The sequence below is a fragment of the Erinaceus europaeus genome, chromosome 18 (assembly GCF_950295315.1).
Source record: "Erinaceus europaeus chromosome 18, mEriEur2.1, whole genome shotgun sequence".
In the NCBI taxonomy this organism is placed as follows: domain Eukaryota; kingdom Metazoa; phylum Chordata; class Mammalia; order Eulipotyphla; family Erinaceidae; genus Erinaceus; species Erinaceus europaeus.
Genome location: NC_080179.1, coordinates 64698406 through 64842584, shown reverse-complemented (window position 1 = coordinate 64842584; position 144179 = coordinate 64698406).

Sequence of the window (144179 nt, the reverse complement as noted above, 5' to 3'; positions counted from 1 at the left end):
CTTGATAGACATGCTTCTCCTCTTTCAAAAATCCTATTTCCATTTTACAAGAAGTATTTTTACTGATAATTTCCTAAAAAGACCCAGCATATACTATATTAAAGCTATAGGCACAATTTAATCCTATCTATCTCTAGTCGTTGGGCATGTTATAAAAACAAAAACCTGGTATCCTACACAGAAATCAGAAGGGAGAAATGTTGCTAAATTTTTTATATGCAATATTTGTTCCAATGTAGAAATAACACGATTTATCATTCAAAACAATCAACCCTACATTTCTTTCTAGAGCATTGACTATCTCATGTCTTAGCTGTTGTTTTCATTAAGAGAAAAGTCAAATATTTTCTTTTCTTTTTTTTTAAGATTTTATTTATTTATGAGAAAGATAGGAAGAGAGAGAAAGAACCAGACATCACTCTGGCACATGTCCTACCAGGGATCAAACTCATCCAACTCGGGACCTTATACTTGAGAGTCCAAAGCTTTACCACTGTGCCACTTCCCAGACCACGAGTCTAATATTTTCTAATTGCATAAAATTCATGCTTAAATTGTGATAACAGTGTGCTGGATGCATTGCCAAGCAAATATGTAGTTAAAACAAGAAAATTCAAAAATAACTTTTCTTTTTGATTAACAGTAATTCTAAGAACACAGAACTGACAACGTTGACTACTTAGAAGGTTTTAATACAAGAAGTCACCACAGTTTTCTAACAAGAATCTAAATGCAGCATTTAAATTTTCTAGTAGAGAAACTGCATTTGGTTATCTATCTCATATAGTAAAACTCTTTACACTGTTCAGAGTTGAATGATGCTCAGATAGTTAAGATTATCTCTTATCTCTTGAAATCTATCATACTCATTACCCGACTGAGAAAAGATTTTAATTATTCCACATTCTATTATTACTAAATAAAGTGCAAAAACACATGATATTCTGCTGACTAGCAATGCAAAGCAAGTAGTGTCACAGCAATATAGGGATAGTGGGAAGCTGACCAGATGGCGTGAGAGGAAGTCAAAATCCAGTGATAATCTCTGGGGCTAATAAAATACTAGGTACTTCACTGAGTCACTGCAAACATAAGAGATTTGTCCATAGTATTCTTTATTTAAGCTATTTCTTCTACCTTAAATGTCCTGTTATACTTCTTCTTCTCCCCCTCCCCCTCCTCCTCCTTCTCCTTCTTCTTCTTTAACCAACTACTAACTCTGAAGCTGCAATAACTTGCACTGCTAGGTTTATGTTTTTCTAAGTCACTTTCATAAACTGAGGGATTTAACTATTAAAAATTTGGAAGGACTTTTCTGGTTGTCAAAAGAGAATTTCCATGAATTTATGACGATTTATGATATTTCACAAAACATATTTGATTATTGAAGCTGGTTTTGGATTCTCATGACAAATATTTGATATTAAGTTGACCTAGATAGACATATCTAAGATTTTGGAAGAGTAAGTCTTGATCTTGAACAGAAATACTTTGGTAACTTATAGTTATCTGCTATAGGCTATAAAATTGTAGTAGGCACTTTATTTAACTAACTTTATTTAAGCTATTTAGCTCATTCGCATTTTTATGAAAATTAGTATTTTTGCAGATCCTTTATGCAACGGAAAACAAGAATCTTCATATTTATTATGCTTTTCTCAAGTGGTGAAAACTGTAGTTTTGGTGATATATATGTTAAATGTGCCTTTCATTTCCTCACTAAGTTACTTTTCTTTGGACCATTCTACTATTTAATCAGACAGTATGCCGATGCCAGAATAAAAGCCTCCTGTTAGTCCCGTCCACATAGTTTAAAACCTACACATTCAAGAAAGACAAATGTGAAAATGTCTAATTACTTAATCATGAGACAAAAAAGATAAATATTTCCAGAACACCAAGATTGACTGTAACTGTGGTAATTTGTGCATAAATTTTAAATTATGAACAGGAAATTCAATCTACTTATATCTAAATCTATTTTTGCATCTTTAAGAAGGGTAGGGGAATAAGGAAAAGGTATATACAGACTACACTGTCTTATGGTAAATAAATATAATTATGTTACTTAATCATATTTCTTAGACATGCTTTAAGTTTTTTTTTGTTTATTTTTTTTATTTGCCTGAGCTTGAAATATGTTATGCAGGTGGATCCTAATTATTGTCTGTGGAGGTGATGTCATGGCTGGCAGAAGGACCAGAAAGCTGGATTAGGGAAGAGAGTAGCTCCCAAATATGGGAAAGGTATATAAATGTTGTTGACTTAAACCCCATCAATTTGATGTGATCTGGGGGGCCCATATTCAGTTTAGGAGCCTATGTGACCTCTACATCCCTGTAGATCTGAGCTCACATTCTGTGGTCATGAGTAGGAATGTTCCAAGCTGACCCAATTTCAGAACCCATCTTCCTCAGGTGGAACATAGAGTATGTTGTCCATCCTCCCTTCAGAGGATGGAACATTCTCTGCCATTGTTGATCCACTTGTGGGCAAGGTCCTATGGAGGCCCACAAAGGGGTCTATTGTGTTGTTCCTGATAGAGATGACCAGTAACAATGGAGAGAGGGATTTATTTGAGTTCTAGGCCCATCATGTTTGTTTGGAAATCTCAGGACTCCCCGACTAGGGCCCCAGCTGATGGGGTGGCCTGATAGGGACTAAAGAGTCATCGTTAAAGTATGCCAGTCTCTTGCCCTTATTCAGCTTTTGCAGTCCTTGCTTTGATGAGGTTAGCTTTGAAGTGAGTGAAAGAACTATAATAGGAAGTAGGTGAGGAGGGTATCTAAGTCTAAGTAGACACTATTTCATTATGAACTTTATATTGACTCACTACAGACTATTGTGTATTTTTGCTTTCAGGTATATATATTTTAAAATATACATTACATATATATTTTATATATATTTTACCCTAATTTATGGATACGTATGAACATATGATCTATCTTATGGGACCTGGTCTATATCTAGGTTTTGGGATTTTGTTAGGAAGTGAACTTCCTGGAATGGAATTAGAGAATACTATGAAAGGAAAGGTCTCACCAGAGTAATGAGGGTGAAGGGTTGACATTCCATGCCTGATGTCTCTGGACACAGTCTGAAGTGAAGCATGCTGAGGTGGTACTCCTTGCATTGATTAGGTTGGGATTGGTGGATGGAATATCATTTGGTATGAATTGAGAGAAGCATGCAAGAGAGTGAGCCCAACCCTAGAGGTTCCAGGACTATAATAGGTTCCAGGAAATAATAGGCTCTAAAAAGGAAGCTGGAGGGTCCTGCTGTCCTACGGTTTAAGAAGACAATAGATAGTTATTGCTATAATAGCATTATTTGGTGATTGGGTTAACTTTGAAATATCCCTTTGTTAGGATTTGCTGTATCATACACAACATCATCATAATTTATGTTCTTTGACATTATTTGCATATAGCTGTGCCACTGGTTGCTTCTGTTCTCCCTGGTCTAATCTTTTAAGAGAATCAACATTTCAACGACTTAGCCTATGTATTAAAAAGACTCATTCTGTGCTTTAAAAGTTTGAGACATACAATAAATTTATCCCCTCTCATATTAATTAACTAGAGATTTATATGACTACTAATTAGCAGGAGTGTACATAAACACCATTCCCACCACCAAAAAACTGTGTCCCATCCACCCTCACCCTCAACCCAGAGTTTTTACTTTGGTGCCATACCCCAAATTCAGTCAAATCCTGCTTTGAGTTTCCCTTTCTGTTCTTCTTTCTCAACTTCTATTGATGAGTGGGATCATCCCATACTCATCTTTATCTTTCTGACTTAGCTCACTTAATGTATTTCCTTTTAGCTCCATCCAAGATGGGTCAGATAAGGTGGGTCCATTGTTCTTAATAACTGCATAGTATTCCATTGTGTATATATACCACAGCTTTCTCAGCCACTCATCTGTTGTTGGGCACCTGGGTTGCTTCCAGGTTTTAGCTATTATGAATTGTGCTGCTATGAACATAGGAGTACACACCTCTTTTTGGTTGGGTGTTATGGAGTCCTTGGGGTATATCCCCAAGAAAGGAATTATTGGGTCATTTGGAAGGTCCATGTCTAGCCTTGTGAGAGTTCTCCAGATGCTCTCCAGAGAGGCTGGACCAGTTTACATTCCCACCAGCAGTGCAGAAGGGTTCCTCTGTCCCTACAGCCTCTCCAGCATTTGTTGCTGCTGTCCTTTTTGATGTATGCCATTCTCACAGGGGTGATGTGGTATCTCAATGTTGTCTTTATTTGCATTTCTCTGACAGTCAGTGACCTGGAGCAATTTTTCATATGTTTGTTAGCCTTTTGGATCTCTTCTGTAGTGAATGTTCTGTTCATATCCTCTGCCCATTTTTGGATGCGGTGATTTGCTTTTTGGTGCTAATTTTGCTGAGCTCTTTGTATATTTTGGTTATTAGTCTCTTGTCTGATGTATGGCATGTGAAGATCTCCCATTCTATGAGGGGTCTCTTGGTCTGTGTGATAGTTTCTGTGGCTGTGTAGAAGCTTTTCAATTGGATGTAGTCCCATTGGTCTGTTTCTGCTTTAGTCTTCCTTGCAATTGGGTTTGTTTCCTCAAAGATGTCCTTGAGGTTTAGGTGAGAAAGTGTTCCACCAATGTTTACCTCAAAGTATTTGATAGTTTCCTGGTCTAACATCCAGGTCCTTGATCCATTTGGAGTTGATTTCTATGATAAGGACACTGTGAAAAAACAAGTTTAGTGATGGGAACCTTTGTTCTTTGACATGAGGAAATCAAATTTCTCTGGAAATTCCGTTGGAAAGTGACATAATCAGTTAGCTAGAAGGGTCTAGAACTTTAGTAGGTTATAGAGACATACTCCAGAAAGGCACTAGCTTATAAATAATAATTAAAATATATTGTTTTCAATGTTTTCCAGGAAGAGGACAGTGACTAGAGTGACTGACACTGAACCTAGAGAGAACCCAGAAGGAATGAGATTAGCCTGAAAAAGAAACCAAGGGAAATAAAATAGACATAGTGTAGGAAAGGAAAAGAATGAGTCCACTTTTATATACATTAAAGTACATATTCATTTCCTGTGTATATATACATATATGTATTTACACACATATTTAATGCATATAATCACAATATTATAATATGTAGATTCTGTAGACCCATAGAAAAGAGAAATAAGTTTGTGACAACACACTTTCATAAAGTTATAAGTTGTTGTCTTAAGAAACGCATGTATGGGGAGCTGGGAGCTGGACGGTAGCACCCAGGTTAAGCACACGCGGTGCAAAGCGCAAGGACCTGCCTAAGAATTAAAAAAAAAAAAAGGCCTAAGGACCGTCCTTGACTCCTGTGGGGGAGTCACTTCACAGGCGGTGAAGCAGGTCTGCAGGTATCTATCTTTCTCTCCCTCTCTCTATCTTCCCCTCCTCTCTCCATTTCTCTCTGTCCTATCCAACAACGACGACATCAAGAACAACAATAGTAACTACAACAATAAAACAACAAGAGCAACAAAAGGAAATAAATAAGTAAATACATATTTAAAAAAATAAAAGCGTGTATGAAAACAAGAATGACATAACTTAATAAAATAAAAATGATGTATACTTATTATGCACAAGTATATTTCACAGGATTTCTTGATTTTTATGAGAATGTATTATTTTAAGAAAAAGTGCAGTTTAAGAAACTTAACACTTCTTGATGTTTTTAATATTCTATATTTTGATTGGTTGGATTGGAATAGATCATCATGTCCATATAATTAAGGGCAAGACTGTAAACACTATGAATTTGACTAGTCAGCCAACCAAATTATAGAGTTTTGTAAAGGTCAAAGCAATACAATGTGCTAGTATCATTTACATAACAAATTGCTGCATTACCAGTCCAATATGTCATACTTCAGACCAGGATTTAACAACAACATAAAAAGGAGAACATGAATCCATCCTCCTGTTAGTAAAGCCAAAAGTGTGAAAATGTTTCCTAAGATTTAATACTTATCCACATTTATATGCATATATATATGCACACATATGTATATGTGTGTGTGTGCATAGATGTGCAGTTACTAACTGAAGTGAGTTCAAGACGAGATGGGATATTGTGTGCTCTAGGGACATGGAGAGTAGCAAGAGATAACTTTATCTAAATGTCTAGAGATCTGAATGTTGTGTCTTGCTCTGCTACTAACTAGTCTTTGAAAAGTTATTGGCTTTCTAGAAACTAATTTTCCTATCTTTTGTAAGAGGACATGTATCCCCAATAGTTGATTTTAATAATGCTTTTAACAATACAGGAAACAAAAGCAATAAATAAGTAAATAAACCAATTGTATAACATCTGCACAGCAAAAGAAAATTGCAGTACAATCAAAGGAGTTTTAATTATATGGAAGAAGATAATGTTCCATTATTGAAATGACAAGGAGTCAGTATGAAACATATAAAGCAAACTCATAAAACTTAACAACAACAAAATCAGATGATCTAATTAAAAAAAAATTGAGAGAGAGTTTGTATAGACAGTTCTTCAAAGAAGACATGCAGATGGCTAATAGGCATTTAAACTTTTGTTTATCACCTTTTAAATTTTAAAATATTAATTATATTGATTTGTTTATTGGCTAGAAACAGCCACAAATTGAGAGGGAAGAGGGTGACAGAGACTGAGAGAGAAGGAGAGACACCTGCAACGCTGCTTCACCCCTTGTAAAACTTTCCCCCTGTCTCTACTGCTAGGGAAAATGAGATCAAAGCAACACCCAGGTATCACCTCAGACTGGAAGCATAGCTATTATTCAGATGACAAGAAGCAAGTGCTGGAGAATGTGTGGAGGGAAGGGAAGCTCTGTACACCGCTTTTAAACAAAAGTTGGTGAAGCACTTAAGAAAAGAAACAATAGAAAGACTCCTCAAAACTTTAAAATAGAAATTCCATTTGACCCGTTTCTGGGCATTTAACCCACCCCCCCCCCCCCCGAAACACAAAATTGTTAATTTGAAGAGATAAATTCATTGCCACTTTTCTAACAATATTATTTATAATAGTCAAGGACTGGGAAGGTCATATATGCCCATCTAGAGATGATGAGTCAGAGAAGCTTCTATTTTAGGTATAGTCCAAGAGGCCCATGACTTTATTAATTTTTACCTAAGCCCAGCAGCTAACATGCAGGTGGGTTGAAGGTAATGTCTGAGGAGATGGTTTCAGAGTTGGAAATAAGACTAGAGAGCTGGATAAGGGAAGAGAGTAGCTCCCAGATATGGGAAAAGTATATAGATACTTTTAACAGTAACCCCTATTAATCTGGCCTGGGAACCATACTAAGAAAAGAAGCCTGTGTACCCTCTGCATCCCTATAAGCATGGGCTCTCCTTCTGTGGTCATAGTTAGGAACATTCTAGTCTACAAGAGAGACAGTTAAAACACTGCTCCATAATTGTAAGGCTCTACCTCACCTGGGCAGTTAGAGACCATGGACTTGAGCCTGGAATAACCACCACTTGGCCCCTTAATTTACATTTTAAAAGTTTTTGAAATTAGACTTAAAAACCTTTCCAATATTATATGAAAAATGTAACTACTTTTGTGATCTATTGCAACATTTTTTCTCCCTTTAAATGCTACTATTTATGTCAATATGAATATTCATTAAGATGGTGAGAAGGTAGGGAATGGCAGTTGAGCCTATATGATATGTTATATATTTTCTAAGTCAATCAGAGAGATATTAAAACTAAGAAGTGAAATCAAAGTTATCATAGTAAGTTATGCCATCACTAAGTAAATCATGTTCAAAGGAATAGCACCTATTTTTGACAAGCAACTATGTATATACATACATATGTATAATTATAATTTCCAATGTTAAATCAAGCATAAATGTACTGAATTTGGGACTTCGGAATTTCAGGCATGAGAGTCTCTTTGTATAACCATTATGCTATCTGCTCCTAACCTGGGATTGAATTTCTTTTTTTTTTTTATACTAAGAGGTTTTTTTTCTTTATTGGGGAATTAATGTTTTCAAGTTAACAGTAAATACTCTAGTTTTTACATGCATAACATTTCCCAGTTTTTCATATAACAATACAACCCCCACTAGGTTTTCTGTCATCCTTTTTGGACCGGTATTCTCCCCACCCACCCACCCCAGCGTCTTTTACTTTGTGCAATACACTAATTCCAGTTCAAGTTCTACTTGTGTTTTCTCTTCTGATCTTGTTTTTCAACTTCTGCCTGAGAGTGAGATCATCCCATATTCATCATTCTGTTTCTGACTTATGTCACTTAACATGAATTTTTCAAGGTCCATCCAAGATCGGCTGAAAATGGTGAAGTCACCTGAGCTTCTAACAGTTGCTTGAGATGAAACTTCTTTTTGTTGTTCTTACTTTGGTGTGTCCCCTCACCCCCCCCCCCAAGTTTTATAGAAATGTAGTTCCCTTTGACAGAGTTCCTTAGCTCATAATCTTATCAGGGAATAAGAGTAACCAGTGTAAAGAAAGCTAACGCACTAAATACTTTTTAAAACATAGAGGGCTAAATCACTTTTATAGTGATTCAGTAGAACACTTTGCTTACGTTACAAATGAATATGTTAAAGTGAGGAGAGGCTACATGTCTTGCTCAAGGCTACATATATAATTTGTTGCCAAGATCTCAGTATTTCAAAAGCTTTCCATCTCAGTCAGGGTCAAATCTAGGTCCTTTTGGTGACCTTCAGAACATCAGTCAAGGTTCTATGGGAAATAGATGGTGCATGCAGGACTTAACAGAAGAGAGGGTCACGGTGGGACCATTGATAGAGATGTGAGTAGAGTTAAGGCAACTGGAGATGGAAGTAAAATGAACAGGGAATAACAAAAAAGAGAAGCTATTATCACTAGTGGTTTTCAAAGGGAGAGGCAAATGAAATGTTGCTACTAGAGTCCAGAGGGCTTGGTCCATTACTGAAGTGCTGTCTGACAGAAGATGTGACTGCAGTGCAGTCATTAACTCAGTCCAGGCATGGCAAGGAAGGGGGAGGGGGGAGGGGGTACACTGCCCTCTCTTTCTTCCCACTGGTATCCTGTAAGTGCCTCCATCTGGCACACTGAAGTCAAGGATATAGAATCTGGCTAATGAAGTTCATAGAGGGCAGCTCTCTGGGGCTGAGAGCATTTCAGAAAAGGATTAAAAAAAATCTTGGATGGGTAAATGGTATGACTCATCAGTTCAATAATTTAAAACACTCCAACAATGTTTCAATCCAACTGATCAATTACTCCATCCTTAGGTATGCATTGGTTATCACCGCTTAAGATACACTCACAGAGAGATGTTGGTGTCTTAGTGAAATCATGGTTACCAATCCCATTTTTCTGCACTAAAATCTGGAACTCTGAGCAGTGTTCTTGCTTAGTCTCCTCAATTAACTTATTTCCAGCAAAGGATTTTAGTAGATGTTTACAAAAAACAATAGAAATTATCAGATGGGATGGCCTATTCATAATTTTGCTCTCACCATATTTTCTCTTTCATGTCTAACTCTGCTTTCCTACCCTTTCAGCTCCCTGAAGACCATACCCATTACTTGGGCTCTAGATTACAGCTGCACTGTCTTGCCATTCATTGTCTTTCTCTTTTCCTCAATAACTCTCATTCTGTAGTCTGACATTGAATGTAACTATATCTACTTGCTTTTGTTTATGCGTATGCAGATATACTCAATCTCAATAATCATTTTTAAGTAATGAAAATTCTGCTATTTAATAGAAGTAATGATACTTATTATAAGACGTGATGCACCATAGGCAGGAATTTTTTTCTCTCAAAGAATTTATTATTCTTGTTTGACTGTTTCTTTCTATATAAAGATACAGAAAAAGAAAGATACGTAATAGCACTGGAGTTTCTTCTGGTACCAGGCTTGCATGTGTTGCTGGGGCTCAAACTTGAACTGACTGCATGGCAAAGCATATGCCTCCTCAGTGGGTTATCATTCCAGACTTTTATCATATTTGAATTAAAAGAAAGAACAGATTTATCTTGTTTCATATAAGTTATATATAAAAGAAATGTTATATAAGAACACCACTTTGGTAAACACTGTATCCTTGGAACCTTTGGAATGCAAGTCCTATGTTCTGTCAACTGAGCCATTTTCTTGCCTAATGTATCCTTGTTTCCTTCCTTCCTTCCTTCCTTCCTTCCTTCCTTCCTTTTGTTCTATCTTTCTACCTTTTTTCCTTCCTTTCATTCTTTTATTTTTTCTCTCACTCCTTCCCAGTTCCTCCTCTCTTTCTCTCTTTCTTTCTTTCTTTCTTTCTCTCTTTCTTTCTTCCTCCTTTCTTTTTTTTCTTCTCTTTTTAGATAAAGGCAGAGAGGGAGAGAGAATAATACTGTGAAAGAAGCATAGTACCAAAATCCCTTCAATATGGTGGGGGCTGGGCTCAAACCTGGGTTGTGACATCACAAAATTAGGTTTATTTCTTATCATAATAAAGTTTTGCAGAGATCACCCAGCTCATATGTGTGCTAGTTTGAAGAACCAAGAGAATGGCAGTAATTCCTCTGCACTCAGCTGGAGGAGAGATGGATCTCATGGGGGCAACTAGGAGCCAGACCTGAGGTGTGACATCATTTTTACATATTCCATTGACTGTTCTTAGCCACATGGACCCACCCAGCAATAGGAAGGCTGTTAATTGAGAGGAAAATGGGGTTTGTTCTAGTTTTCATTTATCTTTTCTTTTTTTTCTCTCTCTCTTTTCTTTCTTTTTACCTCCAGGGTTATTTCTGGGACTTGGTGCCTGCTCTATGAATCCACTGCTCCTGGAGGCCATTTTTTTTTCTATTTTGTTGCCCTTATTGTCGCTATTGATGTTGTTGTTGTTGTTGTTGGATAGGACTGAGAGAAATTGAGAGAGGAGAGGAGACAAAGAGGGGGAGAGAAAAATAGATAACTGTAGACCTGCTTCACCTCTTATGAAGGGACCCCCCCTGCAGGTGGGGAGCCAGTGGCGGGGCTCAAACTGGGACCCTTACACCCATCCTTGTTCTTCATGCCTGTGCACTTAAACCTTAATGCTACTGCCTGACGCCCTGTGCTAGTTTTCTATAGCTACTATCTATATTTCTATAGCTCATCATCATATATCTAGTGACTTTGTTTAGCACATTGCTGTCTTACCATCTCTTATAGGTCCCTCGTTAGTTGAAAGCTAAGGTGGCAATAGGGCTGTGCTCCTGTCTGCCTATATTTCTGGTGAGAATCTGTGATCCTCCCCCTCCAGAGGGAGATAGAGGCAACAGATATTATCTGGTTATCTCCCCTATACCAGCTTTCTAAAGGAGAAAGTACATCTCTCTGAACTTTCTCTTCCCAGACCACATTTAGGAAAGGATATCAGCTTTAAAGCAGTTGCTCTTATATGTTTGGTTCCATCAAAGACAATCCAAATAATCCCTCTTTTCAAGGTTTATAATCTTAATTATGTCTGCTAAATTGCTTTTGTCATGTAATGCAACATACTTGTCCACAGGCTGCAAGAATTATAGTGGGTCTTTTTGGAGGGCCATAGCACAGCTCTGTCATAAATTTTGAGAGTATATTTCATTGGCTAGGCCATGAAATGCATCCAATTTCTCTCCATATAGTTCCTATCTACATTTGTTTTGTAGTTGGGCTTCAGAAATGTGTTCTGTATTCATGATTTCCAATTCATTTTATCTAACTGACTGCTAAAATTAAAACAATTCAGACTATCAAATCACTACTCTACTGCAACAGCTTCTATCAATATTATGAAGATCTGTTTCTCTTGGTATGTCAAAAAGACATCTTTTACTCCTCTTGTGATAACATGGTATATTAGTGGTTCACCCTACTTCAGTTGCTCTTTCTTCATCATTTTTTAATTTGTCTTTTTTTTCAGCTCCCTCTGAAGCTTTAGTCAAGATGCTGTTTTCTCTCTATCTTTTAAATATTTAGTTTCCTAGTTGTATCTTAGGCTCCTATATATGATATTCAATTACATCTCTGTTACTTGGAATGCAAAAAAGGAGGAGAAGGAAAAGAAGGGGGGAGGGAGAGGGATGGGACAGAAGAGACGAAGGAGAAGGAGGAGGATGTGGAGAAGAAGATGATGATGATAATGAAGGAAAAGAAGAGAAAGATCATCTGAGGTCCACCTACTCATATTAAGGGACTCTTTTTCAGTTATACCCTGCTGTCATAAACACAAAATTACATTTTTTTCCTATAGAGGGGAAGTAGTCCACTCATTCTCTCTCTCTTTATCTAATATGTCTGTTCGGGCACTTGTGTTATTTCCATATCTTGATTATTGTAACTCAAAATAAAATTGCTAGATCTTCTGTATAATGTTTTTTTTTTAAAAAAAAAAACTTCTCAAAATTATTTCTATGCATTGGATAAAGACAGCCAGAAATTGAGAGGGAAGGGGGAGATAGAAAGGAAAAGAGACAGAGAGACATCTGCAGCCCTGCTTTACCACTCACTAAGTTTCCCCCCTGCAAGTGAGGACTGGGGGTCTTCAATCCTGGTCCTTGCACATTATAACATGTGCGCTCAACCAGGTGCACCACCACCTGGCCCCGGTAATCTGTTTTTTTAATACGTTGAGAAATTCTCATACTATTTTTCATAGTGTCTGAACCAGATAGTTTTCATTTCCACCAATAGTAAGTGAGTTTTTTTTCCTCCACATCGGAATCACAATTTTCTGTTTCTGGTTTTTGTTTTGTTTTGAGGTGAGAGCCATCACAGGACTATGGCGCTTCCCCAAGTGCTATGATACTCCTATACAGTACTAAGGTTCAAACCCAGAATGAATTGTCTCCTAGTCCTTCTGATCTTTCTAATCTATCATCCCTTCTGGTTTAAGGTGATGTCCTATTATCCCTCTGATTTTTTCCCGATACTAAGTGACAACAAAATGAGGTTTTTAAGCTGTATCTTGATATTTGAATCTTTATCCTTTTATTGGTGTGCTTCCTCTTTATATGCAATACATGTAGAGGTAGTTATAATACACATTACAATTCTTGTCTTCACTTTAGCCACCCAGTTAAAACTCTAGATTTATTACATGATCTTTGAAGAACATTCTGATTTTAACCTGTTCTCAAATATGATTTTGTTGTTAGAATTCCCCTGACTTCTAAATAGGCAGAAAAGTTTTTTTTTTTCTACTTTTCTTGGAATATGGTCATAGAAGGAGAGAGATTAAGTAGAGCGACCTTTGAGTACCCGTGCAGAGGAAGCACCTGCCCGCCCACTGAGGGCAGCCACCCGGCACAATGGGTGCCTATACCTTCAAACTTCTAGGTTTGACACCAACCAGTTTATGTCATGTTCTTGCTCTCTGCATATATATGGTGATTTAATATTGACTTACAAAATTAAAAGATAACGTGTGTAATTCCATCTTTTTCCCCATCAGAGTTCTGCATTCCCATTCTCTCCACTGGAAACTGTAGTAGTTCTCCCAAGATTACAGATTAGGGGTTGACTATATTATATATACTCTTTTTTCCCTTTCTTTCTAAGTCACACTTACTACATCTCAGTGTCTTATTTTTTTTCCCTCTGCTATCTCTCCCTCTCTCTCTCTCTCTGGGTCCTGATGGAATTAAGAGTTCAGAGCCTTCTGATAATTTTCCCCTAATACTTATTCCTCAGGGAGTATGGCCCAAAAGTCTTTATGGGGTACAGAATGTGGAAGTTCTGGCTTCTATAACTGCTTCTCTGCTGGGCGTGGATAGTGACAGGTCAATCTATATCCCCAGCCTGTTTCTATCTTTCCCTACAGGGGTAGGGCTCTGGGGAGGTGGGGTTCTAGGACATATTGGTGAGGCCATCTGCCTAGGGAGTTTAGGATGAAACCACATTAGCATCTTCAACTAGGTATCTGTGGTTTAGTGAGTTTCTGAAGAAATCTTGGTTGATTTTTGTTGATTTCCAGGTGATTTTTGTTGTTTTCTAGTTTATGAGGAGAGCGATCTGAAATGGCTCCAGCTCCATAGCCACATCTCCAGATATCCTTTGCTTTGTTGTTTCATCTTTTTATTTCACCTTGTCTCTCCCTCAACTTTTTTCTCTCTTTTCTCCCATATTCCTACTTCAACCTTATCTGTCCCTTTCTGAGAAGATTTTCTGTTTAAGTTGGCATTCAGGCTGACTCTTTCTCTGCTATGCCCACCTGGCAGTAATACAACTAGTTGAAAAACCCCTGGCTGGCTCCCCACCTTCAGGGGAGTCACTTCACAGGTGGTGAAGCAGATCTGCAGGTGTCTATCTTTCTTTCCCCCTCTGTCTCCCCCCCTCCATTTCTCTCTGTCCTATCCAACAACAACAACATCAATAATAACTACAACAATAAAACAACAAGGACAACAAAAGGGAATAAATAAATAAATATAAAAAAACAACTAGTTGAAAAGATTGTAGGTATATGTAGATCCTTGGATTTGGTATGGTGTATTGCACCAGGGCAAAAAAAAAAAAATTGGAGAAGGAGAGGACACTAGAGATCAAAAGATGGGGTGGCCTTTGAAATCCTGGTACATGATGGCAGGAAAAGGCCCAAGTTGGCGGAAAGAGTATTTTACAGTTACCTATCACAGGGAGATGATACATTGTACCCATGTGTCAACAGCTGTAGTATAAAATATTAACCTCCCAATAACATGAGTGTTAGCATGAAACTGACAATGACAGACATTTATTTTCTACTTCTGCAAAGTTTGTCACAGAAAATGGAAAAAGTTAAATGTTCTGCAATTCTCTCTCTCTCTCTCTTTCTGTCATCATCAGATCTTCATCATTCTGGACTAACGTTGTCATATAGAAAGGAAAGGACAGTGATGGGGGACGGGGGAAGCAGAGCATCTAAGTTTCCTCTATTACAGTGGGGACCAGACACAAATCTAGATCAAGTGTATGGCACTTGATCAGGCACACTATCCTTGGGAGCTATTTTTCCAGCTTTATTTCTTCATTCTTATATTTGTAAACATAGGTCTTACTATGTAAATGTTACTCTGTTGCTAAAAGGGGTGGGAGTGATAACTAACTGCACTTCAGAGGATATGTCGCTTAAGAAGTGGTACCCTAAACTTGCCCTTTTATACACTTGCGTGATTAGTTTCTTCTGCTCCCCCTCTGTCCCAACAACACCCTAATTTTCAGACTCAAAGATCTCTACTTACAGACAACTTGACCTTGTGTCATTTTTGAAGAATAATCTTTCCTTTAACCACTACTAATAAACTCTTGTTGTTTCTTCACTTCTTAAATATAAATGCATGCTTGAAGGAAAATGTCAAATATACTATGAAGGAACATATGTTTTTCCCTCCCTCACAATATTTTATTTTAAATATTATAGCTATTACATTTATTTAAAAAATAAATCTTATTTATTTATTTTAGAGAGCGGCAGAAAGAAACTCTGAGAGGGAAGGAAAGATAGAGACGTAGAGGGAAAGAGAGACACCTGTGAAATTGTTTCACCACTCATAAAGCTTTCCTCCTGCAGATGGAAACTTTGAGCTTGAATCTGGGTTCTTGAACATGGTAACATGTACATTTTACCAGGTGTGTTACCTCTAGGTCCCACATTTATTTCTGAGACACTTTGGTTAATGTTTATCTCTACTCCTAGTCTATGTAGACATGTACAGCAGAGAAGACCAAAAAAAAAAAAGTATTGAAAGAATGAGTAAAAACAAAACTGGTAAGGTATATTTCTTGACTATAGATATTTTGAATACTACCACATTTCAAACTCTAGATGTAGTTAATTTGAATGTAACTGTCCAAACAAAAAATAAGTGAAACCAAACAGGTTTTTTTCTTATAGACACTTCACATTATGTCAGCATGAAGAGAGTGGGCTATAGTTTTTATTCTGAACGTTTGATAGTATTAAAACACATTTATCCACTATTTAGTTTATACGTCAAAAATTTTTTTCTAAGCGTGACCCATTCTTTTCTTCAGACCCATGCTACACATAAAATTGTGAGAACTGTGAAAATCAAACATCAAGCATAATTTCATTAGTTTTATTTTTTTTTAAATTTTTTAACCAGAGCACTCTTCAGCTCTGGTTTATGGTGGTGCCAGGCATTGAACCTGGGACTTTGGAACCTCAGGCATGAGAGTCTGTTTATATAACCATTATGCTATCTACCCTCTGCCCTGCATAATTTCATTCTAACACCCACTCAAAGTCATTCATTCATTTATCTACTAACACTTTCAAAAATCAAGGATTTAGAACCAAGAATTCAGTATGGGAGTAGCAAAAGTGTCCTGATGAACCAAATGTATCACAGAGATCCAATTCTCTAGCCATCCATGATTTAACCTAAAAGACAATGGCATAAATATTTTAAAAGAGGGCCAATGAGCAACTACTCTTTCTAGTGCTTAAAGGAAACAAAAGGAAAATTCAGAATAAGAGGTGATTGTGGAAACTATGGAGAAAGAGAAAAATACAAAGAAGGTGTCATGTGCACTGTGAATTAAGGAACTAGAAAGTTGTTTGTTAAGGAACATATATCCATTTGACTAAAAATATTCAGGAAGAATGACATTAATGAAATGAGCAGACAAGAGATCTCAATGAGAGGCACCAAAACTCCAGTTTAACTGATGTGTAAGAAGTCAATGTAGAGCTATAGGAGGTAACCTTGAGGAAAGAGATTGAGGGTGTTTGTCAGAGGTCTTGGATAAGATGACAAAATGTGCCATCTTTCCCATGACTTTGTCATTTTATTCCAGGGCCCTGTTTGATATTTTAAAGTATTATTGCCTAAGTAGTTGTAAATAGAGCCACTGTAAATCTTTCAAATACGATAATGGCAAAAGTAGTCATGGAATATAGCTAAAATGGACTTTCTAGCTTCTTCCAACATAAAGACCCCAACTCTCCTCTGCTGTATTCTTACCTTTAGGTTCCTGATTATTAAACAATTTGTTCTGCTTTATCTTAATGCTTTATCTTAAGTTGCAAATGCTACCTTAACACCACCTTGACTTCCCTAGGCAGACAACCTCATCAATGTGTCCTGGAACCCCACCTGCCCAGGGGCCTACCCCACTACAGAAAGATAGAAACAGGCTGGGAGTATGGATCAACCTGTCAATGCCCATGTCCAACAGAGAAGCAATTACAGAAGCCAGAACTTCCACCTTCTGCACCCCATACATACCTCTGTTCCATATTCCCAGAGGGATAAAGAATAGTGAACCTTCCAATGGAGGGGGATGGGCTACAGAACTCTGGTGATGGAAAGTGTATGGAATTGTACCCTTATCCCACAATTTTATTGATCATTATTAAACCAATAAACATACAATAAATAAAATAAAAGAATCTGGAACACTTTAACTAAGTGCATCATGTTAAAAGGCACTATATATATATATATATATATATATATATATATATATATATATGGACTATTGTGAGAATTTACTCTTTATATCTACCAGTATAAATAATGATTTAATTGGAGATATTAGTAGAGTCATTATGAATACAAATGATTAACATTTTGTCTGCCTATATTCTAAGCAGTTAAGTATGTTTTGAAGGGTGGGATAAGCAAAATAATTCACTTTAATATGTTAAAGATCATAGTGTAGTGATGCTAAAGTACGTTTTATCACACCCCTTGCTTTCAAGAAAGCAAATTCTCTAACACGGATGGCTCTTTTGATCTCCCCCTGATATTCAAAGAGAGAAAATGTTCAGTTGCCCATAGCAGTCTTTTCTGGCGATAACCCCTTCCAGGGCAGCTCTCAACTGAGATATTTTTGCTAAAGGTCCAACTCAGCACTACTGCTTTTATTTGAATGTGTTCCTTTGTGTTTGGTCTGTCACAAACACTCGGAACAACTACTGAGCATCCTTCTCATAAATGTTTCATATACTTGATGACAGTATTTATCCCTTAATTTCCTTATGTTTGGATTTTATTCAATATCTTTTTGGTTGATGTGGAGGAAAGGGAGATGGCACTTATGTTTCATACTCCACATCGCTGCCAACTCTATTGAAAACACAAATTGATAATGTCAGTCCCTGCTTAAAATTTTCTTGTGATTTCCCACTGTATCTAAAGTTAAACCCGATCTCCACAAGGGAGGACAAAAGATTCCTTATTTTCTCGTTTTGGCTTGCATTCTTCCTGCATTCTTAATAATTATCTACTTCTACACCAACCCCAGCCTCAAAAGAATAGTTTGTATTTACTACACTATGCTATTTGCGACTGTATCCTTCTATCTATGTTATGCTGCCTTCTCTGTCTACAATGTCATTTTCAGCTTTCTTCTGGTTAATGACTACTCATGCTTTAACACATGGCTTAAATATAGTTCAGCTAAGAGTTTGTTGTGCCCACCAAGTAAAACTGTTCATCATAACTGTGCCATCACATATCCTGGAGATTTCTTTTGTGGATATTATTATATATATTGCCTCCAGAGTTATCACTGGGGCTCCGAGTCTGCACTAGGAATCCACTGCTTCTGGAGGCCATTTTTCCCCTTTGTTGCCCTTGTTGTTTGTTGTTTGTTGTTGTTGTTGTTGTTGTTACTGTTGTTGCTGTTGGAAAGGACAGAGAGAAATTGAGAGAGAACAGGAAGACAGAGAAGGGGAAAGAAAGATAAGACACCTGCAGACCTGCTTCACTGCTTGTGAAGCGACCCCCCCTGCAAGTGGGGAGGTGGGGGCTTGAACCTGGAACTTTATGCCAGTCCTTGGGTATTGTGCCATGTGTGTTTAACCCACTGTGCTGCCACCCAGTCCCGATATTATTATTATTAATATTATGCCTCCAGGGTTATTGCTGGGGCTCAGTGCCAGAACTGCGAATCCACTGCTCCAGGAGGCCATTTTCCACCATTTTTGTTGCCCTTGTTATTATTGTTATTGTTGTTATTGATGTCATTGTTGTTGGATAGGACAGAGAGAAATGGAGAGAGAAGGGGAAGGGAGGGGTAGAGAAGTATAGACTCTTGCAGACCTGCTTCATCGCTGGTGAAGCGACCCCTATCCACCCACCCACCCCCCACAGGTGGGAAGCTGGGGTCTCGAAACCGGATCCTTAATGCCAGTCTTGTATGGGATTAACCCACTGCACTACCGCAGGACCCCCCACCCCATATTATTTTTTTTAATTGGGAGTTAATAGTGTATTGTACATTATTGACTCATGAGAACAGTTACTAATCTCCCATGTGATAGCTGTCTGCAAAACACTTTCATCTCCAATTTAGGACCTTTTCCATCATTATGCAAAAGGAGCCCAAAGACACCCCCTATCTCTTCCAATCTTTAATTCCTTCCACAGAGTCTTACTTTTAGTGCAATATATCACACCCAGTCCAGTTTGTTTTACTTTCTGTTTTCCTTTTTTGTCCTTATTTCTTGAGCTCCATCTATGGATGATATGATCTGTTATTTTCTTTCTCTTCTTGACTTATCTTACATAACATGATACTTTCACTAAACTTCATGAGTAATTTTCCATCCTTAAACATTATTTTAAACTTGATGAGTAATTTTCCATCCTTAAACATTATTTTAAAAAGATATATTTACTTATTATTGGATAGAGACAGAGAAAATTTCAGAGAGTGGGAAAGAAAGAGAGGGAAAGAGACAGAGAAACACCCACAACCCTGTTTCACCACTTGTGAAGCTTTCCTCCTGCAAGTGGGGACCAGGGGTTTTGATCCTGGGTCCTTGTACACTGTAATGTATGACCCTTGAAGTATAATTTTCCTCTGGTTCTCATGATTCCCCTAACAGACTCTATAATAATATTGTTACTCTTAATTATTCTAGACAAAGGGTAAAAGAGAAAGGGAGAAAGATAAACAGAAAAAGGACTCCATAGCACTCCAGCACCGGTGAAACTTCCCACCATGTAGCTGCTTCCATGGGATGACCAGGAGTTGAGCCCTTCGGGGGACCAGAACATGGGTGCTTGCGCATGGTAAAGAATGGACTCTACTAGGCGATCTGTCTCTCACCATGTCCCCAAGCTTCTTCTAACTCTTAACCTTCTTAACCTTCTAGCTATTAACCCCCCTTAATGCCTTCAGATTTGTTGATATAGACTGAACATTTATGCTTTTTTCACCCAGTATCTTCACTGATTTTGTTTCTTTTTGTTTGTTTAATATTTTATTTATTTTAATGAGAGAGACAGAGATAGAAAGATAGAAATGGATTGAAGGAGACACCAAAGCAGACCTCCAAGAACTGTTTCATGGGTCCTAATGTGGTTTCTTAAATTTTATGTATGAACAACGAACACCTAGGGTACAGTACTCATTGTTCTTCTGTCCCTTAGGATTTCTCCCGCTAGATGCATCCATATTGTAGCAGAAGGGAAGATCTCATCCATTCTTCCAGCTAACTGCTTTTACATACCATAACTTCCTTATGATGGTTTCCTTTTTATCACTTAATTAAGTGGTATTAATACTGTTACAGATTTAAAATTGGGAAAGAAAGGCCAGGGGGATAGTATGATGGTTATACAAATGGACTTCTTGCCTGATGCTCCAAAGTTCCAGGCTTAATCCCCAACACCACCATAAGCCAGAGCTGTGCAGTACTCTGATAAGAATTAATTAATTAAAATTGAAAATTAAAAGAAAATGCATGACAGAAAAGAAAAATCAACATTAATCTTTGATTTCGATGGTCCTAGATAACAATTCTGGGTTCATCTGTCACTTCTATTTTTAGAATGAAAAGGATGTGTATAGATAAAGTTTAAAATGTGTCCTTTTCTTTAATGTCTATCCTCAGATCAAAGATTACTCGTGAAAATTAGCATTGTTACTGAGACAATATCCCCATTTTCTTCTATCAGTTTTCTGAATCTCATTTGTTTTTTAAAAAAATCTAACAAAAGGGTCCAGGTGGGAGTACAGAGAGTTAAGCACGCATGGCATGAAACACAGGGATTAGAGAAGGGAACCCTGTTCTCATCCCTGGCTCCCCAGTTTCAGGGGTGTAACATATATATGGAAATGTTTAATGTTTAATTTTTTTAATGATCATCTACTATGCAACAGGCACTATGATTGACATATGTTAGACTAGCTATGAATGAAAAGTATTAAGAGATATATATAGTAAGATGATGGTAAGACTTCTGAAGGTGTGGTCATGGAGCAATAACAGGCTCACGTGGCTTTCCCTAGTCAACCAGAAAAAAAAAAATCACCTGCAAACTCACCAAAATATGACCAGGATTTCTCCAGAAATGCACCTAGCCACAGGTGCATCTACAGAACTTTGATGGTGGGTAACTATATATTGTAATATTGCAAGCTTGTTTTACTTTTTTAAATATCAAGTTTATTTATTGGATAAAAACAGCCAGAAATCAAGAAGGTAGTGGGAGAGAAAGAGGAAGGGAGAAAGAGAGACACCTGTAGCACTGCTTCACAGCTCACAAAGCTTTACCTCTGCAGGTGGGGACTGTGGATTTGAACCCAGGTCCTCCAGCATTGTAACATGTCCACTGAACCAAGTATATCACTACCTGGCCCCATAATCTTACAAGCTTGTAACTTACTATTAATAACAAATGAAAAATAAAAAGAGATACTTGTACGTTAACAAAACTTCCTATAAGCAAGTCTTTGCTAGGTGTCTGTGACCTGCATGTTATTTAGCCCAATGATTATTTCTTTGTTTCCACCTTGTTTGAACTGTGTCAAATATTTTATATAACGTTGCTTACATTTCCCATCTCAAAACACCTTTTGCATGTGGCATGCATAACACTACTTTTCTTAAAGTCATTAACCTCTGTTTACTTCTCAGTCTCTTTTGCAAGTTCTTTCTTATATTCCAATTAAAAAAATAATCAATAATTAGAAGCCTGTAAGACTCTAGCTTAACACTTTGCCTTTTGGGGAGAGCATAGAGGGAAATAGACCTATTTTATTTACTCACTACTTCTGGATGATTTTATTTACTCCTTTGACCTTCTCTCTATATGCTTCACAAGTAATATTTACAATAAGCTCTAGTCTTATGTATCTAACTTAACCTGCATTTTACATAGTAGTTCTCATCTCAGTAAATGGTCAATTCAGTTTTTCCAGTTGCTCAGTCATAAGTGCGTGTGATCTTTCTTGATCTGTTCTCACTGTAACCCTAGTTCCTCTTTGTTCCTATTGGCTATATCTTAATTGTTTAAATTGCAATCATTTCTCATTATGTCCATTGCTACCACTATAGTCTAAGCTATCAACATCATTCCATGAACACATTCCATGTGCCTTTTCCCGTTGATCTTCCTGATACACTGACCATCCCATTCTGAATCTCACATTCCCTATTATTTCTCCTCTGCTATAATTCTCCATGTTGCAGTTTTCAGAATTTAACATCTATTTATGATTGCTGTTGACTAAGATTTCTCTTGTTTTTTTTTTAAGTGTTATAACCTCAGAAGCTATTGTTAGATACTTATTAGAAATTTAGTGACTATTTTAATTTAATAGAAGCACAGTGAATACTTAATACAAAACAAGATATATAGTAGATAATAGATACTATATGATATTGTCTTAACAAAACATAGTTAAGGGACTAGGACATATGTCACCCAATAAAGCACACAATTTACCATGAGTAGAGACCCAGGCTTAAGTCCCTGACACTTCATGGGAACATACTGGATACTAGGTGCTGTCAGGTTCCTTCTTATTTATCTTTCTTTGTCTTTCTTGCCCTGTCTTTATCAAAAATTGGAAGAATAAATAAATTAGTCCTGCCAAAATACTCTACCATGCAAGGAATATGGATCCATGATATGAATATGTACAAATATGTACAATAAGTACAGCCTAGAATGTTCCTAGCTAATGACTATGGGATAGGAACTCAGACCTACAGAGATTCAGAGGTTACACAGGCTTCTGTGCTGAATATGGGTCCCAGATCAAATCAATGGGATTTTTGAGTTAACTATATTTATATACTTTTCCTATATTTCAAAGTCACTGTCTTCCCTGGTTTAACTTTCTAGTTCTATTTCCAACTCTGACACCATCTCCCCAGACAATTCTTTTATCCCACCTTCATGTTAATTGTCAGGCTCAGACAAAAATTAGTAAAATCATGGGACCCCTGGAACATACCTAAAATACACCTACTAGCTTTTTCCAAAATGGAGACCCTGGAATCTCATCTACTAAACTTCTGCCTTTAGGTTCCTGATTATAAAACAATTAGCTCTGCTTTATATCTTAATAATTTCTCAGCCACCAAGTTGCAGATGCTACGATGATGCCAACCTGACTTCTCTGAAAAGACAACTTCACCAGTGTATCCTGGAACCCCACCTCCCCAGAGCCCTACCCCACTAGGGAAAAATAAAAATGGGCTAGAAGTATAAATCTATCTGCCAATGCCCATGTTCAGTGGAGAAGCAATTACAGAAGCCAGATCTTCCACCTTCTCTGTACCCTTAATGATCCTGGGTTCATGCTTCCAGAGGCATAAGGAATAGGAGAGCTTTCAAGGGAGAGGATGGGATATGAATTCTGGTGGTGGAAACTGGGTGGTATTGTACCCCTCTTATCCTATGGTCTTGTTGATATATTTTTATTTTATGAATAAATAAAAAATAAAAAATTAGTCTTTCAGAATTGGTGGAGTCACTAAGATATGATGCCAAGTCATGAAAAAAAAGTTCAACATTACGTTTTATGGCCATCGCTGCACAATTCATAATAGAGAAAATTGGAATGGCTGGATACATGACTGGATAAGGACATTATAAGATATGTATTTAGTGAAATATTTATCTGCAAATATACTTAGTTTATAAAAATTATGAGTTATTCCAATGAATAATTCAAATTAGAAAACATTTAAAAAGTCTTTGATTTCAAATATTTCATAAACTTAACATTTTACCTTTTTCTGTTATTAGTTGATTATAATTCAGGCTCATAAGGAATGTATAAAGATAGAATCTGTATTAATAATCAAAAGAGGGCAATAAGAGAAGCATGTGCTGACTAAATAAATGTCTTTCATCCTTACAAGTGTCTATCACAGCGTAAATACTACTTTAGTTTCTGTGGTCTCAAAGGTTACAATTTTCTTTTATCAGTATAAGAATGTTTTAAATACCTCCTTTTTTAATGATGAGAAGGTATTTGCTGATCACTTAGAACAGCTTACAAAGATAAATACAGGTTAAATGGATTGCTATTTTAAACTTACATAGAAATAACCCCCCAAATCAGACAGTAATGACTCTAAAAACAAATCAAAGTCTTACCTAATTGTTTTCTAAATTTCCAGCTTTATGATGGTCAACATTAATTTAAAAAAATAAAGACCCTCAGAACATATTTTTCAAATGCTGATTTGTATGTTTTGGTAAGAGTTCTCTTTGAACATTTGGGGAACAAAATATGGTGAAAGCCGTTTATGTTTCTGGTCATTCTGTTTAACTTGTAGTAACCTTGAACAGATATTGGTGATTCCATCTTTCAAGCAGAAAGTTTTTTAAAAAGGAATTTTCATGAATTTTGAGATGCCCTTTACCTCAAAAGTATTTCTCAGATAATTCTAACTATGCAGAATTGCAAAAATATGATTCAGTCCTTCAGCTTTCTTAAAATTTTAAATACTATATATTAATTTTAAATATTTGAAAGAGGGCAGAGAAATAGTGTAATGGTTATATGTAAGACCTTCATGTGAGAGGCTTTTATTTCCCATGTTCAGTCCCTGACACTACCATTAACAAAAACTGAACAGGATTATGGGGGGGGGAGAAAGAAAAAAAATAGAATGAAATATTTACTTTTGTTTTACATTTCAATTGGTTTCAAACTTCTTTATCTTTGTTAGTTACCTTATTAGCATTAAGAATTATTGAAAAAAGTATGACGAGGAAGAAAGCATGGTTGACTGCACGTGTTATAATATACATGTGTTGTGTACTGAGCCGCCGGTCCCCACCTGGAGGAGGAAAGCTTTGTAAATGGTGAAGCAGTGCTGTTGGTGTCTCTCTGTAGCTCTCCCTCTCTGGCTCTCCTTCCCTCTTGATTTCCAGTTTTCTTTATCCAATAAATAAGTAAAGATAATAAAAATCATTTTTTAAAGGAAGGGAAGAAGAAAGAGTGAAAAGAAAGAAAGAAAGAAAGAAAGAAAGAAAGAAAGAAAGAAAGAAAGAAAGAGAGAAAGAGAGAGAGAGAGAGAGAGGGAGGGAGGGAGGGAGGGAGGGAGGAAGGAAGGAAGGAAGGAAGGAAGGAAGGAAGGAAGAAAGGAAGGAAGGGAGGGAGGGAGGAGAGAGAAAAGGAAAGAAAGAGACACCTTTGTCACTGCTTCTTCTCCTTGGGAAGTTTCCCCTTCCATGTGAGATGAGGACTGGGGGCTTGGTCTCAGTTCTTTATGCATGGTTCCTGTGTACCCGAAGTGGACACACCACCTACCTAGCCTCTACTTAAGTATTTTCTGAGAGAAGCCAGGTGTTACTCTTGTGGATTTTTAATGTCTTTTCTCCTATAACCTAGGTTCATGTTTTAAAGTTGCATTTGACTGTGCCTTCCTCATAGACATCACCTTTGGAAAATAAAATGTGAATCTCTTTCAAAGAAACCTATTCACCATGTTATATGTTATATGGTGAAGTTCTAGACTGTGTCACCCCCTGCCAGGTCATAACCAGGCCTGAGAAATAATTAAACCTTGAGATGTCTGAGAGTGAGGGCAGTGTCTCCTAGTTTATAATCTTCCCACAATTTATACAATGTGCCTTGCACATTCTTGAAAATTGTAATGGGGAGCTAATTGATTCCAGGGTAACCACATAAAATAAACCTCTTCTAGGACATCAGATTACCAGGGTCTGACTTAGTCCACACTGAAACCCCTGACATACTTGCACCAGCAGAATAAAGCGTATCCCACTCTTTTCTATTTAGATCTGCACCTACAGAGATGTTGCCAGAATCAAAGTAGGCAAAAGATTAGGGTGGATATACAAGACACCCCCACCTCCACCCCCTCCCAACTCCTTATTCAAGTCTCTTGAATTTCAGTTGCCTGGTTGTTTACAAAAGTGAATTTGAACTTGATATTATTGGGGGGGGTAGGAACTTTTTTTTTCCCTCTAACACACACTTCGAACATTCTCACATATCTAAAGATGTTTTATAGGTCAGTCTTTTCAGTCATTAAAAATTAGAGTTAAAACATGAATGCAATGCAGCAAGGCAAGTATATCCACTTGAAATTCTCTTACTCTAAGTAAGAGATGGTAGACAATTCTTAGGGAAACCTCCAAGTGAAAGTCAGGGTGTGGATTCCTTAAAAATGGACATGGAAAGTTATGCATGCCATTTAATAGCTTTCTGTTAAGCTTTTCCTTTAAAATCCCTTTTTACTCAAATAGGGAGATGGCTTAATGGTAATCCCAGGTTTTATTTCTACATCAATCACATGTGCAGGAGTGATGTTCCAGCACTCTCTCTCTCTCTATCTCTCTCATACTTTTCCTCCCTCTGATATTAATAAATAAACAAACATTCTAAAGGTTGATTTTCAGGATTGTAAATAACTTTACATAATTCAATTTGATTTATTGCAACAAGAACTTATTGAGTATCTTCCTCTGTGATTAGTTTAAAGAAGATAGCAGGGGCTGGACAGTAGCTCAGCGGGTTAAGTGCACATGGCGCAAAGCACAAGGGCCACTGTTAAGGATCCCAGTTTGAACCCCCAGCTCCTCACCTGCAGGGGAGCACTTAGCAAGCGGTGAAGTAGGGCTGAAGGTGTCTGTCTTTCTCTCCCCTCTGCCTTCCCGTCCTTTCTCGATTTCTCTCTGACCTAGCCAACAATAACAACAACAGCTATGACAACAACAACAATAACAATTAAAACAAACACAACAACAAGGGCAACGAAATGGGGAAAATAGCCTCCAGGAGCAGTGGATTCATAGTGCAGGCACTGACCCCCCCCCCCCAGCAATAACCCTGGAGGCAAAATAAGATAAATAAAACATAGAAGATAGCAAACAAAATCTTTCAAGGAATCTTAACTACAAATTACAACATAAATTGTGAATATCAACATGAATGACACAATGAAGGTAACTTTAATTGTATTAAACTCATTTTTATCAGTTTTTAAATATGGAAACTGAGGCATAGAGTTAATTTACTTTCTCGAGAAGCCAAGTAGTCAAAATACTAATATTTATAAAACCCAAATATTATATTCAGAGAGACCATGAGGATACATGATGATAAATACCGAATTGATTTTATGCTATTTTCAAAATGTATCTACACATACAGGGTTTTTCTGTCTGATGATAATACTTTTAGTTCAGTAGTTATTGGACCTCCAAAAATATATTCTGTAAATATCTTACACATTCTATGTGCTTTTGAGATGATGCTTGCAGTGACTAAACTAATGAATAAATAAACCTAATGAACTTAGAGACATAATATATCATCCAGATAACACATCAAATAAATCATAAACATTGAAATATACAGAATTAATTTCAATGAAAAACCATATTGAGTAAAAAGAAAATGTTTGTATTTTCACTAGTGTATAATATATTCTTTGCACATGGATGTGTTTGTGGACTAGACTAGGATGGATATGATGAATGACACCTACATAGCCTTATTTGTTGTGTGTGTTTATGTTAAAAATGGAGATAAAGGGAATGTGTTCATTGGCAAATGCCACAGGTTGAAAGATTAAAAAAAGAGGGCAAGATAGTTTTATGAAACTATGTATTTCATTCGGAAAGAAATGTCCAGCTAATGCAGACTATTTTGTACTTTCACTTCTTCGGCTTTAAAATTCCATCCTGTCAATCACAAGTTTATTTTTCAGTAGGAAGGCAAGACTGTTTTTCCTATTTTGAGAGGAAAATAAATGGGGAACAACAGAAGGGCATTTTTCTTTGGTGACTAGATATTCAGTGAACAAGCAGGTTGTTTTGACAGATGAGCTAAAGGTCTGTCCATCATAGATGTGGGAGTTCTCTCACTCCACTGACTGCTGAGGGAAAAATGCTGAAAAATATCCAACTCAGTATGTTGATTGATCTGGATAAAGCCTAAGCAAAAATGTCCAAGAAAATAAGATCTAGAGTAGAATCAACAGTTGATAAAATACATGACATTATGTGAGGTCCCAAGTCTGTAAACAAACAAACAAACAAATGGGGCTATATCAAACTAAACAGCTTCAGAAAACAAACAAAAGAACACTGCAGACAAAATGAGACGATAACCTTCCAAAAGGGAGAAAATCTCTGCAAGTCACATGACAGATAAAAGGTTAATATTCAAAGAACATATGAAGAACTCAAGCAACTCAATAGCAAATAGAAATTAAAAAAAAAAAATTTTTAATGGGGAGTCGGGTGGTAGCGCTGTGGGTTAAGCACACATGGCACAAAGCGTAAGGACCGGTGTAAGGATGCTGGTTCAAGCCCTGGCTCCCCACCTGCAGTGGAGTCACTACACAGGCAGTGAACCAGGTCTGCAGGTGTCTCTCCTTCTCTCCCTTCTCTGTCTTCCCCTCCCCTCTCCATTTCTTTCTGTCCTATCCCACAACAACAGTAACAATAACTACAACAATAAAACAACAAAGGCAACAAAAAAAAGAATAAATATTTTTTAAAAAACCTATTTAAAAAAATTAAAAATGGACAAAGAGAGTAGAGCAGGAATTTTTTCAGAGATGATACCCAAAGGGTAATTATGATTCAAATAAAAATAAAAAGTACAATGAAATATTACTACACTTCTCTAAAAATGTCTGTTATTAGGGGAAGGAAGCGGCACATCCAGTTGAGCATATATGCTACAATGTGTGAGGACTTGTATTCAAACTGCTGGTCCCTACTTGCTGGGGGACTTTGCAAATGGTGAAGCAGTGCTGTAGATGTCTCTCTTTCTCTTATCATCTTAATCTTCCCCATTTCTTTTAATGTTTCCTCTTTTTTATCAAATAAATAAATAAATAAATAAATAAATAAAATATTTTAAAATGTCTACTATAAAAAAAGAATCTATCATAGAAGTCAAGTATCTGGAGAGCAGTCTGGATATCTTTCAGAAGGCTAGAAGTGGACCTATCCTATGACTAGAAATTCCTTTTCCTGGGGATATATATCCTAGAATCAAAGACAATCATCCCTAAAGATCTGTGAACATCTATATTTCTAGCTGCACAATCTGTAATAGCCAAAACCTGGAAGCAATCTAGGTGTCCAAAAACAGATGAGTGACTAAGAAAGTTGTGATATATATATATATATATATATATATATATATATATATATATATATATCAACTATTTTAGTTCTCTTCTTTCTTAGTTTTGTCTAATTGATCCTCAATCTTGCTAATTCCGTTTTCTGCCTCAGTTATTCTGTTCTTACTCCCCTCAATAGTTCTCTGTAGCTCAACTATTTTGTTATGCTGTTTAGGTGTTGTATTAGCTTGTTCAGTTAGTTGTGTAGTTATTTCAGCTTTCAGTTCTCTAATTACCTTGAGATACATAGTGTTTTCTTTCAGAATGTCATTTGTTGATTCCCCATTTCTGATGATATTACCTTCAAAATATTTTTTCTCACTCCTGTTATTACTGCATCATTTAATGTTTGGGTGTTGTCCTCATTCTTATTTGCTTCTGTTTGAAATTTTTTTCTGTACTTTTGTCCTAGTTCATTTCTCCATTATTTCTTCTCAGTTTCACCATTTTATTTGGTGTGTTATGAAATTTACACAAATTTCCTGGGTGTTGCTATTTATATATTGTGTGAGGTGGTATTTGGTCAGTTGGTTCTTGGATCCCTGAAGCCTGTCACCATTTTCCTTTGGTGTGTTTCAGGAATTGGTGGAGCTGTTAATGTAGACACAACTGCATTTGGAAGATGGGAGGTAGGGTCTCTTGAAGAGAAAAGTGGATGATTGTAACAGAAAGACAGCATCTTCTTATGCTGAGTACAGCTTCTACAGTCTTGAAGTGCCCCTCCCTTACTACTTTTCAATACACTGATTACAGTTGCCTGGAGTTATTTATGTCTAAATAAAGCACTTAAAGAGTTTATAGCTGCAAATCTTAGCAGCTGCTTTATTTATTTTTTCTTAATTTTTTTTGTTGTAGTTATTATTGTTGTTGTTATTGATGTCGGTGTTGGATAGGACAGAGAAAAATGGAGAGAGGAGAAGACAGAGAGGGGGAGAGGAAGATTGACACGTGCAGACTTGCTTCACTGCTTGTGAAACAAATACCCTGCAGGTGGGGAGCCTGGAGCTCAAACCGGGGTCTTTAGGCAGGTCCGTGTGCTTTTGCACCACATGTGCTTAACCCGCTGCTCTACCACCCAACTCCCTATTTTATTTTTTATCTCAATGCCCAAGGTGAAGCACAGTAGCTGTTAAACTTTTGTTATGTTGATAGTGAATTGTCTGTCATTTATCTTCCCTGCAGACTACGTGAGCCTGAGCCAATCAAAGGGCTTTTTCACTGTAAGTAGATGTTTTTAGCTTAACCACTCACTGGTGACAAAGAGATATAACAGGGCAGAGGGTAGCTAGCACAGTGGTTATGCAAAGAGGCTCCCACACAAAGTCCCGTTCCAATCTCCATTCTACAACTAACCAGAAGAGAGCAGGGCTACACAGCCTAGTGAGTCCCCAAAGAAACCCTGCTTGCATTTGAGTCCTCAAGTGTTTCTCTGACATTCTTCTCAGTCTATTGGAAAAGCTATGCAAAGAGGTTCCTACTCCACATCTACACCTCCAGATCACTAGGAGCATAGGTATTATCCTGAGTCACCAGTCATTTTGTGCCCTTGATGTCAATATAAGGGTTCCCTGCTGCTGTTCCAGCCTCTGAGGGGCAACAGCAATGGAGAGTTGAGAAACCATTGTTGTAAACTGGTGAGTCTTTGTAGGACTATGTGAAAGCTTAGGGAGCTCTCCCATCCTTAGTTGGAGGTCTGGAAAGACACCCCAGTTGTTAGCCTCTCCCATATAGGGATGAGTTAAGAGGGAAAAGTCTTCCATGACGCAGTTTCTCTTGTTAGTCTCTCAAGCCCACAGATAGCCTACAAGCATCTCATACTTAGTTCCCCCTGCTAGCAGGCCAAATGGCTGCCTGCTTGAGGGTTCACTCAAAGTTCACTATAACCATTCAAAGTTCACACGTTCACTATAAGTTCACCTTTTGATCATATAAGAAAACACACTATATCATACACCCTTGCCAGTGAGTTGGCAGTGAGACCCCCATACCTATTTCCTTGTCTTTGATATCTATGACTTACATCAAGCCTTACCTCTTTATGTTTCATCTCATTTAACCAGGTTAGCCACTATGTTTTTCTTTATACCTTCGGATAATTAAGATGGCTGCATGGAAAACAATTGCCTTGACCTTTTTGTATCACATGAATTCTTGTCATTCCTAACCCTCCCCACTATAGAAGCAAGCTGACCTTCAAGAAACCTGTAATTTCTGACATATGTGAAAAATGTCCTTTGTTCTGTTTGCTATAAAGCCTTGTGTTTTACCCTAAATAAATTGGAGGTTCATACTAGGATCTCTCCTGGCATTCTTACTGCATTGCAGAGTCCCTAGAACTTGAGACAAAGAAGCCAGAGGCTTACCTCCTGGTTGGAGGCACTCCACCTGAGTGCCAGCTAGTCTTAGGCATTTTTTTCCCTTTTCGTAACAGTATTTTTGTTTCTAAAACTCAAACACTGAAGTATGTCTCAGTTGGAAAACTCTAGGATTGGAACTAGCCATTCTGAGTACAGTCTTTTACTCCCAGGAATTTCACCTTTGGCCCCTTTCTGTCCACAAGCTGCATGAGTTTGCACTCACCTGGAGCTTAGTGATATCTTGAAGATATCCTGGTCATAAATTGTTAAACCTTCAGATGATTACCATTGCTTTTTGTATTGACCAAAATGTAGCTGCTACTACTCCTTAGTCATGCCTCCAGAAGTCCCCCCTACTCAGCTGTTAAGAATGATGAATTCCTTCTTCACCTCATCTTGGTTAAAGCTTAAAGGGGTCATGTTAAGTGAGATAATCCAGAAAAAGAAGAATGAATATGGGATGATCTCACTCATTGACAGAAGTTGAGAAATAAGAACAGAAAGGGGAAACTCAAAGAAGAACCTGGGCTGGGTTTTGTATATTGTACCAAAGTAAAAGTCTTTTGGGCTTTGGGTCTTAGTGTATGATGATGGAGAAGGATCTAGACTGGGGGTGGAAGTGGTTTGCAAACAACTGAGACATTTTGCACATGTCTCAATAACTTTTTACTGTAAATCATTAAGTACCCCAATAAAAGAGAAATAAATCAAGTCATGATAAGGGAGATGTTAAGCATCTAACAGATAACTTTCTTATCAAGCATAAGGCCCTGGGTTTAATCCCTGGCACCATATGCATCACCATAGATAATGCCAAAAGAAACCTATGGTTAGTGGAGCAGTGTCAATATGTTTTTCTCCACTCTGTCTCTTTCTCATTATCTACCTCTTTCCCTCTTTCTTGAAAATAGATGAATGAGAAAATGTGTGCATGGAGAGGTATTATACTTGGTCTTGGCATTACCAGTTGTCAGATATGAGCAGTGCTTTTACTAATAGAGGGTTTGCCTACATTTCTTATTGTTCAAGGTGTATATTGTATGACAATAAGCTAATGAAACCAACAAATAAGTTTCAACATATATTATTGCCCACATAGTTTAGGGTTGATTCCCAATATTATCTCCCACTGGAACATTTGGGTTATATGCCCAATCTTTATTTACTTAGCATGACCAAGTTAGCATCCTACCATAACTGAGTCAGATTCAAATACTCATTTCCTTATCCAGAGAATGAGGATTCCGATGATGAATACAGATACTTAGAGGAAGATACTGGTGAATGAAACCCAGTGATGTACTTGTTTCTTGCTAATTGCAAAACAAATGACTAGTGACCCCCAGCCACCATCAGCATTGGTAAGGTCAGGGATACTGAAGTGGAGCTTTTATAAAGGGAAAAATTGGGCCTGGGCAGTGTTGCACTTGGTTAAACATATACCTTATCGTGTGCAAGGACCTGAGTTCCAGCCCTTGCTCCCAACCTCCGGGGTGGGGGTTGCTGATACCACACGAGAATATCAGGGACACTAGACATTATTCTTTGAATAGTGTGATATTATCCTAGTGTCTCTCCCTTTCTCATCCTAAAATAAGGAATGAAAATTCAGCCTAGGGAAGCTTCTTAGTGATAGTATTGAGCTTGGGAGTGACTCTGGATTCATTTCTACCTATAAATAAATAGATTGTTTAAAACTCTCTCAGGTGGTATATTCTAAATGGACAATGGATTCATAAAGATTAATGATTTGCATGTAATGGATGACATTAGCTATACTTTCTCTCTTAGAAACATTGTAGACAGCCAGTGTACTTTGAATTTGATATAGTCATTTTCTTTATGATGGCTGGCCCTATAGCTGAAGAGAAGAGCATGGAAGGTTTAGAGAAGGGAAATATGAAAAATCTACCCACCTTGTGTCAACCAATAAACTGTTTACAAGTGAAAGCAATTTCTAATAAGTCTGGAAGTTTATGTCAATCTGAGTAGCATACCAATTTGATAAGTTATCGGGGAGTGGCACACTCAGTAGAACACACGTCACCATGTGCAAGGACCCAGGTTCAAATCCCTGACGCACCTGCAGGAGGGAAGCTTTCTGAGTAGTGAAACTGTGGGGCAGGTTTCTCTCATTTTACTTCTCTTTCTCTTCTTCTCTTCTCTCAGTTTTTCTTCAAATAATGGAAGAGAAAAATAAGAAAATAATGGCCACTAGTAACAGTGGATTCATGGTACAGGCACCAAATGATAAACCTGCTGGCAATAAAGAAAGACAAAAACCTTAAAGTCAGTAGCATGGTGCTGAAATAGGTCTTAATGGTTTTTGTTAGTCAGAAGATAAAAAAAAAAAACCCTAAAAATATGAAATAGACTATTACAAGATTTTAAGAGGGATGGATAAAATAGCACGTTATTCATTCATAGTAGAGGCAAATAATAGTTCAGGAAAATTGACTTCATCTATTATTTCTATGCAAGTGTATGCACTAAACTGCATAGCAAAATGTGCTTCTTTCATGTCATTTCAGGCAAAGTTGAGGAGTGATGGTATTTGTTTGCTTTGCTGGTGTGCATGGTTTATGTTGTCAGCTGGTAGCACAATCAGAAAGCAACATTGACACCTAACATATAACCATATTTGGCAAATGAAGACCTTGGAGAGCATGTGCTACATATGAATCCAGCTTAGGCAGGTTTTCAATTTGTCCATAATGTGCTCACTGGTTTGGAACTCTGTGGATGTACAAGTCCTTTGGTATGGATAGATTTGTGTGACTTCTTGTTAAATCAGTGTTTATTGACAAAAATCTATTTTGCTGTTTTGTCCCTGAAATCTGTATTGGCATCATTCCCTGTGGGTATTTGGCTAGTCAGTTGCAACCAGAGATGCCAGCTAGAGTTTTTACTGTTTTTATGGTGCCAGCTGCTTTCTTGGCTTGGGTTTCTTTTGTTCAGGTTGTAAATGAGGGCAAGACACCCAAATCCACCCCAGTGTGCTCAGTGGGAAATGACAGGAGCCCAGTAGCTTAAGGCTAAGCAGCAGGAGCTTTCATGAATGAGGGGTCAGATATAGTGGCTCCTGTGAATGTGGAACTATATTAATGGATATAGTATAAAAAGTGAATGGAGGAGCATACGAGTGTGTGTGTGTGTGTGTGTGTGTGTGTGTGTGTTTACATTTGTGTGTATTTAGGAAAGAATGCTTTTTGATTAGAATGCCACTATTTCTAACTGAATGCAATTGCTGATTTTGTTCAAATGCCTTAGGAAATAAACAAAAGGTAGGGTAAAGATTCTTTTTATAATTAGCAGTATACATATGTGATTTAAACAAACATCCTTACTTAGACCTAGATACTCTCCTCACCTAACTCCTGTTGCGCCCCTCAGTCACTCCAAAGCTAAACTTATCAGACAAAGTAAGGACTACAAAAGCTGGATAAAGGCAAGAGACTGGAACACTTTAATGATGATTCTTTAGTCAATATCAGGTCACCCCATGACCTGGGGCCCTAGTCAGGGTGTCCTGGGATTCCCACGCAAACATAGTGGGCCTAAACCTCTGGTGGATTCCTCTAGCCACTGTCATTGGTCGTCTCAGTTAGGAACAACATAACTGACCCCTTTGTGGGCCCCTATAGGACCTTGCCCTCAATTCAATGTGGATCAACAATGATAGGGAATGTTCCATTGTCTTAAGGGAGGTTGGACAACATACTCTACCTACTACCCAAGGAAGATGGATCCTGAAATTAGTGCAGCCTGGAATGTTCCTACCCATGACCACAGAATGTGAGCTCAGACCTACAGGGATGAAGAGGTTACATAGGCTCATGTGCTAAATATGGGCCCCATATCAAATCTATGTGATTTATAGTTAACAATATGTATAGAATTTGCCCATATTTGGGAGCTACTCTCTTCCCTGATCCAGCTTTCTAGTCCTATTTCCAACTATGATACTATCTCCCCCCAGACAATAACTTAGGTCATCTGCATGTTAGATGTCAAGCTCAGGCAAAACCTAGTAAGGTCATGGGCCCATTGGAATAAACCTTAAATGGACCTACTACTAGCATTTTCCAAAACAGAGACCCCAAATCTTCATCTGCAAAATGCTTTTTTAATTTATTTATGAAATGGAAACATTGACAAGACCATAGGATAACAGGAGTACAGTTCCCACCACCAGAACTCTGTATCCAATCCCCTTCCCCTGAAAGTTTTCCTGTTCTTTAATGCTCTGGATGTATGGATCCAAGGTCATTATGGGGTGCAGAAGGTAGAAGGTCTTCTGTAATTGATTCCCTGCTGAACATGGGCACTGACAGGTCGATCTATACTCCCATCCTGTCTCTCCCTTTCCTTTGTGGGGCTCTGAGGAAGCGGGGCTCCAGGACACATTGGTGGGGTCATCTGTCCAGGGAAGTCTTATTGGCAGCATGGTAGCATCTGGAACCTGGTGGCCAGAATTCCTATTCTCACCCAAACATCCCAGGTTTGAAGCAGCCTCCTTGCAAAGCTCAGGCCATGCCTTGTCTCCTAGCCCCCATCTTGGCTCTGCCCCCATCTGCACTATTCTTTTCTTTAGGTTTATGACTAGTCAAAATTGTATTCTGCCTTATATCTTAACTCTTTTCAGCCAATAGGTTCCAGATGCTATCATGATGCCAACCTGACTTCGCTGGGCAAGTGACCCCACCAACATGTCCTGGAGCCCAGCTTGCCTAGATCCTACCCCACTAGGGAAAGAAAGAGATGGGCTGGGAGTATGGATTGACCTGCCAAAGCCCATGTTGAGCAGGAAAGTAGTTACAGAAGCCAGACCTCTCACCTTCTGAATCTCATAATGACCCTGGGTCCATACTCCCAGAGGGATAAAGAATAGGGAAGCTATCAAGGGATGGAATTAGATACTGAGTTCTGATGGTGGGAATTATGTAGAATTGTACCCCTCTTATCCTGTGGTCTTGTCAATACTTTCATTTTATAAATAATAATAATAATAATAATAATAATAATAATAAAATATTTCAGGGTTTGGGCAGTGGCACACATTGTTGATCACATATATTAATTACTATGTGCAAGGACCCGGGTTCCAATCTCCGGTCCCCATCAGCAAGGGGAAAGCTTCAAGAGTGGTGAAGTGGTGCTGCAGATGTTTATCTTTGTCTCTCCCTCTCTATCTCCCCTGTCCTTTGCAATTTATCTCTTATATCTGTCCAAATAGATAAGTAAAAATATTCCAAAACAAGTCACTTCCTAGGGAAATTTTCTAGGAATTGTCACTAAGCATATGTTTTTGACTATCCTTCACAACTATGTGTGTGTGTATGTATGTATTTGTTTGTGATCAACTGTAGTTTACTACTCTAAGCTAAATTTTCCCTTTTTTAAATTTTTTATATTTATTTATTTTCCTTTTTGCTGCCCTTGTTTTTTTATTTGTTGTTGTAGTTATTATTGTTGTTATTAATGTCGTCGTTGTTGGATAGGACAGAGAGAAATGCAGAGAGGAGAGGAAGACAGATGGGGTAGAGAAAGACACCTACAGACCTGCTTCACCCCCAGTGAACAGACCCCCTGCAGGTGGGGAGCTGTGGGGCTCGAACCAAGATCCTTATGCTGGTCCTCTGTGCTACCTCCCGACTCCCTGAAATTTTCATGAAGAAACAGAGTCACAGAGAGAGAGAAACACACAGAGAAATGGGGAAGATGGCACAGTTCCAAAACGTGCCCAAGTGCAGTGAAAGTCAGGTTCAAGTCTGAGTCTCTGACATAGCAAACCAGGTACCCTCCCTTCCAGGTAAGTTATCTTGCTGACTTTAGTCAGAACTTTAAACCAGTCACAAAAGGGAAATAGAAAAACATGAATTCACTACCCTCCTAGGATATGTGCGCAGTTCTTTTAATATGTAGCACAATGGAGATTGAGAGTCAGTCTCACATAAGGGTTTGAATTATCTGTGTGCTTGTTCTTCTGAACTTTTAGATTCCCAGATTATCACAAGCAGTTGACAGAGAGAGAGAGAGATGAACTGTGAAAGAGAGAGGGTATGTCAGAGTTGAGGGCTGAGAATGTCCTCAACTTTCACTAGAGGTGTTGAGTAATCCAGTTCTATTTACTAGGATGCACTGAATACCAAATACTGTGACCCAGAGGTGGCACAATAGACAGAACCCAAAACAATCAAACATGAGGTCCAGAGTTTGTTCCCTGGTGTCAAGTGTGGAGAGTGTTGCTCTGACTCTCTTCGTTCATCTACCAATAAATCTCCAAATAAGAAAGGAAAAAATTAGGCTGAGGTTGAGTGGGCATTACAAAATCCTGTTTAGAACTAGGTTTTGCAATGGGATGGACTGAAATCATGCTGCCTTTGAGGGGCAAAATAAAAGGAACAGAGAAAGAAGCCCTAATAGCAGCAGTTAAATCAAGCTGACATCTCATTTGTGATTGAACATATTTAACTTTAAATGGATTTCTGATTGTTGTCATAGAAAACTTGGATCCACCTGCATATCAGATTTCAGGCTCGGGGAAAAGAAAAACAACTATAGCCACAGGCCCTTTGGAATAAACCTATAGTATGACTACTAGCTATCTACAATATGGAGGACACCCCCCTGCCCAACACTTCGTCTGCACTATTCCAGCCTTTAAGTCCATGATTGTTCAACAATTTGTTTGGCTTTGTATGTTAACTCTCTTTTCAGCCACCAGGTTCCAGATGCCATCAGGATGCCGGCCAGGCTTCCCTGGACTGAAGACCCCACCAATGTGTCCTGGAACTCCGCTTCGCCAGAGACCCACCCTACTAGGGAAAGAGAGAGACAGGCTGGGAGTATGGATCTACCTGTCAACGCCCATGTTCAGTGGGGAAGCAATTACAGAAGCCAGACCTTCCACCTTTTGCATCTCACAATAACATTGGGTCCATACTCCCAGAGGGATAAAGAATAGGAAATTATCAGGGAAGGGGATGGGATAAGGAGAGCTGGTGGTGGTAACTGGGTGGAGTTGTATCCCTCTTATCCTATGGTTTTGTTAATGTCTCCTTTTTATTGAAAAAAAAAAGAAAAGAAAGAATCTATAAAAAAAAAAAGAAAAGTTTTACAATTTTTGGTAGTGTTGCAATTTTGTTTCACATAAATATAAAGGGCTCTAAGTAACCCTAAATGTATTTCTCTGTAATTATAAATGGGAAATTTGAGAAATATGAAATGTTTGGAAACATGAGAAACAAACTACGTACCATTTCCACAAGGTATGTTATTGGTTAAGAGGGATAAAAAGCAAAAGGTACTGGCTCAGGTCCTGATTTCTAAACCACATTTTCTCTGTCAATGACTAACTAAAATCGTAACCTCAGCATCAACACTTCCACATTGATTTGATTTTCAAGACCCCCCTTTTTTTTTCTTCTTATTTTGGCCACCCAGGTAGTTGCTGCAAGAAATGGGCTGAGCGATAAATGGAATTCAGAATGGCAGTGGAGGGGAGCTTGCAAAATATAGTTCTTAGTGCAGTTCTACAAAGGTAAGGTAAGCAACAGCGTGATTTCTCCACCTTACACCCTCGCTCCAAAGCGGTCCATGTAGCTCCTTCACTGTGAAGCTTTCAAAAGGTCCTTCAATTCCAGTTTATCTTCTAACTCTGACTCTTGATCAATTTTAAAAAATCAACTTATGATATCCCCAGAAAAAAAAAAGTTAACAATATTTTAAAAAAGAAGTCTTGGCTAATTTTCTTGTTTGTATCTAATAACTGAACTTCCTCTGAAAAAATTCACTCCACCAAAAACCAGAAGAGGTACACCCTGAATGCCACCCAATCTTCAAATCAGATGAGAATCTCCTTTTTTTTCCTCAAGAAATACCACAGTAACTGCTTTTATACTGTCTTGCTTGAAATCATGAGGCAAGGATTGTGTGCCAAATAGTTCTAAGCTTCTCAATGTGATCAACTACTTTTGAGTAATGAAAAGGGATTCTTTCAGTATTGAGATCACAAATTTAAAAAGAAAACATACACTAAGAAATCAACCCAATACTTTTAAAGAAAAAAAAATTCTAAAAAAAACTGGTGAAAAGTAATGTCAAGAAATCTCATTTAAATATTTGTTTAAAATGTATCTTCATGACCACAACAATTTCTGTGAAATCTTGAACAATGTAATATGTAGACAGCAACCAGGACAAGGATATTCATAGCTTATTTGTCCAAATAATATCACATTGAGCTCATGCATAAGTTAAATAAACCATTTTAAAATATCTCAAAATACATGGTTAGAAGTCCATAACCAAAGTCATGACAAAGAGAAAGGAAATCCAGTCATCATATTACTTAGCCTGAATGTAAGTCTTAGTGTTTAAATAAAGGGTGACTGACATTATTTAAGTTTGTGTACTCTTCCAATTCATTTCTACAACAACTCCAAAGCAGTATTTGGCTATATTTAAACATGAACCTACTTTCTGTTTATGGAGCTAAGACGAGGGAAAGTGAATTTAACTTTCGCAAGTTCACAGTAAACCCTTAAAACTCCACTCAGTGCCTTCCACATTTAATAAGAAACACATAGGAATCACATCACATAACATCATCACTGCAATCTGTAACCTTTAGGCTCCTGGTTATAAGAGTGTGATACTTAAGGATCCAGTGTCTTATCACTCAAGAGGCAAACTTCTATGACAGTGAGTGAACTGTTCCCATGATCCAGCCACCCCATGACTCAAGTAAAACTGGAAGTCTGAATAAACTTCTGCTGTCATTGAAATGAGCCAGAGGATCTTATGGGTTTCAGGTCTCAGGTGCACAAGTGTCTTGCCTATATATTTGGAAAATAGACTTTAAGCTGAGACTAAAAATCTTTGATTTCTCTAGTTCTGCATCATTCATGGAGGACAAAAAAAAAAAAGCTTGCCAAGATGGGACAGTTTTCTGCAATCCATGAATCAACACATCAATGTACTATATTCCAGGAAGACTGAAAACTCTCTAGTAGAACTCCAAATCAGATTCGAGCTTGCTAACTATAAAGCTTCTGAAGAAAAAAGGCTCCAAGATGCATTTTACCATTTTGGAGTATGACTTTAGTAATAACGGAGAAAGGAAGTGCAGTGCAGGCAGCTGCTTCAGTGAGCTCAGAAACAGAACAACCAGGCTTACAGAAATACACATACATCCCAGTGATGCAGTATTTGTAAGAGGGAATTTCCTCCAGCTAGGGAATGTGAGTAATGTAATATAAGAAAATGACTGGACAAGCAATTCGGAATGTGTTTTTTAAAAAAATAGTACTTCCCTGGAAACTGTGCTTAAGGCAACCACAATTTCTGGGAAAAAAAAAGTCTGAATTTGGAAGTGTTGTTGTTATGTTTAAATTGTTTTTAATCATAAACCATTCAAATCAGGTACTTTATTTCCTTCCTTCTTCCCATCAGAAAGAAATAAAAATATTTCTACTCTGAACACGAGTAGAGACACATGAGGATATACAGTTGTATTGCAGGCTTAATCAAATTCTCTTTTTTATACAATAAGTTTATATCATTGCCATCTAGATATGCTTTAATAGCTTATTACTTCTTGTTAAATATTAAATTCCCTATGTTTTTTTTTTCTTTTTCCAGAAAACTGGCATTGCATTCAATACAAGTGCTTTTGTATTCGGCTATCCTCTTTGAGAGTGATGGCATAATTAAATCTGGCCTGAAGTCAACCATATAAGAATTGAATAAATACCAAGTCCAACTGGGGAGGATTTACCATATGAATGTTCCTTTCCTAATACTAAAACACAGGTTAGATTTCCAAGTTTCAGAAGGTTGCTCAATGAAAGAAATATGTTGCCCATGAGGGGAAAAAAAAAATAAATAAATCAAATGGTGGTGCAATCTATAATGAAAGGCACCAAATGGTCACAAAGCATTCAGAACAAAGGTTTGCTGAATTAGCAAAGACATGAGAAAAGTTCAGCACATAACCTATTCTTAGCAAAAAAAATCTTCTTTCTTTAAAAGAATAGGAATTCTCAGTGGTGTTTTGGGCTCTTTTTTGTTGTTGTTGTTGTTGTTATTATTATTATTATTTTGCCTCCAGGGTTATTGCCGGGCCTCGGTGCCTGTACTACACATCCACTGCTCCTGGAGGCCAATTTTTCCCTTTTGTTACCCTGGTTGTTTTTACCATTGTTGCAGTTATTATTATAGTTATTATTGATATCGTCGTTGTTGGATAGGACAGAGAGAAATGAAAAAAGGAGGGGAAGACAGAAAGGGAGAGAAAGACAGACACCTGCAGACCTGCTTCACTGCCTGTGAAGAGACTCCCCCGCAGGTGGAGAGCCGGCAGCGGCTTGAACTGGGATCCTTACACTGGTCCTTGTGCTTTGTGCCACGTGTGCTTAACCCACTGTGCTACTGCCGGACCCCCTTTTGTTGTTATTTTTCTCCCTTTATTTTTAAATCTTACTTGAAAATACCTCCAAGCCAAACAAGACTATGTTAACAAACAAGACTATGTTAACCCTTTCTACAAACAGAAAGAATTTAAAGCACACTGTCTAAGAACTGGCACTCTCAGTAAATGCATTACTGTTCACATACTACTGCAGGTGGGGAAGATTCAAGAGCAGTGTTGAAGATTTCTGTCTTTCTCTCTCCTCCCTTCCTATTTCTCTTTCTCTATCAAGAAAGGAAAAGGGGAGAGTCGGGCAGTAGTGCAGTAGGTTAAGCGCAGGTGGCGCAAAGTACTGGGATCCGGCTTAAGGATCCCAGTTCGAGCCCCTGGCTCCCCAATTTCAGGGGAGTCGCTTCACAGAAGGCGAAGCAGGTCTGCAGGTGTCTATTTTTCTCTCCCCCTCTCTGTCTTCCCCTCCTCTCTCCAGTTCTCTCTGTCCTATCCAACAACAATGACATCAATAATAACAATAATAATAAAACAACAAGGACAACAAAAGGGAGTACATAAATAAATATAAAAAAATTTTTTTAAATAAAGAAAAGGGGAAAATGGCCATCTGAACAGTGGATTTATCTTATAGGCACTAAGTCCCAGCTATAACACTGACCACAAAAAAGAAAAAGGAAAATATAGTTAAAACATGCATTCTTTGGAAAGAGAGAAATCAATATGCTATTTTCACTCAAATCCACAATATGACGTACACTTGAAAGAACTAGTTTTTTTTTTTAATTCGTCTTTGTTTGGACTATTGTAAAATGTTGTTTTCTGGGGTGCCTTTTTAAGTAGAAGCAGCAATTCATCTCTGCTAATTTGGTTACATGAGACCACGTTTATGGAAAACATTTGATAGACAGCGCAAGTGTTGTGAATGAAGGAAATGTCAAAATATGCTTATCTTGGACTTTATATAGTAAGAAACAACAATGTTTATGTAGAGAAAGAAAAAAAGAATGCTTTATTTATTCTTTTATTCACAGGTAGAAGAGACAAATGATATTTATATGAAAGCAGATAGCCTTGTTTTCATTCCATTCTTCCTTACTCAGTCCTAACACATTAAGAAAAGTGGAGATTGTACATGTGGCCTGCATACCAGCATGTGAGTGGGTGGTGAGCAGTAATAACTCTAGGCCGTTAGCAGATGGGAGGAATGGCTGGCATACAAGACTGAAAAGGACATTGGAGACAAGGACAGATTCATTTTTGGTTTTGACCATGACAAAGTAATACACGCCATTTCCAACAGTGCCATTCTCCAATCAGTATAAGCAATTAAGTCCACTGGAAACAAATATGTTCTTTCTTTTTCTTTTAATTGCCTAATTGTTTGGAATATTTCATTGATTATATACAGAAGGACAGAAATCAAGAAGGGGATGGTAGGTGAGGGAAAGACCAACAGATAACCTGCCACACTTCTTCATTGCTCAGGAAGCTTGCTTTCTTGCAAGGGCTTAAACCCACGTACTTGTACACTCTGAGGTGCAGCCTCAACTAAGAGCAACATATTTGTATATTATAACCCAAAGAAAACCAACTCTGTTTTTTGACAATAGATATCTCAATGACAAAAATATATCGAATTGTTTAGATCTGTCTTCATAAATGTTCTGGATATATCATGTATTTATTTAGGTAATTTATGAGCAATTTTAAAATCTCAGAGACCAGGATATTTCATCATTCTGGCAACTGTCAGGTATTATATTGAACCTAGAACCTCAGGCATGGGAGGCCTATGCTTTATTGCTGAGGTATCTCCATGAAGAGTCTAAACTTCTTAAAGGTGGGCAATGCTTTACCATTATTTATTTATTTACTTATTTTTTTTTAATTTGCTATTTTATTTATTTATTTATTTATTTATTGACAGAGCACTGCTTAACTCTGGCTTATGGCATTGCTGGGGATTGAACCTGGGACCTGAGGCATAAAAGTATTCTGTATAACCAGTATACTATCTCCTCAAGCCCACTCACTCCTGTTATTTTAAAGTTTGTTATTTACCATATCTGATTGGTTCTAAGAGATGATTTATTAGAATTCCCAGAGAATAAAGAGGTTTGAAATATTTGGGGTGTGTGTGTGTGTGTGTGTGTGTGTGTGTGTGTGTGTGTGTGTGTACTTTAAAACCCAGATAGCAGAGATAGCAGTAGTAGCGCAGTGGAAGTGTCCTAGACCCAAAACTCTAAAACCCATTTTTCTACTTTGCCTTTTTTTTTCAATTAAAAAAAACCCTTTATTTCATATGGTTTTACAGTATTATAAATGAATCCATCCCAACAGACAAATACAGAGCACTTTACCCAAGAAAATTTCAACATCTGTTTTTTTTTTAATTTATTTGAAAAATAATAAATATGGATAAGACCATAGGATAAGAGGGGTACAGTTCCCACCACCACCATTCCATATCACATCCCCTCCACTGAAAGCTTTCTTATTTTTAATCTCTCTGGGAGTATGGATTCAGGATCCTTATGGGGTACAGAAGGAGGAAGGTCTGGCTTCTGTAATTGCTTCTCCACTGAACATAGGTATTGGCAGGTTGATCCATACTCCCAGCCTGTCTCTGTGTTTCCCTGGTGGGGTAAGGCTCTGGAGAGGTGAGGTTCCATGGTACAGTGGTAGGGTCGTCTGCCTGAGTGAATCAGGTTGGCATCATGGTAGCATCTGCAGCTTGGTAGCTGAACAAGCATTTAGCTCTAAAGAAGAAAACATTGTTTAATAATCAGGAAACTAAAGGGATGAATATAGCAGATGGGATTTTGAATCTCTGTTTTGGAAAACAGTAGTAGGTCTATTTTAGGTACATTCTAGGGGGCCCATGACTGCTAACTTTTGCCCGCACCTGACAGCTAACAGGCTGGTGAACCAAGATTGTGTAAGAGTTGGAAATAGGACTAGAAAGCTGGATCAGGAAATATAGTAGCTCCCAAATATGGGAAAAGTAAATAAACATTATTAACTGTGACCCCCACTGATTTCATCTAAGGCCTAGACTCTGTGTAGAAGCCTGTGTAATCTCTGCATCCCTGTAGGTCTGAACTCGCAATTCTGTGGCCATAGCTAGGAAAATTCTAGGCTGTACCTATTTTGAACTTTTCTTATAACTGTTCTGTAAAAATGTCCCAAGGGTATATTTCACCTAAACTTTGTCATTTTAGTCAACTTTCAGAACCATCCATACCATGCTTCAGCATGGAAGATTTTATGAAAAGTATGGAATACTTCCTTGTTCAGTTTGCACCATAACCATGGTACAGTTAATCATTGTGAGTAGTCCCTTCCCTGGAATGCTGGTGTGATGGTAGAGAGTATGTAAAGTTAAGATGTATAAGAAGTGACCCTGAGATTTCCTTTTTCTAATAGAGATATAACTAAGTAAAAAGAGAAGACCTGCTTCTAGAAACACTGTGCGATACACAAAAAGTAAAAACTTTGGAAACACCAGAATTTTAGAAAGCTGACTGTATACCATTATAAGTGTTTTTACAATGTAATGTGAAATTTCATGGGCTGGCAAGATAATTCATCTAGATACTGTATTTGCTGTCCAGGAATGAGATACTGGTTCAAGCCCAGCCCTCATCTGAGTTTGAAGATTCAATGCAGTGGTGTCTTTCCTTCCTACCTTCCTCTCTTTGTATATATCTTTGTGTGTGTGTGTGTGTGTGTGTGTGTGTGTGTGTGTGTGTGTATGTGTGTGTGTGTGTGTGTGTGTGTGTATGTATATTTGTATGTACTGGCTTAGGCCAGTAATGACAGAGGAAAAATATCATATATGAAAAATATATAAGAAGAAAGAAAAGGACTGGAGGGAGTCAGGCGGTATGCAGTGGGTTAAGCGCAGGTGGCACAAAGCTCAAGGACCGGTGTAAGGATCCTGGTTCGAGTCCCCGGCTACCCACCTGCAAGGGAGTCAATTCGCAGGCAGTAAAGCAGGTCTTCAGGTGTCTGTCTTTCTCTCCCGCCTCTGTCTTCCTCTCCTCTCTCCATTTCTCTCTCTCCTATCCAACAACAACAGTAATAACTACAACAATAAAACAAGGGCAACAAAAGGGAATAAATAAATATTAAAAAAAAGAAAAGGACTGGAAAAATCTTAAATTGAGTGGGTCTATCTAATGTAAGTGAAAACCCTATCTTTAGTTTTTTGATCAGGCTTCTATAAGGTTTGCTAAGAGTGATTTCAAGGTATTCACATTAAAATAAATTCCATGCTGTACAGAGACTTTGAAATTATTATTATAAGAATGAACATGACAGTGACTATAATAGGAAGAACATTGTCTTGAGACTCAAAAGACCAATTGATGGGGAACATTAGTATCAGATGTGCCTTAGCTGGTATGTGAAAGACACTGTTTGCACTAAGTTATCAGAATACGCCTTGAACATAGTTGGGTTATCAGACAATAACCTGAGGGTAGACAAGGCTATAATATCCTAACCTTTGATATAAAAGAAGGTTTTCTGTACCTATAGATAAGTTGAAGTTATTAGCATGATGAATTTAAACCTGCTATCTTTAGATTCAGTTACTATGCCCCATGTTGTCAATAACTTTAATCATTCACCCAACTGTTTGTTTTGCTTACTGCCCAAACCTTCCTCTTTGTATCAGAAATTCCTGATGTTTTATAAACCTTGTTTATAAAAGGATCATGTACCTACCCTATTCTTACTTCCATGATGGTGCAGGTCAGTGAAAGGACACCTCCAAGCTCTCTGTTCGACAGAGAACTCTCATCTTTCTGAAAAATCTTTTAGGTATCCTGCATCTCTAGCCCTGACAACGTAATAATCATTGTGTACTTCTGGCTCAGTTTGTAAATTGCTTTATAGCATTAAACATTTTATTTTTTACTTTTTGGGCTTACAGTATCACTGACTAAAAATAAAGAATCAAATGGTATCTAAGATCCTACTCACATACCCAGTATTTCTGCAGAGCTGGAGCTAATTTAGCAAAGGATCAACATATATGATAAAACCATGTACTGATTAATCAAGGAAGAATACAGGAATCGCCTCAAACTACAACAAGGTGACAAAGAAAGAGACATGATGACCCACTGGAATCTGAATTGAACTGGCCTTAGATCACCAACTTCATTTTTTCTTTTTCTCACCAGGGTTATCACTGGGACTCTACATCTGCAAAACGACTTCAGTTCCAGTAGACTACTCCTCTTCTATCTCCTCCTTCTTTTAAATAAATGGGGAAAGAGAAAGAGCAAGAGAGAGAGAAAGAGAGACACGGGGAGACACCATAGCTCTTTTCCACCACTTGTAAAGCTTCCTTCTCCATGCAGGTGTTCCCCACGTAGTGAACAGGAACTCAAGCAGAAAAGTATGTGTTCTACGAGGCAAGAAATCTCTCAATCTGTCTGTCCCCATCACTGATTTCTATAAATTTATCACATTGACATTCAAAGTTTGAGTTAAATTCTCAAGTCTGTGTGTGTGTGTGTGTGTGTGTGTGGTCAGTAATTTAAATAAATAAGTGGTGTTAAATTTAGTTTGTACACAGAAAAACAACAGATACCTGATAGGCCCTGAAAATCTGATGTTTTAAGAGATTGTCTCAGTTTTATTTTGAATAAAGTGGGTCTTGAACTTAAGCAGAAAAGAAAAAAAATACAGTCAACTACATGCATACAACTTACTGAAAAGACCAATATACACAATAATTTAATTATAAAATACATCAAATTTCTTCATCTCCAATAACTTATTTTCACAAGGTAGTTAATTTTCAGGATATCCTTTAAAGAAAAAGAAGGAAAAAAAACATGATTATACACAGATGTCCAGTGCATGTGATCACCTTGGCATTTGTTTTAATTCAATTGTTCTCCTGCAATAAACATAGAGTGAGAACATCTTATATTTGAAGAAAAAGTACAACAATTGGAAAGATATGAGGAGAAGGATGGAGCACAGGGGAATATATTTCCAAAGGCAAAACATGTATTTCATATTTTTCCCAACAAATGAACTTTCTAAAACATAAAAATTAACACCTAGCGACATAAGATTAAATTAAACGATATACATAGACTGCCTGTGTGGCCTTAAAACTCTAGACGGCCTAGTACTTCCTTTTCCTAGTGTAGAAAGAAACGCAAACACAATTCTTTTGTTCTTGTGCAGCTCACTGGGATCCTTGGGAGTTAGGTGCTGTGTAAACCATGAGGGTGTGGACTTGGAGAGCTGGGGCTAGGAGCTTGTGCGGTCTTGGATGGAGACTTGGTTTCTCCATGTGCATTTAATTTATGATTTTTTTTTTCTGGAAGCCATTCAGGAGGCTGATGGTGTACATTATAAGTCTGAAAAACACATGCTTGAAAGAAATTAAATAAATAAGTAAATAAATAAATAGAATTCTGGGAGGTGTGGCTATATCAGACTAGTCACAAAACCCACAAATATATGCAACTATCAAACTTAAAATAATTCACCAACTACAGCTGGGACATCAACGGACGGCCATCAACACCACAGCCTTGGGTGGGGGCTCGCGCAGTTGGCTGGGGTGAGAAGGGTCAAGTGACTGAAAACAAACAAAGAACTTACAGCCCTAGCAGAGTGCAGTGCCATCTTCTCTCTAACTGCAGCAGCAGTCAAGGCAATTCACAGGGTTGGGTTGGTGAAGAGAGACAGGAACTTATGACCTCTCTGTCCATGATCTCAGAATGTTATTTTACATAGTGACATGCAAGGGCACACCAAAATAATCAGAGAGCATTTGTGACAAAAAAAAAAATATTTGGTATGTCACCAAAACATAAAGGTAAGTGCTACTTCTATTCAGCATAGACCTAGAAGTCCTTGTTATCTCAATCAGGCAACTAAGAGATATCAAAGGAATCCAGATAGGAAAAGATGAAGTTAAATTATCATTATTTGCAGATGATAGATTAATATACCTAGAGGACCCCAGAAACTCTGCCAGTAAAGTACTGGATATTATGAATAAATTCAGTAAAGTAGCAGGTTACAAAATCAATACCCACAAATCAGTAGCATATCTCTACATGAAAGGGAACTGAAGAAAGCAATCAACCCCCAAAGATAAAATACCTAGGGATAATCTAAGAAAGGAAGTGAAGAACTTTTTCATGGAAAAAAATGTAAGACATTGTTAAAAGAAATAGAGAATGACACTAAGAAATGGAAGAACATCTCCTGTTCATGGGTTGGAAGAATAAATATCATTAAAATGGCAATTCTGTCAAAAGCAATCTATAGATTCTATGTAATTCCTACTAAAAGCACAAAGCCATATTTCAAGGAAATTGAGCGACTTACTCAAAAATTAGTGTGAAACTATAAAAAAAAAAAAAGCAAGAAGAGCAAAGGCACTCTTGAGGACAAAGAATAAAAATGGAGTGGGGTCCAAGCAGTAGTGCACCAGGTTAAGCACACATAGTACAAAGCACAAGGACCCACACAAGAATCCTGGAGTTCCTTGCTCCCCACCTGCAGGGGGAATGCTTCACAAGAGGTGAAGCAGGTCTCCAGGTGTCTATCTTTTTCTCCCCTCTCTATTTTCCCCTCCTCTCTCAATTTCTTCCTGTCCTATCCAATTAAAAAAATGGAAAAAATATGTCCTCCAAGAACAGTGGATTCACAGTGCCAACCCCCACCCCCAGTGATAACCTTGAAAGAAAAAAGAAAATGGAGGCATCACAATACTCTACTTCAGTTTATATTACAAAACAGTAGTAGCTACAGTAGTGTGGTATTGTACAAAAATAGTCATATGGACCAATGCAGTAGTATAGAGAGCCCAGAACTAAACCCACAAATACATAGATACCTTTAATATGACAAAGGGGCCAAAACTGTCCAATAGGGGGAAAGAAGATCTCTTTAACAACTGGTGTTGGGAGAACTGGACAGCCACATGTTAGAAAAATGTAACTAGACCGCCAAATAACACCATACACCAAAATTAGCTCAAAAGGGATAAAGATCTGGATACTAAACCTGGAAGTATAAAATATATAGATGAATATATCGATGAAACATTTCTGACCTATTCTCAACGTAGACACCATCTTCCCAGGCAATATTTTTGTCCACCTTTATGTTAGATATCAAGCTCAAGCAAAGACTATAAAAATCATGGGCCCCTGGGAATAAACATAAAATAGACTACTTTGCTTCTTTCCACAGTTTGATCTCTATTCTTATCTGCTTTATTCCTACTTTATGGTTCCTGTTCATTAATCATTTTTATCTTGCTATGATTTTTATTCTGACTTCCCTGGGCAGACAATCTCATCAACCTGTCCTAGAACTTCACCTCTTTAGAGTCCTACCCCACTAGGAAAATACAGAAACAGGCTGGGGGTTATGGATCAAACTGCCAATGTCCATGTCCAGCAGAGAAGCAATTACAGAAGCCAGAACTCCCGCCTTCTGCATCCTAAAGATAAATTTGATCCATACTCTCAGTAGGAGAGAAACACTAGGGGAAGATGACCAGAGGGCTCTGAACTTTAACTCCGTCAGAATCCATAGAGAGAAGAAGAAGAAAAAAGGGACATTTGGAAATAGTAATAGGTGTGGGAGTGTCTTATAAAGGAAGAGAATGCAGGACCACAGGGGAAAAGGGGGGAGTATCTCTAAATACTTACAGAATAGATACTTACAGAGTAGTAGTCAATTCATATCTGCAACCTTCAAAGAACTACTGCAGCTTCCAGTGAAAGGGACGCAGAACTCTGTTGAGGGGAATGGTGTGGAATTATAACCCTGCTACCTTGTAATGTTGTAAATCAACATTAAGTCACTAGTAAAATTAATTATTTAATTAATTGTCACCCTTTAGTAGAAGCAGAAATGACTCCACACAAGCCATACTCCCTCAGATCAATGTTATACCGCACCTTTCTGGTATGATTCCACTTCATCAAACTCACTGGTAGAGGGATGAACAAGTGAACATGATGAAGAGAACAGTTCACTCATCTGGGTGGGGTTGAACTTTATCACTGGAAAAGAAGGACAGACTGATGATGACCAGATTCATCAGTTTTGAGTCACCCTTTTATTTACCTATGATTTAGTGAAAACCAAATAATCCTCAAATCCTGACTCAAGAGTTTTATCTGGACCTGAAAATGTTTACACATTTGTGTTATATGACTATGTGTGTGGTGTGGGTATAAAGTAAATGAATCTGTGTGTGTTTCACTGTAATGATTGTTACAGTTCTCCCTCAAGGGTGCATACACAAAAAACAGAACATCATTTGACTTTATCAAAAAACAGCAGAATGAGGGATAACTTTTCTTTTTTTTTTTTCTATTGTTCCCCCCTCCCACCAAGGTTATCATTTGGACTCTGAGATTATACCACACCACCCTTCATGGTAACTCTTTCTTTCTCTCTCTTTCTCTTTCTCTCTTTCTTTCTCTCTTTCTTTCTTTCCTCCTTCCTTTCTTTCCTTCTTTCTTCATTACTTTATTTCTGTCTCTCTTTTTTTTCTTTCTTTTTTGATAGGTGCCGAGAAGCAGAGAAAGAGACAAAGTGTGTGCTGGGGGTGTGGAGGGAGGGGAAACACATGCAGCTCTACTCTGTCACAGATGAAGTTTCCCCTTGCAGGGGGGGACCAGAGTCGGGAACCCAGATCTTCACATATACTGATGTGTGCTCTCTATTGGGTGTGCCACAACCAGGCTCCCAAAGTGAAAATATTTTAAAAGTATTTTATTATTCATTTGTGTCTTGGATAAAGTCATAGATACATCAAGATGGGAGGGGGTAGAGATAAAACAAGAGAGAGGCACCTGCAAAATTTCTTCACCATTCATAAAGGTCCCCTTCTACAAGTAGGAGCCAGAGTCTAGAACCTGGGTCCTGTACATGGTACATGTGTTCTACCAAGTGTGCTAAGCTTGCTCCCGACAAGGGAATTTTTTTTTAAACTACAAGGAAATGTTAAACCATCATATATTATATATTGTTTTAAAACTTAAATCAGACTTTAAAAGGTATCCTGAAAAACTGAGTCATTTTACCAATAGTTGTAAAAAGGTAAATATAATTAGAAATAAAGGGAAGTGAGAAAAAGAAGTATTTCAAAGTCTAAACTTCTTTTCTTAGGTTCATATTTTTTTAATTTGCAATTTTCACTCTTCTTATGAAAGGCCTCAGGCAGAAAGTACATAAAAAGTCCCCATTCTACTAAATTTAGAGAAATAAGACACAAATAGAAGAATGTTTATGATATTAATGGAGACAGAACAATGTCAAAATAGTCTTGTGTCAAATTGTGAGTGATTCTTCAAGTCAGTTGACTTTTTTATTTTATAAAGAATCTCCACTACATTATTAAGTGCAATATTGAAAACAGATATATTACAGAAACATTATTGAATAACTTCATTGAATAAAAAACAAACAGGACATCTCTCTGGAAGACATATTTTGCCTTCTTATGGCTGTCGGGAGCAAGCTTAGGCAGCTGCAATGGTTTTACAAAGTTTATTTGAGTAAACAAGTTAAATAGCAACCTAGAGAAAGATAGGGTAGACAGTAAAAAGAGCCATTTGCCTAACAGTTGAGCCCTCTGGAGGTCTATAAGGCAAGAGAGAGTCAACTGTCTGCCTGCCTGCTGCCATGCCCTGATTATATACATTTCCATGAAAACTGGGTCTGTGGAAAACTAGGGTGAAGGAATGTGTTGGTAGACACCCTGGCTTCAAGGGGAGATTTCTGTCCTATTCAACTGCTACCTGTGGAAGATGTTTCTTTTTTATTTTATTTATTTATTTATTCCCTTTTGTTGCCCTTGTTGTTTTACTATTGTAGTTATTATTGTTGTTGTTGATGTCATTGTTGGATAGGACAGAGAGAAATGGAGAGAGGAGAGAAAGACACCTGCAGACCTGCTTCACTGCTTGTGAATCAACACCCCTGCAGGTGGGAAGCCAGGGGATTGAGCCTGGATCCTTGAGCCGGGCCCTTGTGCTTTGCACCATGTGCACTTAACCCGCTGTGCTTCCACTGGACTCCCAGATGTTTCTTTTTTAATATTTATTTATTTATTTATTCCCTTTTGTTACCCTTTTTTTATTGTTGTTGTTGTTATTGATGTCGAGAGAAATGGAGATAGGAGGGGAAGACAGAGAGGGGGAGAGAAAGATAGACACCTGCAGACCTGCTTCAGCACTTGTGAAGTGAGTCCCCTGCAGGTGGGGAACCAGGGGCTCAAACCTGGATCCTTAAGCCAGTCCTTGTGCTTTGCGCCACGTGAGCTTAACCCGCCTGACTCGGAGACTTTTCTTTTGATGTTCACAAATTGGCTGCTAGCTTTTGCACTTGCAAATGTCCTAAACCTGGGGTTTTTCACTGGCTGTTGCTATCATGCTAGCCTGTCAAAAGGCCTTATGTATTTTATGCCGCAGCATCTCTAGAATGTCTTTAGAAAGACATTCTCAGTAGGAGTTTCAAATTCCTGAAAAGCTAATCTAACTTTGGATCACCTTGTAATCCAATTGAGTAATTCCATAATCATACTTTTAGGAAAGGTTTTCATTTAATTTCTCATCCCTAATCCCATGCCTCAGCTTGATAGCCAGTGGCAATTTAGAAGTACTGCAGAATCCAGTGACTTCCGGGGCTGGTGGTGGCACACCTGGTTGAACACACATGTTACAGTGTGCAAGGACCCAGGTTTGAGGTCCCAGTCCCCACCTGCCGGGAGAACACTTCACAAGTGGTGATGCAGTGCTGCAGGTGTCTGTCTGTCTCTCTCCCTCTCTATTGCCCCCATCCCCTCTCAATTTCTAGCTGTGTCTATCAAATAAAAAAGGTTAAAAATATGGAATCCAGTGACTTCCATTACTTTTCAAAAGTTTGTCTTCAGTGTATTCTCAGTATCTTCTTTGCAAACTATCAGAATACGGATCACCTAAGGTGCTTGGAAATGTAAAGACTCCCAGTGTCAAGCACAGAATTCTTGACTCAGAACCTCTGGAATTAACTATAAGAGTCTACAGTTTTGTCCAGAACCCTATGGAAAAAAATCTTAGACACACACAGAGCAAAGTTTTAAAACTTCTGTTAATTCAGCTATAATTCCAAAGAATATCTCCAATGAGGTTTAGATTCCTAGCCAAGTGACTATAATAACCATATCTAAGGCAGAAAAATCCCTTTCTTATGACTTTTTTTTTTTTTTTTTTTTTTTTTTGCTGTGAAGCAATTGTGATGAATCTGCCTTTGAGGAATGAAAGATCATAACATAAGAAAGACCACTAAATTTTCAGAAATTTTCAATAAATTTTTCAGAAGACTTTAGCTTGTGTGTGGAACCAAAGGAATGGTGGTGAAAATATTAAAATATGTCTTTCCTTCCCACTTGTGCTTTCAGTTCTATCCCCACTTCTTATTTTCAGTCCCTTTGGGACCTAGCCCAGTCAAGCCTTCTCTCTCATCTCACACTCTCCCTCTGACTACCCCTCCATTCTATTTCTCTATGCACTTCACAGCATCACTTTTTCATCTGAAGAAGAAGCAACAAGGAAAAGTAAAGTTTCACTGTATATGGCCAACTCATCCAGTTGACCCTAGGGAGTTCAAACCTTAAAACTAGGAAGCAATATATATTCTGCAAAAGGCCTGAGAGTAAACATTTCACAGTGTGTGGACCGTTTGACCATGACAATATTATTCAGTTCTGAGAAAGCCTCCTGGGATAATACATGAGCATATAGGTGCAATAGTGTTCTAATAAAATTTTGCTGATTGACACTGGAATTTGAATTCCATCTGACTCTTGTGTAAGGAAGTACTCTTTCTTCAACTGATGCTTTTTAAAGCCATTGTAAAATAACAACCACTCTTTGGTCCTAGGGTTTTGCCAAAATAAACTATGGTAGGATTAGCCCCAGGGCTGTAGTTTGCCAATTCCTGCTCTAAAATAATTCTCTCAATTTAAAATCACCTGGAGGGCATGTTTAAACAAAGCCTTGTAGATTTGGCCTGCTGTTTCTGACTTTGAGGCAGGGGGTTGAGTCTGCTTATTTGCATCTCTAAAATGTTCCTCTGGGAGTTAACTCCATTCCAACTACCTCTCAAAGTAGGGTGGCACTTTCAGTTCTCTACCTCACTTTACCAGTGTGAACCTATTTCTATTTCTGACTGTAAGCTCTTTATTTGGAAAAGAACAAGGGTACCAGATCAAATGAAGTTATACAAGAATATTACTCAGAAGTTGTTCAGACTGGTTTAGAACAGAGGTGGAGATGTGAAAGATTTCTTGGCAAAAGAAATTCTGGGAGGAGAAGAACATAGCTGAGAAACAGGGTGGAGAGAGCTAGTTAACAGGATATTAACAACAGGTTCATCTGATTCATGCTGACCTTCAAGTAATCTAATAGGGAGGCTGAACATATTCCATGTGAATCATGTTTTTCTGAGTTCCAAGACATTACTGTTATTGTTATTATTATTATTATTTGTTGTTGAGGAAACAGAAATCATTGTGTAGTCAAGCAATCCCTTGACAACTCAAAGCAATGACACACACACAGACACACACACACACACAGACACACAGAAACACACACACACACACACACACACTAAAAGGCCAGAAACTTGTTTTCATCTGATTAGCTTCAATCTACTCAGTGAAATGTAAGCAGTTTTGCTTCAGAAGACTTTAGCTTGTGTCTGGAACCAAAGGAATGGTGGTGAAAATATTAAAATATGTCTCTCCTTCCCACTTGTACTTTCAGTTCTATCCCCACTTCTTATTTTCAGTCTCTTTGGGACCTAGCCCAATCAAGTCATCTCTCTCATCTCACACTCTCCCTCTGACTCCCCCTCCGTTCTATTTCTCTAAGCACTTCACAGCATCACTTTTTCTCCTGCCACCTTCTGCACAAATATTCGGTCCTGAAACTTAACACTTTACGAGACATATTCTTTTCTTGGTTTTTCACCCTAATCAACCTCTTTCAATGAAAGTCAGAACTTATAATTATGGAAAAGAACTAAATACTCAGCGTATAAGAAATGGAAGGTGATTTATTCTTTGTTCACCATTGTAAGGGAGTCAAACATTGTTACTCGATGTTGGCCAATATAAAAAGACAGAGGAGTAATAACAGTGCTTCTTGGGGGAAAAAAAAAGCTTTCAGTTTTCTCTGAATAGAGACTGCTATCTCTGAAGAATAACTATTGATAATATAGACATGCCTGCCTATATGATTGGTTAGTGGTATATATTTAATTTTCCCTTGTTGGTCTCAAGATGTAAGTATGGACAAACATTAGGGAAACTGTTAAGTGTTTATCAAACTCTGGTCATTGAAGAAGTCATTGCTTACCCCTAGGGTGCCAGTCTCCACAGCAGTCATGTATAAGGTAAGCTTTACACAGAGACAGTTGGATTTATATTGTTTGTTGTGGATATAAGAATTAGTGACCATCATCCTTTTGCATACCCAGTTTCATAAATATTTGCAAAGTGACTAATACTTCTTTCTTCTTTTAGTCTTCCACTTTTAGCTTTCAGTCATCTGGTTTCCCCACTAAACGTACACAAGAACATTTTCTAAAATGTTGGTCCTTTATATTTTGGCCTCACAAGATTATTCAACGTAAAAAGTTAAATAGCAAGTTCAGTTAGGGGAAAAAAATAATCTGAAGTCACTTTCTTCTCTAGAGACTATAGGCTCCTAAGTCTTTACTTGTACATTAAAAACTTGAGAATCCTTGGTGCAGTTTCAATAGTTCACTGCTAAATCTAAACTTCACTTTGCAGTTGCCCTTTCTTTGTTTCTTAAGTTTCACCTGTGAGTGAGGCTACTCAATATTTATCCTTCTTCTTCTGGTGTACCTCACTTAACATGATTTCTTCAAGATCCTTCCATATTACAGCAAAAGAGTAGTCTTCATCGTTTCAGTGCTTCCATTATATATACATGTCACAACTTGGTTTACTTTAAATATTTTGGTTATATTTATTTTTTATTATAATTGAGGCAGAGAGAAAGAGATCAAAAGAAAAGGAAAGTGAGAGAGAGAGAAAGTCTGCTCCATTGCATCCCTCTTGCAGGTGGGGTGCAGGGTTTGATTCCAGTTCCTTGATCAGAGTAACTTGGGCACTTTACCAGTTGCTCCTGGCCCCATGACAATTTTTTAAGATTTTAAAAAATATTTATGTATTATTTATTCCCTTTTGTTGCCCTTGTTGTCTTATTGTTGTAGTTATTATTGATGTTGTTGTTATTGTTGGATAGGACAGAGAGAAATGGAGAGAGGAAGGGACAACAGAGAGGGGGAGAGAAAGACAGACACCTGCAGACCTGCTTCACCACTTGTGAAGTGACTCCCCTGCAGGTGGGGAGCCGGGGGCTTGAACCAGGATCCTTATGCTGGTCCTTGCGCTTAGCGCCATGTGCGCTTAACCCGCTGCGCTACCACCCGACTCCCTATCACAATTTTTTTAACCTCATCAGCCATTGGACGTTGGAGTTGTTTCCAGTTTTTTGCTACTATAAATGGTATTGTCTCATGAGAGAGAGAGAGAATGAGAAAGAAGGGATAATTCTTTCATATGGTGCCTAAGATTAAGTCTGGGACTTAATGCATGCAAATGCTGAGTCCCACTGCTAAGCCCTCTCTCCACAGCACTAGGAGAAATAATTTAAATGACTAAAGTCTTATAAAGAAGGTCACCAGTCAATAACACAATGAATGATCTTTTTGAAATTAAAATCTTTTGAGTCATATTGTTTCCTCTTTTTTATACTGTCTACTATGTACTCGCTCTGTAGAGATATGGTACCATTCTTATAAACATGTTTTTATTTATTTATTTTTATTGCTACCAGGGTTATCACTGAGGGGCCATTTCCCCTCCTTTTTTTCAATTATACTTGATAGCACAGAAGGAAATTAAGAGAAGTGGGGGAATAGAGAAGAGAAAGAGAGACATCTTCAGGCCTATTTCACTGCTCCTGATGAATCCTGCTGCAGATGGGGTACAGGGACTTGAATCCAAGTCCTTGCACATGATAATATGTACACATAACCGGGTACCCCACCACCCAGTACTCTAAAGATATTTTATATTTACACATATAACCTCTATACTACATTTTTAGTTGTTACTTTAAATATTCAAACTTTAAAGCTGAACAAAAATTGACTAAAACGATCCTTGCATTATAAATAACGCTGCAGTTTGTTTGCTTTATGAAAGTGTTTTTTTTTAAATGAAGAAAATATTTTAAAAATATATAGTCATAATAGGCAAATCACACTAGGGACTCACAAGTGGCTTATTCTGTAGAGTTCCTTGAGTGTTAGAATCATGATGATCTGGACAGAGAGAGAGCATGCCAGAAGCCCACAGTTTTAGCTGTTAACACTTATGCCCCACTTCCACCTTTCCAAGCCACACCTGTCACCACTCCCATTTACTGGGCGGTGTGTTGCTGAGGACTTATTCTGATGCAGTCTCCGCCCCCAGGTTTTCCTATGCTCCGCTAAATCCTAGAGTTCCCCCTTTCAACCAATCCTGGCTCTGCCCCCAGGTTTTTCTATGCTCCGCTATATCCTAGAGTGCCCCCTTTCAACCAATCCTGGCCCTACACGTCACCCCTGGTTGTCGCCCAATAAAAAGCCCCCTCACCCCTCCCTTCTCTCTCTCTGGGCTCTCGGCTCTCCCTCTCTGAGGTCTCGCTCCCTGCTCTCCCCCCGTGGTCGGCCATTGCTGGCTGGCTCCACGTGGTCTGAACCAAACCTCCCCCCCCATCCTATAATAAAGATCTGTGTACCCCTTTGCTCTGGACGTCCGCTCTCTTCTCCGCGGTGCAGCCCAACACCAGACCACCTCAACAACATCTGGCGCCCAACGTGGGGCCACAGAAGCGGGTGGATGCCACTTACCTGTGTCTGGGCGGTTTCGGAGACCTCAGGCCGGGCGTGGTGTGGGTACGGAACATGATGGGCGCCAGATGTTGTTGAGGTGGTCTGGTGTTGGGCTGCACCGCATAGAAGAGAGCGGACGTCCAGAGCAAAGGGGTACACAGATCTTTATTATAGGATGGGGGGGGAGGTTTGGTTCAGACCACGTGGAGCCAGCCAGCAATGGCCGACCACGGGGGGAGAGCAGGGAGCGAGACCTCAGAGAGGGAGAGCCGAGAGCCCAGAGAGAGAGAAGGGAGGGGTGAGGGGGCTTTTTATTGGGCGACAACCAGGGGTGACGTGTAGGGCCAGGATTGGTTGAAAGGAGGCACTCTAGGATATAGCGGAGCATAGAAAAACCTGGGGGCAGAGCCAGGATTGGTTGAAAGGGGGCACTCTAGGATTTAGCGGAGCATAGGAAAACCTGGGGGCGGAGACTGCATCAGAATAAGTCCTCAGCAACAGTGGTGCCTTCCAAATGCCCTCTTCCTGTCCCTCAACAATGCCTCAGCATGCAAAGTTCCAGGTTCAAGCCCTGTGCCACAGTATGGGAGTACATTCAGGAGGGACATTTCATAGGGGGTGAAATAGTGTTTGGCATCTTCTGTATGTCCTTCTCTAGCTCTCTCTGTCTCTCACCTCCTACCTAGAGAATAAAAATGGGTGCCAAGAATAGTGGAGATCTGCACTGAATTTCCAGAATATCTTTGGCAGAAGAGAGAGAGAGAAAGGGATAGGGGGAGATGGATGGGGGACTTGGTCAATTCTATGCAACATAGTCTCGAAGGTGATAATTCAACCTGTTACAGCACCAATTTGTGTGTGTGAGGCCACAGAGGGCCATGTTCATTACCCAGAACCATCTATGTCCAAGATGAACACCATTGTGTCGCCCTTTCTCCTTCCCCCTGGCTTGTACACTTTTTCTTATAATAAAGAAATCTTTAAATTATGTTGGTTACATTTGCAAGTTAGATTAGTTACATGAGCCAATACTTAATGACAGGTGGCATAGCATTGCAGATTTAATTTAAAAATAATATTTTTTGATTAGTCACTTCATTAAACTGAAATCTTAAACCATCATTTCTATACATAATTGTGTATAGAACATCAATTCCACACATGATTAGATTTGTGTCTTGTCATCATTTATAGAATTCAAAACCTGATCAAAGTCTAAAATATTACATTTTTTCTAAACATTACTTTCCTTATACTATGCTCAATTATAGCAATGCACTGTAGAGTTAAAACTTACAGAAAAAAATCTCCATGAAAAGTGAACACTGAGCCCTCTCCCACATGTATACAACTATCCTAGTCCCTAAAGTTAGCCTGTAGGCACTTATAGTTCCAACTAAGTGGAAATAAATGAAACTAGGAATTATGAACAACTTTAGAATGACATAACTAATTAATAAATAGTAGAAACATTCATTTTCGAAAAAGAAAAACTGTCTTCAACACATTAAAGAAAGAAAACACTAAAATCATTTTTTCTTTGTTTGTTCATTTGTTTCTCTGATTGCTAAAAGGCTTGCTATTGGAGTTCTGATCTGGTGATTCTTTCACTTCCAACAGACTCTTTTCTATTTATTTATTTACGTATCTATGTATTTATTTAAAAGGTATAAAACAGTAGAGAGGAATCCACAGGGAGAGAGGAAGATAAAGAAAAATAAACCCAAGCACCAAAAATGTCTTTCAGTGCTGGAAGTGGGGGGGGGGGAGGAGTAGAACTTGAACTTAAGTTGCACACATGATAAATCAATGCACTATCCATTCTTTTTTCTTTGTTGTTATTATTCTGTATTTATTTATTTATTTATTTAAAAAGGGAGACATTAACAAAACCTTAGGATAGGAGGGATACAACTCCACACAATTCCCACCACCCAATCTCCATATCCCATCCCCTCCCCTGATAGCTTTCCCATTCTCTGTCCCTCTGGGAGTATGGATCCAAGGTCATTGTGGGTTGCAGAAGGTAGAAGGTCTGGCTTCTATAATTGCTTCCCCGCTTAACATGGGTGTTGACTGGTGGATCCATACTCCCAGTCTGCCTCTCTCTTTCCCTAGTAGGGTGGGTCTCTGGGGAAACAGAGCTCCAGGACACATTAGTGGAGTTGTGTGTCCAAGGAAGTCTGTTTGGCATCATGCTGGCATCTGGAACCTGGTGGCTGAAAAGAGAGTTCACATACAAAGCCAAACAAATTGTTGAACAATTAAGGACCTAAAGGCTGCAATAGTGCAGATGATGTATTGGGGGGTACACACTGCAGACTCTTGTGTACTTTTGCTTTCAGGTATATATTTTGCCTTAGTTTATGGATATGTGTGAACATGTGCTCCATCTCAGGAGACCTGGTCTATATCTAGGTTTTGGGACTTAGTTAGCAAGTGAACCACCTGGAATGGAATTAGAAAATACTATGAAAGGAAAGGTCTCACCCGAGTAATGAAGCTGAAGGTTTGTTATTCCACACCTGAAGTCTCTGGACACAGTCTAAAGTGAAGCATGCTGAGGTGGCATGTTGTTAGAATTCAGGGCTCCAGTATGTCGGGCTAGCTTCGCCGCGGTAAACAGAGACTGGAGGACACACGGCTGGGCAGAGAAGCTGTATTTCTTTATTCAGGAGCAACGATTCAAAAACTAACCTAATCACCACACAGATCTGTCCTGCATCTTTCTCCTCTCGCGGCAGAGGCCGGAACTCAGGAATTACGTAGGATAGGGGGCGGAGAGAAGGGAGTAGCGCTAAAATTAGTAAGGGCTAAACCAAATCTCCAGGTGGGGAAGAGAGACCAAACCAATGTGAAGCAGAGCAACAGTGGCACTTGTTGCTTTGATTAGGTTGTAATTGGCAGATGCAATATTATTTGATATGAATTGAGAGAAGCATGCAGGAAAGTGTGCCCCACCCTAAGGTTCCAGGACTGGGCGAGATATATGCCCTATAGTGAAAATGTGAGGTTCCTGCTGTCTTAGGGTTCAAAAATACAATGGATAGTTATTGTTATCATCACATTATTTGGTAATTGGGTTAACTTTGAAAAGTACCTTTGTTAGGGTTTGCTGTATAATACCCAGTATTTTATATATAGCTGTGCCACCAGTTGCTTCTGTTGTCCCTGGTATAGACTTTTGAGAGAATCAATGTATCAAAGACTCAGCCTATGTATTAAAAAGATTCAGTCTGTGCTTTAAAAGGTTTGAGACATACAATCAATTTTCCCCTCTCATATTAATTAAATAGTGATTTGTATGACTACAAATTAATAGGAGTGTACATAGACACCATTCTGACCATCAAAAGACTGTGTCCCAACCGAGCCCCCAGCCCCATCTGCCCCGGGAAGCCGAATGTCCACCCTCCCCCTCACCACAGGGTTTTTACTTTGGTGCCCTACTCCAGATTTAGTCAAATCCTGCTTTGAGTTTCCCTTTCTGTTCTTCTTTCTCAACTTCTATTGATGAGTGGGATCATCCCATACTCATCTTTATCTTTCTGACTTAGCTCACTTAACATAATTTCTTCTAGCTCTATCCAAGATGGGTCAGATAAGGTGGGTTCATTGTTCTTGATAGCTGCATAGTATTCTATTGTGTATATATACCACAGCTTTCTCAGCCACTCATCTGTTGTTGGGCACCTGGGTTGCTTCCAGGTTTTAGCTATTATGAATTGTGCTGCTATGAACATAGGTATATACATATATTTTTGGTTTGGCATTGTGGAATCCTTGGGGTATGTCCCCAGGAGGGGAATTACTGGGTCATATGGAAGGTCCGTGTCTAGCTTTGTGAGAGTTCTCTAAACTGTTCTCCAGAGAGGTTGGACCAATTTGCATTCCCACCAGCAGTGCAGAAGTATTCCTCTGTCCCCACAGCCTCTCCAGCATTTGTTGCTGCTGTCCTTTTTGATGTATACCATTCTCACAGGGGTGAGGTAGTGTCTCAATGTTGTCTTTATTTGAATTTCTCTGACAATCAACGACCTGGAGCAATTTTTCATATGTTTGTTAGCCTGTCGGATCTCCTCTGAAGTGAATGTTTTGTTTATATCCTCTGCCCAATTTTGGATGGGGTTTATTGCTTTTTTGGTGCTAAGTTTGCTGAACTCTAGTACATTTTGGTGATTAGTCTCTCGTCTGATGTTTGGCATGTGAAGATCTCCCATTCTGTGAGGGGTCTCTTTGTGTGATAGTTTCTTTGGCTGTGCAGAAGCTTTTCAATGGGATATAGTCCCATTGGTCTGTTTCTGCTTTAGTCTTCCTTGCAATTGGGTTTGTTTCCTCAAAGATGTCCTTGAGGTTTAGGTGGTAAAGTATTCCACCAATGTTTTCCTCTAAGTATTTGATAGTTTCTAGTCTAACATCCAGGTCCTTGATCAATTTGGAGCTGATTTTTGTTTCTGGTGAGATAAGGTGGTTCAATTTCATTCTTCTGCATGTGGATGTGAGGGCGACCTGGCTGCGATATCTGTCACCCCATTGATTGCCAGGGTTGATTTGGCTGATCTGGCTGGCTAGGCAGGTGTCCCCTTCCTCTCTCACTGCTCCATGTGTGTCCCTCCCTAAGATGTGGGTTAGGTCGAAGAGGACAGCCTTCCCCGAATAGAGATGGACTGGTCTTCAGTCAAGGGTATATGAGTAGCTTCACTCCCCTGCTAGAATCTCCAAACAAGCTCTCATTCTTCTGCATGTTTCAACCCAGTTTTCCCAGCACCATTTATTGAAGAGAGCCCCCTTCTTCCATTTAATACTTTGGGCCTCCTTATCAAAGATTAGATGTCCATAGGTGTGGGGGTTTAGTTTTGGGCTTTCAATTCTGTTCCACTGGATGTGTGCCTATTTTTCTTCCAGTACCAGGATGTTTTAATGAGGATGGCCTTATAATATAGTTTGAGATCTGGGAGTGTGATGCTTCTATTTCTGTTTCTTTTCCTCAAGATGGTTTTGGCAATTCTAGGTGTTTTCTGGTTCCAGATAAATGATTGTTGGGAGAGAGAAAGATAAAGAGAAATAAACCCCTGCACCAAAAATGTCTTTGAATGCTGGAGTGGGGGGGGGGGGTGGGGAGTAGAACTTGAACTTCAGTTGCACACATGGTAAATCAGTGCACTATCAACTTTTAAAATCGAAGATGAGAGATCCAGAGAGTAGAAGAAGCACCTCAGACAGCCCAGTCTGCTCTACTGCTAGTGAAGCTCCCTTTTTCATGATGCTCCCATGTGGTGGCTGGGATTTCAAACTCAGTTCCTTACACACAGAGGAGTGTGAAATCTACTGGGTGAGTTATCTCTCTGGACTTGCTTTAAAATACCAGACTTTCCTCTCATGACCTACAATACATTTCCACTCTCATTTTTAAAAAGTATATTGCATTATTTATCTAGTATTTCTGCAATCATCTTTTGCCTTCCATAGTTATGGGATAAGCCTAAAGAAAACTGACCTTATACCAGATTTTTATTTTTATTTTATTTTATTCTTTATTATTGGATAGAGACAGAGAGAAACTGAGAGGGGAGGGGGAGCTAGAGAAGGAAAGAAACAGAGACACCTGAAGACCTGCTTCACCATTTGTGAAGCTTTCCCCCTGCAGGTGAGGACCAGGGGATTGAATTTGGGTCTTTGCACGCTGTAATGTATGTGCTTAACCAGCTGTGCCACTGCTCGGCCCCCATTCAGGTATTTAAATGTGTGGATATCCATGACTTCCTAAAGTAGATAACTGGATGTGAATCAAAGCTCACACCTTAATCTAATTCACCCTTATTTCCTAATTATACTTAGATGAAGGTGTTACACTGAATTCATATCCAGTCATCTACTTTAGGAGATAGGTTCTGTATCTTTTGATTCAAAAACTACTGCACTCTAAAACTATTATGGCCTGTATGACAAGGCATGTCCAACACATTGTAATTTCTAAATTTAAGCATTAATTCTATGAGGATAGGCTCATCCCCATGTACAGTAATTATACATGCATAATCATACTAATATAAATAAAATTTACATGAAAACTCACTATGATAGGCAAAAGAAAAAAAGGGTATCGTCTCAAGCTTTTAGACAGAAATATTTCCACAAGCGACAATAGATATAGAACATGTTTATAATCATGGCTCCTATTGTTCAATGGCCAGAAAGATTGCAATTAAATAAAGGAGTTTCACTGAAAATACTTTCAGAAAGTTCTAGTAATCTTCAACTAACCCTAGGTAGAATTTTCTTTCTCTAAATTCACTTGGGATCTGCTCAGTCAGAACTTCAGTCAAGGTTGTCATTGCTAAAGTTTCTGCTCAAACTTGGTTTTATTCTTTTTCCTTGGACAAAAGACAGGGGATTTCTTACAGGGAAACAACTTGGAAAATAAAGTGAGATCTCTAATTTTAGTTTACACAGCTTAGAGAGAAGCTTAGGTTAAAGCAACACAACATAGCAAATTTCAATTTGCATCAGCAGAAGCAGCTGTTTTAAGATTTTATCAACACAGAAGAAATGATAGATCTACATTTTAAAGCAATTCCAAAGAATGCACGAGTCGATTTATTGGTAGTTTATGAAAAGTAAAAGGATATCAAGATTAATGAAAACTTTCAATTTTCTCAAGGTGCTTATGGGTTCTTTGCATACCAGGAACATAACACTTCCCTCTGCAGTTGGCTTCTGTACAGATTCATATGGAGGCTCCAGTTGCCCAGACAGATTCATTAATTCTCCTTTATCACAAATCAAGAACATCTGGGTATTGCCCTTTAAAACAACAACAGGTTAAGAAAACAAAATATTTCTCAGACCTGACAAAAGGTTTTGAGTTACAGGATGGACAGTCTTTGGGTGAATAAGCTAGTATGTTTGGGTATCATATGTAGGCTATTTGGAAGTTGATTCACAACATTCTGAAATTCTTAATCCCATGTTCCACATTTCCCTGTTTCCAACCATGTTCTCAGTTTTTGGCTAAAACAAAAACAATGATTATGTTTCAGGGAACAAACAAATTTGAATTAAATTCAAATAAAATTGAGGAAACCAGATCTCAGACTATTTAGGAGAAGAATTAAAGACTTCAAATATTTGATGCTACTCATTTTGTGGGCACTCTTGGTCTGTGGATACCCTTCCATATTAAAGAAAAAGCTTGATTTTTCATTAAACATTTTATATTCTAGCAAGTTTTTTTATTTCTGAATGTCTAAGACCCCAAAGATTCATCCAGGAGGTGTATTTGTTATTTATTTTCAGTGAAAGATGCACTCTGTCTCTTTCTAAAATCATGATAGTTGCAAAGTCAATAAAATTACTTGGCTGTCAGAAATGTGAACAAATTTGCTCATGACTTTATATGTAGAAAAATGCAGTTTTCATTTAATGTTTGCATAACACAAACCCCAGAGATAGCAGTAGATGCATAGGCCTAATAGAGATACTAGACCCACACTGGATCTCAGATATAGTGAACAAGTAATATTAATGCCCATAAGGGAAAAAAGTGCTATCATATCTAAATTGACTAGAACTCAGAGAAGTCTCTCTCTCTCTCTCTCTCCCTCTCCCTCTCCTTCTCCTTTTTGTCCCTCTCCCTCTCCTTCTCCTTTTTGTCCCTCTCCCTCTCTCCCTCTCTCCCTCTCTCCCTTTCTTCCTCTTCCTCTCTCTCTCTCTCTCTCTCTCTCTGTATGAGGAGAGGGGGGATATGGTATTTGTTTTGTGACATAGCTTGAATGACTCTTTCAAAAGTATAACAGTTTTTAAAATGTGTTATACAAATAACTCCAATCACTGTATTAGCAACATTATAAATTAAAGATCCCACTGGATTTTAATGACAAGAAAACTAGTTTCATTGGGCATTTTAAGATTACATTAGTACCAGAAGTCAGTTTTAAGCTCCTTGATTTCCCAAATATAAATGATATGCAATAGGCTTTCCTTAGAATATCTATGTTCTAAGCTTCATTTTATAAGGGCCATGTGAAAAAGCAAAAAGTATTAATATATAAAATGAAACCTCAGAGTTGCTTTATCTAGAATGTGCTGTTGTTAGCACTTTCACATGCAAAGAGGACATTAAAACACACACACACACACACACACACACACACATATATCCACAAGTTGAGTGTTTTCATTTCACCTCTTCCCGTTTTATTCTTTTAATAGCAATGTGACAAAGAGGAACTTTAGATAACACTTTACCAGCAAAGTCCAGTATTGCAACACTGCTAACTACCCCAGAACTTCTATTTAAGGTTACCTGAAGTTAACTCTGACAGACATGATGTTGCTATTGGATAATTTGATTTGCTGACAATGCGAACTGCCTTAAAATAGGAAGTACTTAGGTGACTGATGTCCAAATCACAGATGTTTTTTGGTTGAAATGAAATGTGAGTCTGAATTTAGCATTTAATTACTCCTTCACTACATCCAACAAAGAAATTTGTATAACCTTCCCTATGAAAAAAGACATATTTTGTGCTGGAAGTAGCCTAGGACCAAACATTATTAAGGGATTTTTCTACTGTTTGTATTATGGGAAGATGTACATCACTTGTGTTTTGAAAGGCTTTATTAAGTGACTAGTGCCTGTCATGAAGGCATGGTAGGCCATGGAATTTCAGTCTCTCCCTAAACTACATGTGGCAAATTGAAACTACTCTTGTAATATATTTTTACAAAATAAAACAAGCTACTACCTATACTGCCTAACACAGAAAATTTTTATAGAACTGGAGTTGGTTTAAACATACCTGGATTTCAGGAATAAAAATATATCCAGACTGTGTAAAAACTAAACTCTCATGTGTAAGGGAAATGGGTTAAAGAGCTCCAGGACACATTGGTGGGGTCCTCAGTCCAAGGAAGTCTGGTCGGCATCATGCTGGAACCTGGTGGCTGAAAAGAGAGTTAACATACAAATCCAAACAAATTGTTGAACAATCATGGACCTAAAGGCTGGAATAGTGCTGAAACCCACAACGACCCGGGGTCCATACTCGCAGAGGAATAGAGAATGGGAAAGCTGTCAGGGGAGGGGATGGGATATAGAGACGGGGTGGTGGGAATTGTGTGGAGTTGTACCCCTCCCATCCTACGGTTTTATTAATGTCTTCTTTCTTAAATAAATATTTAAAAAAGAAATAAAGTGTACTGCTTAAGCAAAAAATGAAAACCAAGTTATCTACAAGTTAACTCCCTTAATAAGATCAGTCCATCAGGTTTTTTTGCTTGTTTGTTTGTTTTCATCTTGGCTTTAGCCCTATAATGGATGCATTATCTCACAAAGATTGTTCTGTCAGATAAGAAAACTTTCTACATTTTAGTATGTGTTTAAACAAACTAGACTAAGTATTAATTCTGAGGGCTCTTTACTTTAAGAATCATTTTTACTGGGGTAATGCTATCCAGCAAAGCTAATAGTTAGTTCATTCTTTTCCCAGAGGCTCTTAACCTGCATAGTAGATATGAATGTCCAAAAGCTATAAAATATCTTAACTATTGATATCTATTTGTAGGTGGCAATATAAACACTGCTATACATTTGAATAAGTAAATACTTTATCTAAACAAAGATTTGGAACATTGCTCTACTGTTACAGAGCCATGGAATTCTTATTAAAATGTATAACAACTAACTTGAATGTATTTGTTTTGGTCACTGTTTATGAAAAATTGTCATTGAAAGTCAATATGGAATGAATTTTTTTCCTTTACAAATATAAGGTTAAAATAATATAGATGTATCTGCTTACACTATGTTAATATATTCTAGTTAAATATGCCTACAGTAATATAAGCACATGATAAAATTCCATACAATTCCCACCACTACAGTTCCGTATCCCATCTTCTCCATTAGAAGCCTCCCTGTTCTTAATCGCTCTGGAAGTATGGACCAAAGATATGATAGATTTCCTAATATAAGACTTTGCATCAAAGTTTTATTAGCAGGCTCATGCTGTGGTATCTGTATCTGGTAAAACACACAAACTGCAGTAGTGTTGCAGGTGTCTCTCTTTTTCCTCTACTTCCCTCTTCTCATTTTTTAATCTATCTTAATACAAAATAAGTACATAAAATTAAAAATAAAATATAAAAGCCAAAGTATGGTTAGCATCCCAGATAAAGCTAAAAGCTTATAAGTCACACATTTAGAAAACATTAAATTTTCATGATTTGGGGGACATGTTGTTTTCCCAAATGGTATGTTAGCATTTATTATTATTATTATTTGTAATCTTTGGGGGTTCGGCACTACTCTGGGATGACTTTCTCAGATAGATGATAGATATATAAATGAGAGATAGATAAATGATAAGAAAAAATATTACTACATAGACGATTCCTCCACTGAGTTGACTGGTCTAAGGATATAATTATCTGCCTCTTCAATGAGTAACTTTCAGTGTCACAATGATCATATCTGTTTCTCTGTAAAAATATCTGTTTCTTCTTAGCTGGAAAAACATCACAGAGATTCCCATGGTCTTGATATAAGGAACTGCTCCCTATAACCTTGTCTAGAACTCAGTCACCCAACAAACACAAACAGGAAAGGAAGCTGGAAAATATAGTCTAGGACTTCTTCTTCTAGTGTTTGCCCTTCTTCCATAGCCAGTCAACAGCGTCAGGTTGAGCCTGATGTAAAGTTTCGAGACCTCCTTTGAATCTGGAGAGGTGGCAGTCATTGACTATGTGGGTCATAGTCTGTCTGGAGCCGCAGGGGCAGTTCGGGTCGTCTCTGGCTCCCCAGCGGTGGAACATAGCGGCGCACCGGCCATGGCCTGTTCGATAGCGATTGAGGAGGGCCCAATCATAACGTGCTAGGTCAAAGCCGGGTTGACGCTTGCAGGGGTCTGTGATGAGGTGTTTGTTCTTTACCTCAGCTGACTGCCAACTCTGTTTCCAAGAGACTGGAACAGAGAAGTTCAGTGTAGGCGTAGGGGACCAGATTGGGTGACGAGACGTCAAGCGTTGGACAGGGTGGGCGAAGATATCCGCGTATATTGGCAGGTCCGGTCGAGCGTAGACGTGGGAAATGAACTTAGATGATGCCGCATCCCGACGAATATCTGGCGGGGCGATGTTGCTGAGAACTGGCAGCCATGGAACCAGGGTGGAACAGATGGTTCCAGAAATCATCCTCATGGAGGAATATAATTTGGAATCGACCAAGTGGACATGGGGGCTACGGAACCATCCTGGGGCACAGTATTCTGCAGTGGAATAGCATAATGCCAGAGAGGATGATCGTAGTATGGAAGCGCTCGCGCCCCATGAGGAGCTGGCCAGTCTTGCAATGATGTGATTCCTCGCGCCCACCTTTGCTGCAGTTTTTATGAGATGTTCGTGAAATGACAGGGTACGATCCAGAGTAATGCCAAGATAGAATGGCTGGGCTTCATGCCGGATTCTCGTATCGCCAAGCTGCACATTAAGCTCACGCGAGGCCGAGGCATGGTGTAGATGGAAAACAGATGATACTATTTTTGCAGTGCTAGGGATTAGTCGCCATTTTTTACAGTAATCAGATATCAGAGACATGTCTTTCGTGAGTGTTTCCTCGAGGATGTCGAACTTGGATGCCTGAGTTGCACAGCAGATGTCATCGGCACAGATGAACTTCCTTGAAGAATCGGCACAGATGAACTTCCTTGAAGAATTTTCTGGGAGGTCATTGATGTAAATATTAAATAGCGTAGGAGCCAGAACAGAGCCCTGGGGGAGGCCACTTGAGACAAGTCTCCATCTGCTAGACTTGTCACCCAGATGCACCCGGAATCTTCTGTTTTGGAGAAGAAACGATATAGTGTTGGCCACCCATGAAGGCAGGCATCTTGAGATCTTGACTAGGAGACCACGGTGCTAGACTGTGTCATAGGCTGCTGTGAGATCAACAAAGACAGCACCCGTGTTTAAATTCTTCTGGAATCCATTTTCAATGTAAGTTGAGAGGGCCAGGGCTTGTTCGCAGGTAGATCTTCCTGGGCGGAAACCAGCTAGGGCGGGTGATAGGAATTTCTCTGTAAGAGGAGAAATACGTGACAGAAGCAGCCTCTCAAGGAGTTTGTAACACACGGAGAGGAGAGAAATTGGTCTATAGCTGGCGGCCAGTGTTGGGTCTTTCTTTGGTTTCAAAACCGCTATAATCTTCGCACGACGCCAAACTTTGGGCATAGACTCAGATTCCAAGATGTGGGACAGGAATGAAGCGAGCCACTTCTTTGCCGCGGGACCCAGGTTAAGAATGAGTTCTGGGGTGATGTTATCATAGCCAGCAGCTGTTCCTGGTTTAACCCTCTTCAAAGCGTCTTCCAGTTCAGACAGTGTAAAGGGAGAGAGTTTTGGAGATGGACAAAATTATCGGAAGTGGGATGACCACTCGTGGGAAATTTCTCTTTTCCAGACTGGGTTGATCTTAGCATGTCCAACTTGAGTTAGGTGACTGGCCACTGAGTTTGGAGATACGGGAGGATGGGAGACGGGAGGGGGTTGGCTACCGGCACCCAGTCTGTGAAGAAGCTTCCAGGCCTTCCTACTTGAGTGGGTGAAGTTCAGACTTTCTATGAGTTGTTGCCAGCGGGCTTGGCGTGCTGCATCCAGGGAGGCAATGAGATGGTCAGCCACATCTGGGTCGCCCAACTCATCATACTGCTTTAGTAGTTGCTCGCATTCAGCATCAAGATAAGGAGTATAGTTAGCATGTCTCCCACGAGGAATAGCTAGGACTAAAAGAAACTTTGTTCTAGAAGAAAAAAAGTAAGTGTTATGATCAATAGATGTTTCTGTTATTGAATTTATTTATTTACTTATTGATTGATTTATCTATTGAGACAGAGAAGCAGAGAGAGAGATTGTGTGTGAGTGAAAGAGACCACAGGGCGGTAGCACAGAGGGTTAAGCACACATGGTGCGAAGCACAAGGGCCTGCGTAAGGATCCTGGTTCGAACTCCTAGCTCCCCACCTGCAAGAAGTCGCTTGGCAAGCGGTGAAGCTGGTCTGCAGGTGTCTATCTTTCTCTCCTCCTCTCTGTCTTCCCCTCCTCTCTCCATTTCTCTCTGTCCTATTCAACAACTACAGCTATGACAACAACAACAAGCACAACAACAAGGGCAACAACATGGGAAAAACAGCCTCCAGGAGAAGTGGATTTGCAGTGCAGACACTGAGCCCCAGCAATAACCCTGGATCCAATCAATCAATCAATCAATCAATCAATCAATAAATAAATAAATAAAAGAAATATAGTACCAAAACTTCCTTAGTTTGGTGGGGAGTAAGCTCAGTCTTGGGTCCAACACACGGCAAAGCACTGTACTATCCAAGTGAACTACTTCACAGATCCTGTTAGGATCCTATTTATACTCTTAAACGTACATAATACATTAATTTTCTTCATAGTTCTTTATAGCTGGTTATTTTACGAATCAAACACATTTTTAATATTTCACTTATTTTATTTTCATGAGAGATATACAGAGAGATGGATCAAAAGAGAAAGACCAGAACACGGTTTAGCCCTGACACATCAAACACATTTATGACCATGTCTCATACCCTATTATAATTACTTTTGTCATATCTTTTTTTACTCTTCTAATTATTTTTTTATCCTCACAGTTTACATGGGGTTTTTACTTGTATGATTCCACCATTATATGTGGATTCCTTTTAAATATTTTCTTTTTTTAGTATTTTTAGTAAGTTGATAGAACAGAGAGAAATTGAGAGAGAGAAATGGGAGAGAGAAAAGGAGAGAGACCCACACACCTGCATCACTGTTTCACTGCTCACTAAACTTCACTTCTCACTAAACTTAGATCCTTGTGCATGGTGACAGGTGCACTCAACCAGGTGCACCAAAACCTGACCTCCTTGTGTACTCTTTTTTAAATAGAGAGTGAGCAACAGAGAGGGAAAAAGAGAGGGTAGATGCCACACCACTGCTCCACTTCTAGAGAAACTTCCTGTTTGTATGTTGTTTCCATGTGGTGTCTGGGAGCTCCAACCCAAGTTCCTCAGAGATGATAAAATGTGCACGCTACTGGGAAAGCTATCTCTTGGTCCCCTCAAAATGTTAGTAGTGTCAAAAAATGAGCAATCTTGATTATGTGAGGAATTCACAATTCATTTGAAAGACACTACACCCTTAATTTCTTCATTCTAGCTCTGAGTTCCAAGTCATGATTATGAGATTTAACTTGGTATTTATGACCCTGTGATTTAACATCGTATATACATACATACTGACCTAGAAAACAACTCAGAAGGAAAGTCAGGAGGAAATTATGTAGGACTTCTGCACAGCATCTCTAGCAGTTTGAGAAGTTGTTTTCCAATTTATATGCTTGGAAAATATAAGATGTTGTTTTGTTTGCTTTGGTTGCAATAATATAAATAAAACAATACGTTCCAAAACAATGAAATAAAAGGTTATGTTCATTTACTCAGAACTATTGATAAGTTTTCCCTTTGGCACTTGCCACTAGTAAATCTTTATCATTATGGGATTTCTTGTCTGCCTAAACTCCAATTACGACCAAGAACAAATAGCATAGATTGGGTTCTTCTATACAATATGATCCTTCTACATACTTTTGAAGCACTGAGCACATTTGGTCTGATGCATTTATTTTATTTCTTTGGTGCCAGTGTGACTTCTTACCCTTCATAACCCCCAAATCTATCACCTGTATTATTGCCATAGCAACTTTTCTGATCTTCCAAAGTAGTATATCACTTTTGTTTGGTTGCCAGTGAATGTATACTATACAAATATATATATATATATATATATATATATATATATATATATATATATAATTATGAGAGTTCTCCCTTGGGGAAATATAAACCCTCTATGTTTGGACTTTGTTCCTTTGTAATTTTCTTACATTCTCCTCTACTTTTTCTTATGCTGTGCCTTCACTGTCAATATATCAATTAATGTATGTCCCCACAGGTAGCATTTTTCCAAGCCTTCTCATATGTTCATTCCTTTTACCTAAAACCCCCTTTCGATATCTTAGTTTCCATTGAACTAAATAATCCATCTCCTACAAAAAGTCTCCTAAAGAATTTAATAGAGTGGCTTGCTTGAAAATGAAATGTACTGATACTTATCTTGGGGAAATGTGCCCTTGGGACAACAAAAATCCTCTATAAATAAACATTATTTAAAGGATCCATGGAAACATAAACTGTTACATGATAGTTTATAGCAGCACGATTCACACATGCTTAAGTTGTATTTGTACACAGTAAAATATTACTCAGTTGGGGCCAGGTGGTGGCGCACCTGGTTGAGCGCACATGTTACAATGCACAAGGACACAGGTTTGAGCCCCTGGTCCCCACCTGCAGGGGGAAAGTTTCACAAGTGGTGTAGCAGTGTTGCAGGTGTCTCTCTGTCTCTTTCCCTCTCACCCCCTTCCCTCTCAGTTTCTGACTGTCTCTATCCAACAGATAAATATAAAGAAAATGTTAGTCATAGAAAGGACTGAAGCACTGATGCATGCGATTCATGTGGATGAACCTTAATAATGTGCTAACTGAAAGAAATTAAACTCCAAATGTCATATATTTATTATTTAATTTATATAAACCACCCAGAATAGGTAAATTCATAAAGATATATAGACAAGTGGTTACCAGGGATTAGAAGTGAGGAAGCTATTATAATTGAGTGTTCCAAACAGACCTCAGGTTTTCTCTGTGTATGGTGAAATTTTTTTTATAATTATAGTTCATTGTAGTGACTATTGTGACTGTAACAACATTGTTTAATTTCACATTTAATTTTTATTTGTTATTTAATAGCAACTTATTACAGGGGTATAGTTCCACACCATACCCACCTCCAAATCTCTGTACACCACTTGTTTATGCTATATACATTTTTACTTCAACTTAAAAAAATAAATACTTGGGCTACTGACATATTTCACTTAGATAAAATGCTGCTTTGCCATGCGCAGTGCAGCTTTGAGCCTGACACCCTCCACACTGAAAGAAATGTTGGCACTGTGGTCTCTTTCACTATCTCTTTGACCCTATTTTTTCTGTCTCTATCCAAAAGTAAAATAACACAAAATAAAATTAACTAATTAATCCAATTAGTTCAACTTTCCCCTCAGATATGCACAGAAAGACTCCATTTCTAACCTAGTCTTTGTTTAAAATACCTTCCTTTTGGCTCCAAGGCAACCAAGTATCTCTTCTTAAAGATAACATACATTATATGTTATCTTTATATTATCTTTATATTATATTATCTTTATATCTTTTCTTAAAGATAATATATATATTATATATATTAATTATTTAGTTGGTGTTTCTATCTCTCAAACCCAATCAAATAGTAAATTTGGACCCTGTGTTCCTGTTCTTTGTCTTTCTAAATTTTAGTGCATGGTGCATTGGATCGTGGTGCATCTCGTGAGTACCCATTCATTGGGGAAACTGACGATCCTTCCTAGCCGGGCAAACGCTAGAAGAAGTGCGCGGTGCCTGTGTGTGTGTAAACAAATCCTCATGAATGCTCAGCTTCACCAAGCTAGGTCATCTTCTCATTTACATCACACTTCCTCTAGTGTCACAGCTACTGTAACTTGGTCGCAGCTCATGTAAGTCCAGGGTTGGAACCTGTGCTGTGAACATGGTGACGTACATGCCCTAAAACTGACGCTATCACTCCAGCTTCCTAACTTTTATTTTATTGAGTTTATTTAAAAAAAATAAACAGTACACTTCCTAGCCTGAGATAATTTAATGATAAACCTAAAACTATTTTCTCAATGGATGATAAAGTCTATTATATTTAATGTGTTGTTTTTGAGAATGTTTAGCGTCAGAGTAGATGCTTGAATGCATATGCCTTTGATTTTTCCTGGGAAGATGGTGGATATATTTTACGTGATGACTAAAAAAAAAAAAAAATGAGCAAGATAATTAAACTTACACACATTGGTAAAAAGTGTTTATAGAATGCTCAGCATTGACTTGACCGTTTTACATTGATTAATGATTGCCATATTTACCTCTCCCAGGGGTAGGTGAATGTTCAAATATTAAACTCAGAGAGGTGTCCCTTAAAAATGTTATCTGAGGACTGGAGAGTTAACTCATTTGGTTAGTGTGCTGCTTTTCCATACATGCATCCCAGGTTTGAGTATGGCCTCCATAACATTGAAGGATTCGTCAGAGTTGTGCTATTGGTTTGTCTGTTTCTTTGGCTCTCTGCCTCTACCAGAAAAGAGATAAAACAGAAAAAAAATATCTGGAAATGTATCCAAATCTATCATGTGACTTTGTTCCTGTGTAAACAAGTCACATTTGGACCATTTGGTCTACAGTTAGACTACTCAGTCTTAATTGAGATCTTTTCTGCTATATTGCTTCGTATTCTTTCCTTTTTTTAAGTAGTTAGTATTTTTATAAATAACAACCAACTGAAATTACTTGTCAAGGCAAAAGATAAAGGGTTGAAGCAAGGTGTTTATTTTTTTTTGCAAAAGGGCATGAAGCCAATATGCAGCAGTGTACCTCATATCATACTTCTCCATTCAGTCTGTATACCTGACTCAGAACTATCTCCTTCACCCTTGGGCTGGGCTTCAGAGATTACAATCTCCCAATTGTCTAAATAAGGAAAGAAAGAGACCCTAAGGGTCTCTAGTGGAAGACTAGCAAGCACTGCAGGGAAATACTATCTGAATTAAAGAATGCAGAACTAGTGAGCACAGATGGTTATAGATAACAATTCATAAAAAAAAATACTAAATAATTATTTTATTTATGTTTTTTTAAGGAAAGACTTAACCATATTTTACAGTATGATTTGGGTTTCCATTCGCATGAAGACAGGATTTCATGAAAGCAGAATTTTATCTTTGCTTATCCAAAGTTAAATCTCTGAAACACCACTTTTAATTTCTCATTCATGACTAAAGATTTGACTAATGTACATTGGAGATATTTAACTGCATTGACTAAAAAGTAAAGATGAAGTGAGAATGTTGGTCCAGTTGACTTAAAGAATATGCCCTCCAGTTGCCAGTTCTCTTTTTTTATAACCTGATTATTGGAAGGAACAAAGGATATAATACATGTATCAGGCTTAAAATATAATAATCAACTTCCTTTATTGGATAGTGAAAGCATTTACCTGAAATAGCATGAATAAATTCATACTGATTCACTTGACAATTCTTTGGGTCTCTATAAACTGACCGCCCCAAAATAATCACTTGAGAAGCATGTACTTGAAGTAAATCTGGATGAGTGACTCAGTACATGAGGGGTTAAACTAATCATTCCTTTCATTATTCATCATTTCACTTTGTAATCTAAGATTAATCCATGCCCACTGTGTGCTGAACATACCATATGTTCAAAATACACAGCTCTTACTTTTCAACAGGTCTTACCTGCAATCGAGAGAATTCTTGTGAGTGGGCAGTAGCGCAGTGGGTTAAGCACACGTGGCATGAAGGGCAAGAACTGGATAAGGATCCCAGTTCAAGCCCCCGACTCCCCACCTGCAGGGGAGTTGCTTCACAGGCAGTGAAACATCTGCAGGTGTCTTCTCACCCTCCCTGTCTTCCCCTCCTCTCTCCATTTCTCTCTGTCCTACCCAACAACAATAGCAGCAATAACAACAATAATAACAACAATGATAAACAACAAGAGCAACAAAAGGGAAAAATTAAAATGAATAAATAAATAATTTTTTAAAGTTTAAGAATAATAATAATAACTATTAAGTTTTACTGTTAAACAGGTAACAGCTTTTCTTGAGAATAGTGTACAAGCATTTAATTTCTTCATTAGGCTGTCACATTTTCAAAAGGAACTGTCAAACACCAGAGAATGATTTGTGCATATTACAGTGCTGACAAAGTATGACTCACACTTAATATTTAGAAACCAGAGACACTAAACAACCTCATCTTCACTAACAAGGTTTTTCTAGTCTGTTGTACAAATACCAGTTTTTCCATTGAAAAACACTGAAAGGATGTTGTCAATTAGTCAGTGACACTAAATTATGTAGGATAGATGCACAATCAAAAGTTAAGATCAACTCTAATTAAAGTAGTTATAGAATCACAACTATTTGTGTGTTACCCATAGATTTTGCATAAGCTTACATGGTTGCCTTTGTCTCTTGATTTTGCATTATATTATCATTGTTGGTAAAATTACTTCTCCTGGAACCTGTCAGTATTCTTAGCATCCTCACATCTATTATCAGTTGTAGGTTACAAATAACTCCACATTTTTTTTATCTTTTTTTTAATATTTATTTTATTTATTTATTCCCTTTTGTTGCCCTTGTTGTTTTATTGTTGTAGTTATTATTGTTGTCGTCATTGTTGGATAGGACAGAGAGAAATGGAGAGAGGAGGGAAGACAGAGAGGAGGAGAGAAAGATAGACACCTGCAGACCTACTTCACCGCCTGTGAAGCGACTCCCCTGCAGGTGGGGAGCCGGGGTTCGAACCGGGATCCTTATGCCGGTCCTTGTGCTTTGCGCCACCTGCGCTTAACCCGCTGCACTACAGCCCGACTCCCATAACTCCACATTTTTTAAAGAAAATTGTTTTGTTTCATGGTCCGGTGGTGGCGCGGTGGATAAAGCGCTTGACTCTCAAGCTTGAGGTCCTGAGTTCAAGCCTAGGCAGCACATGTACCAGAGTGATATCTGGTTCTTTCTCTCTCTCCTCCTATCTTTCTCATCAATAAATAAATAAAATCTTTAAAAAAAAAAAAGAAAAAGAAAATTGCTTTGTTTCTTCTACCTGAGTTTCACTGCCCTGGCATTACTTCTGCAGGTAGGAAGAGAATGACCAAGACAGGGGAGCCAGAACACAACACTGAAGCTTTCTATAAAGTAATGGGGGGGTCTGGTTCCAACTTGGGTCACTTGAGTTATTTTGTTAGCCTAAGAGAACACGCATGCACACACATTTTTAAGAACTGTAACATACAGAGAATTCACAAAGCATCCAGTACATGCAATGGATTTTTACATACTTGGCTGGATGTCAGTAATCCAATAGGCCCATAAATATTTTCTCTCTGTTAAGAGAAGACAATTAGAGACTATTCGGCTCCCAGCTGCCAGATCTGAGACATTCCTATATTTAGATTTTTTTGAAAGCTGAGATTCCTGGAAGGTTATATAATTTTGTCAATAATCTTCATCTAAACAGTTTAAGTATTTTTAATTTCTAGATATGATAGTCATAATGATATTACTCAGAATACTGAAGCTATAGTGCAGGAGAGCATATAAGCCACATGACTGTCATCAAATGAAAGTTTAGAAAAAGTTGACTTTTTAACACTTAAGAATGCAGACAGCTGATGATTTCTAGAGTTTATTTTCATGGTTGTTATACGTTAATATTTTAACTCAGTTTCCATGGCCCTCAAGCCCTTTGGTTAATCTAGGCTCTGTCTTACAGAGCTCATTGTGGGCTTTATGTTGTTGAACTATATAGTGCTGTTAACATCTATTTTAAGCATTCTCCCCCTCCCTAGTGATTTATGGGAGATACAACAATTATGATGCCAATGCTGAGGATAATTCTTCACAGATGTTGTCAAATTACAGGTTAAATAGGGAAAAAGTATCTTTCTTCCGGCCACCCACTTTTCATTCCCTTGAAATAGGTGTGTGGTGCTGTGTATCCTGTGCTGTAGGTATGTCAATTCCCTGGCCTGTCACTCATCTGGTTTAAATGACTTCCATTTGCTGTTTCAAGGAATGACAGAATGTTATGGTTTGAGTGCTTTTCAGGTACCAATATGCAGTAATTCAACTTTGAATTTTAATTGGCAAAAGAAAGTCCAATAGATCTGGCACAATCAAGTTGACTTCCCCCCTTATTAGAAATAACATTTGTCATTACTAATAAAAAAATTGAAATACATTATGACTTAGATTTTTTTAAATATAGTATAGGAGAATGATCAGTGGCCTTGAGTTGACAGTGGTTATGACTGCATTATAGGTACATTGTTTCTACTTATTTGACCATTGGATTCACAGACACACCAAAAAAAAAAAAAACTGACACTGAAAAAAGAATTTGTTGTTCTAATCCGTCATAAAGCTCTATGTTCTTATAGCAAGAAAATACAGCAACTCCAGTGGTAAGTGTCCTCTTGGTTGTTAACTATAATGAAGTCTTATTCTCCTGGTCTTTGCATTTGGATCATCAGATTATGGAATGCTATTTCTTTTGTTTTGCTTTGCATTTATTTCAGAAAGTGAGTTCCTTGAATTCTCAGCAAGAAGATAAGAAAGGATCTCATGAGTTACAGAGAAGATTAAAGGGAACTTGGACTGACAAGTCAACAAGTCAAGTTGGAAAATTGGGGATTTTGGATTTTTTTCTCACGTGACATATCCTAAGCCATAAAATTTGTATCTATATGTTAACTGAAATTCCCCCATCTGTACAAAATGGTATTAACTACTTGAAGCATACATAGATGCTAGAGGTTCTATTGATAAATATAAATTTAAAAGATGCTTCACTATCTCCTATTAGACAAAAGAAAATGACAGTTGAGATTTGTTCTATGGATTTGAATTTTTTTTTATTTTCCCATTTGTTGCCCTTGTTGTCTTTTTATTGTTGCTGTAGTTGTTGTTGTTGTTATTGATGTCATTGTTGTTGGATAGGACAGAGAGAAATGGAGAGAGGAGGGGAAAACAGAGAGGGGCAGAGAAAGATAGACACCTGCAGACCTGCTTCACCGTTTGTGAAGCGACTTCCCTGCAGGTGGGGAACCAGGGGCTCCAACTGGGATCCTTAAGCTGATCCTTGTGCTTCGCACCACTTACGCTTAACCCGCTGCACTACCTCCCAACTCCCTGGATTTGAAATTTATGGCACAATAAGGATAGCAATATTGCCATCATTCTTTTATAAATATTATAGTGAAAATTTCTAAAGAGCAATTTACCCAGACTTTTGATGATTTCATGTAGTCCAAAATACGATTTACGGAGGCCATTTTTTAGAGATAGAAATGTTTAGGCTAGTGGACTTGGGGGTTCATGACCAAGAACTACATTATGATTCTAGTCAGGAGCTTAGTTTCTCAAGTTGAAAGGAATTTTAACTGAAGATGACTCAAAATTAAGTTGTTCACTTGATGTTACCCTTAGGTCAAGAGGCTGCTTTACCCAAGTTCTTTCTTGTACCTACTGTAGTTCATACCCCATGTATATTAAAATGGGGTATGACAGAGACTCACAACTGTCTCCTCTTTGGGACAACTGGCATCAGTTTAGAATTACTAGACATAGATAAAATATTGATAGTCCCTGGCTTGTGACATGGTCAAAGTATTAAAAATTCCATCTATGTTAAAGTGGTATGGGGGAGTGGAGCCAAGATGGCAACTTGGAAGCAGCTGCTGGTATGAGCTCTGACAACAACTGCTAGAAAGGGTAGGATGCTGGCCTTTAGCAGGACAGGGAACAAAGAGTTCTAAGTGTGACACCAAGGAGGTGACTATAGCTCAATTTGGGTTAGAAAATAAAAGAAAAAAGAAAGGAAATTTTTTAATTATTTCTCCCCCCCATAGCCAGACCCCAGGGGTGGGGAGCCACTGGTAGCATGCTCCCCACTGACCTTTTTTCTTTACCAAGATTCCTGGCTCACCAAGGGTGTCATTCTAATCCTGTTCCTTTCTGAATCCTTTGGCTCTTTTTTCTTTTTCTGCGTAAGTGACTTAGGCCCAATTGAAGTGACAAATATTTGACCAAGCAAAGCCTCACCCCACCTGGGATACACTGCCTGGAAGTTTTTTTGTTTTTTTTTTTACACTCCACTGTCTTGGCTCACAATGCCTGAGCTAATCAAGAGCCACCCAGGATGCAGACCCAATGTTAGGGCTTTTTACTCTGTTTTATTTTATTATTACTTATATAAGTGTCCCTTTGCCCCCTCCCTCAGGTTGACCAAAATTAACTCTTAGTGTATTTTCCATTGATAGTTACTAGGTGTCTTATAATTGTGAGAGGAACTTGTTTCACTCTTCCTACCTCCTCTGTCCACTCTCCCCCTTCTCCCTCCTCCTAGCTAATTTAAAAAAAAAATTAAATAAATAAAATTTTAAAAAACCTCTCCTTTCACTGCTCTTCTTTTTTTACTGTTTTTTCTTTTCTTTCCTCTTTCCTCTCTCTTTTTCTCCTGTCTTCCTTCCTTCCTTCCTCCTTCCTCTGCTTTCTGAATTCACTGATACTCATTTGTGAATTATTTGGGGGAAGAAATCTGACTCAGAGTGGACTCTCTTTGTGGTTATCTCTGCTCTACTTCCCTTTCTCCTCCTAGAATTTACAGTGGACAGTAGATTTGCATAATTATCTATTCTTGCTATCCCTTTTTTCCTTTCTCTTTCTTTTTCATTTGGATTTGGTTGCTTTTTTTTGCTTGGACTAGAGACATTGTTGGGATAACTGGTATTGGTTAAACTGCTTCAATCCTTGCTTCAGTTACTATTGTAGTTTCTGAGGGTGGTGACTGCATTTTTCATAAAGGTATTTAGTATAGAGTGGCTTGTACTCAAAACACAATAACTGAAGAACAACAGAACATAAAAATAAAAAAACACATTACTAAAAAGTGGTTAGATCAAGAGCAAATAAAACTGCTACTACAATGAATGAAGACAAGAGCCCAGAAGAAACTACAAATCAGCCAGAAATAATCATAGATATGAAAATTATGCAAGCAATAATAAACTTATTAATCACAGAAATGAAAACAACTTTGGAGGAAAAGAATAGCAGTATTAGGGAAACAACAGATGAGACTCTCAATGAAAATACAAACTACCTTGAGGTAATTAGAGAACTGAAAGCTTAAATAGCTGAACTGAAGAAAGAAGCTGAGGGAAGGGAAAGCAGGCTAGCAGAAGCAAAAAACAGAATTTTCCAGACAGAAGATGAGCTAGAGAAAACTAAGAAAGAGGTGAAAGAGCTCAAAAAGAGATTGAGAGACACTGAAAACAACAACAGAGACATATGGGATGATCTCAAAAGGAGTAACATATGTATAATTGGCCTGCCAGAGGAAGAAAGAGAGGAAGGGGAAGTAATCATTCTAGAGGAAATTATAGAAGAAAACTTACCAGACCTGAACAACAGAAAGGACATTAAGATTCAAGAAGCCCAGAGAGTCCCAAACAAAATCAATCCAGACCTGAAGACACCAAGACACATCACAGTTATAATGAAAAGAAGTAAGGATAAAGAAAGGATCCTAAATGCTGCAAGAGAAAAACAAAAAGTCACATATGGAGGAAAACACATAAGACTATCAGCAGACTTCGCCACTCAAACTCTAAAAGCCAGAAGAGAATGGCAAAATATCTATTGAGCCTTGAATGAAAAAGGGTTTCAACCAAGGATAATATATCCTGCTAGAATTTCATTCAAACTAGATGGAGGGATCAAAACCTTCTTAGACAGATAACGGTTAAAGGAGGCAACCATCACTAAGCCTGCCTGAAAGAGGTCCTAAAAGACCTTTTATAAACAAGAACATCACTAGCGTATTTACAATATATCAGAGCAAATAAAAAATTGTTGAACAGGGGGAAGCCATCACCAAGCCTGCCCTGAAAGAGGTTCTAAAATACCTCTTATAAACAAGAACATTACTATAATACTTGCAGTATATCAGAGCAAATAAAAAATTGTTGAATAATGTCACTTCAATACATTAAATCCATAATATCAGTAAATGTCAATGGCTTAAACTCACCCATCAAAAGGCACAGAGTGGGAGGATGGATCAGAAAACACAACCCAACCATATGCTGCTTGCAAGAATCCCACTTGACCAAACAAGATAAACACAGACTTAAAGCGAAAGAATGGAAACCTATCATACAGGCTAATGGACAACAAAAAAAAGGCAGGAACAGCCATTCTCATCTCTGACACAATAGATTTTAAATTAAATAAAGTAATAAAAGATAGGCAAGGCTATTACATAATGATTAGAGGACCAATCAGCCAAGAAGACTTAACATTTATTAACATCTATACACCCAGTGAGGGACCATCTGCATATATCAAGCACCTGCTAAAAGAACTTCAAAAATACACCAATAGTAATACAATAATAGTGGGAGACTTTAACACCCCACTCTCACACTTAGAGAGATCAAGAAAGCAGAGAATCAACAAAGAAGCAAGATAATTAAATGAAGAGATGAACAGACTAGACCTCCTGGACATTTTCAGAGTCCTTCACCCAAAAAAACTTGAATACACATTCTTTCCAAATCCACACAACACATACTCAAGGATAGACCACATGTTAGGCCACAAAGAGGAGCATCAACAAATTCAAGAGCCTTGAAATCATCCCAAGTATCTTCTCAGACCACAGTGGAATAAAGCTAACATTTAACAACAAACAGAAAATTACTGAAAGACACAGAATTTGGAAACTAAACAACATACTGCTTAAGAACCACTGGGTCAGAGAAACACTCAAGCAAGAATGGAAAAAATTGAAAATGAAAACACAAGCTATCAAAATATTTGGGACACAGCTAAAGCAGTATTGAGAGGGAAACTCATAGCCATACAAACACACATTAAACAACAAAAAAAAAAAGCTCAAATAAATGACCTTAATGCACACCTTAAGGACATAGAGGAAGAGGAACAAAGGCACCCTAAAGCAACCAGAAGGACAGAATCACTAAAATTAGAGCAGGAATAAACAACATTGAAAATCAGAGAACCATAGAAGAGATCAACGAAGCCAAATGTTCGTTCTTTGAAAAATTAAACAAGGTTTACAAACCCATAGCCAGACTCATAAAAAAAGGGAGAACACTCAAATTAATAGAATTGTAAACAATAGAGGAGATATCATAACTGACACCACAGAAAATCATGGGAAACTTCTATGAGGAACTATATGCCACCAAGCTAGAAAATCTGGAAGAAATGGAAGAATTCCTAGAAACATACCCCCTTCCAAAAATGAACCAAGAGGAACTACAAAACCTAAGTACATCAATCACTGACAAAGATATTGAAACAGGTGTTAAGAATCTCCCCAAGAACAAAAGTCCTGGACCAGATGGCTTCACAAACGAATTCTACAAAACCTTCAGGAAACAGTTAACACCCATACTTCTAAAGCTTTTCCATAAGATCGAAGAAACAGGAATACTCCCTTATAACTTCTATGATACCAACATCACCCTGATACCAAAAGCAGATAGGGACACAGCAAAAAAGGAAAACTACAGACCAATATCTCTGATGAACATAGATGCCAAAATATTAAACAAGATCTTGGCCAACCAGATACAGCAGTATATCAAAAAGATTGTTCATGGGACCAAGTGGGATTTATCCCAGGTATACAAGGCTGGTTCAACATATGTAAGTCAATCAATGTCATTCACCACATCAATAAAAACAAAGCCAAAAACCACATGATTATCTCAATAGATGCAGAGAAAGCCTTTCACAAAATCCAACAACCATTCATGCTCAAAACTCTACAAAAAATGGCAATAGATGGGAAATTCCTCAAAATGGTGGAATCCATTAGAAAACCTACAGCCAACATCATACTTAATGGACAGAAGCCGAAAGCATTCCCCCTCAGATCGGGGACTAGACAGGGCTGTCCACTATCACCATTACTCTTCAACATAGTGTTGGAAGTTCTTGCTATAGCAATCAGGCAAGAGAAAGAAATCAAAGGAATACAGATTGGAAGGGAAGAAGTCAAGCTCTCACTAATTGCAGATGATATGATAGATACATAGAAAAACCTAAAGAATCCATCAGAAAACTACTGGAAGTTATTAGGCAATATAGCAAGGTGTCAGGCTACAAAATCCGTGTACAAAAATCAGTGGCATTTCTTTATGCAAACACTAAATCTGAAGAAGAAGACATCCAGAAATCACTTCCATTCACTGTTGCAGCAAAATCAATAAAATACCTAGGAATAAAGCTGACCAAAGAAGTGAAAGACCTGTATACTGAAATCTATGAGTCATTATTTAAGGAAACAGAAACTGATATCAAGAAATGGAAAGACATCCCATGCTCATGGATTGGAGGAAAAAATATCATAAAAATGAATATTCTCCCCAGAGCTATATACAAATGTAATATGATACCCATCAAATTTCCACCAAGTTTCTTTAAGAAAATAGAACAAAAACTACAATCATTTATCTGGAACCAGAAAAAATCTAGAAATGCCAAAACCATCTTAAGAAAATGAAACAGAAATGGAGGTATCTCACTCCCAGGTCTCAAACTATATTATAAGGCCATCATCATCAAAACATCCTTGTACTGGAACAAAAATGGGCATACAGACCAGTGGAACAGAATTGAAAGCCCAGAACTAAACCCCCACACCTATGGACATCTAATCTTTGATAAGGGGGCCCAAAGTATTAAATGTAAGAAGGAGGCTCTCTTCAATAAATGGTGCTGGGTAACCTGGGTTGTAACATGCAGAAGAATGAAATTGAACCACCTTATCTCACCAGAAACAAAAATCGACTCCAAATTGATCAAGGACCTGGATGTTAGACCAGAAACTATCAAATTCTTAGAGTAAAACATTGGTGGAACATTTTACCACCTAAACCTAAGGACATCTTTGATGAAACAAACCCAATTGCAAGGAAGACTAAAGCAGAAACTAACCAATAGGACTACATCAAATTGAAAAGCTTCTGCACAGCCAAAGAAACTATCACACAAAGAGAGTTGTAAGCCTCCTATCCTACGGTTTTGGTAATGTCTCCTTTCTTAAATAAATAATAAATAAATAAATAAAAGAATGTAAAGGAAAAAAAAGTTGTATGGGAGGAGCTGAGTGTAGGTGCACCTGGTTGAGTGCACACATTTCAGAACAGAAGAACCCGGGTTCAAGTCTCCGGTCCCCACCTGCATAGGGAAAGCTTCACAAATGGTGAAATAATAATTAGGTGTCTCTCTCTCCTCTCACCCATGTCTCCCTCTTCCCTCTATATTTCTTTCTGTCTCTATCCAATAAATAAATACACATAAAAATATTTGCAGTGGTTTGGAAAATTAATGAAAAGGAAGGCATTGGCATTGAATTATTTAGGTGATTGTAAAATTTAGAGAAGAAGGCAGAGGTAGATACCATAATGATTATGCAAAAAGACTCTCATGCCTGAGGCTCTGAAATCCCAGGTTCAATCCCCTGTACCACTATAAACCAGAACTGTTCAGTGCTCTGGAGAAAAAAATAAGTAAAGTTCAGTGGAGATAGTAATTATTTAACGAAAACTAAAGATAAATCATAGTCATGGACATAAATGCAGTGGAGAAAAGTAATGAAAGAGTGGGATAGAATAATTAGAATATTAGGTATAATTGTACAAACCAGAAGATTAGCTGGCTATACAGATATTCGTATTTCTTGCTACAAAGCAAAGAACACTAAAAATTATATTTAGTATTCAATTTAGTTATTAGTATACCAGAGATGTAGAAAAAGTTGGTTTTCAATTCTAGCAGATTTGTCACATCACTGCCAGAGTTATGATTGGTTAGGAGTATGACTTTGAGATTTGACGTTGGGAATTTCTAAATGTATTAACTTTATAATCTTAATGAAGATTCCCTAAAACTCTTTTTGTGCACAGAAATGGTTCTCTCTTACCTGTTGAAATCTAGTGCTAAGTTCTGCACCTGATGATGATACGGATCGCTACATTTTACAAGATGAATGCAACCACTTGGGACATGGATTTGCCGCTTTTTTTCCTGGTAATAGAAACAAAAAGTAGGGTCAATTCATAAAATAATCCATCCAAATATATGTTAGGCCACTAAAGAATCATTGACATTCTACACTGAAGAAGATTCAGAACTTATTCTGCATGTACAAACAAAATCCACAAAATCAAAGAGAATAGAAAATAATTGGATCATAAAGAATTTATCCTGGGAACACTTTGATAATCATGATATAGAACTTGCATCTTCATAAGGTTCCCTAAAGATGGCATTATTCTATAATATTAAGTTTTAGGTATTTTGGAAAAGTAACTGTTCACAAAGAGGTAAATATGAGAAGTGATATGGAAGATAGTGCAAGAATTGATCCAGAAACAAAGATAATTTTGTAGCTATACTATACAAGGCTGAAAAGCACTAGAGAAAGTTATGCTGGCACCACTACAAAGGCCTATAGCAGATGCCCTCTCCTCTATAAGCCTAGAATGACAATAGACAATGATTTTGTAGTACTTTTATAGCAATTGTGATGACAGCATTCTGAATTATATAGGCAATAGTGAAATAATTGTCATAGGTAAAGTACATGCAGTGTCCATATGAGCAGCTATGTGAAAATATCTGAGTGTTTGGTGGTGGTGGCGGTGGCGGGACTACTACAAACAAGGAATTTTGCACTTACATAACAGAATACAGTACAGATAGATGCAATGAAAAAGTTAGCAAACAAAGATTTTAATTAAGTCATCCAACCAACAATCATCAATAATGGGAGATGAGGAGACTGAGAGCAACTATGGAAGTAAAAAAGTAATGATTGTGTGCCTAGTGCCCAGATATAAGTTAGTTTTCATACCTGGAAATGGTTGTGTACTGAAGAGGCGAGTGACCAGGACGGACTTTATCGGAGCACAGACATAGAGGAAACTTGCTTATTCACTTTGAAAACTATACTGACAGAAGGAAAAAATCCAAAATTCAAAGGATCGCTTTACAATGAATCTGAGTTGACGTTGAAACACAGAGAACTATGCTGGATCAGCTTCACGGGTGGGAGACAGAGATGACCAGGGACTCATGGCTAAGCTGAGAACGCAGTTCAGTCTTTATTCATGTGGAATGCAGCGCAATCTAAACTATCTCTAATCACAACCCTGTCCTTCCCTCTCTTGAGGTGGAAGAGTCAGAAATAAAGAGTCAGGAACAAAGGAAGTATGATAGGGGCAGGGAGAAGGAAAAAGCAAGAACCAGCAAGGACTAAACCAAATGTCCCGGAGGCGGGGGGGGGGTAGGACCAAACCAATGTCCTGGAAGCCGGGGGGTGCCCAGCCAACAGTGGACATGCAAACAGAACACATCACAAGCAACACAAGCGAACCCAATGTGATGATAGAAACAGAAGGTCTCACAAGCAGAATCCAGAAGCATACCAACAGACCTATTTGAGTGTAGATGTGTGACATTCAGGTAACAAATGAATATCTGAAATATGTCCAGATCATGGAGCCTTTGAGGTGAGTAGGTAAACCTGGCAATTGATTCTATGGATAGTGGATATAGAGAGAAAATGGAAGTATTTGGCACTTGGAAAAACTATCCCATTGTTTCCTTAGCCAGCACAACTATTCAACTATTGAAGGTATTCAGAATGGGCAGTTTGTGGACAGTGGACTCCATATAAAATCAGAACAGACTAAGGGAATTTACTGCAAAGAACATCAAAACTGAACTCATAGTCATGGAAATTAGTTGTGACTAGACACAGACTATACAACTCAGAAACTGACTGTAACAAGAAACGAATAGCTTTCAACCAATGCAGCTTATGAGGGTCCATACATTTATTTGCACCAAGCATGAAAGGAAGATAGAACTGTTGTTCATCAATGATGTTAGCAAATACTTTATACTTTGCAGATAGTGATGTGTTGAGTCATTTACTTTGATAATAAGCTATCGTTGTAGTTTTGGTCTGTTATGTGAAAAATCACTAACCCTAAGACTTCAAGATGAGAGTCTGAATCACCCTACTACTCAAAAGACTGTTTAACCAGAAGAACTGCTAGCTATCTAAGTAGTATCTAGATTACATGTCTGAGAAGAATGAGGACAAATATAGTTTAGAATAGACACCTACCCTATTACTGGATAGTACATTTCATTGAACTTACCTCTTTTTCATTTTTTAGTTTTATTAATGATTTAATAACAATTGTCAAGGTTGGAGGATAAGAGGGGTACAATTCCATACAATTCCCACCACCAGAGTTCCGTATCCCATCCCCTCCACTGGAAGCTTTCCTAATCTTTATTCCTCTGGGAGTATAGAGCAGTGATGCTTATGGGGTGCAAGAAGGTGGGGAATCTGGCTTCCATTCACCTCTTTTTTAAAAATAATAAGTATCCACAGGCTATGGAACAGCTAGATAGTTGAGTTAATTTTGGATGAAGTGAACTTAAGAAACACATAGGTCGAAGCAATGCAAACAGCAAACTGTGGCAGACATAATGGTGCACTGCTGAGATAAATCTTTTAAAGCTCAAGCACTTTCTTTTTTTATTTGAACTGAGTCCTTCCCTCAGGATCCCCTGCACTGACTGGAAGTGACTCACCTCAGACCCATGTTCTACTCATCAGCTTTGATAACGAGGTGATCCTGGCTACAAAATTCCTGTCCCTTTGCTTCAAGTTGGTATATCTCAGCAAAGTCATGCATGACTTTGAGTTTCTTGTGAAAGCATCATACTTGACTACTTTTTTTTTTTTAAGTTTATATTTATTTTCCCTTTTACTGCCCTTGATTTTTTTATTGTTGTAGTTATTATTGTTGTTATTGATGTTGTCCTTGTTAGATAGGACAGAGAGAAATGAAGAGAGGAGGAGAAGACAGAGAGAGGACGAAAACGATAGACACCTGCAGACCTGCTTCACCGCCTGTGAAGCGACTCCCCTGCAGGTGGGCAGCCAGGGACTTGAACCGGGATCCTTATGCTGGTCCTTGCGCTTTGCACCACATGTGCTTAAACCAATACACTACCGCCCACCTCCCTTGACAACCTTTTCTTTCAGACTTTTCTTTACTTCTGTAAAGTCTTTTTTACTATTCTTTACGTATTCACAGAAGAAAAATCTTTTTGCAAGCAAATTCAGTCTCGGTCTGTTTCCTTGAAAACCTTATAAAAATATGATAATGAGGTATCAATTAGTACAGGTTTTATTAATTTTAGTAGAAAATACTAGTATGTAAATATTCATATGCATATCTTTAATATTTATTAGTGCTTTAATAATAATTAGTAACATTGCAAGATTTCAGGGGTACAGTTTCACACACACATATATATGTCTGTGTGTGTGTATAATTCATCTAACATACATAGACGCATAAATTGCACTAATATTGGAACTGGTTTTATCATGCTAGTAGAAAATGGATGACTGTTACCTTTGCCACCCATACCCTCTTGGTAAACAGGATAAATGCTACTTTTAAAAAGTATGACATTATTCTTACCTTGAACATATCAAAGAGTATTTCCAGCTTGATTATTGCATATCCAAGCTGTGCATTTATCAATGACAATGACAGTAGAAGATAGAAGTTAGGCAAATCCTTGCTCATAAGAGGCTATTTTAGGGGAAAACATAGTTATGACAACAGCAAAATAAAGCTGTGTGTAGCTGAAGGAAACCTACACATACCCAGGGTTCCTTTTGCAATCGAATAGTTTTGGGAGTAAAACAATTTCAGGCTTGATACTATTGATTTAGTATCTAACGTGTGGTTATGCTTGAAAAATATACAAAACTCAAGTTTTATACCAAACCACTTACTGAGGTCAGGCAGTAGCACAGCAGGTTAAGCTCACAAGGTGTGAAGTACAAGGATCAGTGTAAGGATTCCGGTTCGAGCCCCTGGCTCCCCACCTGCAGTGGAGGTCGCTTGATGAGTGGTGAAGCAGGTCTGCTGGTGTCTGTCTTTCTTTTCTCCTCTCTGTCTCTCCCTCCTCTCTCCATTTCTCTCTATTCTAGCCAACAACAATGACATCAATAACAACAATAGTAATAACCATAACAACGATAAAACAAGGGCAACAATAGGGGCGAGGGCCTCTAGGAGCAGTGGATTCGTGGTAGGCAATGAGCCCCAGCAATAACCCTGGAGGAAAATAATAATATTAAATTTTAAAAAATTTTAAATCCACTTACTTGTGAAATAATCATTTGCACAAAGAAACTCAAAGTCTTAGAAATAAGAAATCTGTAAGTCTAAATGTGAATGGACATGGTCAAGATATCTTGATATAAGAACACGATAATCTCCAAAAGACCAAGAGTCTTTTGACCAAATCTAGAAAGTAAAGTGAACTAAAGCACTGGAGAGCTCCCCAAATAAATTTATGGAACCCTTCTCTGTTAGAACTGTGCAAATAAGAGGTGGTTGTATTGCATAGGTGGTCCTTAGTATGAGTTTTAATTAAATTGAGTAATAAAAAAACCACTACCCTTTATGGTGAGAAAGAACTCATAAAACTTTTGTACAAATGCCAGGTAATGTTTGCATTAGTGTCCATGAGGGGTTTCATTTTTTGCTGTTTTCAGCTCTATAAAAGTTCCACCTAAGAAAATAGCAAAGATCTTCATCCTTCTTAAATGTTTGGTGAGGCAATGGCATTTCACAAGTTTGCCCATTTTTTTTTTTTTGGAAATCTAGTCCATCAGACACTATTAAATACAAAGAACAGTACTAATAACATAAACTTATTTCTGAAAGCATCTTTCCAGCTTGAAATGAACCGCATTTAAAAAATATATATATATTGATTGGAGAATGTCTAATCAATGTTCTTATTTTATGAATTGCATACTCAAAGCAAATTTATTCTGCAGAAATTTTCTTGTTTCTTCTGCTTCTTCAAAACTTTTGTCACTTCTCTATCTGAGTGTCACTTAGACTTCCAAATTATTTCTCCAAAGATGACATTGAAATACTGTCAATCTCCCACAGTTCCAGTGTCTCTACAACTGCAGGCTGAATCTAAACTTTCTTTACTCCTTTACCACTTGCCTGTCCAGCACTTTTACCACAGCCAAGGCCCCTATGACTATTTATTATTACCCACTTATCCTGTTTTTATCAGCCCTATTGTTTTTTTTTCCATAGGTAATCTATAAGAAGTGACCCTCTTCTGCTCTCCATCTCATGTCATTTTGCTTATAATGAGTCCAAACACACATTTTAGACTGTGAAAAATGTGGATTATAGCCTCAATTTATAAGTGCGATCTTTGGTAAATAATTAAATATAGGTTAGAACTATAAGGATAAAATGGAAACTCACATTACTTTATATGCTTGTGTAATTGATAAATGAATTCTTTAATATTTCAAAACCTCCTACCATAACTGTAATGACGGCCCTTTTGGTCACTACCAGGAAGCTCCTTCATCTTGGGCTCTAGTCAGGGAATCCTGGGATTCCCTTATAGATATGATTGGCCTAGACAGATCCCTCTCTGTACCATCATTGATCACTTCCATTAAGAACAACATCAGAAACCCTCTGTAGGCCTCTGCAGAACCTTTCCCTCAGTGTGGAATAACAATGGTAGGAACTGCCCCACTCTTTAAAGGGAGGCTAGGTCAACATATTTTGCCACCTGAGTAAGAATGGTCCTGAAATGAGTGCAGTCTAGAATGTTCTTACCTGTGACCATAGACTGACTGTGAGTTCACACTGACAGAGATGCAGAGGTTGCATGGGATTCTCTGCTAAATATGAATCAATATGGGCCCTAGGCCAGACTGATGGGGTTAACCGTTAATGACATTTATACATTTCCCCATATTTGGGAGCTACTTTCTCCTCTGATTTACCTTTCTAGTTCCATTTCCAACTCTGACACCATTTTCCCAGACAATAGTTTTAGTCCACCTGCATGTGAGCTATCGAACTCAGTCAATATTTACTGAAGTCATTGGCCCCTTGGAATATACCTAAAAGAGACTTACTAGCTTTTTCCCACATGAAGATGCTTAGTTCCAGCTGTCCTATTATTATCTTTAGGTTTCTGGTTATTAAACAATTTGTCCTGCTTTATATCTTACTGCTTTTCAGCCACCAAGTTGCAGATGCTACCATGATTCCAGCCTGACTTCCCTGGGAAGATGACCTCACCAATATTCCTGGAACCTCACCTCTCCAGAGCTCTACCCCACCAGGGAAAGACAGAAATAGGCTGGCCACCAACATCCATGTTCAGTGGAGAAACAATTATATAAGCCAGACCTTCCACCTTCTGTATCCCATAAAGAATTTTGGTCCATACCCCCAGAGAATAGGGGGACCCTCCAATGGAGGGGAGGGGATACAAAACTCTGGTGGTGGAAATTGTAAGAAATTGTACCCTTCTTATCTTACAACTTGTCAATCATTATTAGATTAAAAAATAAATAAAGTAAAGGAAGAGAAAAGGAAAAACCTCCTGCCATGTCCTATGGGCTCAGTAAATTATTACTATTTCTTTTTTTTTAATTTTAATTTTTTTTTTAATTTTTAAATATATTTATTTATTTTCCCTTTTGTTGCCCTTGTTGTTTTTATTTAGATAGGACAGAGAGAAATGGAGAGAGGAGAGGAAGACAGAGGAGGGAGAGAAAGACAGATACCTGCAGACCTGCTTCACTGTCTGTGAAGCAACTCCCTGCAGGTGGGGAGCTGGGGGCTTGAACGGGTCCTTGGGCTTTGCGCCACGTGCGCTTAACCCGCTTCGCTACCGCCTGACTCCCAATTATTACTATTTCTAATTTTACCATAAAAATATTGCTTCTCTGAAAACACACATTTAATTCACCTGTGCTTATATGCTCCCACTACCACTCTGAACTTTGTTAGCACAATACAGAAGCAGCTGTTATGGAACTTCCTTTATTATACAGGTTTTATGTGCTTTCCTGTCATACCTTTGTAGCAAGCTTCTTTAATGCATTAGGTACAGAAATCATCAAATAATCTTTTCTTGCTCATCTACTTTTGATACAGCTACGTGTTGAATTGTAACAGGAACCTGTACTGTCCTTATCTTTATTTTCCTGAAATTGTGAAGGATTAAGAGGAAGGGTAATTGTAGTCATTGATTAACCTGGTGGTTGACAAGACAGTTATACAAAGCCAAACAGATTGTTGACCAGTCATGGACCTAAAGGCTAGAATAGCACAGATGAGGTGTTGGGGTGGGGTCCTCCATTTTGTAGATAGCTAGTAGGCATATTTTAGTTCTATTCCAAAGCGCTTGTGGCTATATAGCTTTTTTTTTTTTTTCTTTTTCCCCCTGAGCCTGAAATCTGATATGCAGGTGGATCCAAGTTTTTGTCTGGGGAGATGATGTCATGGTTGGAAAAAGGACCAGAAAGCTGGATCAGGGGAGAGAGTAGCTCCCTAATATGGGAAAGCTTTCCTTTTAATGGATGTACAAAACTAGACGGGGACTCTTGAGGTATGATGTAACTACTTCTGTTATGTTACTATACTACTATATCAGAGTTTATTAGCTACAACAGGGCTTTTGTAAACTATTAGTTTATAAGGGCTGTCATTCACTCACATTGGCATTCCTAAAGACTAATACAGCGCTAAATAGGCTGCCAAGATATTGTGTGATTTATGAATAAATAAGTGAATGGGTGAAATCAATGACCAATCTTTGTCTTAGGAAATAATTCATAGCAGAAGACATGGCTAAATAAAATGGCATAAATCTTTTACATATTTCTTTCGTACTGTGTAAATTATTCTATTTTATATCTGTGTTTTAGGATAATAAGGTAACATATAGGGACCTAAGTCTTGAGTCAGGATAAAAACCATCATGTTAAAACTATTCTCTTATAATAACCACTGTATAAAAGATTATTGCAGTAAAGTTTTATAACAAAAATGTATTTGAAATGTTGATTTTATCATTATCTTAAAATCAAAGACCGCAAAGAATTTAAAAAGCTTTCAGTTAAAGATTTTCCTCCCATCACTTAACCTTTCATTTTAGCTTTTCGTTTTCATTGCATCTTGGCATTTTATTTTAATCCATCTTCATTGTAAAACACCATTATTTGCATTGATATATCTTTATGTTTTCTAGCACTTTATTTATTTAATAGGAGTGAGAGAGGCAGAGGCAGAGGGAGAGGGAGAGGGAGAGGGAGAGGGAGAGGGAGGGGAGAGGGAGAGGCAGAGGGAGAGAGGGGGAGAGGGCGAAGGAGAGAGGGGGAGAGAGAGAGAGGGAGAGGGAGAGGGAGAGAGAGAGAGAGAGACATCTAGCACTACTTGACTTTGGTTTATGGTGGTCCTGGGGATTGAGCCTCAAGCATGAAACTTTTTTTTGCATAAACAGGATGCTGTCTGTCTCCCCAGTCCCAACTCAATATGTTTTTAATGTATTCTTTTTCAATTCAATTTGAAGTCACATCGTGTCATACCTTATCTATTTTACCTCTATACACTCATCAACTCACCCTGTTCTTGGTATCTACCAAACATTCAATACAACTTTATGAAGAAAATGGATAAAGTCTACAAATGATTCTGTTTAATTATTAGTAAATATAAAAGATAGAAAAGAAAAAAATAGTTGAAAGAATAATTGTTATAAATAACATAAAAAATTAAAGTCAAATTTATTTTCCTAGGCATGTTGTCAAGCAGAAACAAAAAAGAATATATCTGTTTTCAAAATTCAGAAATAAAATTCCTAAAGGAAAAAAAAACCTGTCATTCAGAACAAGGAAAAAAATGGATTATACATATTTCTACTAAAGAAGTCATGGAATTCTTGGTGAGAACCAGCTATGTCCTTTTCATTATATGTAAAAGGACGAATAATAGTTGATGTTGACATAGGCTCAAGGAAGTCTGCAATCTTAAAACAAATGTAGTGCTCACATTCAAGCTTGCTCCAGAAGTTAAGTATGCCAGGCCCATAGAAGACATCGAAGGAACTTCAAAAGCCCGCATTACCTCAGTAGACTGGCAAAGAATGCCATTTTTAATCACCTAAGGCCACTTTATGAGCTTGGAACTCTTTCAAACATCTAGCAATTCCCTAAGCTTAATTCAGGTACATGTAGTTCCAAGCTCCTAAGATTTTTTAGACTTGGTGTCACAGAACCAGAACAGAAAATGAAAATACTGCCATATAAATAGAACATAGTATTTCAGCCACACATCTCCCTTTTTAGAGAGTAAGTCGGGACATAGGACAGGAGAACAATTCTCAGATATATAGCCCACCTAGGTAAAGCACTTTCAAATGTACTTCATTTATTTATTTTAGGCCATTTTTTTGGCTCAAAATCATGTAAAATTACTGTCTCTAGTTTCATTCTACCCTTTTGAAAGAGTCCAGATTTTGCGCTAAGAGTTTAAAGCCACAGCAAAGAGCTAGGCCAAGAGGGAAAGCTTTTGAAGAGTTCTCACAGCTGTGAAAACACAGGCCTCAGGCTGTGTGTAGAGTTACTTCAAACAGCTGCTTCAGGTGACTAAACACCTTGAGTCTCATTCATCAAGTGTTGTTTATACTGGCTGACAGACCAGACTTGGAGAATTAACTCAGAGAAAAAAAGATGTACTACATACCAAGTATGGGAAAGGAAACTAGTTTTAAAAATGTGAAACAAAGAAAAAATAATAACCTGAGTAAATTTCAGAGTGCAGAACAAGAAGGATTTTGTTTTATGTTAATACATCTTGTAATACCCTTTGCATACTGTAATACAATGGTGATATAGCAATGAGTGAGAGTTTGTCACTTTTGAGCCTATGAACAAAATTGAGATGGACAATGTTCACATGGAGGGGAGACTATCTCAAAGAAGTGGTCACATAACTTCTCATTAATTATCAGCGAGCACAATATTGACAGAGTAAGTATAAATGATGCATTATAATTATTTTTAAGAAGGAAAATATGGCTTTCTTCTTGCCTAGATTCACTGCTTTATCACAAATATTATCTTATCAAGCTTTGGCCACAAGGTTCATCACCCTGAGTTAAAAAAAAAAAAGTCTTTCATCTAATCTATTCAAAAAGGTGACATGATAATATATTTTAAACCATGTAACTATTTGCATGGATCAAAAGGAGAATGAAATCAAATGACATGAGTCAGTGTCAAGTGAAATGTTACTAGTTAAGTAAGCTTTAAATATTGAAAGCCAGTTTTAATATTTCCTTTTAATCTAGAAATATATCACTTGGTGTTTTTTTTTTTTTTCTTTATAACTTCAGGGCGGTAGCTAACAATATTTTCCATGGCTTCATTTAGCTCTAAGCAGAAAAATATACCCTCCCCTCTTCTTTGTGATGGAAGACATTGCCAGTTGCAACTTCTATGGTCAAATTAGATTATCATTTACATTAAGGCAGGTTTCAAAAGTAAGACTTCTAAGCCTCTTTGCCCCCTGATTAGTTTATGAATGGTATTTGAATATTGCTTCCATTTCTCTGATTTTTTTTTATTCTAGCTCAAATTACCTTAGGATTTTTCAAAAGTGATATGCTTTACTTTTTTCTAATCTGTTTTTATGTGTGCTTGATAGTGGTTTATAACATTATAACACCACAGGTTATAGTCCCACATGTAGTCAATTCTGCTGTGCTTACAGAAGTTCTGGGGTCGTGTGGAAATGCAGATTTGAATTCATCAAATCTAGACTGGACCTGTGAGTCTACATTTCTGACAGTTTCCTATGTGGAGAAGCCTTTTAATTTGATATAGTTCCATTGGCTTATTTTTGTTTTAGTATTCTAGCAATTGGATTTGTATCATTGAAGATGCCTATAAAATTTAGATGGAAAAGAGTGTGGCCAGTATTTTTCTCTAGGCATTGGGCATGGCTTTTTTCTTCTCTACCCTTGAAAATCTCCCTGAAATTTAATATTTTATTTTATAACAATTAAATAATTGTATAGATCTGTAATTAAATTTTAAAGACAGGTAAGCTTTATTGATTTTATCCTATTTATATTATACACATCAACCCCAAATTGTAATGGATACAATGTCCAACAAGAAAACTTAAATAGATATGATGCATTTTAGTAAATATATTACTATTATAAAAGAGTAAAAGTAATATTTTTCACTTTAGTCTTATTTTACTTGGCTATATGAGACTAGAGACTATATGAGACTATATTAAAATATACTATTTATTTCTAACTATTAATCAAACTAATGAAGAAAGCAAGTTATATAATCAGTATATCCTGCTATTGAAATAAAGAGCTAAAGACTGAACATATTTATTTAAAGATACATATTAATATCATCCAAATGAAATCAAATACAATAATCCAAATAGAACACGCATGTGAAGAATCACTTTTCATCTTCAGCAATAGAATTCATGAAACAACCACAAATTAACATTTATGAAAACAAACAAATGCTTGCCACATTTGGGTAGCAACAAAGGTATTATAAATTTCCTTAGCAAATAATTGAAAGATTTAAGTAAACAACAGCATCAGGATCTTGGGAGGCAACAGAAGCCAAAGAATGTATAAAATTATTTATTGAAAGTATACTCATCTAAAAAGAAGAATCTTAAGAGAAGCCACTGCACCCATTTTACAGATGAAAACAGTGAGTCCCTCATACATTTAATCCGCTTTTTTTTTTTTTTGCCTCCAGGGTTATTGCTGGGGCTCAGTGCCTGCACCATGAATCCACTGCTTCTGGAGGCCATTTTTCCCCCCTTTTGTTGCCCTTGTTGTTGTAGCCTTGTTGTGGTTATAATTGTTATTGTTGATGTTGTTCGTTGTTGGATAGGACAGAGAGAAATCAAGAGAGGAGGGGAAGACAGAGAGGGGGAGAGAAAGATAAACACCTGCAGACTGGCTTCACCACTTGTGAAGTGACTCGCCTGCATGTGGAGGACCAGGGTCTCCAACAAGGATCTTTACACCTCTCCTTGAGCTTTGCGCCAGGAGCGCTTAACCCTCTGCACCTAACCGCCTGACCCCCTAATTAGCTTATGTTTGTGTACAGGGATAGCTGGTAGAGATGCAAACATAATTCCTTCTGATTTTAAAATCTGCCCACTGTCTAAAGTAACTCTGATTCTCAAAAAAAAATAGCACAAAGCACACTTAGGAAGGTGTAGGTGTTACAGAAGCCACTGATAAGAATAGTGATACAAGAACTGCAAAGGCAAGCAATGAACGAGTTCTGAGAAGTACTTGTAGAAAAGAAAGGTGAACATGGGGTTAGTGATTAGTAGTGGGATGTGGGCAGAGAAAATTTTACAAAATGGATAATACACACTGGTCACTGAGAATTAATTATACAAAGTTTAGCACTAGCTTTTCAGATCTGGGCTATTAGGCAACCTCGATATAATCTAAACTGCTTTGCAGAAAACATCAAACCAGTCCCTTTGAATTGCTGAGTAATTACTATCTACCAGTCACTGCATCAAGGAGTGAGTTATTGAAATTTTATATGGTTCATCAAACTATATATTTGAGAGAAAATGATTGGCAATGAGATTCATGGTGAAACTAAAAAATGCCTTTTAAGGGATGCTTGAAACTGAAGTAATTTAAATCATGCTCAGGCTAGTTTAGATACCCCCCCACACACACACACAAACAGTGCATTAATATTATTCTTTTCTCTGACTTAGAAGACAGAGACATGTTTTATACACAGTACAGACATGATGTATAGAATTAAACTGTAAAGAGAAAATGATGCAAGAACAACTAAGGGCTCTATTTGAAATATATTTTCCCAGAGACAAGTCTCTCTCTACCTAGTTTAAGATATGAGTAAGGCAATAAAGCACTATAATACTCCAATTTAATCAGCTACGACATTTCACCATCCAAACATAGGAGAAACATATGACACCAAAATCTAACAATAGACAGAGAGGGACAGATAAACTACTCATTACATCATCTCAGTAAATACTGAGTAACATTGTTGAATAAAGTGTGCTACCAGGGGGTAGTGCATGGAATTAGAATCTTGTAGGTCTCCTGAGGTAGTTTCTCTATTTCTATACTCACACTATTAATGATATCCATATATCTTGGCTCCATTGCCAGATGACAAGAATAAATAAATAAATAAATAGATAAATAAAATAAATAAATAAGAAATTCTGAGTGGTATTATTTCTCTAAGGTTTTGGTTGGTTTCTCCCTCACACACAGCCCCTACAAGAGTAAGATTTGTTATATATATTGAAAAAAGTAAGCTGGCAAAAAAGGGGATTTGCAAAAATTCTCCTGGGGTAGAGCCCCACCAGATCAGCCCGGTGCTCAGCAGTTACCCACTTCCATGTGCTCTTGTTTCAGCTCAACAAAGAGTTTTCTTTCTGCTCTCCTAACCTCTGTAGGTGTATCCGGAGGCAGATTTGAAGCCCTACATTCTCCTCTCCTATTTAAATCCTTATACTGAGGTTAATTTGCCTAGAGAATGAATGCTGTACAAGAGAGCTTGTCTCTTGAGAAACTCTTACTATTACTTGCTAATGGAATTTTCAGAAATTACAGAATAAATAAAAGTTGAAGACATTTACTTGTCAAGACAAGGAAGCCGGGCTTTTGCCAGGATCCTTCAACCTTAAATAGTTAATTTAAACTTTTTAAAGGGCAGGGAAGTCAGCATAATGGTTATGCAAAAGACTTTTTTGCCTGAGGCCTGGAAGTCCCAAGTTTAACCTCCTACATCACCATAAACCAGAGCTGGGCAGAAATTTGCATACAAACTCCACTTTCTGACATTTCTTTCTCCATTTTTTCTCTTCCTCCCCTTCTTTTCTCCTCCCTTCCTTCCTTGTTCCCTTCCCTCCTTCCTTCCTTCGTTCTTTTCTTCCTTTCCTTCTTCCATTCCTTCTTTTCTGTTTTCCTTCTCTCATTTTGTGTCTCTGCTTGTGTACCTAGGGCCAGCTGCCACAGTACCAATCAGTAAAACCTCTAAGATCATTCTATGCATCCTGCAGCGACTAGAAAACAGATTGGCAGCCAGTAGCTTACATGTGTTTCTGATTATGTTAATGAATTAGAGGTCAGGCCCTTTGACTCTTCAGTTAAAGCAATCTGAATCCAGTTAAAGGTAAAATTAAACTAAAAAGAATTTTGGTTACCTCATCACCTCCCCAAAATAGCTCATATAATATATAGCAAGATCTGGCATAAATGAGAGTCTCTTCTTTGATCTCCATACAACAAAGCTAGAATACATAATTTCCTCAACTCTAAGTTTGATAATAAAATATACATTTTACTCACTGAACCAAGTGCAATTACTCACATTTTCCACCTAAGTGATGGCAGTACATTCCATCACAACTTTACAAGGTAAAAATAATCAAATTTGCAGAACTTGGTTCCAAATTTCTAAATGCCCCTTTGAAAACTGAGCATGACAGCTATCTATATTCTAGACACCTTGAGTTAATGTGTGTGTTCATAAAGTATGGAGTAAAGTACTACTCCCTTAGAAGTTCTTCTGAGATAAGCTTGCTCTTTTCATATATCAAGAAATCAATATTTAAGTGATATTGGTAATTCCCAGAATGGATGGTTATGTTTTATATGTGGGTATACCGGAATTCAATATAACTGAGAAAAAGAAAAGAAAATTTAGTAAGACTCTTCCCCCAATCAGGTCATTGGGCAGTTACTGGTTTATAGTACAGTTGTTGACACAAGGGTACAACTTCTCCTTTCTGGATGACAGATGTCTGCAAAGCATTCTCACTCCCCAAGGTGGGTCCTTTTCTACCATCACACACTAGGCTCCCAAATTCCTCTAATTTAATGATATAGGTTTTGGCCCTTGTATGTCTTAGAACTAAAGGGCTTGCCACATCTTTGAGATAAAGGAAAAGAAGAAATGTGTGAACACTTTGGTTTATGGTCATAATGTGTAGATTGATGACAAGAGGTCAAGCACTCTATTATTTTAGCAAAAAAGGGTCTAGGAAGGAATTCTCCCATAGAAATGAAATGATAAGGCTTGTTATCAAGAGATACATGCCCAACATAGTATTTTCTTTTGAAGATAAGAGCTATCTTTAAAATTATAAGACAGAACAAGTTGACTCTTAATGAATGCATTAGTACAATAAAATACTCAACTAGATTTTTACTACCAACAAAAACATGAAGCACATCAGGGATATAAGCACTTTAACTGAAATACCGAAACTTCACACCTGATGAGGGAGTTATAATTTTACTCAGATGACAAAAGTTGAAATTGATAGGCTGAATGATTTGGCTCATAGCACATAGTAGGTAAGAAAAAGGGCCCTGGTAAGCCTTGGAATCACATTCCTAGCCACTGAGCAAATTTTACATCCTGACCAAGATACCAGCCCAAATAAATTCTCCACAAGTTTGATTCATATATATTACTACTAAAAAGGGGAGTGTGAATACTTGATAATCTTTTTTTTTTTTTTTTATCTTTTTAACATCGTATTTATTCATTGATGGGAGTGAGAGGAAAGAGAAACAAAGCATCATTCCGGCACATGCTATGTCAGCAAACAAACTCAGGATTCATGCTTTAGACTCCAATACCTTATCCACTGTGCCACTTCCCAGGCATAGTTTATACAATTTGATCTTGAAGTGAGATTATGGTCTTACTATAACACATGTTGACCAAATTTGGCAGCATATAAATCTCAAAAAATGAGAAGGCCACAGAGAAAGGAGAACAAATCTTCTGAAGGCTACAAATTGGATTAAAACTAGGTAAGCCCATCTCAATTTACAGCTAGTCAGTTAGGCAGGAAACATTCATTGACACTATTTGTAGTATCATTAGCATGAATCAACTTAATTTATGTCGAACAATATGTCCTAGAATTCATTTTACTGGAGTTCAGAGTTGGCCACAAAAGAAACTATATACGATTTGCTAAGAAGAAGTGAAAGAGTAGGCTATTTTATAATATAAATTATCACAGAGAAGGCCTTGCTCTTGCCCATTAATAAAATGTTTGGTGCACCTGCTCACCATGCTGGTCAGAATGGCAGTTATGTTTAACTTTTTCCTTTACCTCCCCAGAATCCTAGGCTAAGCATAAGCACAAAACTGGCAAAACTATATTCTGAGGACTACCTGTGTCATCAATACTACAAGTGACAAGAGACATACCCATTTATATTGTGTTCTCACATGTACTTCTTATTCCTCGGTCTTCCCAACACCATACCCATCTGTTCCTCACAGCAGAGGCCCTTGCTGATGTTAGACCATCAACAGATGCAGATAAAGCAAGGTCACATAAACTGCTTAACCAGATTTTTTTTATAGCCGACTCACTTTTGCCAAATTTCTTGTTCTTTATCACCTCCAGTAGAGATACTCCCACTTGAACCTGGCCAGTACATCCAGTATATAATTCTTTTCTTATGGATTGCTCTCCTAAGGGAAATTTCAAATTTGTAGTTAAGATGCTAATAGTAAGAGACCATTAGGGAAGAAAAATCAGAAAGAAATATTACTTTATTAAAGTTGGAGTGAGAAAAGAGATTTCAAAGAAAAGAAAGCACATGCATTATATAAGGAGGCAGATAAAATATTAGATGACATTTGTGAAATGGATTTTAGTTTGTCCATACTATCTCTATTCTGTATGTCACATAATTTCAGTATGTCATTGTTTCATCAAAGCAATGTGGAATTCCTGAGGTGGGAATTGTCTTGCTCATCACAAATATTATTTATTCAGTTATTTGAACTAGCTGACAGATCCATACTCCGTGTGGGTATACCTACATATTGAATAATATCAGCAATAAATTGAATCTGATGTCATAAAAGTAGCTAAATTCCATCTGCAGGGACCCACAGGAAAAATTAAATTTTATCTAACACCACCTACCCACAAGAAATGAATAGACTCTGCCTAAGGCAGTTATATCTGTGTTAGCTGCCAGAATCAAGCTACATTTGATGACTAACTAGTTGTAAAGAACAACACAACTTGAACAAGTTCAAAAATGTAATATGCATTAAGCACTTCCAACTCTGAACGAAAATCTACAGCAGATTTCAGCGAAGCTAGGGTAACACTGTAGCCTGATGTTCTGGGTATCTGGCTTTTGCTTGTATTGCCAGAAAGAATATTCACTATGTGTTTATATTAGAAACAATTATATTCAGAACAACTATTTCTATTCATATTATATAACAATATATACTATAACGTGTATATATGTGTATATATGAAGCTAACGGTTGCTACTAGGTCTTCACCATTCCATGCTGACTTTTTCACATAGAAGAGGAAAGACAGAGAAAGGCATTTTATTTAAGCTTCCTTCAGTGTAGTAGGGGACGGGCTTGAACCTAAGTCTCTTGCTTGGCAAAGCAGTACATTAACCAGGTGAGCTATTTTATTAGTCTTATCAACTTCTCTTTCACTCCCAAATAAGTCTCACCTGTTCATTTTCTTTCTTTGATCAAACAACTTTTGCTGGGAGGAAACACTGACTTACAAGACAGTTTTATATGAATATAATTTCTTATTTCCCAGTAGTTGGTGTCTACAAAGACTACTTTCACCACAAACTTAAGTCTTTCTAAACCATCCTGTATTGGATCTTCAGTTTTTTAAAAATATTTATTTACTTACTTATTTATTTCCTTTTTTTTTGCTCCCCCCCCTTTTTTAAAGAATTTATTTTTTTTATTCCTGAGAAAGATAGGAGAGCTAAAAAACCAGACATCACTCCAGTACATTTGCTGCCAGTGATTGAACTCAAGACCTTATGCTTGTGAGCCCACTGCCTTATCCACTGCGCCACCTCCCAGACCACTTGCTCATGTTGTTTTTATTGTTGTAGTTATTATTGTTGTTGTTATTGCCATCGTTGTTGGATAGGACAGAGAGAAATGGAGAGAGGAGGGGGAGACATAGAGGTGGGGGAGAAAGATAGACACCTGCAGACCTGCTTGTGAAGCGACTCCCTACAGGTGGGATCTCTCACCAGGATCCTCACGCTGGTCCTTGTGTTTTGTGCCATGTGCGTTTAACCCGCTGTGCTACCATCCAACTCCTTTTTTTTTTTTTTTTTTACGAAATTAACATGTTTTTCTAGTAATAAGTAATAAATCAATCTTTTTTCTTTTTTTTTTGAGAATTGTCAAAGACATTTATTTAAAACCACCATCTTTCTGGGACATATGTATAAGCAAAATGGTAGGACATAGTTGGTCTCATCCTATGAAAAAAACTTAGGCTGTGATTTTACAAAATTAATCAAAGATATAAAATGGTTTGAAAGAAAAAGACAAGACCACACCCAAAGATTTTACATTCTCTGCAAGGAGATAAGGCAGAAAAGCATAGTCAACTTTAGGTCATGGATTCATGGATTGGAAGAATATCATCAAAATGAATATTTTCCCCAGAGCCATATACAAATTTAATGTGATACCCGTCAAAGTTCCACCAAGCTTCTTTCAAAGAACAGAATAAAAAAATTACAGTCATTTATCTTGAACCAGGAAACACTTAGAACAGACAAAACAATCTTGAGGAAAAGAAATAGAAATGGAGAAACTGCCCAGGACTATAACACAGATATCCTTTCAAGTAGATAGAGATACTTCCCTAACCAACTTTATACAGTTGTGCAGTACAAGAAATAGAATTTTTACCTAAATTTATCTAACCTCAGTGATTCAATGGTTAGTCAAAAAACTATACCACAATTCAATGGCACACAAGCTGTAAAGTCAGCGATCTAGTGCAAGAAAAGTCACAGACTTGATGTCAATACTTCTAAATTGTATTTTATTTTATGCTTTTATTATTTATTTATTAAGCATTACTTTTCTTTAACATCAAGCAATGCTCAACCCTAACTTATGGTTGTAATACTGGGGTAGGGGGTGGGCAGGGGAATGAATTTGAGATTAGGGAGCTTCAGGCAGGAAAGAATTTCTAATCTTGAAATTGAGTTTAAAACAACAACAACAAAATAGCAGTAAACCAGAATTTGGGAGATAGCTCAGATTGTTAGAATATGTACTTGTATACTCAAGACCCCTGAGGCAATGTTCTGTCCTCATTCTCTTACTTCTTTTTCATTTTTCCATAAATAAACAAACCTTCATTTTTTTAAAATCAAGTGTCATTGAGGAATTTTTTAAAATCAAGTGTCATTGAGCAAATTATTTCTCTTTTTGAACTTCAAGTTTTCCCTCTTTAACAAGGAAAATGTTGCAAATCATGTTCATATTGTAAAAATAAACATATGCAACCTAAGAAGATTAAGGTATCAATTTAGTTTTGTCCAATATTTTAGATGGAAACTCCTAGCACATACTCATTTTTTTCCCCACTAACTTCAAAACAAGTCATTAAAAGAAGTCATTTCGGTCAGTTAGCTTGATAGCCCATCTGGATTGTGCACATGCTTTGTCATGGTCAGGACCAGTTTCCAGTCCATTCCTACTCACTGGAGCAACCTTCAGTGCTGTGGTTTCTCTCACTCCTTACCTCTGTCTCTGTCTCTGTTTTTCTATTTGGAAAGAGACAGCTTGAAGCACTGAAGCTATAGCAAGGGCAAGGACAAAAGTCAGCAAGCAAACAAAAAAGCAAATAAATTTTCTGACTCAAAAGATACCTCCATTATTCTTTTTTATTTATTATTTATTTATTTATTTATTTATTTATTTTTTTTTTTTTTCCTCCTCCAGGGTTATTGCTGGGCTCGGTGCCTGCACCATGAATCCACCGCTCCTGGAGGCCATTTTTCCCCCCTTTTGTTGCCCTTGTTGTAGCTTCATTGTGGTTGTTATTATTGCCCTTGTTGATGCAATTCGTTGTTGGATAGGACAGAGAGAAATGGAGAGAGGAGGGGAAGACAGAGAAGGGGAGAGAAAGACAGACACCTGCAGACCTGCTTCACCGCCTGTGAAGCGACTCCCCTGCAGGTGGGGAGCCGGGGGCTCGAACCGGGATCCTTACGCCGGTTCCTGCGCTTTGCGCCACATGCGCTTAACCCACTGCACCACCGCCCGACCCCCCAGATACCTCCATTATTCTTAAAGGTGCTAAAGCTTCTTCACTTAAATGGCTTAGTGTTTTCTTTCATCAGAATCCGGCATGAAGCCCAGCCTGTCTATCTTGGCGTTACTCTCGATCGCACTCTGTCATTTCACAAACATCTCATAAAAACTGCAGCAAAGGTGGGCGCGAGGAATCACATCATTGCAAGACTGGCCAGCTCCTCATGGGGCACGAGCGCTTCCACACTACGATTGATCATCATCTCTGGCATTATGCTATTCCACTGCAGAATACTGTGCCCCAGTATGGTTCCGTAGCCCCCATGTCCACTTGGTCGATTCCAAATTATATTCCTCCATGAGGATGATTTCTGGAACCATCCGTTCCACCCCAGTTCCATGGCTGCCAGTTCTCAGCAACATCGCCCCGCCAGATATTCGTCGGGATGCGGCATCATCTAAGTTCATTTCCCACGTCTACGCTCGACCGGACCTGCCAATATACGCGGATATCTTCGCCCACCCTGTCCAACGCTTGACGTCTCGTCACCCAATCTGGTCCCCTACGCCTACACTGAACTTCTCTGTTCCAGACTCTTGGAAACAGAGTTGGCAGTCAGCTGAGGTAAAGAACAAACACCTCGTCACAGACCCCCGCGAGCGTCAACCCGGCTTTGACCTAGCACGTTATGATTGGGCCCTCCTCAATCGCTATCAAACAGGCCATGGCCGGTGCGCCGCTATGTTCCATCACTGGGGAGCCAGAGATGACCCGAACTGCCCCTGTGGCTACAGACAGACTATGACCCACATAGTCAACGACTGCCACCTCTCCAGATTCAAAGGAGGTCTCTAAACTTTACATCAGGCTCAACCTGACGCTGTTGACTGGCTACGGAAGAAAGGCAAACGCTAGAAGAAGAAGTAAGTAGTAGTAGTACAGATTTAAGTTGCTCTTCCACTCAGCAGGGTAAAAGAATAAGAAACAAGAATGTTTGTGCAGAAACAAGAATAAAAACAGCAAAAACTAGAGAAAGAGGGGTAGGAAGGAGGTTGGAAGGCCTTGGGGGACCTAATATTTCATGTTGGAAATGGACTTAAACTGTGGCTAAGAGTGTTTCCCAGACACCTATTATGGAGAGAGGAGACATTGTTTCCATGTGTCAACAATTATAGTGTCATCCACTAAAACCTAATAACAAAAAGGGAAAGAAAAAAGGAATAAAAGAGAATAAATGAAACAAGAACAACAACAAAAAGGGGAAAAACAAGAGAATCATAAACATAGAGACAAGAGGATTTATTTTAGCAATGTAGGGAACTGGAGGAGAAAAATGATCTCCATTATGGCCACTTGCAGGGACTGCAAGTCACACCATGACGTTAATACATTTTAAGCACTGAAGTTCATTTGGCATCTAAGCCATTTATGGTAAATACAACTGTTTCTGTCACCATCAGGTTAAGTTACTTGAGAGAAAATTGAGGAAATGACTCCATATACCAAAGAAGTTGTTAATATATTTTTTAATTATTATTGGTACATGGAGCCAATGCCGTTAACTCTGTAGTTTTCATACTGCAGGCTCTTCCTTGCTACCATCATATCATTGACATTAACAGGAAAAGGGTGTGTAAAAAAAGAGAGGAGTGTAAAAAAAATTAAAAAGAGAGGAGTTAAGCTGGGAACAGAAATTCAGCTTTTTGCCTTTGTTCTCAGGACAGGCTAGAATGATATAGTAACTACTTTCCTCAGTTCATTCTGTAGTAATGTTTTTCAGACCTTAGCTCTTTCCTCCCCTTTTTACTACAAAGGGAGCATATGGTACCATTGACTTACACAAAGAAAAGAAAACATAGTAGTAAATTATCTTAAATACACCTGAACTTATGATATCCAGAGGCAAACTTTCCCTACATGTTTTTTTTTTTTTTACATAATTCTAGATTTATTTTGCTATTTAAAAGTTTATTTTGGCTGGAGTTGAAATTTAATTTGTTCTTCAAAGAAACATAACAATGGAAATACAAAGAGGAATCTTTGTTCACTCCCTGGGAGTTCTGGAAAGCAGTAATTATAAAATGATAAAATCCTAAATGAAAATGTCACTTGGAAAGGTTGAGGTTGACAGCAGCACAGACCTATGTGAAAAGAAAAAAAGTCACATTATATCCATGAGCATAAATATACTCAACAGAAGTAATTTTACATCGTTTGATGATTTATAATATAAATGTTTCAAAAGTTTAAAGTGAAATCCCTCCCCAAAATAAATGTACTACAAGTCCTAGAAAGTAACTCAACTTTTTGATGAATAGTACTCCTATGTATTATAGTAGATTGATAAAGTGATAGAAACTAATAAAATTGACACAGACATACACATTTGATTCATAAAATAGAAAATACAGGAGCCATTCTCGCTTATTACTAGTCATGTCATTTTGTGTGTATGCAACAGTTTATTTGACCTCAGACAGTACATTATGACTCCAGGTGGCACTCAGAGAACACACGCAAACACATTCCATTTGCACCATACAAACACAGACAACCACCAACACCATAATGGCAAAAGGCTTCTCATTTGAATAAATAAAATGTTTATTTTAAAATTATCATACTGACAGAGTCTGGGAGCTAAATTTTACCAATGTATAAATGCTAAAAGTCTTTCCTCACTAAAAGTGTCTATGCTATTTTATATATGAAGATACTAAATAGAAGAATAAAGAACTGAACTAGACATTTTTAAGCTTTACCTTTCAAGATTAAAAAAAAACATATTCTCTTAAGTCTTATGTGTTAAAGAAGTGAATGGCACATTCATACATACATGTATGCATGTACACACACACACTCATACACACCTGTGTCTTTGGTGTGTGTCTTAGAAGTCAACTATTTAACTTCCTTAACTATAGGTATCATCACTAAAACTCAACCAAAGAGGCTTTGGGAATTTCACAAAGAAATTTTATATGGACTCATCTTGGGGAATGGCTGTCTAATACAGTTACTGTTTAGAAGGCTGTAATTTAATATCTCTGCGACCTATTACACAGTATCTATTACACAATAGGCACAGGGTTACTTCTTTTGGTCTAATTGGTTAATGGGATTTCCTACACCACAGAGATTCAGGTTTCTACTTATCTCTGTTGTTTTTCTCATCGGTGTGCATATGTAGCCCTCTGCAAAAATTCAGACAAAGACATATGTCAAACCATTCTAATTAGTGGCCCTTGACCTTAACTAGTCGCTCTCTAAGATGAGATTTCTTTTCTTCTTTCTATCTCTCTTTCTTTCTTTTTAAATATTTATTTCTTTCCTTTTGTTGCCTTTGTTGTTTTATTGTTGTAGTTTATTATTGCTGTTATTCTTAATGTCATCGTTGTTGGATAGGACAGAGAGAAATCTAGAAAGGAGGGGAAGACAGAGAGGAGGAGAGAAAGATAGACACCTGCAGAACTGCTTCACTGCCTGTGAAACAATTCCCCTGCAGGTGAGGAGCCAGGTGCTCGAAATGGGATGCTTACACCAGTCTTTGCACTTTGAGCCTCCTGCACTTAACCCACTGCACTACCGGCCTGGCCCTACTCTCTTTTCTTTCTTTTTTTTTAAATTTATTTTTTATTTAAGAAAGGCTAAATTAACAAATCCATAGGGTAGGAGGGGTATAACTCCACACAATTCCCACCACCCAATCTCCATATCACACCCCCTCCCCTGATAACCCTCCCATTCTCTATCCCTCTGGGAGCATGGACCCAGGGTCCTTGTGGGTTGCAGAAGGTGGAAGGTCTGGCTTCTGTAATTGCTTCCCCACTGAACAAGGACGTTGACTGATCTGTCCATACTCCCAGTCTGCCTGTCTCTTTCCCTAGTAGGGTGGGTCTCTGGGGAAGCAGAAACCCTGTGGTGAGGGGTAGACATGCAGCTTCCTGGGACAGTGGGGGGTGGAAGTGGGTGGGAGGGATGGGTCACTGTCTTTTGGTGGTGGGAATGGTGTTTATGTACACTCCTAGTAAAGTGTAGTCATATAAATCACTAGATAATTAATATGAGGGGGGAAAATTAATTGTATGTCTTGAAGTTTTTAAAACACAGACTGAGTCTTTTTAATACATAGGATGTGTATTTGATGTGCGGACTCTCTCAAAAGCCTAGACCAAGTAGATCAGAAGCAACCAATAGCACAGCTATATACAAGATACTGGGTACTGTACAGCAAACCATAACAGAAGGACTTTTCAAAGTTAACCCAATTACCAATTAATGTGATGATAACATTAACTATCCATTGTCTTTTTGAACCCTAAGACAGCAGGAATCTCACATCTCCACTATAGAGCCTCTACTTCCCCCAGTCCTTGAACCTTTGGATAGAGCCCACTTTCCTGTATGCCTCTCCCAATCCATATAAAATAATCTTGCATCTGCTGATCGCAACCTAATCAACACAACGATTGCCACCTCAACATGCTTCAGCTCAGACTGTGTCCAGAGACTTCACCTGTGGAATGACAACCCTTCAGCTTCATTACTCTGGTGAGACCTTTCCTTACATAGTATTCTCTAATTAAATCCCAGGTGGTTCACTTTCTAATAAAGACCCAAAACCTAGATATACACCAGTTTCTGTGTGAGAGAGCATATGTTCACACGTATCCATAAACTACTGCAAAATATATGCCTGAAAGCAGAAGTACACTAGAGTTTGCAGTGAGTACCCCCCTAACACTTCCTCTCCACTATTCCAAGCTTTGGGTCCATGATTGCTCAACAATTTGTTTGGCTTTGTATGTTAACTCTCTTTTCAGTTACCAGGTTCCAGATACCATCAGGATGCCGGTCAGGCTTCCCTGGACTGAAGATCCCACCAATGTGCCCGGAGACTTTCTTTTTTTTTTTTTTTTTTTTTTTTAAGGAGAGTAAAGGTTGTTTGCTTACATGCTGGTTTGTAGCTGTTTAGGACAGTGAGGAGGCAATCTGCTCTGCATGCCCCAGAGCTATCCTTTTTTTTAAGATTTTTTTTACTAGTGATTGGCAAGATTATAGGATAAGAGGGGTACAATTCCACACAATTCCCAACACCAAATTTCCATATGCCCCCCTCTCCACTGGAAGGGCCCTTATTTATTTATTTATTTTTATCCCTCTGGGAGTATGGATCCAGGAACATTATGGGGTGCAGAAGGTGGGAGTTCTGGCTTCTGTAATGGCTTCTCCACTGGTCATGACATTGACAGGGCAATCCATACCTGCTTGTTTTATCTTTCCCTAGTGGAGTAGGGCTCTGAGGAGGTGGGGTTCCAGGACACATTAGTTAGGCTGTCAGCCCAGGGAAGTCAAGATGGTGTCATGGTAGCAAGTGAATCTTGGTGGCTGAAAAGCATTGATATAATGCAGAACAAATTGTTTAGTAATAAGGAACCTAAAGACAAAAATATAGCAGAGGAGATATGGGGTCTCCATTTTGGAAAAAAGCTAGGAAATCCATTTTAGGTATATTCCAAGGGACCCATGACTTTACTAATTTTTGCCTGAACCCAACAGCTAACATGCAGGTGGACTGAAGATATTGTCTGGGTAGATGGTGTTGGAGCTGGAAATAACATTAGTAAGCTGGATCAGGGAAAAGAATAGCTCTCAAATATGGGAAAAGTATATAATTACTCTTAATTGTGAACCCCATCAATTTTCTCTGGGGCCCATATGCAGCACAGGAGCCTGTGCAACCTCTGTATCCCAGCAGGTCTTAGCTTTCATTCCATGGTCATAGCTAGGAACATTCTAGGCTACATTCCTTTCAGGACCATGTTTCTTGAGTGTCAGAGTATGTTGACCTAGTCCCCTTGTGGAAAGCGGGGCAGTTTCTTTTTTTCTTTTTTTCTTTCCTATCTTCTTTTCTTTCTTTCTTTCTTGCTTTCTTTCTTTCTTCTTTCTTTCTATCTTTATTTCTTTTTCCTTATAGTGATAGTACTAGAATTCCACATCTTCCCCACTACTGAAAGTCCGTGCTCTCCCCCCTAGGTAACCGCTGTAGTTTTTCCAATTTAAATATGAGTTGTGCTGTGTCTGGTTGTTTATTTTATGTATTTGTTTTCAATTCTCTAAACTCCACATATAAGTGAAACCATTCTATAGCTCTCCTTTACCTCTTTGCTTATTTTACTAAGCATAATGTTCTCAAGTTCCATCCATTTTATTCCAAAGCATGCAGAATCTTTTTTATTGCTGAGTGGTACTCTATGGAGTATTGTCCCATAATTTTTTAACCAGTAATCTGTGGAGGGACATTTTGATGGCTTCCAATTTTTTGCTACTGTGGATAGTGCGGCTATGAACATGGGGGTCCATATATCCCTTAGAATTAGTGATATTATCTCTTTTGTATAAATACCTAGGAATGGGATTGCTATCTGGGTATTTCTATCTGTATTTGCTTAAGCATTTCTTATAGTGATTTATAAGACCATGTGTTGATAGAAGTGTATAGTAACACCATTCCCACCACAAAAGTTCTGTGTCCCTACTCCCAGCCCCCTATAGTGAAGCCGAAAATTCTCTCACTCTCCTCCCTTCCCCCACCCCCAGAGTTAAGATGAGATTTCTAACTAAAATCCATTGAAACTAATTGTAGAGTATTAGGAACTTTGAAGGAAAATGTTGGGAGTGCTGTTAGGACAAATTTCTTCCTGCTCCTAAAAGAAAATATAGTTTAAAGTACTATCCAGAGTCTACTCCTTTACATTTATACATACAGAATAGGAGACATTAAACTACTTGTTTATGCGTTTTTATTTTAAAGGATATATTGACTGAGAGAGCCCATAGCACCTCAGACATTTTACATGCTTGGGAATCAAACTCTAACATACATGCCTGCCCAGCGTTCTGCTGTTCAGATATCTTCCCAGATGCAATTTTTCATGTCTCAAATAGTGACAGGATAGAGCTTCCTAGGTTAGTTTTAAGAATAAAGTCATGTTGCGCAGCGAGGCTATTTTCCTCAGTGCCTCAAAGATAACAAGTTTACAATAAGTGTAAGTCATCAATATAGTCAACGGTTGGGGAAGCTTTTTCTGTGAAAGGACAGATTATAGATATTTCAGATTTTTTTAAAGCCACTGTAGTGGAAAAGCAGTCATAGACAATATAAACATAAATGATTTATGTCTTAATACAATTTTTATTTACCAAAAAAAAAAAAAGATAACCAGTAGACTAGATTTAGTCCATGTACCATAGTTAATCAATTTCTGGTTTAGTCCATAACTGTCAAATCACACTACTGTGTAGTAAAGTAGTAAATATGATTTTTATTTGCTTTCTTCTACAGACACTGGGTAGAAAAATATGGATACCCTGACATGATAAAATTAAAAGTGCTAAAGTCAGTTATGTCATGACTTATCAAAGCTGCCTTTTTTTTATTAGAAATCACAGTACTAGGAGGAAATAATTATTTACAAGGCAATAGCTGTCACATGAGTATAATTTCTTATTTCCCTATAACAAGTGTCTCCACACCACATCCAACACAAACTGAAATTTCCCTCCACAACTGTGCTCTGGGCCCACTCAGATCTCTTCTACTTCCTTTGTATTCCTAGACTCTCCTACAATAGACCACAGCTAGGGGTGCTTTCAATTGTTTTTTTTCTTTCTCTCTTTTTTTCTTTTTTTTATTTTTATGGTTGCAGTTCTAGTCAGTCAAATATAAATAAACAGCAGAAGTTCAATATTTAACCAAATACAGATGGAAACATGGACCTCACTGAAAGTCTCCTGAATATTGTTGGTCACAGAGTCAGAGAGAAACAGAGATATAGACTCTCTGCAAATTGTTGTGCACTTTTGCTTTAAGGTAAATATTTTCCCCCAACTTGTGGATACATATGTACATAAACCCTATCTAATGGGCCCTGGTCTATATCTCGGTTTTGAGATTTTATTAAGAAGTGCACCATCGGAAATGAAATTAAGGTGTCCTATGAGCTGGGAAAGGTCTCACCAGAGTAATGAAGCTGAAGGGTTAACATTCTACACCTAATAACTCTGGACAAGGTCCAAAGTGAAACATTCCAAGGTGCTACTGTTTTCATTGCTTAGGTTGGAATCAGCAGATGTAGTATCAGTTTGTATCAACTGAGAGAAGCATGCAGGAAAGTGAAGAGCACCCTAAAGGTTTCAGGCCTGGGAGAAATATGGGTATTATATTATATATTTATATTTACATATATTATATATATAAGGGGGAAGGTTCCTGCTGTCTAAGAGTTTAAGAAGGCAATAGATAATTGTTGCTATAACCAAATTATCTGGCAAATGGATTCACTTTGAAAATCCTATTGTTAAAATTTGCTAGAGAGTCAATAAATGAAGCAAGAAAGTAGAAACACCCAAAAAGATACCAGAAAGTACCTAATGAAATAGTTTCTTTTTTAAAGTTTATTTTACTATTTTTAATAATTGTCTTTATTTATTTATTGGATAGAAACAGTCAGAAGTCAACAGGGAGATAGAGAGAAGGAGAGACAGAGAGATACCTGCAACACTGCTTCACCACTAGCAAAACTTTCCCCCTGCAGGTGGGGACTGGGGGCTTGAACCTGGGTTCTTGCTCATTGTAATATGTTTGCTCAACCAGATAAGACACCACCTGTCTCCATGAACTAGTTTCTATTTAGACCTAGATACCCTCATCACCTACTTCCTTTTACACTTCTCTCAATCACTTCAAAGCTAACCTTGTAGACAAAGTAAGGACTACAAAAACTGAATAATGACAAGAGAGCAGCATACTTTAATAATGACTTTTTAGTCACTACCAGGCCACCTCATCACCTGGGGCCCTAGTCAGGGAGTTCTGGGATTCCCACTCAGATGTGATGGGCTAGACCTCTAACAGCTCCTTCTAGCCACTGTCACTGATCATATCCATCAGGAACAACATAAAGGATCCCTTTGTCAGGCCCTATAGGACTTTTCCCTCAACGAGGATCAACAATGGTAGGGAATGTTCCATTCTCTGAAGGGATGTTGGACAAAATAGTCTACCTACCACCTCAGGAAGATGGGTCCTGAAATTAGTGCAGCCTGGAATGTTCCTATCTGTGACTACCGAATGCGAGGTCAGACCTACAGGGATGCAAAGGTTATAAAGGCTTCTGTGCTGAACATGGGTCCCAGATCAAATCAATGACGTTAACAGTTAACAATATTTATATAATTTTAACATACTTGGGAGCTACTCTCTTCCCTGATCCAGCTTCCTAGCCCTTTTTCCAATGATGACACTATCTCCCCTCCCCAGGCAATAACCTGGGTCCACCTGCATATTAGACTTGAGGCTCAGGCAAAAACTAGTAAAATCATGGGCCTCTTGGGATATACCTAAAATAGATGTACCAGCTTTTTCAAAACAGAGACCCCAAATATTCATCTGCAATATTCCAGCCTTTAGGTTTATGATTAGTCAACAATTTTTTCTGCTTTATTATATCTTTGATCTTTTTCAGCCACCAAGTTCCAGATGCTACCATGATGCCAATCAGACTTCCCTGGACATCTGACCCCACCAATGTGTACTGGAGCTCTGCTTCCTCAGAGCCCTGCTCCACTAGGGAAAGACAGAGACAGGCTGGGAGCATAGATTGGCCTGTCATTGCCCATGTTCAGCAGGGAATCGATTACAAAAACCAGACCTTCCACCTTCTGTACCTCATAATGACCCTGGGTCCATACTCCCATGGGGTTGAAGAATAGAAAAGCTATTAGGGGATGGGACGGGATATGGAGCTCTGGTGGTGGGAATTTTACCCCTCTTATTCTATGGTTTTGTTAGTGTTTCCATTTTATTAATACATTTTTTTTTTTAAAAAGAAAGGAGATCAAAAGGAAAGAGAGTTAGCATTATATCTTGTTACTGTGTCACCTGTAAAAAAATAAGTACTTCATCTTCTTTTATTAGATATTTAATTTTGATTTAAAAATTATACGGTAACAGGGGTATAATTTCAAATAGTTTCCACCACTAGACTTCTGTGTCCCATCCACTCCATTGAAAACTACAGTGGTTAGCCCAAGACCACCAATACAGACTGATTCTACTCTCTCTCTCCATATATATAAATATATATATATCCTTTTTGAGTTTGCTTTCATTTCCTATCTACTTCAATTCTATACCTATTGATGTCTTGTCTTTTTTCCTCCTCTCTGTCAGATACATGAAACTGCCTGGCTTCCTCTGATGTTTTCCAGATTTGCTGCTCTATATTGATGCTATATATAAATAAGAATCCTGGTGACCAAAGCTTCGGCTCCTGGAGAAATGGAGGTACATATCCCTCTGGTTTACCCCCCCCCTATTTTTTACCCCTCTGGGAGTGTAGACCAAAATTATTTGGGGGTACAGAAGTTGGGAGTTCTGGCATCTGTAAGATATCTATTGGACATGGTGTTAGCAGGCCAATCCATACCCCGGCTAGTTTCTATCTTTCCTTAGTGGGGTAGGGCTCCGGAGAAGTGATGGTCAGGTCATCTGCCCAGAAAAGTCAGGATCAGCACTTTGTATTTATATGAAATCATTTAGAAAACTTACATAGAGAATTCTGGGGATATTATATTAATCACACAAGCCTGTAAGCATCCTTATTTTTAAAGAAAGACAACATTAGATTTCCTTTGATAATTCTCTCCTTGCCTTTCTTACTCAGGTGTGTGGGTAGAGCCTGCCTTTTGGTATGATGTGATTGGGTTAGACCAATCAAGACACACATTCTGTTAGCCACAGGCAATATCAGAGCAGTTAAGATAAAACAGGAAGCTTTTGAGAGCTTCATCTGGGAGCAGGCTCCTGAATAAAAACATAAACAAAAACAAACAAGCAAATAAAAAAAATCAGTGTAGTTAATGGAACTGATGACATGAACTTCTAATCCTGTGAAAATGCCATACATCAGAAGAGATAAGGACAACAAATGCTGGTGAAGTTGTGGGGACTGAGGTACCCTCTTGCACTGCTGGTAAGAGTATAAATTGGTCCAACTACTGCAGAACTCTCATCTGGCTGGAAATAGAGTAGCTATGAAACCAGAAATTTCCCTCCTGGGAATACATCTTAAGGAACAAAATCCAAATAGTTGTGTGTATACCTATGTTTATAGCGGTAACCTTTGTAATAGCCCAAACCTGAAATCAACCTAGGTGTTCAACAACAGAGGAATTGCTAAGAAAGCTGTGGTATATATATGCAATGGGATACTAATCAACTATTAAAAATGATGAATTCTCCTTCCTCACCTCATCTCGGATGGAGCTTCACTCCTTATTTTTTCTTGCTTTGACACTATGCACCATCAACCTATAATTTTATAGTTGTCATTGGGAAAAATTCTTAATTATTCTTTATAATATCTAACTTATACTCTTAATAATCTACCTAGTGCTAAGGAGGAAAAATAAGAATTTTTTTCACCATCGTTGTCACTAGAGCTCAGTGCCTGCACGCTACAGGACAACTCCACTACTCCTAGCAGCTTTGTTTTTCTTTTTGATAGAAGAGACAGAGATAGAGAAGAGAGAGACAGAGAACAAAACACCTACAACACTGCTCTACTGCTCAAGAAGCTTACCTCCTACAGGTGGGGGCTGAGGAATTGATATTAAATTACCCTTCGAATCCTAGTTAAAAAGTGAGTATCAACATGTGCTCTGTGTTTAGTATTTGTTTGACTTTGGTAGTTTTAGGTAAAGTTCTTTGAATCTGTGGACTCAGTAAAGTAGATTCGCTTTCTCCAGTGTGGTTGGACATCACCCTACTCATTATAGCCCTTATTATAACAAAGGGTGGAGTAAATAGCAATTTATTATACTTTTACTCTCCTCCTGTCTTGCTTATTGATCTCGGATATCTTATCTCATTTTCTCCTACCCTTGGTTTAGGATTTATGGTATCTGCCTCCTTAGTGTTGAGCTCTTCTGATGATGATTGAGTTGTGTCACTGCTTCCTTGGGTCTTAGGAATTCCTGTTGACACTTATAGGCAGTTTGTTTAATGACGGAAGAAAATCTGAAAACACTATATATTATATTACTGATACATAATTACTGTCAATAGTTAATAAATAAAATCATGTAGATGTAGAGAACAGATCAGTCATTACATCGGGTTGGGTCAAGATTGAAGGTTAAAAAAAAAAGTTACAAACTTCTCAGGGAGTCGGGTGGTAGCGCAGTGGGTTAAGCGCAAGCACTGGCATAAGGATCCCAGTTCAAGCCCCCGGCTCCCCACCGGCAGGGGGTTTCCTTCACAGGCGGTGAAGCAGGTCTGAAAGTATCTACCTTTCTCTCCCCCTCTGTCTTACCCTCCTCTGTCCATTTCTCTTTGTCCTATCCAACAATGACGATATCAATAACAACAACAATACCTATAACAATGAAAAACAAGGGTGTTGTTGTGGCGGTCTGGTGTCGGGCTGCACCGCAGAGAAGAGAGTGGACGTCCAGAGCAAAGGGGTACACAAATCTTTATTACAGGATGGGGGGGGGGGTTGGTTGGTTGGTTCAGACCACGTGGGGTCAGCCGGCAATGGCCGTCCCCACTACTTGACCGACCACGGGGGGGGGGGGGGGGGGAGCAGGGGGCGAGATCTCAGAGAGGGAGAGCTGAGAGCCCAGAGGGGGGGTGAAGGGGCTTTTTATTGGGCGACAACCAGGGGTGACATGTAGGGCCAGGATTGGTTGAAGGGGGCACTGCTAGGATTTCGCAGGGCGTAGTAAAACCTGGGGCCGGAGACTGCATCAGAATAACTCCTCAGCAACATCTCCTCCTATCCCTTTATATCTAAATGGACACAGTAAAGAAAAATGGAATGGAGCAGGCTTAAATGTTTTAGAGGAATGCCGTGCTCAGGTGGGAAGATGTAGGACTTTCTGTGGAGGAGGGAAGGCTTAAATGGCTGCGAACCTTGTGAGATTTATGCTTCCTCCTGTGCTCAACCCCTCTTTAGAGAGAGAGACTTACCTGGAGAGACTCATCTCATAGGTTTAAGCGCAGCCTGCTCAACCATCTCTTCACAATATTTCTACATCTTTTCTATCTTTCTATCTAGTAATTGCATAAGATGTACAAAGTCTGTAAAAGACTATCATGGAGCAGAAACCAGTCCTTCTACCTCAGACTGTATCCAGAGACTTCACGTGTGGAATGACAACCCTTCAACTTCATTACTCGGGTGAGACCTTTCCTTTTATAGTACACTCTAATTTCATCTCAGGTAGTTCACTTTCTAACTAAGTCCCATAATCTAGATATACACCAGTTTCTGTGAGAGAGAGCTTATGTGCACACGTATCCATAAAATACTGCAAAATATATACCTGAAAGCAGAAGTACACTAGAGTTTGCAGTGAGTACCTCCCTAACACTTCCTCTCCACTATTCCAAGCTTGGGATCCATGATTGCTCAGCAAATTGTTTGGCTTCGTATGTTAACTCTCTTTTCAATCACCAGGTTCCAGATGCCACCAGGATGCTGGCCAGGCTTCCCTGGATTGAAGACCCCACCAATGTGTCCTGGAGCTCAGCTTCCCCAGAGACACACCTTACTAGGGAAAGAGAGAGGCAGACTGGGAGTATGGACCGACCAGTCAACACCCATGTTCAGCGGGGAAGCAATTACAGAAGCCAGACCTTCTACCTTCTGCAACCCACAATGACCCTGGGTCCATGCTCCCAGAGGGCTAAAGAATGGGAAAGCTAACATGGGAGGGGGTGGGTTATGGGGATTGGGTGGTGGGAATTGTGTGGAGTTGTACCCCTCCTACCTTATGTTTTTGTTCACTAATCCTTTCTTAAATAAAAAATTTAAAAAAAAAAAAAAGAAACCAGTCCTTCTAATTTCGCGGGCCCGCTTGGCCCCGCCCCAAGGAACCCCGAGAGGGTTCCAGAGTTCCAGAGTTCTAGAGTTGGAGAGTTGCAGAGTTAGAGAGTGCTTGGCACCGTTGCGGAGGGAAAGAGGCAGCAGAGTTCTGTTTAGTGATTAGTTTGTCTTAGTTTATGAATCGTTGTTCCTGAATAAAGAAATACAGCTTCCCTGCCCAGCCGTATGTCTCTGGTCATCTCTGTTACCTGCCCGTGAAGCTAGCCCGGCCAGCTGGAGCCTCCAAATTTTAACAACACAAGGGCAACAAAAAGGAAATAAATAAATAAATAAGTTACAAACTTCTCTTGAAATGTTAAAAAAAAATTGGCAGTGTAAAGTACAATATAGTGATTTTCATTGATAATTGTGTATCTTAAGTTGTTATTGTAAGATATAAATAAACTAATAACTAACTGGGAATATGAGAGGCTGAGTGATATAAATGTTCTATTCCTAACTGTTGTGATGGTTACATAAGTCTATACCTTCATTAATAATGAGAGCCATATATTAATAAACTCAATTTTATGCATGATAATAAAATAAATGTTAAATAACAAAAGAGATTATGAGCTAGTCCCAAGGCAAAGAGAATTTTCTGGCACCAAAATATAAATACTTCTTCTCCTTCTTCTTCTTTCTTCTTTTTCTTTTATTGCCTCCAGGGTTATCTCTGGGGCTGGCTGCCTGCGCTAGGAATTCACCTCTCCTGCCAGCCATTTTCTTTCCATTGTTGCTGTTGGATAGGACAGAGACAAATTGAGAGAAGAGGGAAAGACAGAGAGGGTTGAGAAAGATAGATACCTGCAGACCTACTTCCCCACTTGTAAAGAGATACCCTCACACACACACTCCTGTGGGATGGGGGCTAGAACCAGGATCCTTGAGCTGGTCCCTGAGCTTAGCACTGTGATTGCTTAATCTGGTGTGCTACCACCCTCCCCAAATAAATAACTTCTTAAAAAACAAAATAGGGGGAGTCCAGGCTTAAACGCAGGTGGCGCAAAGCGCAAGGACCAGCAGAAGGATCCCGGTTCAAGCCCCTGGCTCCCCACCTGCAAGGGAGTCGCTTCACAGGTGGTGAAGCAGGTCTGCAGGTGTCTGTCTTTCTCTCCCCCTCTCTGTCTTCCCCTCCTCTCTCCATTTCTCTCTGTCCTATCTAACAACAATGACAACATCAATAACAATAAAAATAATAGGTTAATGTTCGTTAAGAATGGTTTGAGGGGAGTCGGGCTGTAGCACAGCGGGTTAAGCGCAGGTGGCACAAAGCACAAGGACCGGCATAAGGATCCCGGTTCGAACCCTGGCTCCCCACCTGCAGGGGAGTCGCTTCACAGGCGGTGAAGCAGGTCTGCAGGTGTCTATCTTTCTCTCCTCCTCTCTGTCTTCCCCTCCTCTCTCCATTTCTCTCTGTCCTATCCAACAATGATGACAACAACAATAACAACTACAACAATAAAACAACAAGGGCAACAAAAGGGAATAAATAAATAAAATAAATATTAAAAAAATTTTTAAAAAAAGAATGGTTTGAGAACTTCAGTTCTCCATATCTGAACTGTGATTGTTATAAATGCACTCTATAGTAATATAACTGAAAACTCTACATATATAAAATGCATGATCCATCTTAAACTTTGTGATTCTGAATATTGGCTTTCTCATACATACTGATTTAAAAAATCATAAGTTTCATATCATTATTGTAGATATGTAGATTTTACCTTTCAGCGTAATTTCTCCATTCTGCTCTTGCTGTCAATCACTACGTTTAAATAATTTGATAGAAGAAAATAACCTCACTACCCTCAGAAACTTTTTAAAAAAAATTTAAATAAGCTGAAAAAAAAAAAGGGAGCCAAGATGGTGACTTGGAGACAATATCTGGTGTGAGCTCCCAAAAGAAGCAGCTTTCAACCCGGGATTCTCAGGAGAAGCCACCAGGTTCCATGTGCTACAGTGATACCAACCAGACTTCCCTGGGCAGGCAACTGACCAATGTGCCCTGGAGCTCCAATTCCCCAGAGCCCTGCCCCACTAGGGAAAGAGAGACAGGCTGGGAGTATGGATCAACCTGTTAACACCCATGTGTTAACAGGAAGCAATTACAGAAGCCAGACCTCCCACCTTCTGCATTCCATAATGACCCTGGGTCCATACTCCCAGAGGGTTAAAGAATAGGAAAGCTATAAGGGGAGAGGATGGGATATGAAGTTCTGGGGTTGTGCTCCTCTTATCCTATGGTTTTTGTCAGTGTTTCCTTTTTTAAAAATATTTATTCCCTTTTGTTGCCCTTGTTGTTTTATCATTGTACTTATTATTTGATGTTGTCATTGTTGGATAGGACAGAGAGAATTGGAAAGAGAAGGGGAAGCCAGACAGGGGGAGAGAAAGATAGACACCTACAGACCTGCTTCACCGCCTGTGAAGTGACTCCCTTGCAGGTGGGGAGCTGGGGGCTCAAATCGGGATCCTTACACTGGTCCTTGCATTTTGTGCCACGTGCGCTTAACCCGCTTCACTACCGCCCATAATAAAAAAATTTAAATATGCTGTAAATATAATTTAACCGTACTTGTAAGATTTTAAGCACAGTTAGCATTCTTCAGTGAAACTAAAATAGAAAACTCTAGTCCCGTTAGGATTGCCACATAGAGCAGATAACAATCCTATACCTGGTAACCATTAATCCAGTGGTTGATTTCATGTGTCAGTGTAAGCAGGCATTGAGTGTCTAGCTTAAATAGTTTCTAGGTCTGTCTGTGACAGTATTTTTTGATGAATTTATTGTTTGCATCCATGGACTCAGTGAAGTAGACTTACTGTCTCTATTGTGGTTGGACATCATTCTACTCATTATAGTCCTGATTATAACAGAGGGTTGACTAAACATTTTTTATTACACGTTTTATTCTCCTCCTGTCTCTCTCTCTCTTATTAATCTGGGGCAGCATATCTTAGTTTCTCCTACCTTTGGTTTAGCATTTATGTCATTTGTATACCTAGTTTGCAGACCTTCTGACCATGATTGAATTGTGTCACCTGTTTCCTTGGAACTCCAGCTTTCAGATCATGGGATTTCTTTTGTTTTTTTTTAATTTAAGAAAGGAGAAATTAACACAACCACAGGATAAGAGGGGTACAGTTCCACACAATTCCCACCACCTTATCTCCATATCCCATAGATCATGGGATTTCTTAACATGATTCAACTCTTCATAATATGTATCTGTATGTAACTATCTAACTAGCATTTTAAGCTATCTATACTATCTCTATCCCTCCTATCTTTCTCTAGAGAACTCTGAAGAATCCTAACATCCTCTTTCTCACATACACATATACATATATGTAAACAAAAAAAATTATTTCCTTTGGAAACTCCCATGTGTGTACATGAAATTTCAATTGTCCTAATCTTAAGGAGTGGAACAATTGCATGTGATCAGTAGTTGGTACCCTGTTATATTAGTGTTCATTTGCTACTTCCAATAGCTTCCTATTATTATGTTGAGAGATTATTTATTTATATATTTGCGTTTAAGTAGCTGGGGTTTTTCACATTTGATTTTAGGACTCAAAGGCTGCAGAGAAATCACAGTACTGGAGATTCCCCCCAGGTTGTGGCCCTCTCTAATGATATGAGAACTCGAACCTGGTGGCACTCATGATTAGTCATGCTCTCTGCTGGGTGAACTATATTTATGACTCACACTTTAAGTATATGCTTATGCATTTAAAAGAGAGCAAGAGAGAAGGAAGCAGAGTATCAATACAGCATTGAAATTCTGGGACTCAAACTTGAAAGATATAAACTTTACTATTAATCTACCTTTCTGGACACAGGTTTTAAAATTTTAGTTCTGAGTTTAAAAAAAGAAAATCTGTTTTCTTTACTACATGAGTAAAACGAAAGTTAGAAGTGCAAGCTTTATACAGTGGCAATATAGTAAGGTTCATCTGAGAGAGAGGAGAAAGGGAGAGAGAGAGAGAAGGAGGGAGAGGGAGGGAGAGAGAAAGAGAGAGAGAAAGAGAGAGAGAGAGAGAGAGAGAGGAGTTTTAAGTGACTTTTCCAAGTTATACCAATTTTAAGTTGGGCCAATTCTGTCAACTTTAAATTATCTGTCTTAAATCAAAAATTCTCAATGCCTTTCTTTGTTCTTCTCCTCAATTGCATAACTCAACTCAATCTCTTTTCTATTAAAACAGCACTTTTCTTTCCTTTTGAAATATTTCACAGAACAGATTTAATAGATACCTATGTGTACTTATTATTTTTTGATATTATTGCTTATGAATTAGGAAATCTGTTATTGAATCATTTAACACTAAGCATACAGCATGTTTTTTCTTGAGTGCATAATATTTTTTAAAAGATGTGGTAAGATTCGTGAAGACAGGAATTAAACTATATTTGGTTCATTTTTGTCTTTAATATATGACCTTTCGGGTAATATGAATACAATACTCAGTGATGTTTGCCTATTTTAATCTTTTGTGGTGATAAAATTTGCTTTTCATTTAATAAAGTAATTTTCAGAAAAACATTTAAAAAGTACTTTTTTTGAAAAAAGCCATGTAGGTAATATATTGCAACATTTTTCTTAAAATAAGCCTTAGGCATTCTCCCACACTTTTCTCACCATTATCTCCATCTGTAATAATAAAACATATCTTCTGATTACAGCTATTTCTGTTATCACAAGGCTGAATCTAATTTATTTGCTATTCAACCTTACTTTTCCTGTTACAAGATTTGTTTTTCCTGTAATATAATACAAGGTTTTGATTTAAAAGGTAGAAAACATTTTTCCCAAAGACATGGCATTTTAAGCTAAAGTGAAAAAAAATAAACTTAGAGTAGATTGGAAGTGCTTTGCAACAAAAAAAAAAAACTCTAAACAAATTTTTAATTTAAGCCTAATGAGTTTTATTTAAACAGATTTTCAAATAGATGTATCCTTTCGGAAGACACAATAATATATACTGTGCCAAGTAGTGCAATCTCAAATATACATCTCTGAAAACAGTTCAGAAATATTTACAGAGACCAGAGGATTTCTTAGAAAGCTATTGTCATTTCTGAAATTGTATTGCACTTTTTCACAGCTGTGAAATAACAGTGTTCTTTTTAGGGCACAATCATTCAAATTAATTTAGAAAGCACAAAACAATCAGGTAGATTTTCTTAGAGACTTGTTCTTTGTATACTGTCATTTGCTGGCTTACTTACCAAGCAGGAATAAATTCATCCTGTTGTGCCCACATACAAGCTAATATCATGTGCTTTGACAATAAATGAAGCCATAAACCCACTTGCATATTACCCAGAAGTTAATTTAGTAACTTCTACCCTCCCCTAACCCCAAAGTAACAGAGCCATTTTTTTTCTCCACACAAAATGTTGCGGTAATTGCTGCCTTAAAATCTCTGATAACATAGTCATATTTTGGGAGTAGAGTCACAGCACGTTGAAATTTAAACACACTTTCTTAGAAGATCTAACTTTGCTGTTTTTATCTTTATGAAAAAGATAAAACTAATCTCTGAAAAAAAAAGTTAAATGATATGCTATTAAGAACATTTAAAAAACACAAGTCAATGTCATAAGTCAAAGTTTCATGATTTAAATCCCTGATACAAGAGTTCTTTCTTAATCCTCCTGAGAATGATTCATTTGGTTTCCAGCCATACACTGGGCATACAAGGGGGGGGATATACTTTGATTTTCATTTGAGAAAGAGATGCATTCACCTCATTTTTCTTTTCCTATGTAAAAAATGCATAAATCAGGGAAAAAAACTCTAGAAACCTACAGCAAAATACATATTTTAGCACATTATTCTATTTTTTGAAACACTATTTAGTTTTTTTTTCACTGTGTTTCTTTGGCATATATATGTTTAAAAATTTTTAAGTTTTATTTTTCTTTTTGATAGAGACAGGAAAAAGTTTAAAGGGAGAGAGAGAGGGAGAGAGAAAGAGAGAGAGAGAGAGGCCTGCAGTACTGTTCCATCACTTATAAGGTGTTGCCCCATGAAGGTAGGGTGGCAGGGCTTGAACCTGGGTCCTTGTGTGTGCTCAGTTGGATGCATCAATGTCTTATTATTTTTTTTTCATATAATGTTTAACTAATTTTTAATAATAACAAATTACTAATCTTTCAGAGGGAATTAAACTTTTTCAAATAAAGTTACAAGAATAGAGAATTTCCCCTGAATTATCAGGTGCACTAGCTAAAATGTTTTCTCAAGGGAGAATTAGGATGAACTTTTACCTTAAATAACTGTTCTCAAACCTCAATCCACTCACTTAAAATAACTCTGAGTTAGGAAAATAGCTAAAGGCACAGCAAAGTACTATATACTTATAAAATTAATCTAATTTAACAAAAAGAAAGCAAATTTAACAGTTAAAAGTAGGGAAATACACACAAGTTGCACTTTAACTAAAATTCTCTGTTGTGTTACATAAATTTGAAAAGCATCCAAAGACTGATTCTCACCACTTCATTTTTTCTTTCTTGTCTCTTATTTATTGGGTTCAAAATTATGCTATTTCAATCACTATTCACTTTTTCTTCTTTGAACTTGAGTATGTTCCAAAACTACTCCTATTTCATACCCTCTGAGATAGGATGACTGCTTGCTATCCTTAAACTTACTCCTTGCCCTAGAGATATTTCTGTTAAAATCGAATTGAGCTATAACTACAAGAAAATCCCTTTAGAATATAGGAGTCAATTTACTATTGTTTTGCAAGCACTTTTTTTTGTATCTGTGTATCTTTTTCGGGGGAAGAGGGAAGTTAATATTCATATACTAATCTTCTCATTCTCAAAGAAATAATTTAAATCCCTGCATCATGCACTCTAACATCATCTTTTCCAATGTCAAAACTGACAAAAGCCTTCTCAGCTAGGTCACTACTTGACTAACACCAGCCTCTTGATTCTGGAACAATGATTTGTCTAGGGCAGGATGTTGTATACAAGTGGAGCAGTGCTCTCTTTAAGATCTTAAGTCAGTAGTCACACCTGGGAATTCTAAAGGTGATAGAGTCTGAAAATCCAAACCCAAGTATTATTTTTCTCTATCTATATGGAAATAAACCTTCAATACATTGTTAGTTGTCAATTAACCAAAGCTCAGGCTCTATTAAGAAAATATTCTATGAAAAAAGCTAGATATCAATCAATTCAACTAGGGTATACTTGTAAATATCCTCAAACACCTTCAGAGTTTGATCTCTATATATAAATGCAGATTTTGACAGATGGGAAGACAGCCAGGGTCCAGAGAAGAGACAAAAATCTTATCAATTATTTTATATATTAAAATTTTACATGAAATGCTATTTAATAATTATAGAATTATTGACTAAATAATTTGAAAGTTACAAAAGAGAGCATGTAAGCATCAAAGTAGTAACGAATACAAGAAGCAGCTAAAATTTTTCTATAGCCAGTTTGCTAGTATTATGGCGTTTGGTGGCAGTAACTTCATTATGTGAGGGACCCTCATGAATGAGATAAGTGGTTTTTATTGGAATAGTCCTAACTATAAACATCGAATGCGAGCTCAGACCAATAGGGATGCAGAGGTTACACAGGCGCTTGTGCTAAATATGAATAGACATGGGCTCTAGGTAAGGTCAATGGGGTTTACAGTTAATAGTATTTGTATACTGGTGCCATATTTGGGAGATACTCTGCTCTGATAAAGCTTTCAGGTCCTATTGTCAGTTCTGACACTGTCTTGCTTCCCAGACAATAGTTTTAGCCCATCTGTGTGTTAGCTGTCGGGCTTGGGCAAAAATTAGAAAGTCCTGGACCTCTTGGAAAATACCTAAAATAGACTTCCTAGCTTTTTCTGCTATCTTATTACCTTTAGGTTCCTCATTATTAAACATATTGTTCTTCTTTATTTCTTAATGCTATTCAGCCACCAAGATGTAGATGCTACCGTGATGCCAGCCAGACTTCCCTGGGCAGATGATCTCATTAATGTGTCCTGAAACCCCAGCTCACCGTAGTCCTACCCCACCTCACGATATCTCTTCTATCAACAAAGATAGAAGTAGGATAGAGGTATGGATTAACCTGTCAATATCCATGTTCAGAAGAGAAGCAATTACAGAAGCCAGACTTTCCACGTGCTGGACCCCCATGAAGATCTTTGGCCCATACTCCCAGAAGGATGAAGAGTTAGGGAGCCTTCCAAGGGATAGGATATGGAACTTTTGTGGTGGGAATTGTAATCAATTGTATTCCTATTGTCCCACAATCTTGTCAATCATTATTAAATCACTAATTTAAAAAAGAGGTTTTTCTTTTCTTTCTCTCTTTTACAAGACCACTACTCAGCTTTAGTTTATGGTGGTACAGGAGATTGAACCTGAGAGTTCAAAGCCTTCACACTTGACATTCATTTGCATAACCATTATAATGTCTCCCCAGGTCAGGATAATTGTTTTAGAAAAGAGATTTCACATATAGTCGCATAGCCTATTCAGTCCCTTGACACAATGAAAAGGTGGCTTTCTAAGCCAGGAAGTGGATCCTCAGCTAACATTAAGCCTTTAATACCTTGATCTTGAACTTCCCTAGCAGTGAGAGAAATATCAGTTTTTAAAATTTTTTAAATGTTTTAATTTTTTTTAATTATCTTTATTTATTTACTGGGTAAAGATAGCCAGAAATTTAGAGGAAGGGGAGATAGAAAGGGAGAGAGATAAACATTGACTTGTGTAGCTTTCTCCCTGAAATTGGGGACCAGGGGTTTGAACCTGTGACCTTGTAACAAGTGCACTCAACCAGTGTGCCACCATCTGGCCCTGAATATCAGGTGTTTTTTTTTTTTTATAATCCAATGAGTCTATGGTATTTTGTTATAATGCCTAACAAAGTAAGACACAGGGATAGTAGAACAGCAACAAATGTTCAGACATTTAAAAAGAAAGGATGCATTTATTTTCATTCCAGAGAGGAGAGGAAGATGAATAAGGATTAAGAAGGAGAAGTAGAATAGGGAAAGCAAAGGGGAGAGAGATAAAAAAGACTTCTCAACTTTTGGTTTATGCACAGAGAACTGAACTTGGGACCTAAGGGCTTCAGTCATGGTAATTCTGTGTTCTAAAACACGAAGCTATTTCTCTGACACAAAGACTGGGAATTCTTTTATTTTTCTTTATTTTTTCTTTATTTTCTTTCTTTCTTTATTTTTTGAGAGAGATGTAGGCAAAACCACAGAGAGAAACACTAGAGCACTGCTCAGCTCTGGTTTGTGGCAGTGCGGGGGATTGAACCTGGGACTTTGGACCTTCAGCCATAAGAATCTCTCTGCATAACCATTATACTGTATACCCACGCACCCCCTGGCCTTGAAGGATATTTTGAATGGTGCTTGATACATAGAAAGTGTAATTAGTACTTGTTCAATTAGAAAAGTCATTACGTTTCAGAGAGAGAGTTTCTAATTTGCAATATAGTATGTCCTGGGCTCCTTCCACCCACCCCCTATCACCAAAGCACAGCTCAACTCTCGGGAATTCTTTTAGAACATGAATTTAGCCTAGGAATTGTTTGTATCTGATGTCAAATCTCTGAGGAGTGGATAATTTGTTGACAATTGAATATCTGATTTAAAGGAGGGTTCCTGTGATCCCTTATGTTAGATCAGTAAAAGAAGATCACTGTCTAGTTGGTGCTGATGTCTCTGAAAGGCATCTATTAATCAAGTTTTACAAATGCAGGAGAAATAATGCTCACACTGTAAGGGAAGTATGCCAGAAACCCTAGATTTAGCTACTGACATGACAGAGACTTTATCAGGGGGAAGTAGTATTGTTGAGCTTATGCTCATGGGAACAAAAGCAGAGGGGAGTCAGTCCACAGCTAGTGTGAAAGAACCCATTGCCATTTCTAAATTTTATGGGATTCTCACATGAAGAAAGAACTTCATTTTTTATTAGTGATTTAATAATGATCAAGATTGTGGGATAAGAAGGATACAGTTCCATGCGATTCCCACCACCAGAGTTCCGTATACTCTCCCCTCCATTGGAAGCTATTCTTTATCCCTCTGCAAGTGTGGACCAAAGACTTCTATGGGGTGCAGAAGATGGGATATCTGGCTTCTGTAACTGCTTTTCCTTTCCCTGGACAAGACCACTGACAGGTCATTCATACCCCAAGTCTATTTCTGTATTTCCCAGCTTGGGTATGGCTCTAGTAAAGGACATACTGGTGAGGTTGTCTGCCCAGGGAGGTCAGGTTGGCATCATGGTAGCATCTGCAAATTGTTAGTTGAAAAGCATTAAAATATAAGACATAACAAATTGTTTAATAACCAGGAACCTAAAGGTAAGAATATAACAGGTGATATTTGGCTGTCTTCATGTTGGAAGAAGCTAGGAAGTCTATTTTTGGTACACGATAGGGAATTCTTCATGCTTCTCTAGATCCATACCATTTGATACTGCATCTAGTGATCTCAGTCAAATCAAGGCAACCAGTGCCATCTTGCCATATTTCACTTCAGGCTATGTCCAGAGATGTCAGGCCTGGGATGTCAACCTTTCCTAGCTCACAGAACTCCTTAATCCCACTTTGGGTGACACACTTCTAATAAACTTACAAAACATTGATATAGACCAGAGCCCATTAGACAGGACACATTTGCACATGTATCCATAAGTAAAAGGAAAATATATACCTTAAAGTAAAAGCACGCAGTGGCCTGCAGCGACTCAGTAAGTGCAGCAAGAAAGTAGAAAGACCTGAAAAAATAACATAAAGTACTTAATCAAATCTCTTCTACTTAGACATATATACCCTCCTCACCTACTTCCTATTCCTTTAAGCAAGGAATAATATAATCATATTTATATTCTATTACTGAAAAGCAACTAACTCACCAGTCTTTTCCCCACTTTGTTTTCTATATTCATAAAAGATGTGCATGGCAAAGCACCATTATACATCTGGTTTTAAAATAACCAAGAATTATTGGGCTGGAATCTATATTTAATTCTGTTAAACTAGAATTGTTATGGTGTTTCTTTAGTAGACATGTTGTTAAGACTCAGCTATAAAACAGTAAAATAATTCTTGTTTGTAAAGTATACTTTCAACCATGGTACAGAAGAATTATGATGGAAATACAAATATGGAAACAGGTGAATCTTACTCTGTAAGCATAAAATTATAGCATCATGGGGTTAATTTGTATATTATATTAGACTGTAGCAATGATTTTCTTAAAAGTGTGTTTTGAACAAAAGCTTAAATTAAATCTTATTAATGAGAGACCTTGAGATAAAAAAGTAGACATGATAGTACAGTGGAAAAATAATAAGAGCATAAAGTGGACTAGGATTCACAAATGTTAAAGAAATAAAAGAATTCAGAAAATAGTAGTCATTCCCTTGTATTCATGTGGATTATGAAGTTATTATAACCATTTCCTTAATAGATCATGTTTTTCTTCATTCACTGTTACAGATTTCATTTACTAATTTCTTCAGCAAATATCAAATAAGTTACTATCACATACCAATACTCTATGAATACTGATATAGAGATGACAAAGACGGTGAGCATGACTGCGTTCATGAAGCTTATAGTTTTGCATGTGTGTCTTATAGCAAACCAAATGTATTTTGACTGTGATCTAAAGCACTGTCAAACTTTTGTATTTGCCACAAGTTTTTAGTTTAAGAACAATACTGAGAGTGTGTGCCTATGTAGTTATCATCTCATTGGCCACTTGGTCTCTTGATGTCTTTCAATCCCCTCCCACTTCCCCTGTTTGGGTCCCCAGATCTGAAAAAAAAAAAGACCATTATTTATATGCATTTTTACCTGTAGTTACCTCCCCCCATTTTTTTGTTTGTTTTCCTTAAGCCCTACCTATGAGTGACTGCAGTTGGTACTTGTCCTTAGTCTTCTAACTTCATTCATTGAGCATGATTCGCTCCAGTTGCATCTATGTGGTAGAAAAAAATATATCTCAAAGTTGAGGAAGATGGCGGACTGAGAAATCGCAAACAGCGAGTGCTCTGATCGCATCGTCGGCAACGGTAGGATTTTCTGCCTTTAGCAGGCCAGTCAATAAGGGGTGACACCAAAGAAGTGATTACAATTTAATTTGGGTTAAGAATTAGAGTAAAGGTGACACGGACTAGCGGGGCTCCAGAATTCCCAGGCGGCGCCGGGCAAGGCGAGTGCGCTGGGCATTGTCCTCCGCCAGCCCAGGAAGGCAGCTCCTCCTCCGGTTGCTGAGCACGGTAGGCAGAGGACCCGGAGAGAGCACTTTAGCTCGGGGGTTTCCTCTTGGGAGTCTCCAGGGTCCACCGCGACCCTGAGGGCGGATCCAAAGACTTCTTGAGTATAGCTCTCATTGGATCAAAGGACTTGGAGCTAGTTTTCATTTTTGAGAAATCCTTTTAAAAAGTCTGGAGGGGGGGGTTTCCCGGAAGATGGCGGACTGAGAAGTGGCTAGCCTTTGAGCTCCGGACACATCTCGGGTAAACAATAGGATTTTCTGCCTTTAGCAGGCCAGCCAATAAGGGGCCATAGTGCTGACACCAAGGAGGTGTCTATAACTTAATTTGGGTTAAGAATTAGAGTAGGGGAAAAAAATTCTTTTTTCTTCCTTTTAATTTCCAAGCATACATCCTTCCCGCCGCCCCGCCCCCCATAAGCAGTGCCTGGGACCAGCTACTAGCAGGATACCCCATACCACCAAACAGGGTGTTTTTTTTTTTTTTTTAATTCACTGATACACATTTGGGAAGTTCCTCGCACTGCTCTTTAATTACAAATCTTCTTCTTATCTTCTCCCTTTTCTCTCTCTTATCTCTCTCTCTCTCTCTCTTTTTTTAATCTTGTCATACACTTCTTTCTTCTTTGCCTTTCTGAATTTGTGAATTACTTCTGGGAAGAAATCTGACCCAGAGTGGACTCTCTATGTGTGTATCTCTGCTCTAGTTCCCTTTACACTCTTGTTACCCCTAGAATATACACTGGATAGTAGATTTGCATAACTGTCTATTCTTGCTATCCTCTCTTTCTTTTCTCTTTCTTCACTGGGATTTGGTTACTATTTTTTCACGGACTGGAGAAATTGGCTAACTGGTAACGATTAAACTCCTTCAATACTTACTTCAGTTGCTACTGTAATTCCGGAGGTTGGTGAGTGCAATTGTCATAAAGGTATTTAGTACAGTGTTACTTGTGCTCAAAACACAACAACTGAGGAAAAACAGAGCATAAAAAAAAGAGAGAAACACATAAATAAAAAAAATGGGTAGATTAAAAACAAATAAAACTGCTACCCCAATGAATGAAGACAAGAGCCCAGAAGAAACCACAAATCAGTCAGAAGTAACCATAGATAAGAAAAGTATGCAAGCAATAATAAACTTATTAATCACAGAAATGAAAACAACATTGGAGGAAAGGAAAGGCAGTATTAGGGAAACAACAGTTGAGACCCCCAAAGAAAATACTGATTATCTTTAGACAATTAGAGAACTGAAAGCTGAAATAGCTGTAATGAAGAAAGAAGCTGAGGCAAGGGAAAGCAGACTAACAGAAGCAGAAAACAGAATTAGTCAGACAGAGGATGAGTTAGAGAAAACGAAGAAAGAGGTGAAAGAGCTTAAAAAGAGATTGAGAGACACTGAAAACAACAACAGAGACATATGGGATGATCTCAAAAGAAGTAACATTCATATAATTGGCCTGCCAGAGGAAGAAAGAGAGAAAGGGGAAGCAAACATTTTAGAGGAAATAATACAAGAAAACTTCCCAGACCTGAATAATAGAAAGGATATCAAGGTTCAAGAGGCCCAGAGAGTACCAAACAGAATCAACCCAGACCTGAAGACACCAAGACACATCATAGTCACAATGAGAAGAAGTAAGGATAAAGAAAGGATCCTAAAGGCTGCAAGAGAGAAACAAAAAGTCACATACAGGGGAAAACCCATAAGACTATCTGCAGATTTCTCAACTCAAACTCTAAAAGCCAGAAGGGAGTGGCAAGATATCTATCGAGCCCTGAATGAAAAAGGGTTTCAACCAAGGATAATATATCCTGCTAGACTTTCATTCAAGCTAGATGGAGGGATCAAAACCTTCTTAGACAAACAACAGTTAAAGGAGGCAACTATCACCAAGCCGGCCCTGAAAGAGGTACTAAAAGACCTCTTATAAACAAGAACATCACTATAATACTTGCAATATATCAGAGTAAACAAATTGTTTTTTAGAACAATGGCACTACAATACATTAAATCCATAATATCAATAAATGTCAATGGCTTAAACTCACCCATCAAAAGGCACAGGGTGGGGGGATGGATCAGAAAACATAACCCAACCATATGCTGCTTGCAAGAATCCCATCTGTCACAACAAGATAAACACAGACTTAAAGTGAAAGGATGGAAAACTATCATACAGGCTAACGGTCCACAAAAAAGAGCAGGAACAGCCATTCTCATCTCAGACATGATAGATTTTAAATTAAATAAAGTAATAAAAGATAGGCAAGAACATTACATAATGATTAGAGGATCAATCAGCCAAGAAGACTTAACAATTATTAACATCTATGCACCCAACGAGGGACCATCTAAATACATTAAGCATCTACTGAAAGAATTTCAAAAATACATCAATAGTAATACAATAATAGTGGGAGACTTCAATACCCCACTCTCACACTTAGACAGATCAACAAAGCAGAGAACCAATAAAGATACAAGAGAATTGAATGAAGAGATTGACAGACTAGACCTCTTGGACATTTTGAGACTCCTCAACCCCAAAAAACTGGAATACACCTTCTTTTCAAATCCACATAACACATACTCAAGGATAGACCACATGTTAGGCCACAAAGACAGCATCAATAAATTCAAGAGCACTGAAATCATCCCAAGTATCTTCTCAGACCACAGTGGAGTAAAACTAACTTTTAACAACAAACGGAAAATTATTAAAAGACATAGAATTTGGAAACTAAACAACATGCTCCTTAAGAACCACTGGGTCAGACACTCACTCAAACAGGAAATTCAAATGTTCCTGGAAACTAATGAAAATGAAGACACAACCTATCAAAATATTTGGGACACAGCTAAAGCAGTACTGAGAGGGAAACTTATAGCCATACAATCACATATTAAACACCAAGAAGAAGCCCAAATGAACAACCTTACTACACACCTCAATGACTTAGAGGAAGAGGAACAAAGGAACCCTAAAGCAACCAGAAGGACAGAAATCACTAAAGTTAGAGCAGAAATAAACAACATCGAAAATAAAAGAACCATACAAAAGATCAATGAAGCCAAATGTTGGTTCTTTGAAAGATTAAACAAAATTGACAAACCCCTAGCCAGACTCACCAAACAAAAAAGAGAGAAGACTCAAATTAATAGAATTGTAAACGATGCAGGAGATATCACAACTGACACCACAGAAATCCAGAGAATTCTGCGAAACTTCTATAAAGAACTATATGCCACCAAGCTAGAGAATCTGGAAGAAATGGAACAATTCCTAGAAACATATGCACTTCCAAAACTGAACCAAGAAGAACTAGAAAATCTAAATGCACCAATCACAGACAAAGAAATTGAAACCGTTATTAAGAATCTCCCCAACAACAAAAGTCCTGGACCAGATGGCTTCACAAACGAATTCTACAAAACTTTCAGGAAACAGTTAATACCCATACTTCTTAAGCTATTCCATAAGATTGAAGAAACAGGAATACTCCCTTCCACCTTTTATGAAGCCAACATCACCCTGATACCAAAAGCTGATAGGGACAGAAAAAAAAGGAAAACTACAGACCAATATCTCTGATGAACATAGATGCCAAAATATTAAACAAGATCTTGGCCAACCGGATACAGCAACACATCAAAAAGATTGTTCATCATGACCAAGTGGGATTCACCCCAGGAATGCAAGGCTGGTTCAACATCCGTAAATCAATCAATGTCATTCATCACATCAATAAAGGCAAAGTCAAAAAACACAGGATTATCTCAATAGATGCAGAGAAAGCCTTTGACAAGATCCAACACCCATTCATGCTCAAAACTCTACAAAAAAGGGGAATAGATGGGAAATTCCTCAAGATAGTGGAGTCTATATATAGCAAACCTACAGCCAACATCATACTCAATGGAGAGAAGCTGAAAGCATTCCCCCTCAGATCGGGGACTAGACAGGGCTGTCCACTGTCACCGTTACTCTTCAACATAGTATTGGAAGTTCTTGCCATAGCAATCAGGCAAGAGAAAGAAATCAAAGGGATACAGATTGGAAGGGAAGAAGTCAAGCTCTCACTATTTGCAGGTGATATGATAGTATACATAGAAAGACCTAAAGAATCCAGTAGAAAATTACTGGAAGTTGTTAGTCAATAGAGCAAGATATCAGGCTACAAAATCAATGTACAAAAATCAGTGGCATTTCTTTATGCAAACACTAAATCTGAAGAAGAAGACATCCAGAAATCACTCCCATTTACTGTTTCAGCAAAATCAATCAAATACCTAGGAATAAAGTTGACCAAAGAAGTGAAAGACTTGTACACTGAAAACTATGAGTCGCTACTCAAGGAGATAGAAATTGATACCAAGAAATGGAAAGATATCCCATGCTCATGGATTGGAAGAATAAATATCATCAAAATGAATATTCTCCCCAGAGCCATATACAAATTTAATGCAATACCCATCAAAGTTCCACCAGGCTTCCTTAAGAGAATAGAACAAACACTACAATCATTTATCTGGAACCTGAAAACACCTATAATTGCCAAAACCATCTTAAGGAAAAGAAACAGAAATGGAGGCATCACACTCTCAGACCTTAAACTATATTATAAAGCCATCATCACCAAAACAGCATGGTACTGGAACAAAAATAGGCACACAGACCAGTGGAACAGAATTGAAAGCCCAGAAGTAAATCCCAACACCTATGGGCATCTAATCTTTGATAAGGGGGCCCAAAGTATTAAATGGAAAAAGGAGGCTCTCTTCAATAAATGGTGCTGGGAAAACTGGGTTGAAACATGCAGAAGAATGAAATTGAACCACTTTATCTCACCAGAAACAAAAATCAACTCCAAATGGATCAAAGACCTAGATTTCAGACCAGAAACAATCAAATACTTAGAGGAAAACATTGGTAAAACACATTCCCACATACACCTCAAGGACATCTTAGATGAATCAAACCCAATTGCAAGGAAGACCAAAGCAGAAACAAACCAATGGGACTACATCAAATTGAAAAGCTTCTGCACATCCAAAGAAACTATTAAACAAACAGAGAGACCCCTCACAGAATGGGAGAAGATCTTCACATGCCAGACATCAGACAAGAAACTAATCACCAAAATATATAAAGAGCTCAGCAAACTTAGCCGCAAAAAAGCAAATGACCCCATCCAAAAATGGGCAGAGGAAATGAACAAAACATTCACCACAGAGGAGATCCAAAAGGCTAGCAAACATATGAAAAACTGCTCTAGGTCACTGATTGTCAGAGAAATGTAAATTAAGATAACACTAAGATACCACCTCACTCCTGTAAGAATGGCATACATCAAAAAGGACAGCAGCAACAAATGCTGGAGAGGATGTGGGGACAGAGGAACCCTTTTACATTGCTGGTGGGAATGTAAATTGGTACAGCCTCTGTGGAGAGCAGTCTGGAAAACTCTCAGAAGGCTAGACATGGACCTTCCATATGACCCAATAATTCCTCTCCTGGGGTTATACCCCAAGGACTCCATAACACCCAACCAAAAAGAGGTGTGTACTCCAATGTTCATAGCAGCACAATTTATAATAGCTAAAACCTGGAAGCAACCCAGGTGCCCAACACCAGATGAGTGGCTGAGAAAGCTGTGGTATATATACACAATGGAATACTATGCAGCTATCAAGAACAATGAACCCACCTTCTCTGACCCATCTTGGACAGAGCTAGAAGGAATTATGTTAAGTGAACTAAGTCAGAAAGATAAAGATGAGTATGGGATGATCCCACTCATCAACAGAAGCAGACTTAGAAGATCTGAAAGGGAAACTAAAAGCAGGACCTGATCAAATTGTAAGTAGGGCACCAAAGTAAAAACCCAGTGGTGAGGGGTAGACATGTAGCTTCCTGGGCCAGTGGGGGGTGGGAGTGGGTGGGAGGGATGGGTCACAGTCCTTTGGTGGTGGTAATGGTGTTTATGTACACTCCTAGCAAAATGTAGACATATAAATCAGTAGTTAATTAATATGAGAGGGGGAGATCAATTGTATGTCTCAAAGTTTCTCAAAAGACAAACTGAATCTTTTTAATATATAGGCTATGTATTTGATATGCGGACACTCTCAAAAGCCTAGACCAAGTAGATTAGACGCTTCCAATAGCACAGCTATATACAAGATACTGGATACTGTACAGCAAACCATAACAAAGGGACTTTTCAAAGTTAACCCAATTAACAAATAATGTGATGATAATATTAACTATCGATTGTCTTTTTGAACCCTAAGACAGCAGGAACCTCACATCTTCACTATAGAGCCCCTACTTCCCCCAGTCCTGGAACCCTTGGATAGGGCCCACTTTCCTGTATGCATCTCCCAATCCAAACCAAATAATATTGCATCCGCCGATCACAACCTAACCAAAGCAACGATTGCCATCTCAACATGCTTCACCTCAGACTGTATCCAGAGTCTTCACATGTGGAATGACAACCCTTCAGCTTCATTACTCGGGTGAGACCTTTCCTTTTATAGTACACTCTAATTTCATCTCAGGTAGTTCACTTTCTAACAAAGTCCCATAACCTAGATATACACCAGTTTCTGTGAGAGAGAGCTTATGTGCACACGTATCCATAAACTACTGCAAAATATATACCTGAAAGCAGGATTACACTAGAGTTTGCAGTGAGTACCTCCCTAACACTTCCTCTCCACTATTCCAAGCTTGGGATCCATGATTGCTCAACAAATTGTTTGGCTTCATATGTTAACTCTCTTTTCAATCACCAGCTTCCAGATGCCACCAGGATGCTGGCTATGCTTCCCTGGGTTGAAGACCCCACCAATGTGTCCTGGAGCTCAGCTTCCCCAGAGACACACCCTACTAGGGAAAGAGAGAGGCAGACTGGGGGTATGGACCGACCAGTCAACGCCCATGTTCAGCGGGGAAGCAATTACAGAAGCCAGACCTTCTACCTTCTGCAACCCTCAACGACCCTGGGTCCATGCTCCCAGAGGGATAGAGAATGGGAAAGCTACCATGGGAGGGGGTGGGTTATGGGGATTGGGTGGTGGGAATTGTGTGGAGTTGTACCCCTCCTACCTTATGCTTTTGTTCACTAATCCTTTCTTAAATAAAAAATTTACAAAAAAAAAAGAAAAAATATATCTCATTTTCTTCTATAAGTTAATAGTGTTCTATTGCATGTATATGTATATGTATACATATATGCATAACAAGATTTTCTGAACCACTGATCTGGCTTAATTCATTTGAGCTGCTACCAAATTTTGGCTACTACAGATATCGTTGCCAGAACATAGGTGTGCATAGAGAATACCCACAACAAGATTACTTTCTGTAAGACACTAAAGCAATGACTAAGTTCTGTGATACTTCTGTGGATAGTTCCCTGATCACTTTACACACACACACACACACACACACACACACACACTCACTCACACACACGTTTAAAAAATAAAAAAGTGAAACTTGGAAAACTAGACAATCACATTCAAAAGAATGAAACTCTATAACTGTCTCACCATAAAAAGTTAATTCAAAAAGTATATATTACTTTAATGTAAGACCTACACCCTTAAAGTACCGTATGAAATTTAAGCAACACACTTCATAACCTCAGGCACAATAATGCCTTTGGCAATTCAACTTTAATGGCAAGTGAAAATAACAAAAATGGTCTATGTTAAACTGAGGAGTTTTTGCACAGTAAAAGAAGTTATAATTAAAACAAACAAATGAAAGACATATTGAATGTAAGAACATATGTGTACATCATATATCTGACAAGCCATTAATATCTAAGATATATATTTTTTAAAATCTCAGGCAATTAAACACAAAATAAATTAAAAATCCAAATCAAAAGGGGGAAGAACTGTGAAATAACATTCTTTCAGTAAAGAAATACAAATGATTAATAGGAATATTGGGGAAAAAAAAAGTCCAACCAGGGAAATGCAAACCAATATCACAGTAGCTCTGCTTAGATCAGCATACACATGCACACACACACACACACACACACGGGAGGGAGAGAAAGAGACAGAGATCAAGGAGACAAACAAAAGAATCTCTTGCACTCTGTTAGGGGGAGTACAACCTTGCCTAGATTCTACTTCTATGATAAATTGATTGAATTTTCCTTATAAACTTCTCTCTTCTCCTCTCCCTTCCTCTCCCTCTTCCTTTTCACTTCCCCCCTTCCCTTCCCTACCCTTCCCTTCCCCTCCCCTCCCTTCCCTTCTCTCCCTTACCCTACCCTTCACTTCCCTTCTCTCCTTTTCTCTCATTCACATTTATAAACAAACCTTTAAAGGTAGCAAAAAAGTTAAATATAAAATTATATTTTATTTACATAAAATATTTAATTTTCATGTGATAAATATGAAAATTTAGTATTTTATCAAAACACCATTCTATCTACTATTTTATATATAATTAGTATTATAATTTTATGCAGAGTAACTATAAACTTATTAATGTGGCACAGCTCATTTGTTTTGGTATACAGCTGTCTATATATTGCATTGATGTTGTATTTGTAGAATTTTTTTTGTTGAGACTCACCTTATGAGTGTTGTAATCATTGTGGATATAACAAATATACCTCTAACTAGTAGCTCTTACTTTGGCCAGTGCAGCTATAATACATACAGGAATGTTTCTTTTCAATTAAGAACTAGAATTTTTCTTGTTTTTACTCTTAGGATGTTGGGCTTCACATACCTATTCAATAAAGCTCACTGGCCAGGGGCCAGGAATCAGAGTAGGCAAGTGTTGTGCCAGCTTTGCCATGCAATTCTGCCAAACTAGCTGGAGCTTAACATGCCATGAGCCTTAATCCTATTTTGCATTTCCCTTGAGAAGACTGCCAAAAACAATATATGATGCTGCTAATCTGATCACCAAAGCTCTAGTAAAGATGCATTGGAAACAGTAGATATTCTATGGTAGGTCGGACAACTAGACTTCAAACTGAAGGGCTCAGTGGTCATTCCAAACTTCCTTCCACACTATTGATAGGGCCAATTTGCCTAAAATGGAAATTTATATGTAATTTAATGCTATCATGACTTTTTTTCTAGTATGTGAATATATTTCTTATCTTCAATTCATTTTAATTATCTTTCTTATACTTTCCTACTCAACTTGATTCTATATGTATTCAGGTTTTTTTTTTGTTGAGGTGTAATTATATATTTCCATTCCTGTCATATTTTATGAGCAAGTGTTTTTGTTCATAGAGTTTTAACAATAGAAAGTATTTGCTTAAATCATCTTCAGTCATTTTACTTCATGGCTGTGCAGACCTCTGAACTGTACAATACTGTGAAACAAAATACAAAATATCTTACAATTTCCCAGTGGAAAAAAAAACCCAAACCTCCTCTAATGTTAGATTTTAAACATTTCATTTCTCCACATACATCATGCTGTTCTCCATCTGTATTTTGAAGAGAAGAGACTGACAAAATTTGACCTCTGTATATTTCTTCTTTAATGAGGAGCATGTGTAACTACCAGTGTTTCTGACCACACATGATTATGAAAGAAAAAGTAAATAGCATTTATATGAATGATGATAATGTTATATGTAATACATTCATAATCCACTCTTTTTTATTAGTGATTTAATATTAGTATATAAATTTACAAGATAATAATAATTGTAAATTTCATACTGCTTCCACTACCAGAATTCTGTGTTCCCATTCCCTTATTGGAAACTGTGGTGGTTCTCCCAAAACTATAGATATGGGTTGACTATTAGTTCTATAATTATCTGTCTGTCTCTCTATCAACTCTCTGCTGTCTGTCTATCTATCTATCTATCTATCTATCTATTTATCTATCTATCTTACTGTCTTCTCTTTTTAAGCCACATCTATACCTAG